Source organism: Saccopteryx bilineata, chromosome 2 (assembly GCF_036850765.1).
Source record: "Saccopteryx bilineata isolate mSacBil1 chromosome 2, mSacBil1_pri_phased_curated, whole genome shotgun sequence".
NCBI lineage: Eukaryota > Metazoa > Chordata > Mammalia > Chiroptera > Emballonuridae > Saccopteryx > Saccopteryx bilineata.
In genome coordinates, this window is record NC_089491.1 from 338,809,724 (window position 1) to 338,952,936 (window position 143,213).

Genomic DNA, 143,213 nt, shown 5'->3' on the forward strand with positions numbered 1-143,213 from the left:
TTGGTTTTGAGATGCCAGTGTGACAATCAGTAGAGATGTGGGGTACACAAGTTAGATACACAAATCTGAAGGATGGCAGAGAGGACTGGACTAGAATCTCTCTCTCTCTCTCTCACTCTCTCTCTCTCTCTCTCACACACACACACACACACATACACACACACAGAATTCGTCAGTTAATGGGTAGTAGTAAGAAGCCATAGATTTCCTAGGAACACGTAGAAGGAAAAGAATAAATAGAAGCTGGGAATGACCGAAAGGGAAGCACTACATTTAATGATGAGAAGAGGAAGAGAAATTCTTGTAGGAAACTTAAAAAGAAGAACTAGAAAGACAGAAGGAAAACCAGGAACAGCAGTGCCCCACAAGTCAAGGGAGAGAATGACTGTGTGATGATGGATGAGGGGGCATTACAGAAGCTAAAGTGTTCCTTCATAGAAAGCAAAGTGACCTACTCGGAGGGAAGTGTGTGGGCTGAGAGCATATGTGGAGGGGAAGGCTTGTAATAGCTGTGCTGAGAAAGAAAATCTTTGAATGCCGCTTCCTGCCAATTTTCTGCTCAATATTCTTCTCACTTTCACACTAAACTTCGCCTTTTCATTCTCTCTTCCCCTCCACTCTTTAAAACCACTTTAATTGTAGTCTGGCATTTCTCTCCGTATAACAGTGACTTTAAAATAAATCACCAATGACTTTTGTGTGCCTCCTAATGTACATCTTACTGTTATTTGTTCAGGAGAATGAATATGCCTGATATTCAGAACAACATATGCTGTGATTTTTGTCTAAATTATTTAATTATGATGTCCAACTGTGAAATGGGAATATAAATTATTTTCTCCCAGCCTCAGTGGAATGTTGGAGGAGGTGATAAAGTGAGGTTTTATTATTATTATTATTATTATTATTGAGACAGAGAGAGGGATAGATAGGGACAGATAGACAGGAATGGAGAGAGATGAGAAGCATCAATCATTAGTTTTTCGTTGCGACACCTTAGTTGTTCATTGATTGCTTTCTCATATGTGCCTTGAATGTGGACCTTCAGCAGACCGAGTAACCCCCTGCTTGAGCCAGTGACCTTGGGTCCAAGCTGGTGAGCTTTGCTCAAACCAGATGAGCCCGCGCTCAAGCTGGTGACATTGGCGACCTCGGGGTCTCGAACCTGGGTTCTCCACATCCCAGTCCGACGCTCTATCCACTGCGACACCACCCAGTCAGGCATAAAGTGAGGTTTTAAGGCACATGGATATCTGAGATAAGTAGCTATAATTATAGCATCGCCTAATAAGAATGTTTCCAGAACTTGACCTGTGGTAGCGCAGTGGATAAAAGTGTCCACCTGGAATGCCGAGGTTGCTGGTTTGAAACCCTGGGCTTGCCTGGTCAAGGCACATGTGAGAAGCAAATATGAGTTGATGCTTCTTACTCCTCCCCCACCTCCTTTCTCCCTCTCTCTCATCTTTCTCTAAAATCAACAAAATCTTAAAAAAATAAAAGTAATCAAGGACCTAATTAAAACAAAATAAAACAAAGGAAAGTATTAAAGAATGTTTCAGAAATTAAATAAGATAATGAAATAATAATATATAAATAAAATATAAAACAAATTATAAATATATGTAATAATGCTATTTATTAATTAAGATAATGTGAAATTCTCAATAATTATCTGGCATGTGATAACAAATGATAATGACTATATTTTAGTTTGAAAATTCACAAACTAAAATTTAGCAAGTGAAAAAAGAAGATCCAGTTATTTGAGGGCGCATTTTATGAAATGGTATGTCAGCAAATTGCTTCAATATAATCTCCCATGTTGGGGGTGGGGTACAGGAATTGGCCATGTTATTGAAGGTACTTATTCTAATTTTGTATACATTTGGAATTTCGTAATAAAATGTTATCATTTGTTTTACTCTATACAACTATGTTGATGCAATATACTTGATGTATTGGAACATAAGGAATGCTTAGTTTGTCATCTCTTAAAGTGAGTAGTAATGCAAGGAATATTTAATTTGAAATGAAGATGATTTAAATTTACGGCTCTTATAAATCATAAATGGGAGTTATTTCAACACTAGTCTCAGAATATATTTTTTTTTTCTTTTCCACCTAAACCAACTTTATGCATCCTTAAAAAAGAAACTACAAGTCCCAGGATGCACTGCACGACTAACGTGAAATTAAGGACCTCGCGTCTCCGAACTGGTTGCACTCGCCTTATATGTATGGGAATAATTTCGGCGAAAATTGACTTGTGTGGCCCAGAGCAGATTTTCGAGTCTTTGCACTCCTGGGTCAGCAGAGTGTGCTGTTCAGGGGGGAGCCAGAGTGGGACTTTTTGGTTCAGGTGTCGCCGCGGGCAGCCTCCCCCTTTCCTGGGGCTTCCGTGCGCACAGGGCTCCGTTAGGGCGCCTCCAAGATGGCGGCGCTGTTGGCGGTAAATTCGGGTGAGTGCGGCGGGGTGGAAGGGAGACCAGGGCTGGACAAAGGTCGGTTTCCAGGGAGACACCCGGGCAGTGAGGTTCCTTGGAGTGCAAGCCCCCTGTTGTGCATAGTGTCCCCTTCTTCCTAGCTCTGGGTCTAGAGTCCCGCCCCTCCCCAGTTTGAATGGCGCGCGTTGGCGCGGCGGCTCCAGCCCTCCAGGTGGCCCTTGAGGGTCGAAACTCAGAGGCTCGGTCCGCTGCACCCCGGCGTGCAGTCTTTCGTGGCTCAGGGCCGAGCCCGGTCCTTCCCACTCCCCACCCCGTGGCGTGTCTGCGGCCCGGATTTTGCCCCGACATGCATGTCTCGGGCCATGAGGCCACAGGACCTGAGATATCTTTCAGCCGCGAGCGCCGGCCAAAAACTCGCACCCCAAAGTAGGCACCAAGCTCATGGAGGTTGAGGGGCAGGGCTTGCAGGAAGCGAGGACTCGGATTATGAGTGGTGCCGAGAAGGGGTCCCCTAGGCCCAGCAGGTGACTCCCGGTTCCGCGGGTGTGGCCCGTTCCCCCAGCTCCTGCTCCTGCGCTTTTGGAGCGGTAGACTGTGGGGTCGGGGTGGAATCTAGGCGGCGGTGAAGGAACTCTGAATGGTTTGATGTGGGTTTTCTTTTTGGCGATGCTCAACGTGGGGCGGTACATCCCCTCCCCCCCACTCCCTCGCCTCCAGGGGCGTTTGAAAGAGTGGGTGCATTTCTATTGTCACAATTCCTGGGATGCACGTTGGCGCCTAGTGGGCGGGGCAAGGATGCCTGAAAATGAATTTGCTGCTTAGAATGTCAGCGCAGGGACCGAAAAGTACTTAGCTTCCTGCGCACAGTTAAGAGCCTCCCTGCCTGGTGAATGCTTGTAGAGGCTCTCCAAGAGGACCCTTTCTTGGGACCTCTTCTTTCTGGCTCTGTAAAGTCATTTCGTTGGTGGTGGTGCTTTTGGTGCTGGTTTGTTCTGTTTTCCACAGGACCGATATTATTAAAAAGTTTTAAATCTGAGTTTTTCAAATCAAACCATTTCAAAAATGCAGTGATGAATTATACTAATGAAGGGTCATGTTTATTGAGCACCTACTGTTTCCCAGGCACTGGACTGAGTTGTACTTTCATCCCAGTTAGTTCCCTTTATACACCTTTGGGGTGGCCGCTATTAAGTACCCCATTTTACAGACTTGGAAATAGAAGCATATTGTGGTTAAGTAACTTCCCCAAAGTTATACAGCTGATGATTCGAAGCCAGTCTTTGATTCTTAAACTAATACATGCTACTACTTAAATGCAACCTAATTAATTTTATTACATCAAGTGTTCACATATCTCAATGTTAGTAATAAAGTTACTTCCTTAATATTGTTATCCCGCCATCCCACTCTGATGTATATACTTAGAGTAACGCTTGCAGGTTATATGTGTGGTTATACTTTTTTTTTAGTACATACTCATGCCATTAAACAAATCATTGAAGGAAAAGGGAGTTGTCAATAGCCAAACAGTATGCATTGTATACTAAGGCCTTGTGGCAGGTGTTTGATTGACAATATAGAAAGGAAACATTATTAAAGAGCAAGAATCAGGAGACTATATATGTATTTTTTAATTTAGATGTTAGAGAAGCAACCCAAATGTCCATAAGTGGATGAATGGATAAACACTGTAGTATATACATACAGTAGAATACTATTAGTCTTTTTATTTTATTTTATTTTATTTTTTACTATTAGTCTTAAAAAGGAAATCCTTTCAAATAATGCAACATGGATGAGCCTTTAGAATATTCTGTGAATTAAACTAGTCACAAAAAAAACAAATATGGTATGATCCCACTTATATGATGTATCTTAGAGTAGTCAAAGGAGAAACAAAGAATGTTGGTTGCCATTGGCTGGGGGAAGGTGGAAATGGGGAGTTGTTTAATGGGTACAAAGTTTCAATTCTGCAGGAGGAAGAAGTTCTGGAGATCTGATCTACAACAATGAATGAATTTCATGCTACTGATCTATACACTTAAAAGTGTTTAAGATAAGCAAATTTTAAGGGTTTTTTTTTCTTTTAACCACAATTCCAAAAAAAATGAAACAGCTTAGAGTTGTAGAAGGGGGAAAAAAACCAGAGGTTCTGTAGAGTTCTAAGGCCTGTGCTTGAGTTCCAGCTGCATTATTGACTAGTATTGTAACTTGTATCATCCTGGTAGAGTAGACATGCTGCTAGTACTATTGACATTGTTTGACAGCCCTTCCTGACTAATTTTCAAATGACCTCTGTCACCTAATTGAGAGCAAACAGAAGCCAACAGGCATGAACTCTCTCTCTTTTTACTCTAAAACCTGTAAACCTAAATATATCTGCACCCTTTGAATCAGTGTCCCTGTGTCTATCCAAGGTAAATCCCACCCTTTATGCCCTGGGTTAGTCAACTTTTTTATACCTACTGCCCACTTTTGTATCTCTGTTAGTAGTAAAATTTTCTAACCGCCCATCAGTTCCACAGTAATGGTGATTTATAAAGTAGGGAAGTAACTTTACTTTATAAAATTTATAAAGCAGAGTTACAGCAAGTTAAATCATATAATAATAATTACTTACCAAGTACTTTATGTCGGATTTTCGCTAAGTTTGGCAGAATAAATCTTTATAAAACAGCTTACTATAGTTAAATCTATCTTTTTATTTATATATACTTTGGTTGCTCCGCTACCACCCACCATGAAAGCTGGAACGCCCACTAGTGGGTGGTAGGGACCAGGTTGACTACCACTGCTTTATGCCTGTACCTCTGACTCCCATCTCCTTTTGGATATCCACCTCTCTTTTGCTCCTTTCCATTAACCTCCCTCTTTATCTTGATCTCATGCTTCCCTTCAGTTACTGTCCTCTTCACAAACCTTCCAAAAGGATTCACTAACTCCATTCTCATACCTCCTCTTCTCCGCCCGCTGTAGTCTCTTCCCATCTTCATAAACAGCTCTCCGTAAGGTTAATATGTAATATGCTCTTCTATTTCCTTAAGTCCAGCAGACATTTTTAATCGTTGTTTTGCTTATCTTTAAAGACCAAAATCCTTAACATGGGCTGGGAAGCCCTGCAGGATGTGGCAGTTTCGTCCCTTGCCAGGCCCTTGTGTGTTCTGTACTCTAACTCTCTTGAGCTTCTCAGTTCTTTGGGAGTACAGCATTCTCTATTGCTTTGGGAACCCACATGCTGTCCTTACTTTCTGGAATGCATGTCCTCACCCTAACCCCAAAGTTAAAGCATGCTTTTATCCTTAAAATATTCAGCTTGACCATCACTTCCTAATGAATCCTTCCCTTCCCTAACCTCCCGGGCTATGGTAGATTCCCTTGATCTTTGTGCTGGGGCACCTCTCCTTCATAGCACTCACCAAACTGGATATTACACTTACGTATGACTGTATGATAACTGTGTTTCCTCACTACACACTGTAAGCTCACCTGTACTGAGTTCATGATGAACAACTGAATAAATGTGACTGGCTGGAGGTATTCTTACATAGTAACCCTTTGAGTAGTATGAACATACTGTTCATGTATGTCCTCGTGCCTCCTGAGTACAATCGATTTATTTTAAAAATGTGTAAGGCAACATTAAAAAAAAGGCAAATGTATATTCTTGTTTCCATAAATTGGTTATCAAACAAACATGATTTTAAGTTAATAAAACTGTAACTGGAACTAATTTCATTTTTTGAAAAAAATACTCACTCCCGGGGGTCAGCGAGCATGAAAATAACTCACTACTCAAAGGGTTAAGGAAAACAAATGTAAAGTATTTCTCAAATGAACAAAATCACTTAGCTTAAAATGACATATTTAGTAACTTGGAAGATTTTATAGCTTCCTTTTTATAGCAGGAAGGTATTTACTAAAATTAGTCAAACCAAGGTCAAACTGAAGATAAGTCGTGTTGCAGCTACCTTCTGTGATGTATTAATGGTGGGCAGAGGAGGCTAGTATATGTGGGAGGTTTTGGTGTAGAGTTTTTGACCTATTGGATGGCTCTCCATGAAAGGGAGGAAATGAAATTTTTCTTGAGAACTCACTGAGCTTATTCAAGCTAAGGATGTATAATGCAAAGAAATTTATTAGTTCTTCAAAGTATATTATTTTTATAGACAGTTTACTTTTTCTCAACTCTTTGTCAGATTTCTTAAATACTGTGGTAAGACAAGTTTCAGATTTGCCTAGGAGTCATTTAAAAATTTTTTTTCCCATTGATTTGAGAGCAAGGAAGAGAAAGGAAAAGGGGTGTGTGTGTGTGAGAGAGAGAGAGGGAATCATCAACTTGTTGTTCCACTTACTTGTACACTCACTGGTCACCTCTTGTATGTGCCCTGACTGAGGATCAAACCTGAGACCTCCATGCCAGAACTACATATCTCGGGTTGGGAACCTATGGCTTGCGAGGCAGATGTGGCTCTTTTGATGGCTGCATCTGGCTCGCAGACAAATCTTTAATGAAAAAAATAATAACGTTAAAAATATAAAACATTCTTATATATTACAATCCATTCATTTCCTACCGCTCATGTTCATGGTTGCGGGTGGCTGGAGCCAATCACAGCTGTCCTCCGGGTCGTTGTATGGCTCTCATGGAATTACATTTTAAAATATGTGGCGTTCATGGCTCTCTCAGCCAAAAAGTTTCCCGACCCCTGCTCTATCTGCTGAGCCACCAGGCCAGAGCTTTAGAAGTCATACAAATTTCACTTATATACAGTTTGTCTCCCAAACTTGATTGTAGATTTTAAAAACCAAGACTGTTTCTCTTATCCCCTACTGTTTAATTGTGGAGCTTAAATATTTTTAGGTCAGTGAATTCGGCTGAGTTTAGGTAAATTTGCCTAGGTCAGTGAATTCAGCTGAGTTAGGTAAATTTGTCTAGATGTGATCTGAATTTCTTACTTACCAGTCTGTTTACCTGAATTCACCTTCTCATTTATGTATGGAGGCAGTGCATCTTAGTGGTTAGGGTACATTCTGATGCTAGACTGCCTGGGTTCACAATCTACTTACTTATCCCGGTGACCTGGGATGAGGTTCTAGACCTCCTGGCCTTGGTTTCCATGTCTGTAAAATGTAGGGAGGCATAGTGCTGACCTTACAGTGTTCTGTGATGAAGTAATACTTGTGAAGAGCTTAGAACCATGCTCAGGATCATATAGCAAAAGCTCAGTGTTACTTCTTATTACTTCTTACCTTTACTAATCAAAATGTGACCCCATTTTATGAATTTACAAAAGTATTTCGTACTTGTATGCTGTTTTTTAATAGCTAGTATCTCAGCCAAAATAAAGTACTCTTAATTTCAGCATTCTAAGCTTTGTAAAATCTGATCCCCTCCTCCCCGTACTCCTGCTTTCCGTTTGGATGGAAAGTCACTTAGGTTGATTGCATGCCTGTGGTATGCCAGGCACTGGATTGTGTTTGATCTGACGTATCTCATTTAATCATCCAGTCCCATGAAGCAGATGACTTCTCTATTTTATGTATAAGGGAAACTGGAGTGTGAAGAGGTTATTTCCTCACTCCATGTCACACAGTGAATAAAGTGGCAAAACAAGGTTTGGCTGATACTCCAATTTGAAGTCAGGATTTACTTTACACTACGTTAAGGTAGATAAAATGATGTTTCTAGTTTTGCTTGAGAATTGTAGTAAGTATGCTTTTATGTTATAATGTTCGGTTTGAAACTATAATTCGGTGTATTTAATAGTAGCCATGAGCATGGCTGAAATGTGTAAACACTGCCCGATGTTATTTTCCAAATGTACGTTTCATTTGATGCTGGTCTTATTTGTTTTTGTCTTGAAGCCGCCAGTCTCTGGGGTCCTTATAAAGACATTTGGCAAACGGTGGGAAATGCTCTCTGGAGAAGACAGCCTGAAGCTGTCCACCTTCTGGACATGATTTTGAAGAAACACAAACCTGACTTCATCTCATTGTTCAAAAACCCAGTAGGAAATTTTTGTTTTTGCTTCTTGGATTTGTTATTTTATTGAATTTTTTTAAAGATTGAAGGAGCACGTAAACTCTTACTGCATATAAATGAGCTATGTTCCTGTACTGGTCCACTGATTCAAGTTTTCTCTAAAAATTAATTTTTTCTAGAAGTAGTTACTATCTTCTTTTGGTTCTCCATAGAAGTTAATATGGATTTATCTCTAGCTTGGAGAGATCTTAATATTTGAACACAGTTTTAAAAGTTCAGTATATTCTAGAAAAATGAGTCTCCTTGGAATTTCTCACTTTATAGTTAATACGTCTAAGCTCAGTAAGATTATTTTGGTTCCAGCTACACTTCAGAATTTTAACTCTTCATAATGTTATGTGAGTTGTGTTAGCTGAACTAATTAATTTTGCATATCATTAATTACTGCCTCTTGAAATCCTTTTCACCTAGGAATAGAATACTTAAGTAGAGGGGAGTTGTGTTTGGAAACTTGTTTTCTTGCTGTTTGGCAATTTTCATTTATAGACTAACAAGATCATATAAGAACTGTATGAGTTTGTCTTATCAGAAATGGCCTTGTGCTTTTTGGTGTTCTAGCAGTTTTTATTAGAAAGAGTCCTAGCCTGGGAGCCAGGTGAGCTGAGATCGGTCTTGACTCCACCACTAGGGTTGTATGACTATAGGCAAGTCATCTGACGAATCTGGGCACCTGTTTTCCCATCTCTTAATAGAGGAGTTGGATTAAATGACTTTTGTGGCCTTTGCTTCTTTTTTCTTTTTTTGACAGACAGAGCAAGAGAGTCAGAGAGAGGGACAAATAGGGACAGACAGACAGGAAGGGAGAGATGAGAAGCATCAGTTCTTCATTGCAGCTCCTTAGTTGTTCATTGATTGCTTTCTAATTTGTGCCTTGACTGATGAGCTCCAGCTGGGCCAGTGACCTCTTGCTCAAGTCAGCAACCTTGGGTTCAGGCCAGCGACCATGGGATCATGTCTATGATCCTACGCTCAAGCCAGTGGCCCTGCACTCAAGCTGCTGACCTTTGGGTCTCGAACCTGGGTCCTCTGTGTTCCAGTCCGACACTGTATCCACTGTGCCACTGCCTGGTCAGGCTTGTGGCATTTTTTAAGGTGTAAATTTCTAAGATTGTATGATCCATCAAATAATTCTGTCCTATATGTCATTTGTTAAATACACTGCTCACAAAAATTAGGGGATGGCCTGACCTGTGGTGGCGCAGTGGATAAAGCGTCGACCTGGAAATGCTGAGGTTGCCGGTTCGAAACCCTGGGCTTGCCTGGTCAAGGTACATATGGGAGTTGATGCTTCCAGCTCCTCCCCCCTGTCTCTCTCTTCTCTCTCTCTCCCCCTCTCTCTCTCCTCTCTAAAATGAATAAATAAAATAAAATAATTTAAAAAAATTAGGGGATATTTCAAAATGAATATGAAGTGATGAAATATCCCCTAATTTTTGTGAGCAGTATATTTGAACCAAGTTGTAAGACTTTTGGGGGGATAAGACAAAGTAATAAATACTATATTAATAAACTATCATTAGCCCCATTAATTGAAATTCAACTCATATATATCCATTTGTTATTTCCCAGTTGAAGACCTGATTGTTTTTATTTATTAAATATACAATTGGAAAAGTTTCTTAGAAACTTGAGAAATAATATGCCATTTTGTGTGCTTTCTTAAAATTCCGTAGTTCAGAGTTTAGCAGAAGTCATTATTGAGAAGGTAGTAAGAATAAGAAGGTGAAGGTAAAGTCTAACTGTAGGTTATCTGATAGGAAATACGTTTTTTGTGATATTATCAGGCTGCCTTGTGAATAAATTTAAGACCTTGTCTCCAGTGTACTCTTTTCATTGCGTGACCTTACATATTTTTACCATTGTAGCCAAAAAATGTTCAACAGCATGAGAAGGTTCAGAAGGCCAGCACAGAGGGAGTGGCCATCCAGGGCCAGCAGGGAACCCGCCTTCTTCCCGAACAGCTCATTAAAGAGGCCTTTATCCTCAGCGACCTTTTCGATATCGGGGAGCTGGCCGCCGTTGAGCTCCTCCTCGCCGGTAGGTTGGCATTTAACTGAACCCATGGCAGTAGTACAGAATTATAAAGTGACTGCCTTGGACTTTAAAGTAGTATATCATTTAGATTCCAGAACAGTTTCTAAGAATGCCGTTTATTTGGAAAACTACATTTCAAGTATTTCTTTTTGTCTCTCTTTGGCTAATGGAAGGCTTTAGTTTAGCGATTGAAGGCATTAAGGTAATTTAACTTTTAGAAGGAGCTTTTACATAGTAGTTCCCCAGCAAAAAACCACTGGCTGCATCTCAGAAAATGTTAGCACAAAGCATTTATTGTCATTGTCATATGATGAGTAAGAAGGTAAGGTCACTGCTTTTTTGAAGTTACTTTTTGAGGGGGTGATTCAAAAAATGAATGGGACTAAATAAGATCATCTCAATAATACCGAGTTCTAGGAAGAAAATAAAACAAGGCAGTGGGAGATAGAGAGGGGGAACAGGTTACTCAGAGAAGGCGTCTTTGATACTGGGACATTAGGCTGACCTGCATGGTGACAGGTGCCGGCCTGAGTTGTGGGAAGGGCAAACTGGGCAGAGCATGCAGCGAGTGCTTGCGGTGAACACGGGGAGGGGAAAGGGCGAAGGACCTCTGTGGTGGGGATGGGCATGAGGCACGGGGAGGGGAAAGGGCGAAGGACCTCTGTGGTGGGGACGGGCATGAGGCACGGGGAGGGGAAAGGGCGAAGGACCTCTGTGGTGGGGAGGGGAAAGGGCGAAGGACCTCTGTGGTGGGGACGGGCATGAGGCGGGAGTGAAGGAAGGCAACGATCGAGCAGGACTCTGATCATAGGCAGTCTCACAGGCCGTGAAAATTATTTGGATTTGGTTCTAATTGCAGTGGGAAGTTGTGGACAGGGGCTTTAAGCAGAAGATGTATATAATCTGGAATAACTTTGAAATTATTCTTCTGCTACTGTGTAGAGAAAAGATGGAAATTTCTATAAAATAAGCAGTTCATTTTAATTATAACAAAGGAGCCACGTGAAGAAGCAATGTAGGCATTTTAATTGAAAGAAAGTCTTAAGTGATCATGTGGCTGCCAATATGCCTTTGACCTAAGGCAGCATTAAAAGAGGTATGCTGGCCCAGACAGAAGCAATCGCCCATACAGAGATGTGAAGCGGCGAGATGGCTTTGGGGCACGGAAGGGAGTGGAGTGGAGGAGTGATTGGACTAGACTAGAGAGAAAAAAGCCGTAGAAACTGCAACTACTGAGTGAAGAAGATGGAACACAAGGAAGACGGTTTCATTTTCAGAAAAGATAAGGAAGGGGAAGAAACTTACAAATATTTGAAAGAGAATAAAACAGCGGAATGGTGTTTGAAGTAGAGGACTTTTTGGGCCCTTTAAGCCCTGAGGTTCTGAGATTTCTTTGAATATCAGTAGTGATTTTTGTCTCGTCTTAACACATAAGTGTTTATTTTACTAAATTACTCGTACGCTTCCTTTTCCAGGAGAGCACCAGCAGCCACATTTTCCTGGCCTCACACGAGGATTGGTAGCGGTTCTTTTGTATTGGGATGGAAAGCGATGCATCGCGAATTCCCTCAAAGCCTTGATACAGTCTAGACGAGGAAAGACGTGGACCCTCGAACTCAGGTCTGTTTGCTTCTTAGCGTTTCAGGGGTTAATTAGAAATTACTTGAAGAAGTATCATTTTAGAAACAAGAAAAACTTCTGCTTAATATATATGATTTAAGTAATGTGTGAAACATAAGCCGTAAATGCTTCCTTATTCTGCCAAGAGTGATACAGCAGGTTAAATGTGCTTTATTTTATTTACAAATAAAAGGTAGTTGAGTTATTTATGGTTAGAAGCTGATTGAAACCCAGTGATCTGAAAAGGATGGAAAGACATAGGTTATAATTTCATCCTGGTTGTTTCCAGTAATGCAACATTACTGTCAAATGAGCGTTCACCATGTCCGTGTGATGAGGAAGTATAAGCATTATTATAACTTTGTTTATTGATTTCTTTTCTTTACAGTCCAGAGCTGGTCTCCATAACAACACGCTTTACAGATGAGCTGATGGAGCAAGGGTTGACTTATAAAGTCCTCACTTTGGTGTCACAGATTGACGTGAACAACGAGTTTGAGAAACTGCAGCGTGAACGAGGTTTGGGCAGTGAAAAGCATCGCAAAGAGGCAAGGTTTCAACACAATCAAGTCCTGGCTTTTCAAATCTCAGAGGCAGAAAAGTCATGGCAATTAGAATATTCTTCTAGTACAGGCATAGGAAAACCACAAATGCATGTTAGAGTGTGAAGGCACTCGTGTCTGTGAAGTAGACTTGGTGGCTGTTTTAGCTTCTTTCTATTTTCTTTGTGCTATTCTAGCTCTGGAATAATCACTTCAAGAAATTGATTGTCCCACACAGGACCTTTGAGCTTAAGAATGAGGAATTAACAATAGTGTTTGTTTAGAATTCCAGAGGAGAGATTGTAAGATTCAGATACATTTATTTAGTTAGCCTGTATAAAAGATAGTTTAGATTTTGGATAAGACCAGGCTTCCCTGTGGTTTATATGTTTTCCTCTGATATGTTTTTCATCATACATTTTATTTCCAGGTTTCTGATCTCATCAAGGAGTGCAGGCAGTCTCTGGCAGAAAGCCTGTTTGCCTGGTCTTGTCAGTCACCATTAGGCAAGGATGACACTTTGCTCCTCATTGGACATTTGGAAAGAGTAACAGTTGAGGCCAATGGCTCGTTGGATGCGGTGAATCTGGCTTTGCTGATGGCGCTGTTGTACTGCTTCGATATCAGTTTCATAGAGCAGACCTCAGAGGAGCGTGATGGTATTGCTCTATCCCTATTATACTTTTATTACAATCAGATTTTAAATTGCAGAGATCATGTTTAAGAGGGTGACACTTGAACTACTAAAGTTCAAAATTGTGCTTTTTATTCTTTTGTGTACAGTTCATTCATATTTGAATATTTACCTAAAAGATCACATTTTAAACATAATTATAATCCTATTAGATGTTTCTGTTGTCTTTTTGGGTTTTGGAATGAGAAAATGTTAAAGGTACCACATGTTCATGAGTTACACATGCCTGATTTACCTACTTATTTCTTTACTATTTATTCATATTTTCAACCTTTCCTGAAAACATTTTAAGGGAGGGTAGTGATCATTTTTAGTAATATATCATCTTTGACTTAATATGTTCTCAGAAGTGGATAAAATTTTACTTGGGAACCACATAACCCATGACTGCTTAGAATTGAGGATCTCAAAAAATGATTCCCACTAAGTTCTCCCTTGTTCTCCTTTGATGGTATTATCCAGTTGTCCTCTCATTCGGTATGAAACAAGGATGAATGGGACACTTCCCACTCATCTTTGGCGACTATTCTTAGCCACCAGGAAAGGCTTGTTTAAAACACAGCTACCCCTTTCCTCCAGTCAAGATGTCACATGGTACTTTGTGTGTCACAGAATAAGCAGCCCCTGTGCTCGTGCAGGAAGCTGCCAGCTAGTGCATTGGTCAGATGTCCTGTGTTGAATGAAACGAAGCACGGCAGTAAGGAGGGGGAGGCTGTATGAGTGGAAGTTCGTAAGCTGGGACTTTGCAAAGCTAACTGAAATGCCTGGGAAGTTTCATAGGGCAACTAAGATATACAGGTCTTGGCATGAGCTTGTAATTGTATCAACTTCAGGTGCTTAGATTGATGAACTTGTTTATTATTTCTGTTCTTTTGTGTATCTTTGATTAATGAATGGGAGAAGTGAATGATTTGTGCTGCATGTACAGAAAGTAGATGGCAGCTTTCAAAATATAGGAAATTAAATAGAGAATGTGTTCTTAAAGGTTGGGAACCACCAAACTAATTATTCATGAGATGACATCAAAAGGCAGTACATGCAGTAAAAGAAAATAATGAGCCTGACCAGGCTGTGGTGCAGTGGATAGAGTATCGGACTGGGATGTGGAGGACCCAGGCGAGACCCCCGAGGTCACCAGCTTGAGCGTGGGCTCATCTGGTTTGAGCAAAAGCTCACCAGCTTGGACTCAAGGTCACTGGCTTGAGCAAGGGGTCACTCGGTTTGCTGAAGGCCCACGGTCAAGGCACATATGAGAAAGCAATCAATGAACAACTAAGGTGTCGCAATGAAAAACTGATGATTGATGCTCCTCATCTGTCTTTGTTCCTGTCTGTCTGTCCCTGTCTATCCCTCTCTCTGACTCTCTCTCTCTGTCTCTGTAAAAAAAAAAAGAAAAGAATGAAGTAAAATAAATGAATTCTTTGGTGGTCTGTGGTGTTTTCCTTTATTTATTTGTTATTAGTATTTATTCAGAATCCTTTGCTTGTTTGAAATACTGTAGTATGGCTGAACTGTAAATCAAAAATTCTTTATTATTTGGCTATTCACTGATGTTACAATCACTAGGTACTTGATAGCAATTTTCATTCTTTGTTTTGGTCAGTTTTTACTTGATATTTTAATTCAGGCTGGCTTATTTATCTATGAGTAAGATTCTATTTTGGTCTTTACGTAGCATTGTTATATCTTAGACTTTACATGCAGAACACATGAGTAGCCTTTATTTTCCTGATTTATAGTACACTTCTAAAAACCATTGAAAATAATGGAGTTAAAATTTAGGATTATTGGCCCTGGCTGTTTGGCTCATTGGTAGAGTGTCAGCCCAGCATGTGGACGTCCCAGGTTTGATTCCCATTTAGGGCACATGGGAGAAGTGACCATCTGCTTCTCCTCCCTGCCCCCTCCCCTTCTCTCTCTCTCTCTCATACAGTCATGGCTTGATTGGTTTGAGCACTTCAGCCCTGGGTGCTGAGGATGACTCCTTGAGTCTCCTCCTCAGGTGCTAAAAATTGCTCGGTTGCGAGCATGGCAGAGCTTTGGCCCGAGACGGGGGTTGGGTGGATTGTGGTCGGGGCACATGCAGAAGTCTATCTCTCTTATCTCCTCTTACCTGGAAAAGAAGAAAAAATATTTTTGGGTTATTGTCAATTTCATTTTTTAGTTTGTGTACAGTTTTTACAGTACTATAAATTTTGGTTTGTCAAACTTTAATGTTAATTAGTTGTAATTCTTTGATGCTGACTTTGAGACATTACTTTTATATATCAAAATGAGAATTTTTCTTCTTTTTGTATAGCGGTCTGTTTCTGTGTTTTCAGATATGATTCATCAACTTCCACTGTTGACAGAGCGACAATACATTGCAACAATTCACTCCCGCCTTCAGGACTCGCAGCCCTGGAAGCTGCCGGGGTTGCAGGCCACTGTCAGACTGGCCTGGGCACTGGCACTGAGGGGAATATCCCAGTTACCTGATGTGACAGGTAAGTGGGTTGTAGGTAATGTTGTTATGAGAAAGAATGTACCCATTTTAATGGTATTTTGGAAGGGGTGTCATTTTTGCCATATATAAACATGAGCATGGGAAAATATCCTATTAAATGAAATTTTGTAAGGTGGTAAATGTAGACCTTTTCCCCCCTTTTCTCCCAAAAGAAATGATATGAAATATTATTTCTCTTAAATACAATTATTAAAAAGAAGACCTTTGGATCAATTAAGAATGGAAGTGGGATTCTGACTTAACAATTTGTTACCCACTATAGCATATCCTATTCTGCTGTTTACATTCATGTAATAATCATTCTTAAATAGTGGTGTACTCTAACAGGGTGAGAACTATGCCTTCATTGTAATTTGAAATCCAGGAGTTGTCAGTTGTTTTTATGGTAAATCTAGATTATTTTCTTTTTAATTGAGTGAGAGGAGGGGAGGCAGAGAGAGACTCCTGCATGCGCCCCCGTTGGGATCCACCTGGCAAGCCCACTAGGGGGCAATGCTCTGCCCATCTGGGGCCCTTGCTCCATTGCAACCGGAGCCAATTTTTAGTGCCTAAGGTGGAGGCCATGGAGCCAGCCTCAGCACCAGGGGCCAGCTCGCTCCAATTGAACCAGGGCTGCAGGAGGGGAGGAGAAGAGAGAGATAGAGATAGAGAAGCAAGAGGGGGAGGGTTGGAGAAGCAGATGGGCACTTCTCCTGTGTGCCCTGGTTAGTAATTGAACCCAGGACATCCAAATGCCAGGCCAACGCTCTATCACTGAGCCAACCAACCAAGACCTCAGTCTAGATTTTATTAATGTTTTACAATTCATGGAGCATCATTAGATTCCTGTGTCATATCAATTGTATGATTCCAGAACACTTTGTTCACTAGCGTTATGCTGTTCCAGAAGGAGCTGCACAAGGCTGTTGTTTTTCTTTTGGTATTAGAAGTCTTTCTTTGGCCAAGTGTTTTTTATATTAAAGCTGAGAGGTGGCTTATTAGACATTTATATTCACGTACAAATTCTGTTTCTGGATATTCCTTATTCATTTACAAGTCTTATTTCAGTACATTTCTGGCATAAAATTACCTTTTAAACTTTTAAGTGGCTCTGTGATGGTTAATCAAATTCATATACTACATGGTAGTGGAAGAAGACTTGACTTGGGGTGGTGAACACACAGTGCAGAGTACAGATGATGTGTTATAGAATTGTTCACCTGAAACCTGTGTAATTTTACTAACACCAATAAACCCAACTTAAAAATTCATATGCTTAATCAAATTCATGTGATATACTTGGCTGCATCATTGCCCTGATCTTGAGAGGCATAATAGACAATGATGTAGTTGGCTATGGGAGAGTAGATAAAAGAGGCAAGAATCCAGACCCCGTTTCAAGTCCTAGATCTTTGGCTACTTAATCTCATTACCTTGACATGCTCATACCCTTTTATAAGCTTTGATAATTAGGAATGTTAATTAATAATTAACATTTTCTAACCATAAAATATTTTTGTAAATTTGAATTGTAAACACTGCTAGAGCCCTGGCTGGGTGGCTCAGTGGGTGAGTGTATCGGTTGCTGGTTTGATCCCTGATCGGGCACATCCGGGAACAGATCGATATTGTGTCTCTCTCCGTCCCTTCCTTTTCTTCTAAAACCAGTAAAATAAACATTAAAAAAAAACAACTGCTAGAAGTGTTGGAATTGTTTATCTTATATTGCAGAAATGGTCATTTCCTGAAATAATGCAGATAACGTTTTAACAAAAGTCTCAATTTTGAAAAATTAGTTCCTACTCTCAATAGACTTCTGAAAATTTTTCTGATGTAATTTTTTAGTATTTTTGGGGGGTTTGTAGTCAGTTAGGCTTATACACAGTCATATTTTGTGCATAGCAGCACATGCTCAGAGTTTAACAATTTTGACACATCAACAGGATATCATGAGCTATTATAATCTAAATTAACAATGTTTTTTCTGTGTGCTGTTTTTCTAAATGCATTTCCAGCTCTTGCTGAATTCACAGAAGCAGATGAAGCAATGGCAGAGCTCGCGATTGCTGACAATGTCTTCTTGTTCCTCACTGAATCTGTGGTGGCGTCAGAAAACTTCTATCAGGATGAATTTTATATTCGTAGAATCCACAATCTCATCACCGATTTCCTTGCACTTATGCCAATGAAGGTAGGTGGAATAATTTAGGATGAGTACAAGGTTGTAGAAGAGTTTTATAAAATAATTTAAAACTGATCAAGACACTTTATGCTTTAGCTTGTGAATTAGTTTGTGATTCCTGGAAATGAAATAATAAAAACCTGTTAACTGAGAATAAGCTAAAAGAATTATTTCAAGTTGAGAAGGTTTCTAATGAGAAAGTAATAGTTAAATGAAAATGCTTGGTAATTTGTGTCTTCTCCCTTTGTTTTTTAATTAACCTGGCTAGAGTATCAGTTTTACTGATTTTTCCCAGTGAACCAGCTTTGGCTTCATATGATACTGTTTCACTGTTTTTGATTTCTGCCCTTTTAAAAATATTTTCTTTTTAGCAGAGGAGAGAGAAAGAGAGAGAAACAGACAGGTAGTCAGGAAGGGAGAGAGATGAGAAGCGTTAACTTATAGTTGCAGCACTTTAGTTGTTCATTGATTACTTTCTCATATGTGACTTGACCAGGGGCTCCTGCTGAGCCAGTGAGCCCTTGCTCAAGCCAGCGACCTTTGGGCTCAAGGCAGCGACCATGGGGTCATGTCTATGATCCTGCGCTCAAGTTGGTGAGCCTGCGCTCAGGCTGGTGACCTTAGGGTTTTGAGCCTGGGTCCTCAGCATCCCAGGCCGACACACTATTCGCTGCACCACCACCTGGTCAGGCTGATTTCTGCTCTTTATTATGTTCTTTTGCTTTGGGTTTAATTTGCTCTTCTCATTTAAGTGTCTTAAGGTGGAAGCTTAGATTATTGATTTGAAATCCTTTTTCTAATATAAGCATTTAATATATATTTATCTCTACTGTTTTAGCTGTGTGACAAATTTTGATATTTTTGTTGTAATTTTCTTTTTCTCCAATTTAATATATTTTTCTTTGTTTTCCTCGATCCTTCTTTGAGCAGAGGGTTGGTAGTGTTACTCAAGTCTTTCATATCCATACTGATTTCCTGTGTACTTGCTCTGTTGAATATTGAGAGAGGAGTGTTGAAATCTCCAACTATAATTTGGATTTATCTAGCTCTAATGTTTTTTAAAGGAGAAGTAGTTTTCTTATATCAGTTGTCATTTAGTTTACGCAGATGTTATAACGGTTCTCAACCAAGGCTATAATGTCCTTCAGCTTGTGTTCGGGAAATGAGTTGAGCCAGTTTTACTTGTTATAGTAATTGTAGCGGTGTTGTTGGTAGTAGGTGCTAAAGTGCCCTGCAGTGTTCAGGATAAACCAACCCGGTGAAGAAATGTCCTTCGCAAAATGTCAGTAATGTCCGCATTGAGAAACACTGTAGTTGAACTCAACTATCCATAGTGGAAAATGCATTGAAATTTTCAGATATTGTAATTTATGGATAGTAATAGCACAGTAAAAGTCCTAGCCTATTTCTTCATGTCATTAAAGTGGAATTGATACTTACACAGTTTTTATGTACAGCTACTGCTCGACTTACGACCACGATTGGTTCTGACCGGTCGTAACACAATTTGGTCGTAAATTGAGTAGGTTATATGTACAGTACTGTGAAACGATTATAAAAATCTTTAAGTCCTATTTTATCATAATTTTCTTTCATTATTGTTATATATCATAATTTTCTTTGTTCATTTTATGCCATTTGTATCATCTCTACACCATTTAGTTTCTTATTTTTACACTCGTCAGATTTAAGTAAAACACTGCATTACCAGTACAACTGATTTAATATTTGCAAAGACAATTTCCTCTTGGTAGACATCTGGGGAGGGGTTTGATGAAAAATATCCAAGACACAAAACACAAATTGCTGTACCGAGTCTGGGATAACAGTTGAAATGGTGCACGCGGAGATGGTAGTGCTGCCGGAAACTGGTCCACACTGTCGTATGCCCAGCTGGGCAATGCTTGCGCTGCCAGATGTGGAGCAGTCGTGGCTAGCGATTGTGGTCGTAAAGTCAAATGGTCGTAAGTTGCATAGGTCGTAAGTTGATCAGTATTTGTAATCACTTTTAGATAGTTGCCTGATCAGTATTATCACCCATGTAATGAATTTACATTTTAAAACACGTCATATATTTATTAGGTGAAGCAGTTGAGGAACCGGGCAGACGAAGATGCTCGAATGATTCACATGAGTCTGCAGCTGGGTAATGAGCCCCCCATTTCGCTTAGAAGGGATCTGGAACACTTAATGCTCTTGGTAAGCCCTATATTGGGTGAATTGTCATCTTCTATTGCAGTAGTTCTCAACCTTTCTAATGCCATGACCCCGCAATACAGTTCCTCATGTTGCGGTGACCCCAAACCAAAAAATAATTTTGGTGGCTACTTCATAACTATAATTTTGCTACAGTTATGATTCGGAATGTAAATACCTGATATGCATTATGTATTTTCCGATGGCTTTAGGCGACCCTGCTGGGGTCGTGACCCACAGGTTGAGAACCGCTGTTCTACTGTTTTTTCCCTAACTTGGGAGAATTTTAGATCTGATATCTTAAGTGAATTCATTTAAAAATGTACATTTTTATTTAAAAGTAATTTTCGAGTGAAGGCATTTTCCCACAATCTTTATTTACTCTCTGCAGATTGGTGAGCTATATAAAAAGAACCCCTTTAACTTGGAGCTTTCTCTAGAATACTGGTGCCCCACAGAGCCCCTGCAGGCCACCACTCTCCTGGGTTCTTATCTTGGGGTGGCCCATCAGCGACCCCCTCAACGCCAGGTGAGCTCTTAGATTTTCTGCTTTTCTGCTCTGAGGTGGTAATTGGAAGTCTGGAAAACATGAACAATAACATTATTGCTGTAACACCAATGACCACTAGTGTAACCTTTAGAAATTTACATTTTCCCTTTTTGTTTAAGGAGATTTAAAATTCTTAAATTTAAGTTCTGATTATTTTGGAGCTTATGTAGTCAGGCTTTTATAACGTACTAGGTATTTGTCAAATCATTAGAGATAGAACGATGTCTAGTCTCTTTCTGTGTAACTTGTTTGAGTTTTATCAGTATTAGTCTGTCCTCTGTAGGCAGGACAAGAGACAGCACACATCATTCTTAACAAGTTGGGGAAAGGTAGGAGAGGTACAAGTACCAAAGGGAAAAGCCTGGAAATTTTAATTGATGACAGAATGCCCATGAGTCAGGAGACAATGTTGGAAGAGCTCATTTAGCAGTAGCAGAAAGGATGGATTGGCATATTTGTCTTTTTGAGGGGGTTTCCTGTTCTAAAAGATTTCTTGTGTTGAATTTTCATTTGTGTTGGAATCTAAGATCAATGCCATTTCTTTTTATTGTATTTCTTGCATTTATTGTTTTATTTTTCTCCCCATTTGAAAAGTATTTTAGAGATTTATTAAAATTTTTAAAGATTTAAAAAAATGTTCATGAAAATGTTCAAACATAGGAGATTAAGTATATTAACATTCAACATCTTAATTTAATATCTTTTAACCTCTTGCCGTGTTTACTTCATCTACTGTTAATTTTACTACTTTTATTTTGCTCCAGTGTTTTTTTTAACTTTTATATATTAATTTTAGAGAGAGGAGAGAGAAAATGGGGGGAGGAGTGGGAAGCATCAACTCGTACATCTCTCATAGTGCTTCTTGTATGTGCCTTGACCCAGTAAGCCGGGGGTTTCAAACCAGTGACCTCAGCATTCCATGTGGACACTTTATCCACTGCGCCATCACAGGTCGGAGTGCTGGAATATTTTAAAATGAATTTCAGGCAGTATGACAGTTTGGCTTTGGGGAGGTTAATTCAGAGCACTTAATTAGTTTTAGTTAATATGTTGTCATGATTAGCTAGTTCTTATTGCCTTAAATTAAGATATGCTTTATGTAAACTAATGGTTTTTCCCTATTTCAGGTTGTCTTGTCAAAGTTTGTTAGGCAAATGGGTGACCTGTTGCCTCCAACTATTTATATTCCTTATCTGAAAATGCTCCAGGGATTGGCCAATGGGCCCCAGTGTGCCCACTACTGTTTTAGCCTGCTCAAAGTCAATGGTAGTAGTCATGGTAAGAGAAGTCTGGATGTTAAGTTCGTTGTGACATTCTTTGGTTCAGTATTCCCGTCTATCATAGAATCTTGGCTATTTGTGATAGGTTCTCCCAGGTGTATAAATTATTTTTACAATAACAGAGAAAGAAGTCCATGGTGGCTTAATGCATAGTGATTCTTTGACTATGTTCTCACAGATTGGAGAGTTTTACTATTTGCTCTATAAAATAGTTTGTTTTGAGAAGTTAAAATTATATAACATTTTTAAAGAATACATCTGCTTGGTGCTCAAAGCACAGTATATACCCCTGCCACTTAATGTTGATGTCTTTATTTTCGTAAGTGCTTGTTCCCTAAATTCCTGTTCGTAATGGTTTTCCTTTTGGCCCTCTTTCAGTTTCCTCATTTAATTTTCAGACTCGAGTCTGGTTAAACCAAAAGCACTGTAAAAGGGAAGAGAAAGAAATATTTATTAAGCATCTGCTTTATTAGGTAGATATTATCACTTTCATTTTTACATGGGAGGAAACTGAGGTTTAGAGAAGTAGTTTACCCGACGTCACAAGTCAGTAGGGAGCCATGACGGGAACAGGGGTCTGCCTGGCCCCAGAGACAGTGCTTTGCTCGTCTTGTATGCTGTGCTTTTGCTCCAGTGCTCAGTATGTAATGAGTAGTGTCACTTAAAAATTTAGATGGTAGTCATCTCTCTGTGGGAATTCACGCTCAACATTTGGGAATTATTTAGTGGGAGAAGACGCCGCGTATAGTTAAATGACAACAGAAAGGCGCTCTCCTGGATATAGAGTAGGTAACTGGCATCCAAAGTCATCTGCCTTTGCCTTTACACAGACACCTTGCATTCTTAGTCTTGAGGGAAAATGAGTCCAGAGTTCTAGCTCACAGATGGATTCCACCCATTTTGAACACACTACTTATCTGGCACAAAGACTAAGTTGATTGTTTTACATTTGTTTCTTTCCTCCATTTCCAAGCAAATGCTTAGACGTGTTCAAAAGAAAATTCTGTGTTGTGTTTCTTTACAGTTGAAAACATTCAGGGAGCAGGGGGCAGTCCTGTTTCCTGGGAACACTTTTTTCACTCTTTAATGCTCTACCATGAGCATCTCCGGAAGGATCTCCCGAGTGCAGACAGCGTCCATTACCGTCATCTTCCTTCCCGGGGCATCACCCAGAAGGAGCAGGATGGACTGATAGCGTTTTTACAGCTCACGTCTACCATCATTACTTGGGTAGGTAGCCCAGCCACGGCATATGAGAGTTTAATTTTATTGTGTCCTAGTACAGTGGCATTGTAAGGAGCCCCCAAATTTTTGTGTATTAAATTTATGTACCACTAAGTTTATTAGTGATAACTGTAGTGCACATATAGGTTTATATTTTGTTGTTTTGTTTGGCTTTGTTTTTTATTTCATTTCATAACCTAGTCTCTCTTTTTGTTGTTGTTGTTGAGAGGCAGAGACAGCCTGCTCATGCCAGGACCCTCATGTGCCCTGCCTGGGATTCACCCAGCAAGCCCACTATGGGGTGATCCTCTGCCCATCTGGGGCTGCTGCTTCATTGCATAGCAGCCAAGCCGTTTTTTAATACTTGAAGTGGAAGCCATGGAGCTGTCCTCAGCGCTTGGGGCCAACTTGCTTGAACCAATCAAGTCATGGCTGCAGGAGGGGAAGAGAGAGAAAGAAGGGAAAGGAGAAGGGTGGAGAAGCAGATGGTCACTTCTCCTGTGTGTCCTTACTGGAAATTGAACCCAACATACACTTGCTGGGCCGACACGCTACCTCTGAGCCAACCAGCCAGGGCTCACGTCTCAGTTTTTTTAGGTTTTTATGGGAGTGAGCGTCGTAAACTTAAACATCGTATGTTGAGACTGCCGTAACCTGAGCACCCCCGTATTACAGTAGAATATATTACATGGTTGCAGAGAGGACCTAAAGTGCTGAGATAAGATTCATGAGACCTGGTGGAGTATTTGTCTCTGCATATATTACTTTCCATGCTTAGGGCTGTGAAAGTCATTCCAGAAAGGCTGTTTCTCCTCCATTCTTTACATTGACTGGGCTAGTGGTTTGATTAGATCCCATGATAGACTTCAAGCAGAAGCCACAGTCTTATCTTTATTTTAGTACATATTAAGCCTAGGAACTCTCAGTGTAAGTGCTAGAAGTTTAGATAATTACTAATCATTTTTCTTAGCTTTCAAAAATGGAAAGGTCCTTGTTCTTTTTGTGTTTGCCACTCAGAGTGAAAACGCTCGCCTGGCGGTCTGTGAGCATCCTCAGTGGACCCCTGTCGTGGTGATTCTGGGACTCCTGCAGTGCAGCATTGCCCCTGTTCTAAAGGCCGAACTCCTGAGGACCCTGGCAGCATTTGGCAAATCACCTGAGATTGCAGCTTCCCTCTGGCAGTCGTTGGAGTACACTCAGGTAGTATCACCAGCTCCTTGACTTCCATCATTATAATGTGGGAGGTGAGGCTTGATAATATCGTAGAAGCAAGAGCATCCACTTCGAAACATGCTATACCATGAACTTCCCCATTAGAAAGTTACCATTTTGGTCCTGAGTATTAGAAACCAATGGGCTTGGGTTTTCCTCTTTGATCACTGACAACTTAACTGGGTTCCTGGGGACTGTTTCTTCTCTTAAGACTTAGATTTTCAGTGTCTGTAAGATATTGATGAATGGATAGCATTCCTCCTCTGTCTTTGAGACCTGGATGATATGAGCCTTCAGAAGCCGCCTGGACTCATTAAGTGTGAGGAATACCTTATTGTGCTTTCCTGCTTTTTTCTGTGCCCTTCCTGTGCAGAAGAGTGAGGGGGTCTTTTTATTTTATAAATTTTAATGGGGTGACATCAATAAATCAGGGTACATATATTCAAAGAAAACATGTTCAGGTTATCTTGTCATTCAATTATGTTGCATACCTATCACCCAAAATCAGAGTGAGGGGTCTTGATCACCTTTTTTTTCTTTAGATGTAAGCCCTATTGCCATTTATATATATATATTCTATAGGCGGTAAAGGAAGAAAGGAAAATAAAGTTGTACTTACAGAGATATTTCTAGGAAAATGATTCAGTGGACCATCTGTTTGTCTTAGAAATACTATAGCATAAGGGAACCTGTGTTTCTTAACACATTTGTGGAAGCAACTGTTTTGTAGTAGTGAAATATTCTAATTTGTGTCCTGAAGATATTAATGATATTTTACAAAAACATAAATTGTGGGAGTTGGTTTGTGCTGAGCGGCCCAGTCACTTTCTGTGTAATCATTTTTCATTCATGTGTGTATCACTACTTAATCATTGTCCTAATGGTTAGTGCTTTTTTTATGCTTGAGATGAAATGTGATTGCGTTTAGACAGTTCTATCCTTAGAACAAGACTCTTTTTTTTCTTTTAAAGAATCCCACCTAGCGTCGGCCTGGCGTGCGGGGGACCCGGGTTCGATTCCTGGCCAGGGCACATAGGAGAAGCGCCCATTTGCTTCTCCACCCCCCCCCCCCTTCCTCTCTGTCTCTCTCTTCCCCTCCCGCAGCCAAGGCTCCATTGGAGCAAAGATGGCCCGGGTGCTGGGGATGGCTCCTTGGCCTCTGCCCCAGGCGCTAGAGTGGCTCTGGTCGCAGCAGAGCGACGCCCCGGAGGGGCAGAGCATCGCCCCCTGGTGGGCAGAGCGTGGCCCCTGGTGGGCGTGCCGGGTGGATCCCGGTCGGGTGCATGTGGGAGTCTGTCTGACTGTCTCTCCCCGTTTCCAGCTTCAGAAAAATACAAAAAAAAAAAAAGAATCCCACCTAATGTTATATTCTCAGCTTGCAAGAGAGTTAAGGAACATGAAATTAATGATACCATAGACTGTGTGTGTCCCTAGCAAGGTCAGGACAGAACATCTTAACTCTGTACTTCTTGGTTTTCTGGTACCAGTAGCAGGGCTGGTTGTAAACAGACCAGTGTCTACAACACTGGTGAGATTTCATCCCATAAATCCTTTTAAGATTTATTGCTAGACTGAGAGGAAGTTCGCTGAGGACACCTCTTGTGTGCACTTAGAAACTACCAGTTTTCTGATGCCCAGGTAATCAGAAGTTCTACACCTTGACGCAATTGCTAAAGAAAGTCCATAGAGACCTCTCAGTTGTCAGTTCTGGTTGACATTGTAAGATCTGTGGGTGTGCTGGGTGAGGAATGTGACTATTATATTGCATAGTCACTGCTTTCTGTTAATGAATGAGCAGTGCTGTGCTTCTGACATGTTCTTTTCATTATTTTAAGATCCTACAGACCGTAAGGGTTCCAAGCCAGAGGCAAGCTATTGGTATAGAGGTAAAGTTTTCCTTTTAGTTTGAATGCTATATTTATATATTCACATGATAGAAAGACTAAGGATTATTCTTATTTTATTAAATTTCTATAATTTTCAATTTTAATATATTTTAATTTGAAGGGTTTGCTGCTCAGTGTTGAAACTTTTTATGAAAGGAACCAAAGAACTTGGGTTTCCAAGTTGGGAAAGGATGTTGTATGGTGGCCATCCAGACTGAAAGTTTGGTTGTAACTTATTTTAATTAGGTTACTTGGGCCAGCCTATAGTGGGACTTTGTTTCTTCTCTCTCTATACTCCCTCTCTCTTTTTTAAACATTTAAGATTTCTATTTTTAATTCAAAGTTGGGAACAATATGTGCAAATATGAAATTCTCCCATCTGATTGAGCTAGATTCATATAATACTTTGTAGCACTTCTTAGCCTTTTGGCTAACTTCAAGTATCTAATACTTTTGTGTTTTTTCCTCTAAATGAATAATGGTAGTAATCTGTTATGTATTTTTTGGTGTGATATTGTAGCCATGTGAATGAGTTAATTATCTACAAAGTGCTTTACACCTTATAGCTGACATTTTTATGTTACCACATTTTCTTTATTTTTCTTTGGAAGGTTGAACTGAATGAAATAGAATCCCGGTGTGAAGAATACCCGTTGACCCGGGCCTTTTGCCAGCTTATTAGCACCCTGGTGGAGAGCTCATTTCCTTCTAATTTGGGTGCTGGACTGCGGCCCCCTGGCTTTGACCCCTATTTGCAGTTCCTTAGGGATTCCGTATTTCTCCGATTCCGCACGAGAGCTTACCGGAGAGCCGCTGAAAAGGTGACGTTCAGAGAAAACATTCTTTATCCTTATTTATTTATTGCTGCTTTTTCTATTAAAGGTATAAGATGCTACAAATTCATTTCAGCTTTTGCAAGTTAGTAGGCTTCACAGTCTTAATACTGTAATGTCTATTGTCTGATTAATTTATTTGCATTACAAAATACTTTGGGCATTAAAACCAAAGTACTGCCTGACCAGGCGGTGGCGCAGTGGATAGAGCGTTGGACTGGGATGCGGAAGACCCAGGTTTGAGACCCGGAGGTCGCCAGCTTGAGCGTGAGCTCATCTGGTTTGAGCAAAGCTCACCAGCTTGGACCCAAGGTCGCTGGCTCCAGCAAGGGGCTACTCGGTCTGCTGAAGGCCCGCGGTCAAGGCACATATGAGAAAGCAATCAGTGAACAACTAAGGTGTTGCAGTGCGCAACGAAAAACTAATGATTGATGCTTCTTATCTCTCCGTTCCTGTCTCTCTGTCTCTGTCTATCCCTCTGACTCTCTGTCTCTGTAAAAATAAAAAAATAAATTAAAATAAAAACAAAAAAAACCCAAAGCACTACTTTTTAGTGATCAGTCATCTGACTGATATAAATTCATAGTGATTCGGATCCTTAAATGAACAAACTTTGACTAAAATGGAACTGAAAATGTTACACCTTTGTCAGTTGGGAACACACTGCCCTTTACTGAGATGATTTAGGTTAGGAATTGAAATGAGTTTAAACTTGCAGCAGTTTCTATTGACTGGTAGCACTTCTGGGTTGTGGAGTCTGGCTTAGTGGGACAGCGTATTATGGTCCATGTAGGTATGTGTGCCATGGACAGAGGCTGAGGGATCACTGACATATATGCACGTTTGCTCTGGTCCTAACACATTCACGACTGAGCTTATCGCTGTATCATCTTATGTAATTCCAGTATTACTGTGAGGCAGGTACTATTAATATTCCCATTTTACAGATGGAGGCTTAGCAAGGATAAGGAACTTACATAAGGTCCAGGACCAGGATTTGAATCTAGGACTCTGATTCCAGATCCAGGCATAACCCCTAAGCTGTGTAAGAGACCCTTCCAGGTTCTGACATAATTCACTTTAGTTTTTAATACTATTGCCTCACAGAGTACCCTTGGATGTATCTGCCTTATTTTTATAGTTAGCTATTTTTGAACCTTTTGGGTTTGTTTGTTGTTTTATTAATGATTATAAAAATAATTAACTTTATGCTCATTTTGACAATTTGGAAAAATATAAGAAGAAATTATGTCACTCGTAATCTTGTTGCCAAAAAAAAGAAAAGAAAAATCTAATCTTTATCCTATGCATATATACTTAAATTGAGATAATTAGTTACATTAGTTTGTATCTTTTTTGGCCACAAAACATAATATCATGAGGATTTTTTAAACTATTATTTGAAAAGTCTTTATAATGACTATATACCATATTTTTTGCTCTATATAAGACACACTTTTTTACCCAAAAATGGAGGGGAAAATGCCCGTGCATCTTATGGAGTGAAAAATATGGTATTTTATTAAATATTTTAACACACCATTTGGTTCAGAATATTTTTTTTCTTATATTCTTCCTTAAAAACCTAGGTGTGTTTATGATCAGGTGCATCTAATGGAGCAAAAAATATAGTAATCATTACTTATATCTAGCATAGTTTATTCATTACCTTATCATTGAATATAGTTTGTTTCTAATTTAGTCTCAAAACTAAAGTTCATATTTTTGTCAATTGCTTTATAATTTTTGCTTCTTCTGTAGTAAAAATAAACACAGGGATATATATTTTATTTAGGCTTTAGAATTACCTTGGTGATATTTATACAACACACACACACACACACACACACACACATACTTTTTTTTTTTTAATTCATTCAGTGAGGTGGGAAGGCAGACAGACAGGCTCCTGCATGCACCCTGACCGGGATTCACCCAGCAAGCCCCCTACAGGGAGATGCTCTGCCCATCCGGGGCTGCTGCTGTGTTGCTTGGCAACCAAGCTATTTTAGCACCTGAAGCAAGGCCATGGAGCCATTCTCAGCATCCAGGGCCAACTTGCTGGAACCATTCAGGCTATGGCTGCAGGAGAAGAAGAGAGAGAGAAGGGGGTGGGGTAGAAAGCAGATGGTCACCTCTCCTGTGTGTCCTGACCGGGAATTGAACCTGGTAACCACATGCCGGGCCATACTCTACTGCTGAGCCAACTGGCCAGGGCCTGTTTTACTGGATGAAACACTAACAGCCTCATTAATAAAAATTATTTCAGATGGATAATGGATGCTGCTAATTACAATCTCTTCAACAAAATGTTCTGATGATTTTTGGCATTTAAGTACTCTATTTTCCTTTCCTTAAAAAGGTCATAGCGACCTAAGTGTTTAGAACATAGTCAGCCATGTTCTTCCCAGGAGTCACTGCTTTTACCCATGCGTGTCTGCATTTCAGGTGCTGCTGCCTACCCTCGCTATCATTAATCTCAGTTCCACCACACCATATTTACCCCGAGAAATTTCCCCTCAATTTATGAATTTATTTTACTTGAATGTCTTATTCAGATTTAACTTTAGCACCGTATTTCATAACTCTGATTTCTCACAAAAACAGTGCTTTGGATTGAGTTAAATTAACAAACACAGAGTGTTAGAGGCAGCATGTATATTTATCAATCCTAAAATCCATTATTATGTGGTGATGAGCCTTTTTTATTTAAATAAATTATTTTGAAAAATTTGGAAAATATAAAGTGAATAATTTTAAAATAACAGTTAGAAAATCATCATTTAGTCTCAATTCCCAAACTCAGCCTTGATAAAATCATGCAGTAAAAGTAATGATTTTAAAATAATTTAAAAACCAATCTGCATATAATTACCAAACTCAGCCTTTTAAAATTCTGTGCAATGAATTTTTAAAATAAAGTTTTAATTTTATTGTATATGTTTTTTCATTGACAAATATTTTTTCTTTTTGTTGCATAGGTTTTAAAAAAATTTTAACAAAGAGGTGTGGTTGGGTTCTTTTGGGGCAAGCCGACCAGTAATTATGTCTCCTTAACACCTTTGGCTAGAAGAGCTATGGGGTAGAACACTGGTCCAGAATTAGAAGACCGGGCTTGACCTCCTGTATCTTTGCTGCCAGCCTTCCAGACTTTATGGTCTCAGGGAGGCCATTCATGCTGTGAGCCTCACTTGCTTCACCCGGGAAATAAGGGTGATTAGAGGAGATGATTTCTCAGATCCTTTCCAGCTGAGATTCTTAAAGAAAATGAAATACTTAACACTTTGGAGAAGTGTCCAAATCTGATGTTTAACTATAAAGGGACTATGACTAAATTCTAAGTGCTTTAGATTTGCAGCCTGAATATCTGCTACAGAGACTTTTCTGTAAGAGTAATGCTTTTACAAATGTTATACCTTGTAAAATTCGCCAGTTTCTTATCATTTAGCAAAATAAAGCACAATGAATCAGGATTGCAATGTAGTTTAGCATAAATTAGTAAATAGATACGGACTTGACTCATTTCGGGAGAAAAGTGGGGTGAAGAAAAGCCTAGCCTTGCCTGACCAGGTGATGGCGCAGTGGATAGAGCATCGGACTGGGATGCGGAAGGACCCAGATTCGAGACCCTGAGGTCGCCAGCTTGAGCGTGGGCTCAACTGGCTTGAGCAAAAAAAAAAGCTCACCAGCTTGGACCCAAGGTCACTGGCTCAAGCAAGGGGTAACTCGGTCTGCTGAAGGCCTGCGGTCAAGGCACATATGAGAAAGCAATCAATGAACAACTAAGGTGTTACAATGAAAAACTAATGATTGATGCTTCTCATCTCTCTCTGTTCTGTCTCTCTGTCCCTGTAAAAAAAAAAAAAGAAAAGCCTAGCCTTGTCTCACCTTGCACTGTTTCATTGTGGTTGAAATACTTGTATCTTTCTGTAGTGGGAAGTGGCTGAAGTCGTTCTGGAGGTGTTCTATAAACTGCTCAGAGATTATGAGCCTCAACTGGAAGATTTTGTAGACCAGTTTGTGGAATTACAAGGTAATTGATTCTGTTACTTTTTTTTCCTTTATTTTATTTTTCCTTTTCCAAGTGAGAGAAGAGGAGATAGACAGACTCCCACATGTGCCCTGACCGGTATCTACCCATCAACCCACGTCTGGAGCTGATCCTCTGCTCAGCTGGGGCCATGCTCCCAACCAAGCTATTTTTAGTGCCTGAGGCATAGACTCCATGGAGCCATCCTCAGCACCTGGGGCTGATGAGCTTGAAACAGTCTAGCCATGGCTGTGGGAGAGGAAGGAGAGGGGAAGATAGGTAGAGAAGCAGATGGTCACTCCTGTGTGCCCTGACCGGGAATTGAACCTGGGATATCCACACACCAGGCCAATGCTCTACCACTGAGCCAACCGGCCAGGGCTAATTCTGTTACTTCCAAACAAGATGCCAACTATTTTAAAAACTATATATAATTTATTAATTATATATTCTATGGACTATATATTTCTGTTTATAAATTAAATTAGGATTTAAATCTTTTTTGTTCTTAGCAAGAGAAAGTAAAGTAAAATTTTATTGAATGGAAGACGAACATTGCTTTATACATTCTTTAGTGAGTTAACATATACTAGGAGGTGACTGGTTGCTTTGTGCAGATCAGCCTTTTGGGGAATTACCACTGTATACCATCTGTAACATTGTCTCTAAATTGAAACTTGGCCTTTATCTGTTCAGATACAATTTAATTCATAGGTCTCATACATTTCTTATAAATCAAGGGTACGAGAAGAATACTAATTCACCATCTCTTGGACTATGTTATGTTCTATTTAGGAGAAGAAATTATAGCCTACAAACCACCAGGTTTTAGTCTGATGTATCATCTTCTAAATGAGTCACCGATGTTGGAGCTCATTCTTAGTTTACTGGAAGAAGGCGTTAAGCAGCTCGATACCTATGCCCCTTTCCCTGGTACGTGCCTGAGTGTCTCTGTCTGTCTTGAAAACAGTTTTGATATTTTCACCTTTTGTACACTGAGTGAGGGTTTGATATAACGAAATGATCTCTGAGGTTCCTTTTCCCTCTAAGATCTCTCTGTGGCTACAGTGGTGTGTTCAGGGAGCCATACAATGAAAGGAGATAAAAAGTGAAAGCAGGTAAGGGACAGAAACTCACTGTAACCATGTCTCATTGCAGGGTCTTCTGTAGGTCATTGTAATGAGCTTTCTTTCACTTTAACATGTTTAACATGCCTAAATTTAAATCTAAAGTAGTTTATATATATATATATATATATATATATATATATATATATATATAATATTTGTAAAAGCACTCACTATATTTCTTGGTACATAGTATTCAATAAGTTTTATTTACTGTCATTATTACTACTAATTATTATTTATTGAGTGCTGACTGTGCATTTTGTGCTTTTAAAAGCACATTATGTATTAACGCATTTAATCTGTAGGAAAGCCCTGTGTGGTAGATATTATTTCCAGTCAACAGGTAGGGACTTAACTTACAAAAAGGTCTCACATCTGTCACCAGCAAGTGTTAGGACTGTGCCAGTAAGTGTCAGGGCTGCGATTTGAACCTTGACAGTTTGGCTTCAGAGCCCACGTGTTTTAAATTTGAATGAGGGGATAAGTGATCCTTGTTTATATTTTTAGCTTCTTTATTTTCCAAATTTTCCACAATGAGTATGTATAACTCTCAAACAGTTTTTCAGCCTTGGCACTGCCCATTGACATTTTGAGATGAATAACTTTCTTTTGTAGGTTGTGGGCGTTGTCCTGTGCATTGTAGGTCTCCACCCACTAGATGCCTGTAGTACTTGGCCAGTGTGACAACCAAAAGTGTCTCTAAACATTGCCAGTGTCCTCTGGGGCCAAAATACACCCCTTCCCCATCTGACCATCTGGGAACCGTTGCTCTAACTCAGCGATTTTCAACCTTTTTCATTGCATGGCACATTTATACTAGTTGCTAAAATTCTTTGGCATACCAAAAAATACATTTTTGCCAGTCTGACAAAAAAATAGGTATAATTTTGATTCATTCATACAGGAAGGCTGTTGTTATTCTTTTATTTGATAATCTAAAGGAAAAGAGGTCAGTGTCCCTAAGTAGTCATGTTTTAAAAATTCTTGCAGCATACCAATTGAAAGTCCCTGCTCTAAATAATTAGGGAAAAGATACAAAAACAATGACCTAGAAGCCATTACATGAAAATAATCTGAGTCACAAAAATTTCTTCGACTTCCATGAATGAGCAGCCTTGTGAAGTGGCAACTGACAGTTTGAGAACTCGAGGGCTTTTCGAATCTAGAACTTTTCTTTTACCTTGTTTTTCTGAGACTTGACTCTGAGTTTCAAGGGTTTGCATGCAGTTTTCTAACTTCAGCCTTTGGTTACTAGGGAAGAAGCACCTGGAGAAAGCGGTCCAGCATTGCCTGGCGCTGCTCAACCTTACCCTGCAGAAGGAGAACCTCTTCATGGACCTGCTCAGGGAGAGTCAGCTGGCTCTGATCGTCGCGCCTTTAGAACAGCTCTTGCAGGGAATCAACCCCCGAACTAAGAAGGCTGATAATGTGGTGAACGTCGCCAGGTAGGTGCCAGTTGCAGGTAGACAAATGATGAAATGAATTAGAGGGCTTTCTAGCTTTGATTTCCAAATCTGGTCAGATCCCTAAAGCATCACTTTGTTATGGCCTCATTTTGTTCTTGTCTTCTTTAGCTCCTCTGATTTTAATTACTTTACAGGTTCTTTTTCTTCTAATTATTCTATGTCTTAAACATTTCCAAGAATAGAACGATACACAATCTTAATATTGTACGTCACTTGGAGAGAATTTGGATCGTGGCTTACTGGCAGGGTTCAGAGTTCCAGGACTTCTAGAAGTATCACCCTGTCTCTGCATTCAGCTTCCCCTTGCTTCCTCCCTGTGTGTGTCTGTCCAGACTTCCCCCTTTTATGAGTTCACTAAACGTTGGATTAGCACCCTCCCTATTCACCTTAACTTGGTCGACTGCCTCCCCAGAGGCCCCATTTCCAAGGCCTGTGTGGGCTCAGATGTCAGCATAGGAGTTTTGGAGGAACATTATTCCACCCAGAAGAGGCAGCATGTGTTTAGAAGGGAAACCGTGGTCTAATTCCCCAGAAGTGCTTTGTGAGTGGGATGAGCGCTGACTCTCAGTGTTCTTTATTGAGACTAGTGAGAAGCTGCATTTCATCGCATTGCAGTAGTACCCTGAGATACGAATTTAATTCGTTCTGTAACTGAGCTCCTAAGTCAGTCAACTCGTATATCAAACTGCCAATACTGGACCTGTGCGCCAATGCGCCAACTAGCGCCAGCTTCCCGAATCATGATTCGTATCTCAGAATTTCGCTTGGATCTTGAACAAAAATACAGACCGAGTCGCAGCTCATATCTTAAAAAGTCATATGTTGGTCTGTTCGTATCTCAAGGTACCACTGTACTCCTCAACTGTTTTCTTGTTTAAAGGTACCTGTATCACGGCAATACGAATCCCGAATTGGCCTTTGAAAGTGCCAAGATCCTCTGCTGTATCTCCTGCAACACCAATATGCAGATAAAATTGGTTGGAGATTTCACACATGACCAGGTGACTGATTTTGTTGTTAATTTTTGGTTCATTCTGAGTCCATATGGAAGTCACAATCTTGCTTTTGGGAAAATTCTCTAGGAGTTAGTATGTTTATATATGTTGGGTGAAAACCTACTTGTGTAAGGGGCTATGATTTATATTTGAAGCACTGTAGTATTGATTATACTTTTATTATATTATGTTACTATACGGGAGTCCTTGGGTTACAACAGTCTTGACATACGACATTTCAGGTTTATGATGCTCACTCCCATAAAAACTTAAAAAAATTGAGACGTGAGTGTTGTGGCTTAATCATTTTTGTCATTTTTTTCTGTTACTACAATACAGTTTACAGAACAGTATATTTATGTCCTTTTCCTTTTTCTGTGGCTTAGTTGTGTTTTTATGTTCTAGATTATGATTTTACAACTGTGTTAGAATAGGTAAGTGACTTAGGCTAGGGTGTATTTCGACTTACACCAAAATTTGGGTTGCGACACTGTCGTAGGAACAGAACTGTGTCGTAACCGGAGGACCCCTTGTAATGTCTGATGAGACAGTTGCTATTCTAAGTGCATTAAAGTGAAGTGCCCTCTGGACTGGAATACTGTCCAGGTTGAGATCCACTATTTAAGTAAAATATAGATCTCTAGTCTGGGTTTTGGGTGAGGTTCATGATCACCACCTGATAGTTGGGGGATGTTAGAGACAAAGCTTTTCAGTTCGCCTGCATTCATCTGAGTATGAATTATTACTGATTTTCATACCCTGCTAAATTTCTTAAGGATTTGAGTAGTATCTGGTCTTGCAGCCCAGAAATATAAAACTAGTGATAAGTAGATTTTTTTAAGATGAGAATTTTATTTTCTATTGTAATTAAGTGCCCATGGCATTTAGTATATAATGAAGAGGTCATAAAACAACAATTTAATGATATATTTTTAAAACAATTTGTGTGATTCTTTGGGAAAGAAGAATTAAGGAAGCAAGATTTGAAACCAATAAACTTAAAAATTTTGTTTCTTTCATTTTTATAGAGCTAATTTATGGCAATTTAAAGATCTGAGTTTTCTATTAATTAAAAACATAACTTAGGCCCTGGCTGGGTGGCTCAGTAGATAAAGCATTGACTTGGCGTGCCAGAGGTTGTGGGTTTAACCCCTGGTCAGGACACGTATGAGAAGCAGTCAATGAGTGCAAGACTACGTGGAACAACTAAGTGAAACGAGTTGATGTTTCTCTTTCTCTCCCTCCTCACTCCCCCTCTTAAATCAGTGGAAAATTTTTAAAAAAGTAATAACTACAATCTGATTACTTGGTTCAGATTTGCTTTTTTTTTTTATAGACAAATGTTTATAAGTATATATTTATTATAGTTTCTCTAATATTTGGAAACTTTTTGTAATTTATTTTTTTATCATTATATGACTACAGACTATTAGTCAGAAGCTGATGGCTGGGTTTGTGGAGTGTTTGGACAGTGAAGATGCAGAAGAATTTGTGCGTGTAGATGAGGGTAAGTGTTAGGTTAACATGCGTTATTTTTTTATTTTATGTAAATACTTAATGTAGAGGACAGTATCATCTGTCCAGTGGTGACGTAAGAGACCTTAACGAACTTGCCAGCGTGTATGTAGTATAAATGTGTAAAGCTGTTGGGAAACCTCTTAAATGAACCTGAGCTCAAGGTAACGGCTTACAAGGCAACTGAGACCAGAGGAAACGTGGCGGTTTGGAATAAAAGTTTTATATTTTTGAACTTGACTTCTGTTAACTTTTTACTGTTTTGTAATTTCGTTTGTAATTTTCCTGTTGAGGATCAGAACTTGAGAGGAGAGTAGCTGTAATCCGTCATGAAACAAGAATCCACATCTTGAACCTGCTCATCACCTCACTGGAGCGCAACCCTCCCAGCCTTGCTCTCTACCTATTGGGCTTCGAATTGAAGAAACCCGTCAGCACCACCAACCTACAAGATCCAGGTACAGGCATTTACTCCGTCTTCTGTTTATGGAGCTAAGTAGTCTTGTGTGTGTGTGTTAGATAGAGGCAGAAAACGAGAGAGACAGGAACATCAGTCTGTTGTTCCTGTATGTGCCCTGACTGGGGATTGAACCGGCAACCTCTGAGCTTTGGGATGATGCTCCAACCAGCCGAGCTATCCAGCCAGGGCAGTAGTCATTTATTGAATGCTGGGCTCATGGGCTAATTCACTGAAAGAAATAACACTGGGGAACAATTTTTTTTTCATTTTCTGTTGCATGAGGTTTTAGAACTGTTTCTATATATTTCTGCATCACTGATTCCAAATCTGAAATCCGTTTTTTGGTGCATGCTCTAGTTTTTATGCAATTTTAATTTCTTTTTGTTACAGTTAATGGCATGCGTTGGTTTTTAAATTGGAGTTAAAGGGCAACGACTCTTGGATTGAACATAACCACAAAGCAATTATTGTTTTACAAACATCACTTTTACATAATTGTAGTTGTTTTTAAATGTAAAAAATTATTATCTGATAAAAACACCATCTTATTTTCTCTTAAGATTGAATTATGGCTTCTTCGAGTAGGCATAAATGTAAGAATAGTCCTGACACCTTCTGTTATATATGTGGCTGTTACACACTTCAATGTCAAAGGTGCAGTATTTCATCATTTGTGACACGTGCATATATTGCCTATTTTCAAGTTCTCCTTGGCGATCAAGACAAGAATTGGGCTCTTCATATCGTGTGTCATAATTGTGAGGAAATGCTTTGTGACTGGACAAAAGGAAAACGCAAAGGAATGCCTTTTGGTATTCCTATGGTTTGGCGTTAACCTAAGGACCACAGCAGTGACTGTTATTCTGTCTGATCCATACAAAGGGCATCGGCAAGAAAAAATGGCATATGATCACATATCCTAATATTCTTTCAGCAATACGACCTATCCCACACTCTGAGACACTCCCAGTTCCAGTTTTCAATGGTTTTATTTCTTCTAAGGACGAAGAAAGTGAACGTGGTGATCAAGTGTATTTTGATAAGATGCATGAGGAAATGATTGTAGGATCAGAAGGGTCTTCTTCTGATGCCAAGCAGTCATTAACACCTCAGCAGTTTAGCCAACCCGAATTGAATGACTTAGTAAGAGATTTGGGCCTATCAAGGAAAGCAGCTGAGTTATTAGCCTCCAGGCTTCAAGAAAAGAATGTATTTCACCAGTCAGCTAAAGTATTCCATTTCAGGAAGCAAATTTTTGTGAACAAATTTTTGTGGACTTTTTCCCCAAAGACAAACACTTTGTTTACTGTCATGATATCAGTAGTCTTCTCAGCCAGCTAGGTGTTAACACTTACAGTCCAACAAAATGGAGCGTATTTCTTGACAGCTCTAAAGGGAGTCTGAAGTGTGTTCTCCTACACAACGGTAATGTTTATGCAGCAGTTCCAATTGGTTATTCAACTAATCTGCAAGGAGATTATAATAACATAAAAATTGTCCTCGACTTTCTGAAGTATGAGAAGCATAACTGGATCATTTGTGTGGATCTTAAAATGGTAAATTTCCTGCTAGGACAACAGAGAGGTTTCATGAAGTATCCTTGCTTTCTGTGTTTGTGGGACAGCCGAGTTCGGGAGAAACACTGGACACAGAAGGAGTGGCCAAAACATGAAGCTCTGGAAGTAGGGATGCAAAATATTGTGAATGAACCTGTAGTTAATCGAGACAGGATCATTTTTCCCCTACTTCACATTAAACTTGGCTTAATGAAGCAGTTTGTTCAGGCTTTGAATAGAGAAAGTGAATGCTTTCAACATATTATTTCTGCTTCTCCTGCCTTGACCTTCAAGAAGATAAAAGCAGGTGTATTTGATGGACCTCAAATTCAAACCCTCATACATGACGAAGAATTTTCCAGGAAGATGAATAAGGAGGAGAAAGCAGCATGGCAGTCTTTGGTGGCAGTTACAAAGAACTTCCTTGGGAACAAAAAAGCAGAAAACTATGAACTTCTGGTTCAAAGGATGCTGTTGGCTTTCCATGACATTGGATGTAACATGAGCATTAAGATTCACTTCCTGCCCTGGCCGGTTGGCTCACCGGTAGAGCGTCGGCCTAGCGTGCGGAGGACCCGGGTTCGATTCCGGCCAGGGCACACAGGAGAAGCGCCCATTTGCTTCTCCACCCCTCCGCCGCGCCTTCCTCTCTGTCTCTCTCTTCCCCTCCCGCAGCCAAGGCTCCGTTGGAGCAGAGATGGCCCGGGCGCTGGGGATGGCTCTGTGGCCTCTGCCTCAGGCGCTAGAGTGGCTCTGGTCGCAACATGGCGACGCCCAGGATGGGCAGAGCATCGCCCCCTGGTGGGCAGAGCGTCGCCCCATGGTGGGCGTGCCGGGTGGATCCCGGTCGGGCGCATGCGGGAGTCTGTCTGACTGTCTCTCCCTGTTTCCAGCTTCAGAAAAATGCAAAAAAAAAAAAAAAAAAAAAAAAGATTCACTTCCTGAACAGTCACCTTGATAAGTTTCCTGAAAATCTTGGAGCTCTTAGTGATGAGCAGACTACTGCTGAGCATCAAATGAGATTGTCCTCAGCAAGTACACAAATGTAAGAGCTACAAATGCAAATTTTTGCCTGAATAGAATTAAAATAAGTTTTGCACAAATTTTATGATTAAAATAAGTGTTTTAATATGTTCTATTTTGAAATTGTAGACAAATTCTGATGCAATCATATCTTCTGGTGTATTAGTGTATTTACTGCATTATATAAATTATATTTTCACAAAGATGATGCCCAAGAAGATATTCTACTTCATTATGTTAAACTAAATGTTGAAAATTTTACAATAAGATGAAAACCTAAAATCTTGAATTGCAAAAGAACTGTAGCTTACAGAGAAAAACTAATGTCAGATTTGAGATCAGCACACTCGAATTAGGTAAGAACAAGTGTTTTTGTGGATGCAACAAAAATTTTGTTCCCCAGTGTAATGGATTGTGATGGTCCCATCTCTAGGACTTTAAGTCTGGACAAACTAATAAGCCTTAGAAAATTAGTATTTATCAATTCTTTACATCAATATCCGTAAGGCTGTTTACATTAGAGCAGGTGTTTATGGAATTTAGCTTTTATAAAGTTGTTTTCAGGTTTTTAATGTAGACATTTTAAAGGAAAAGTGAATTGTCTGTTGGTCTTACATAGGAGTTCTGGGTTGCCCGCGCACATGCCTTCATGCCATCTTGAACATCTTGGAGAAAGGGGTGGCAGCGAGGACCGGCCCCGTGGCGGTGAGGGAATCGCCTCAACTTGCTGAGCTGTGCTACCAGGTAGGCAGTGCTGTGTGCGGTAGTTCATGAGAGAAGAAACTGAACGCAGTACTCAGATATGGTGCAGACATGAATGTGTAACAGGAACGCTGAGCTGAAATGAACTCATTTGTTAGTTTGACCTGTCTTTCCTTTATGGAAAAAATTGGTAACACATAAACTCGAAGATCCTAAAGGTCTACACATCCTTTATGTTGATAACTTGAGAAATGAGGGAGATTGGATTTTTGAGATGGATTTGACCAGGTCATTTAGAAACCTTCCCATGGTGCTGTGCTGCTCCTTTCTGGTGAAGGGCACAGTGGATTGGGTTCAGAAGGCTCTTGGTTCCCATCTCTGCTCCTCACTAGCTGAGCTGCCTGGGGCATGCTGTGAAACATCTCTGAGGTTTTTAATCTGGGAAATGGGCTGTTGTGAGACTTAAATGAGAATGGAAGAATGTAAGTGAAACCACTTTTTAAGGACTGTGCAAATTATGCAGCCCAATAGCTGTACGTAAGGTGGTAGAAAGTCAAATTATACAGTGTCAAGTTTGAACTGTAACGAGAAGTTTTATTGACTTGTGTTTATTTTTGGTTTTGTTCATTTCACAAGTATTTTTTTTGTTTTGTACTTTTCTGAAGCTGGAAATGGGGAGAGACAGTCAGACAGACTCCCGTATGCGCCCGACCGGGATCCACCTGGCACGCCCACCAGGGGGCTACGCTCTGCCCACCAGGGGGCGATGCTCTGCCCCTCCGGGGCGTCGCTCTGTTGTGACCAGAGCCACTCTAGCGCCTGGGGCAGAGGCCAAGGAGCCATCCCCAGCGTCCGGACCATCTTTGCTCCAATGGAGCCTCAGCTGCGGGAGGGGAAGAGAGAGACAGAGGAAGGAGAGGGGGAGGGGTGGAGAAGCAGATGGGCGCTTCTACTGTGTGCCCTGGCCGGGAATCGAACCCAGGACTTCTGCATGCCAGGCCGACGCTCTACCACTGAGCCAACCGGCCAGGGCCATTTCACAAGTATTTTAAGAACTAGGCTTTATAAGATGCAACTAGTGTCTAAATTTAAGTGGCACCCCAATTCTCATTTTCATGGAAAGAAATGCATCATTTGCTTCTAGTGTCATAGATTTTTGTGTAATTTTTCCTTTTTTTTTTTTGTAATCATTTTACTATTTTCTTCTGTTCTCTTGCTGTCCAAACAACCTGTCACTAAAGCTAGGACTTCCTTTGGATCAAAATTAATTCTTCTTTAGTGAGGAAACAAGCTTGATGTACATTTGATTTTAGCACAGTGTTGGAGAATTTGGCAAACGCAGGTAGAAGCAGTGAGTAAACTTAGTCATCTAGCTAAGGGAGTTAGCTGGTGAAGGAAGAGACTGAAGCCTGATTGGAGACAGAATAGTGGCGAGAAGGAGAGGGAGGAGAATTTGACAGGCTGGAGCGCACTTGCCCTGCTCTGAGCCCTGCTAAGTTTTATTATGTTGGAACACAGGCTCTGGTTTGCCAGATCCTCTGATTTTAAAACTCTGTACTGGCCAAACAAAACATGTCTATACCAGCAGTCTGCCAGTGCATTACATATGCTCTGGAACTCTGCTGTACTCAAAATGTGGTCCAGCATTATCAGCCTGACCACCTGGGAGCTTGTTAGTGCTGAAGCTCAGGCCCCGCCCCAGACCTGCAGAGTCCGAGTCTGAATCTGCCTGTTAACACGAATACTGCTCCGTTTGTCGTGAAAGATGCTTCGGTCACCTGTAGGTTTATGCTTCAGAGAAATATTCAGACCTCTAAAAAGACCTGGTTTGTTTAAAGAAATCTGATTGTAGCAAAATGAAATAATTTGGGCCTTGTTGATACTTTCACCATCCAATAATATAAGGCTTTCTGGGTGATAAGTCAAGACTGAGCCTTGTGTCTTTGCAGACTCGCTCTCTCTCTTTAAATTAAGAATGAGCTCATATCAGTATTTCTAAACTGTAAACAATGGGGAACTGAAGTGTCAAAGGGAACCCATTAGAGATCATACACAATACACAACACCTCTTATATTTCTTTCTTTCTTTCTTTTTCTTTTTTTTTTTTCCTGTATTTTTCTGAAGCTGGAAACAGGGAGGCAGTCAGACAGACTCCCGCATGCACCCGACCGGGATCCACCCGGCATGCCCACCAGGGGGCAATGCTCTGCCCATCCGGGGCGTCACTCTGTCGCAACCAGAGCTACTCTAGCGTCTGGGGCAGAGGCCAAGGAGCCATCCCTAGCGCCCAGGCCATCTTTGCTCCAATGGAGCCTTGGCTGCGGGAGGGGAAGAGAGAGACAGAGAGGAAGGAGAGGGGGAGGGGTGGAGAAGCAGATGGGCGCCTCTCCTGTGTGCCCTGGCCGGTAATAGAACCCGGGACTTCTGCACGCCAGACCGACGCTCTACCACTGAGCCAACCGGCCAGGGCCCACCTCTTATATTTCTTATTGCCTTTATACAATCAGTGTATGATATTAAAGCAAAACTGAATTCCTTGTTAAGCCAGTGTTTTTGCATACGCTGCCTTCTCTATCTTTCTGTGCCTTTATCTTTTTGTTGGATTTTCAGCAGTCCGTCTGGATAGCTTGATTTCCCTGTACTATCCCCTGAGCTTTCCTAAGATCAGCCAACACTTGATTGTATTCTTTTCGTCCTTGCCACCCCTGAGCTCTAAAGTACAGTGCTTTGGTATTTGATGGATCTGTTTCAAGAGCCTTCAAACAATGCCGATTACTTTCTGCCAATTTGACATCTTTAGTTTACAAGCCCCAATTTTCAACACACAGCTTTGCAGGTTGCAACTTTGATCTATCTGCTTTCTCAATAACAGCCTCTGACCTTTCCACATATCTTAAAACTTTTATATATATATATATATATATATATATATATATTTTTTTTTTTTTGGTATTTTTCTGAAACTGGAAACGGGGAGAGACAGACAGACTCCCGCATGCGCCCGACTGGGATCCACCCGGCACGCCCACCAGAGGCGATGCTCTGCCCACCAGGGGGCGATGCTCTGCCCCTCCGGGGCGTCGCTCTGCCACGACCAGAGCCACTCTAGCACCTGGGGCAGAGGCCAAGGAGCCATCCCCAGCACCCGGGCCATCTTTGCTCCAATGGAGCCTTGGCTGCGGGAGGGGAAGAGAGAGACAGAGAGGAAGGAGGGGGGGGGGCGTGGAGAAGCAAATGGGTGCTTCTCCTATGTGCCCTGGCCGGGAATCAAACCCGGGTCCTCCGCACACCAGGCCGACGCTCTACCGCTGAGCCAACCAGCCGGGGCCTTATATTTTTTTTAGTAGCCATCTCCCAGTTGTGGGATTGGAAAATACATTTCCAATAGGTCTAATGTTGTTAATAATAGTTAGTCTACATCTTTTAAATCTTTATCTGCATCCTTGGGGAGATCTGGGTAACTGACCCTGGAACAGTCTTTTGGGAATACTCCGCCACCACCCCTTTCCTTCAGTTCTCTGCATTCAGCAGTAATGCCCAAGTTGGCAGGTTTTTTACTTTTCACTTCTGCATTTTCCAGAATTTTTGCCGCATTCATTCCTTTAATTACTTGGCTAAATACCACATTTCCCATCCAAATGAGGAGTTGGAACTGTGATAAAACTGAGAACCATTTTTACTGCAGCCTGCATTTTCTGTGCTCAGTAAACCCTCCTGGTTATGCTTGTAATAGAAATTTTTATCTTCACCTTTTCCACCATAAATACTTTCTCCACCTGCCCCATTCTGATTTGAGAGTTTTCCACCTTGAACTATAAATTTCTTAATGCCTCGATGGAATGAGCATCCTTTGAAACAGAGAGGTTTTCTAGTGGCAGGGTCCAATTCCTTTTTCTCCTGTACACAACGCACGAAAATTTTCTCCAGTTTTGGGTACAATATCTGCAAACAGTTCTGAGAATTTGACCAACTCACTTACCTGCCGTGTCCATTTCAAAGAAGACTTGGGGTTACTGGGGTTGGAGGGTTTAGCTCCTGGAGACAGGTACAACATTTTGACTCACAGACACATTTCTGAGCAGGTGCCAAGCATCTTGTGGCCCCCTGGCAGCCAAAACCCGAGAGCAGCTCTTGGCAGACACCAGACGGCTGGCTGCTCTGTTCTTTTTAAGGATGGAGGGTTTTTCTACCTGGTCTTGGAAACGAGGAGGGGTATTTTGGGCACACCCCTGTGAAATGTCTGGTGTGCTGTGGGCGCTTCTGTGTCCTCCCTGTAACAGTGGAGGAGGGTCTGTTCTCCTATCTTCTTCACTGGCCATCTGATACAAATAACTAACTTTTATTTTGTTTTGAGAACTTCCAATTAGCCTATCAAGTTTTTTTTTTTGTTTATAGAGCATTAAAACAATGTCAAGTCTGTTTAAAAGACAAGAATACATCTGCAACAGAACCATTTAAGTTTCTCTTGTGTTCCCTTATCTTTTTCTCATGTATACACATTGTTTATTTGGTTATACTCAGTAGACATACAGTTATGTGTCCTTTTTCCCCCTCTCAGGGTATAAACTTTATATGCAGCCACAATGTAAAATTACATTTTGGTTGTTTTCAGTTTTTTTTCCCCCTCTGCTTTATATGTTTAAGAATATATTTCTGGATACGGATTTACAGACAATTGTCATTCATTTGTTTTATGTATTTACAGTGAATACTGAATTGGCCAGTATCGAACATTGCTCCTAGAGAAACTCGGGTCAGAATCCTGCTTGTCTCTGGCCTCAACATTTTTTTCAGCTGATGACTCTATAACTTTGTCTTATGTTTGGTTCTGTCTCTAGCCACTATTTCATGTGTATTATTCATTCATTAACACCGAGTTCACAGCCAGCAGCACAACTCATGCCTGAAGGAAGCTTAGCCAACATTTTATTTTCTCTAAAGCACATCACAGCCTTTAATAAGTATTTATAAAGTGACTCATGAATGAATGAAAGTTCTCACTACCACTTTGCTCAATACTGGGGTTTGCTTTTACATTTAAATTTTTTTCTGATTTGCAGGAGAGGCCTGTTTTATCATTGCCTTAATTTTTTTTTAATTACTGAAAAAGGTGAACATTTTTCTTTGATTACTGGCTACTTTTGTTTTTTCACATGTAAAATGTGTTTTGTTTGTTTTTTGCCATTTTATCTATTTGGCTCTCTTAATGATATTTATATATTCAATGGAGATCTTTATACATATTATAGCTGTTCACTTTTTTCTTATGTTTGATATAAAAGCGTTTACTTCTATTATTTTCTGTTAAATTTTTATTTAGAGTTTATATTTCTCATTTATTTGAATCTTTAGATCTTTGTAATTCTTAAATTGCTTCAATTCTGATAAATTTATTATCTTCCTAAGGTTGGGGTAAAAAAAACAACAATGCAACTATGGTTTTCAGAAGTTACTTCTAAGTAACATGCTACTAATAATAGTTAAAATACTGAAAGGTGTTAATTATCAGTATGTGCATGTATTAAAACATATATTTAGAGGGCCCTGGCCGGTTGGCTTAGCGGTAGAGCATCGGCCCAGCATGTAGAAGTCCCCGGTTTGATTCCCAGCCAGGGCACACAGGAGAAGCACCCATCTGCTTCTCCACCCCTCCCCCTCTTCTTTCTCTCTCTCTGTCTCTCTCTTCCCCTTCTGCAGCAAGGCTCCATTGAAGCAAAATTGGCCCGGGCGCTGAGGATGGCTCCATGTCCTCTGTCTCAGGCACTAGAGTGGCTCTGATTGCAGTGGAGCAATGCCCCAGTGGGGCAGAGCATCGCCCCCTAGTGGGCATGCACCCAGTCCGGTGCATGCGGGAGTCTGTCTGCCCACCCCCCTTCTCACTTTGGAAAAATACAAAACGAATAAAAACAAAAACAAAAAACCATATATTTAGAGTCATTTCAGGGGTAGTCCTTAAGTAATGTCTCTATCACTCTCAACTGTATTTTAATATATCTTTTTGAGTTAATGTGCTAAGGGCTGCTTATAACTCTGGACTTTTGAGTGTTATACCTGTGTTTACCCATTTTGCTTGAGTTGTTGATGGGTCTTAGTGTCCACTTCGTAGACCTCAGTTCACATTTTATGTTAAGATGTATTTTTTTTAAAAAAAGCTGACCTGGGATGTTCTCCTTTTAATTTTCAGGTGATCTATCAGCTCTGTGCGTGCTCCGATACGTCGGGCCCTACTATGCGGTACCTGAGAACCAGCCAGGACTTCTTGTTTTCTCAGTTGCAACATTTACCTTTTTCTAACAAAGGTAGGATATTATTTTTCCTTAAAACAAATATGTAGGCCCTGGCCGGTTGGCTCAGTGGTAGAGCGTCGGCCTGGCGTGCGGGGGGGACCCGGGTTCGATTCCCGGCCAGGGCACATAGGAGAAGCGCCCATTTGCTTCTCCATCCCCCCTCCTTCCTCTCTGTCTCTCTCTTCCCCTCCCGGAGCCAAGGCTCCATTGAAGCAAAGATGGCCCGGGCGCTGGGGATGGCTCCTTGGCCTCTGCCCCAGGCGCTAGAGTGGCTCTGGTCGTGGCAGAGCGACGCCCCGGAGTGGCAGAGCATCGCCCCTGGTGGGCGTGCCGGGTAGATCCCGGTCGGGCGCATGCGGGTGTCTGTCTGACTGTCTCTCCCTGTTTCCAGCTTCAGAAAAAAAAAAAAAAAAAAAGGCAAAAAACAAAAAACAAATATGTAAAGTCCTCAGTTGAGTGGTTTTACTTATATGTAACTTTTGGGAATTATAGTTACATTTGCGGAATTTTATTCTATTTTTTGTTACTTGCTTGTTTACTTGGGTTGCTTTTGTAGTTTGTGCTAGGTAAGACCGATGTTTTAGCTGTTAGCACAAAATTATTTAAAAATAGTCTTTAAAGATGGAATTTGACCATTTTCCTAACAAAATTTAAAATTCCGTTGAAGGATAAGAAAATATCTCTAAGAAAATTCTGGAAATTTAGGGGTTTTTTGAGTAAAAATTGTTTTATAAAAATCTGTCTTTTGTTTCTTGTATGTATATGTAAATTAATTATGTCTTGAAATGATAAATAGAAAGCTAGTTATGGTGAAAACTATTTATAACTTAGTTTATTGACCTAACCAATATAATAATCTCAGGCTACCTATATTTTATAGGATTCTACATTATATAATTTTTTTTTTTTTTTTTTTTCAGGGACAGAGAGAGAGTCAGAGGGATAGATAGGGACAGACAGGAACGGAGAGAGATGAGAAGCATCAATCATCAGTCTTTCAGTGCGACACCCTAGTTGTTCATTGATTGCTTTCTCATATGTGCCTTGACCGCGGGCCTTCAGCAGACCGAGTAACCCCTTGCTCGAGCCAGCGACCTTGGGTCCAAGCTGGTGAGCTTTTTTTGCTCAAACCAAATGAGCCTGCACTCAAGCTCGCGACCTTGGGATCTTGAACCTGGGTCCTCTGCATCCCAGGCTGATGCTCTATCTACTGCACCACCGCCTGGTCAGGCTACAATTTTTTAAGACAATTTTTTTTTTTTTTTTTTTTTTACAGAGACAGAGAGAGAGTCAGAGAGAGGGATAGACAGGGACAGACAGACAGGAACGGAGAGATGAGAAGCATCAATCATTAGTTTTTCGTTGCACATTGCTACACCTTAATTAGTTCATTGATTGCTCTCTCATATGTGCCTTGACTGCAGGCCTTCAGCAGACCCAGTAACCCCTTGCTGGAGCCAGCAACCTTGGGTCCAAGCTAGTGAGCTTTTGCTCAAACCAGATGAGCCCGTGCTCAAGCTGGAGACCCTGGGGTCTCGAACCTGGGTCCTCAGCATCCCAGTCCAACGCTCCATGCACTGCGCCACCGCCTGGTCGGGCTTAAGACAATTTTTAAAATTCATATTCTATCTATACGGTGGTGGTCTATTGAGTTTTTTAAAGTTTATTTTGTAGCATCTTTATATTTTAGGAAATCCAGGCTTACTGATTTCACAATAATTTTCATTACTGGTGATCATCAGCTGATTTACTTGGAGTGATGGTATGAGAGACCCTGGGGAATTAGCCAATGGCAAAATTTTTTCACTTTATTTTTATAAGTATATCTTATTTTTAGTCCCAAGAGTTGTTTATATTAGAAGCTTTTTAGAAACTCTTTTATGTCTAATTGGAAAGAAAAGTTAATATTGCCTGTTATGATATCTGTTTTTAAAAAATTGATTTAGCGTTGTCCATTATTTTGTTTGTTTTTTTACAGAGACAGAGAGAGGGATAGATAGGGACAGACAGACAGGGATAGAGAGAGATGAGAAGCATCAATCATTAGTTTTTCATTACAACACCTTAGTTGTTCATTGATTGCTTTCTCATATGTGCCTTGACCATGGGGCTACAGCAGACCTAGTAACCCCTTGCTCAAGCCAGTGACCTTGGGTTCCAGTTGGTGAGTTTTGCTCAAACCAGTTGAGCCCACACTCAAGCTGGCAACCTCAGGGTCTTGAACCTGGGTCCTCTGCATCCCAGTCCAATGCTCTATCTGCTGCGCCACCGCCTGGTCAGGCGCCCATTATTGTTATTACCATATATAGTTGTAGTAATAATAGTAATATTTGATGTTTTATATTTATACTGTCACAATTGAGGACTTCAAAGCTAGGTATATTAACATGTTATTGGATTCAAAAACTTACATAAGTGATTTCTGACCTTAACTATATGGTTGATTCATTTGAAAAAGTTTTAATATGCACAGAGGGGAGGGGCTCAGCCCTTCCTGCCAGCCGCTTTCTCCTGGCCACCACGGTGTTGCCCAGTTCCTCTCTTCGTCTTGGTGTGGTTTGTATCACACCCTTTTCTTTCTTAAGATTTTATTTATTGATTTTAGAGAGAGGAAAAAGAGAGAAAGGAGTGGGGAGGAGTGGGAAGCATCACCTTATAGTAGTTGCATCTCATATGTGCCTTGACTGGGCTAGCCTGGGGTTTTGAACCAGTGACCTCAGCATTCCAGGTCTATGTTTTATCTACTGCGCCACCACAGGTCAGACCCCACCCTTTTCTTGATGAACTTGAGGGCCCACTTGTCCCTGTAGACCTTGAGCTGCTCCATGGCCCTCTGCTCATAAAGGGTGAAGCCACACACCACCCCCCAGTCACGCCCCGCGTGGACTTGGTGTGCTTGGTGAGGTGCCTCAGCGGCACTTGTGCCTCGGCCTGCTCACGTTCCTGGTCATGTCGTGGACCGTGTTGAGCCCCACGCCGTAGGGCAGTGCACGCCATGGCTGCTGCAGCAGCAGACCCATCCCTAATGAGATGTCTAACCAAATGCCCTCGGTTATCTTGAGAGCTGTCATAAAGTTACACAGTTCGAATTAATATTTAAGTTTTAAAATGTATTTGTTTTGTGAAATAAAAATCAAACTGTGATAGTTTTTAAGTATTTTTAACTTCTTATATGATATTTGAGAATTTAAAAAAATATTATGCTCTGTATAATGTGAAAATGTGACAGACTAGAATCCTGTAGTTCTGTGTGAAATTATCCTGGTAATGGAAACTTGAGTCTCTTGTTCTGCATTTGCTTTAGCTCGTCTTATATAGACGGACATTGCCTTATTTTTTCTCCTTTGGCATCTTTTTATTTTAACTTTACAAAGTGATAAATTATATTGCCAAGTTTCCTAAATTATTAACTATGTTACTTGAGAGTACATCTGATGAATTACAGAATTTAGGTCTGTTCCGATCTTGTGTTATTGTTTTGGGGAACTAACCTTAGGTGTTTCACTTCCAGAATATGAAATATCGATGTTGAACCAGATGTCGTGGCTGATGAAGACCGCCTCCATAGAGCTGAGGGTCACGTCTCTGAACCGTCAGAGGTCACATACCCAGAGGCTCCTGCACCTGCTGCTGGATGACATGCCTGTGAAGCCATACTCAGGTGGGCACGGGAATGTTGGCATCTGTCACTGGGCCACTGGACAGCTGGGTGGGTGCCAGCAGAGAGCCGAATCCTGTGCTTAGTGTGTGATGACAGGCCAAACAAGTGCTTTCTTGTGCCCTTAGAATTTTTTCCTTAAAACACAAATTAAAAATCATCCCATAATTGTCACTTTATTATTGTTTGAAACATCCACACTTTGCTGTATTCATATACAAAGATATTTAGTGGAGTTTGTCACACAAAGCCAGCATGACCCAAGATATTTTACTGTATATTATATATGCAAATTAAGCAGAAGCTTTTCTAATCATCTCTTGGGCATGATTGGGTCCTGCCTCTTTTGGAGTTCTGATTATGCTCTTTTCAGTTGTGAAGTGGATCCCATAAGGACAGAAAGAATTAGAGGAATGCCGTTCGTAAGCCCTCATCGTCTTTGCATTTTAATGATCTGTTTGCACAGGGCTCTTTGACCTAGAAGCAACGGCCTAGAAATAAACTACTTTACGTTTGTTATTTTCAAATAAATCTTACAAGTATGTTCTTTTCCTGATCTGTGATTATTGCTGCTGCTCCCACAGATGGTGAAGGAGGAATGGAAGATGAGAACAGGTCTATCTCTGGGTTCCTTCACTTTGATACTGCTACCAAAGGTAGAGCCCTGAGTTCATGATAAATGTATAGATGGATATAAAATGACATAAAAGTTCAAGAGATAATTATCATGCCTGTATCTTCTAATTCTTAACTGGTATAGATAAGCTACCTGTCATCCAAAAAAAGATGTAACTAGGATGATGTGGTGAGAAAAAATATTTTTGCAAGTAGATGTATTAGAAATAAGATGAAATTTATTTTGAGATTACAGTTTCTAGACTAATGCCCTCTCTGAATATAGCACCCACTGTCTTTGATTCGAGTACAGTGGTTTGCTCTTCTCTGTGTCCCCAGTAAAATTGAACTACTTTTTGTTTTTTCCAGTACGTAGAAAAATTTTAAGTATTCTTGACTCAATTGACTTCAGTCAGGAGATCCCTGAGCCTTTGCAGTTGGATTTCTTTGATCGGGTCCAGATCGAACAGGTGATTGCTAACTGTGAACACAAAAATTTACGGGGACAGACGGTCTGCAACGTCAAGGTAAGGACAGCTTTCAAGTATGTGCGGTATCAAGTGGTTGAGCCTATGAGTTATCAGACAAAAGTACAAACATTCAGTGGTTGTTCTCTAATAGAGATACTGGTTTATCGGGGAATCAAGCTGAATAGACCACACTCACTTTACCTGTTTAAAGGGTTCCTCGTCACCTCTCTCTTAGTTACGCTGCCTAGCTGTAACAATGGAGTGGTTTTCACCGTGTTACGTACTTTCTGCCAGGTAAATGGTAGTGGCCTCACTGTAGGAAGAAGATAACCAGGGCATTTGCACTAACTTACCTGCCCCAGAGGCTCTGGTGACCATTCTCGAATGTTGATTAGATAGTAGACAGAGTATATCTGAAGGTATCTGACACTTTCCTCTAGGGAAGTGCATAGCAATTACTAGGGGTTAATGCTCTAGCCGTGTCTGAAATGGTCTTATTTTTCTCTCTTGACCCACTGATGTAGCTTCTTCATAGGGTTCTTGTAGCTGAAGTGAACGCCCTTCAGGGTATGGCGGCCATAGGACAGAGACCGCTGCTCATGGAGGTAAGCCTGTCATGTCTGTGTTAGTTTTCGCCTTAGATCTACTTTAACCACTTAAATTGCCAGCGGGAAATAATGCAATAAATTGACTTGTAGTTCATTAATGAATAAATTACTTAAAAATGAAACTTGAATGGAATCTTTGATTTTTGACTTTAAAACTGTTACCAACTAAACTGAAGCTAAGGTCTGGGTGCCAGAATGAATAACATTTTTTCTGCCTGGCTAGTTAAGGATCAGCAGCCTGCCCTAGTGTGTGTTAGATGCCACCTGCTCCCTGTCAGTGAGGGAGGAAGGAGTCATTTGTCATCAAAAGTAGGGAGTGTGGGTAAGAGGTCAGGAGGGAAGAACCACATACGTGGAAACACAGCTGGCCAGGCCAGAGCGAGAGGCAAAGAAACAAAAGATGGAAACGTATTGTTGAACTTGGGTGTTAGGCAACTCCTGTGCCCAGAGTTAGTATGAGTAGAGAGCTGCAAGGAGGAAGAAGATGGGGCTAAAAAACCGAGTTTTACCCATACTACCTTTGCTCTCGCCTCTCTCTCTCTCTCTCTCTCTCTCTCTCTCTCTCTCTCTCTCTCTCACACACACACACACACACACACACACCAGACATATATATTACTTTTCATAGCACTGGCCACCAGTGTAACATGGAAAGTTCTCTGCTGACTGGCATATGTATGGAAGGTTTCCAAAATATACTATAAATGCTTTCACAGTAACTGGCAGTGAAACTATAAGAACCTGTCGGCTGTGGGTAAAGGACTTTATTCGCCTCATGTTAACCTTGTCGTTGGACCTGTCTGGCGGCAGGAAATCAGCACTATCCTGCAGTACGTGGTGGGAAGAAACAAGCTGCTGCAGTGTCTTCATGCGAAACGGCACGTGCTGGAGTCCTGGCGGCAGCTGGTGGAGATCATCCTGACGGCGTGTCCGCAGGACCTCATTCGGACGGAGGACCGGCAGCTGATTATCCGTGATATTTTACAAGATGTGCACGATAAGGTGACATACTTCCTAAATTATTTGTTCTGCTGAACAGATATTTATATACGTAGTTTGCCAGTCTCCTTTTTTTCCATTTTAGAGTAGGAGTAAGTCAAGCTGCACAATGCCAATGTTGAGACTTGCTTTGAGAAAGGTATTAGTTCTACACAGTGGTCGCTCTCAACCACGTATGTATCGAAATGACTTAGGGAGTTTTTAAAAAAATCCATATAGACAGAAATTCACCCCAGACCTATGGAAGGGGCCACTCTAGCGATGAGGCCATTTATGTGATTTGCTATTAAAGACCTCCTAGGAAATTCTGATAGGAATCCCTTTTGGTTAAGAACACGTTACCTAGCATCATATTACATTTCTCTCTCTCTCTATTAGGTTTTATTTTCTTTGAACAGTTCACTTTTATTCTTATATTCTTATGGTAGCCGAAAAACTAGGCATATACAAAATCTGTCCATGAGTGGAGTAGAAGGCTGGAGCCTCACTCTGATCTGTCTTCTGCTTTGAGATCCTGGATGACGAGGCCGCGCAGGAGCTGATGCCCGTGGTAGCCGGCGCCGTGTTCACCCTGACGGCCCACCTGAGCCAGGCCGTGCGCACAGAGCAGAAGCAGCCACTCGCCCTGGGGCCCGGGGAGGCGCATTACGCTTTCATGCTTGAGAGTCCTTTCCCCGCCCCTTCCCTGGCAGACAACCCCCTGGTGGACTTTACTTCCATCGGAGATTCTTCACTACACATCATACTGAAGAAACTCTTAGACTTCATTCTGAAGACAGGTCTTTTTCATCTAAATTTTCTATAAATTACAGCTTTTGTATCTGTTTTACCTTGAGTTTGGAAAAAGGTTTTTACTTGACTGTGATTCCCGAGGTGGCGGGTTCCAGCGCGTGAGGACGCACCTGTATGGCTCTCTGCTCTATTACCTGCAGATCGCCCAGAGACCGGATGAGCCGGACACCCTGGAAGCTGGTAGAGTTTGATCTCTGATCATTTTCTGGTTTTAGAGATCGGTTAGATTTTAAAGAACTTTTTATCTTTGTCTAAGCCAGCGGTTCTCAACCTGTGGGTCGCGACCCTGGCGGGGGTCGAACGACCAAAACACAGGGGTCGCGACCCACAGGTTGAGAACCGCTGGTGTAAGCAGAGCTGTAATAAAGAAGTCTTTATGGAATTATTAAAGCATGTACTCTAAAGTAGAGGAAGAATGTTTAGTGTTCCAAAGTTACGAAGGCAGTACACAAGTACTATGGAAACACGCTCAAACACGACCTTAGCTTGTGTTTTTATAACACGCCCTCTTGTCCTGGTCCATTGCACACCAGTGCCACATTGTGTGTGTCGTCCTTCCTTCCTCTGTGGTGCATCCCAGCACTTATTTGAGCAAATATTTTAAATGGCTGTTTTTCAAAGCATGGAAGCAACATTATTTTCAGTTTGCTTTATTTGTAGGCATTTGAATTATTTTTTACTTTTATATCAAAAAATGTTGTGTCAAATATTCTTTTAATAAGCCCATGTATTTTTCAAGAAGACCTCACGTTGGAATTTCTATGACAAGAGTATGCACATTTTTCTTTTAATAGAGCCTTTTGACTACCTCTACCATTGACATGCTCATCAATAATATGTATATGTCTTTTTGTACTAATGGGAGGTTTTTCTTGGACAGAGTCCAAGAAGTGGAGTTTCTTGTTCAGAAAGTATGCATAAATGCTGCTTTCTAAAATGTAGTTAATATTTGTAATTAATAGTAATAAGCCAGATTCTTTGGTCTTCAGATATGAAAAATATTTTGATAGTTCAGCTGGCCAGTCAGTGTCCAATCCTCTATGCTAGTTTTTCAGGTTTGTAGGAACTTGTATAAGCACCTTCTGATAGTGGACTTCTGTGTTCTTCCAAGAACCCTTATGAGTATTTTACTTTTTTCTATTTTCTGAGTATTTGTTATTTTGCACATAGATTCTCTGTGTATAAGACTCAGATTATCTCTTATAATTTTTTACAGGCTATATATTTTTACATAATACCTTTCTTAATAGGTAATAATAGCCAAATGATGTGTTTAAAGAAATACCCTACCCACTTGATACACAATATTTTAAGTTCATTAAAAATAATAGTTCAGAGAAGCTTTATAAATAGATAGGAGTTGTTTTTAAAGAGGTAGCAATGGGGATCCCACTCCTTTCCCCAACACATCTAAAATTTTTAACATTGTTATTTAGTTGAATTGGAAAAATCACCACTTAACCACTAGGTGGCACTATACATCATGATTTTTATAAATCCTTATCAAGATTTGGTAGTGTGACTTGAAAATTCTTTGTTTTATTTTTCAAATGATCTATTTTTAGAGTAATTTCATCACTTAATTAGTTTTTTCTTAGCCATAATCACTGCTTATTTTGACTTATTTTAACTAATGAAGTACTTTTACCCCCTAGGTCAGTGCTCGGCAAACAGTGGCTCGTGAGCCACATGTGGCTCTTTGCCCATTGAGTGTGGCTCTTCCACAAAATACCACGTGTGGGCGCTACCTCGATAAGGAATGTACCTACTTATATAGTTTAAGTTTAAAAAATTTGGCTCTCAAAAGAAATTTCAACCGTTGTACTGTTGATATTTGGCCCTGTTGACTAAGGAATTTGCCAACCACTGCCTAGGTAATAGTGTTTTTAAGTTTCTAATTAGAGATGTATTAAATTTAATAAGTTTTTATTGACCAAATACTTTTTTAGCAGACACTATACCTACTTTTTGTTTTGTTTTAAAGCAAAACTGAATTTTAATGTTTATACACTTTTTTTCCATACCACTCTTACTTTAACATAACCATATGTACTAGGTGGTGGGCACCCACTGTTTTCTCTGTTTTGTGTCAAAGCTGTCTGACTTAGAGACTGAGTGAATTGTTTGACAGAGCTAAGAATTAGAATTCAGTAATAACATTCATCTATTTGTTTCTCTTGACCATAACACCTCACACTGTCATATTTGTAATTTTCAAATTAGGTAATTTTCTCTGACTATAATTTGATAGATAATACCTACCAGCATGTTTGCATGAATGTAATGATTCAGTGACCAAATTGCTTTTTGGAGTGCTTAAAATTTTTCTGTTGTCACCGTTTTAGCCAAAAAAACAATGTGGGAAAGGTTGACAGCCCCTGAAGACGTGTTTAGTAAGTTACAGAGGGAAAACATCGCCATCATTGAGAGCTACGGCGCCGCCCTCATGGAAGTGGTCTGTCGAGACGCTTGTGATGGCCATGAGATTGGAAGGGTACAGTATTAACATTGAATCAGTATTTTGACTTATGAAGGCGTAAACTGATTCCACTTTTCAAGTGTATCATACATACTGAAAATTATTTTCTGTAGTGTATTTTAGTGAATTATGCTTAATTTGCTATAATTTGGAATTTTTATTTTGTTTAGTCCTGTTTTTTAAAATTTTATTTAGAATCTCCATTAGTTCAGAATTTTTCCTCAGAGCGATCTTTTCACTGATCTTGCGGTTGCCCTGACACTGCTAGAAATGGTACCGCAGGTGACTTCCTGCTAGTGGAAAATTACAGAGCATGTGAACCAGGTTTTTGGAATCCGTGGGAAACAGGATTTTAAGAAATGGGGTAAAATATAAACTGCAGTAAATTTTGAATTATATTTTCTTTTTTTAAATTTAAGTGAAAGAAGGGGAGATAAAGTGACAGACTCCAACATGTGTTCGGACTAAGACCCACCTGGCAACCCCATCTGGGGCCAATGCTCTTTGCCCATCCAGGGCCATGCTAGCAACTGAGCTATTTTTAGTGCCTGAGGCGGAGGTGCCATAGAGCCATCCTCAGCGCCTGAGGCGGATGTGCTTGAACCAATCAAACCATAACTGTGGGAGGGGAAAAAAGAGAGAGAAAGAGAGAGAGAGAGAGGGGATAGGGAGGGGGAAAAAAGCAGATGGCCACATCTCCTTTGTGCCCTGATCAGGAATCAAACCCAGGATTTCCACACGCCAGGCTGACACTCTACCACTGAGCCAACTGGACAGGGCTAATTCTGAATTATGTTTAAAAAAATGTGTTCGTATACATGGGAAAAAGGGAGGATGTAGAACAAAATGAATTAACTGTGTTTATCAGACAGTTTATCAGTCTATATATGGTCTATGTACTTTCCTATGTTTTTTATAATGAATGTGTCAAATTTTAGCTTTAGAAATAAAAGGCTTTTTTAAAGAATTTTTGCCTCACTAAATAATGATTAGATTCTGCTGAAATATATTTAATGCCATTATTTTAATGTATTAGGTTTTGTTTCAGAAATAAAACTTTATCCTGAAGTTTTTTCTTTTATTAATCAATCAAGATTTTGGATATATAATTTTCAATTTCTCAAAAAAAAGAAGAAACAAAAGAAAGTTTTATCGCAAGCAGTGATTCTTCTTGTGAGAAAAGATGTGATATTTCCAGATGAAGGCCGTTTCTGTCCTTGGGCGTGTAGTCACCTGCATGTCTTGCACTCTGATTGTCCTCAGATGCTGGCGCTGGCTCTGCTGGACCGGCTCGTCTCAGTGGACAAGCAGCAGCAGTGGCTTCTGTACCTGTCCAACAGTGGTTACTTGAAGGTGCTGGTGGACAGCCTGGTGGAGGATGACCAGACGCTGCAGAGCTTGCTCACGCCACAGCCCCCGCTATTAAAAGCCCTTTATACCTACGAATCCAAAATGGTAAGGCTTTATATTCATTTGAGGTTTGATCCACCATTCAATTCTTGGGGTGAAAAATATAGTAAAGAGCATTTGGAATGTTTCTATTATATAAGCTGTAATCATTCTAAGTTTTAAATATGGGGACCTGGGCTTTAAAATAGCCTTTTATTTCTAAAGCTTGTCTTCCAAGCTTGCAAAGGTGAGTTGGAATGATCTAGGGCAGTGGTAGTCAACCTGCCTACTAGTGGGCGTTCCAGCTTTCATGGTGGGCGGTAGCGGAGCAACCAAAGTATAAATAAAAAGATAGGTTTAACTATAGTAAGTTGTTTTATAAAGATTTATTCTGCTAAACTTAGCGAAAATCCGACATAAAGTACTTGGTAAGTAATTATTATTATATGCTTTTAACTTGCTGTAACTCTGCTTTATAAATTTTATAAAGTAAAGTTACTTTCCTACTTTATAAATCACCATCACTGTGGAACCAGTGGGTGGTTAGAAAATTTTACTAACAGAGATAAAAAAGCGGGCGGTAGGTATAAAAAGGTTGACTACTCCTGGTCTAGGGGGTTAGTTGGATGATGGGACTGCTGCATGCTCAGGGTGCTGGTGGTGGCGAATCATGTGATACTGTGTGCTCTTTGAGGAGGACAGGGGGCAAAGCTGTCCTTCCGCAACAGAATCCTGGCACGGAGTTGCCTCTGAGCATTGCAGTCCTGAAACACAGTCTTTCCAGTCCAGTGTAGAATTCATCATTTCTTGTACTCCAGATCTTTTTTCTCTGGTTCCTCCTGCTTAAACATATCACAGTGTCACAATCATAGAAGCACTAGCGTCTTCGATCGTTTATTAACTTTTCCCCCTCCTTCATTCATTTATTTAACAAATATTTAATAAATATTATATGTCGGGCATGGCGCTAGAGGATACAGCTGTGAAGGAGACAGACAGCTTTCCTGCCTCCCCTGAGCCCACGTTGGTAACAGAACCTGCTGATTATTTGGATAATTAACTCATGCAAAACACTGTATGCTGCATTTCAGATATGCTATGCCAGTTAATCCTAAAAAAAAAAATCCTATGGGAAAGGTGGTGTAATGTAACCCCTTCATCCCCTGCTCAGCATTTCTCCTCAGTGAGGGATCAGGGTCCGCGATATGCCATGAGAGAGTCTCATTTCTATCTGAGGCCCTTGGATATGGTTTCTGTGGTGACGGTTTCCTTTTGTGACTTCTTAGGCGTTCCTCACAAGAGTGGCTAAGATACAGCAGGGTGCGTTAGAACTGCTACGGTCTGGGGTGATTGTGAGGCTGGCCCAGTGCCAAGTCTATGACATGCGCCCAGAAATGGACCCGCATGGGTAAGTGCCCATATAGATTGTTTTGTTAAGTTCCCCCCGAAGGCTTCTTCATGAAAGAAGGAAATTTCAACATAATTTTGTTACTGGTTTATAAACCTGTCTGTGCCAGTACTCTTTTATCTTGATGACTTTTTTGGGGGGGAGTCATATGTCCCAGCCATTCGCTAACAAATGGAAGTTACTGATAAGGTTAAAAGTGGGTAGAGACCCAAAAGCTTCCCATTTTAGAGCAGTAATGTGAGAGGGAAATGGGGGAGTATTTGTTAATAAATATTTTTCATCCCAACCTGATTGTTTTGTTCAATAGGAATACATGTTTTCAGTTATAGTGGTCTTTTAAAGCAGTGGACCATTTGGTACCTGTCTGCAGAGAAAGAATAAATAACTTACATTATTTCTGTTTCATTTATATTTAAGTCTGAATGATGTTTTATTTTTAAAAAATGACCAGATTCCCTCTGTTATATCGTCTAAGACTCCCTCTTGACGCTTGTCTTGGTCACGTGATACATTATCCGTCCCACCCTAAAGGCTGGTCCGTGAAAATATTTTCTGACATTAAACCCGTCCGTGGCCCAAAAAAGGTTGGGAACCACTGTTTTAAAGTATCCTAATGAAATTCCATCTTCTTATGGATTTCCTCTTTCTGCTGACTAGAACAGCATTTTATGTTTTTCTCAGTTTAACATTTTACCAGCTGCTTGCTAACTTGAAAGCTTTAGGTCAAGTTATTTTAAGTTTCAAACTTCTTAGCAGATTTCCCAGTTCAGTCTGAATATGGGTTTTATTTTTCCGTTTTCTCTACATGGCTGCAACAGCGTTAGGCAAGCAGCCGGCCCTCCTACCAGCCTATAACAATTAGGTCTACTTTTCTAATTTTCTTCAAAAGATTCACTGTCAAATTGAATATTTGAGTTTTTCAGGATTAACTATAGAACTATTATACCTCCAAAAAGTAAAAAAAAAAAAATTCCCATTGATTTGAAAGAGACAGAGAGAGAGAAGCATCAACTCGTTGTTCCACTTCATTGTTCCATTTAGCCTGCACTCATTGGTTGCTTCTCGTATGTGCCCTGACCGGGAATTGAGTCTGCAACCTCTGTGTGCTGGGAGGACGCTTTGTCTGCGGAGCCACCTGGCCAGGGCCAAAACTTTTTTTTAATATTGCTTATTAGAAGTATTTTCACCTTACATGAAGAGGATTGAGTTAATTACATTGCTCAGATCCTGGCTCTTGTCTGTGCAAAAAAGCCTTTCTCGTATTTTATTTCCTTTTGTTTTATATTCTGCTTCTATTTCCTTCTCTTTAGCAGGCAACCGTTTTCTTTAGTCTAAATGTTTAAATGTAAACATTTACAATAAGTAATAGTTTTATTAATATGTTCCCAGACTTAATCTTAAAATAAGTGACTTTTGCAATCTCATTTTAACTTTTTAAAATCTTGTTTTTTGGACTCCAAATGCAGATTTATTTTTTGGCTTTGGGTACAGGAGAGGGACATTTGGGGAAGAACTGGTTTTTGTCTGTTTCTTACTTGTAATCTCTGTGGCCCAAGGGAGCATGTCGAATAGAATAAGTATGTTTAGGAAATTTCAAGCATTGTCTTTTCAAATTATGCCGGTTTTCTTGCTGAGATTTTTCAAACTTTGAGCACGGCCTTCGGCTCCACTGTCCCCGTGGTGTACAGAGTACTAATTAGTAGCCTCATGCCGTAATCGGCATGGCAAATGGTCAGGGGCGATGGTGTGTACCTTAACCCTCGCTTTGTTGCTCTCTCCCTGTTCGGTGGATGAATGAAGCATGTTTGTCATGAGGGACCCTCCAATGTTCATCCCGACACCGGTGGACCGGTACCGCCAGATCCTCCTCCCAGTTCTCCGCCTGTGCCAGGTCATCCTCACGTCCAGCATGGCTCAGCACCTGCAGGCGGCAGGGCAGGTAAGAGGAACCTTCGCGTAGACATCGTCGTGTGCCACACCCTCAAGTCACACGTGCAGGAAACCTAGACTAGGAACGGAAGTGAGTTTACTGTGACCCCCTGTCTGTGGCACCCCCAGGCATGGAAAGTAGGCTGCTGGACTTGACTCTGAACTTCAGTGGCCTGTATTTCTACTTCTGTTTGAATGAAACACCCCAGCTAATTCATGGAATAGCGAGATGGAACAAGCAATCTAAATTTGTTCTTCAGTAAAAGAAGCTCTTATTGTGATGGGAATAAACTGACTTCTAAAATGCACTTTAACCAGATATTTATTGAGAGGGGGGTATATACTATATTAAGCCTTACAGAAAATACAAAAGATAGATGATGTACCACATTTAGTTCTGATATTTAGAGAATTAAATAATTTTTTTTTCTTCATTTTTCTGAAGCTGGAAACGGGGAGGCAGTCAGACAGACTCCCACATGCGCCCGACCGGGATCCATCCGGCATGCCCACCAGGGGGTGATGCTTTGCCCCTCTGGGGCGTCGCTCTGTTGCGTCCAGAGCCATTCTAGCGCCTGAGGCAGAGGCCACAGAGCCATCCCCAGCGCCTGGGCCATCTTTGCTCCAGTGGAGCCTCGCTGTGGAGGGGAAGAGAGAGACAGAGAGGAAGGAGAGGGGGAGGGGTGGAGAAGCAAATGGGCGCTTCTCCTGTGTGCCTTGGCCGGGAATCGAACCTGGGACTCCTGCACGCCAGGCCGACGCTCTATGGCTGAGCCAACCGGCCAGGGCCAAGAATTAAATAATTTAAATAAGTGAATTTTCAAACTCATAATTCTTTTTGAGCACCAGAAATTAGTTTTATTTTCATGCTTTTCACTGAAACCTTCAAAAAATATAAGGTCTACCGGAAATTTCTGTCCGTTTCTATCACAACAACTTTTGACACGTAAGCACATGTTTATTTGGCGCATGTGTGCCTCTCTATTTTTATCACTTAATGTATACATACTGATGTAGCAAATTAACTAAAACAAAGTTGATTCACGTTAGTCTTATGTGTGTGATAGTGTACCCATGGCTACTGATAAAGTTCATTTACACCACTATAATTTTTACGAATTTCAACAAGAAATGCTACAGAAGCATGTCTGTCGCATCCACCATATTCCTCGGACTTAGCACTCTCCGACTATCACTTGTTTTGTCCTTATAAAATTTTTTTGAAGGGCAAAAAATTCAAAAATGAAGAAGATATCAAACAAGCACTGGTTCAATTTTTCGCATCAAAAGATAAAACATTTTTCAAAAATGGGATATACAAATTGCCCTCATGCTGGCAAGAAATTATTAATAATAATGGCAATTATATTATTTAATAAAGTTTATTGACGGTAAGAAAAATTTGTATTTTGTTTTATTCCCAAAACAGACAGAACTTTCTGGTAGATCATATATATATATTTCTTTGTTTTTTTATGCTAATAATATAATATGTAACTTTAGCCTTTCAATGGTTAATTAAGCTGACCATCATGAATCTACAGTCTTATTGTATTGAATTTATTCAAAGTAAATAACTATAATTAACTTAGATGTTTCTTTTTAAAAAAGTTATTCCAAAGTTAAATTGCATAAGTGATGTTTTAAATGTCTGGGTGTTACATGTATAGTCTAGTGTCTGTTTAGGACTAAATGTAAGGGCTATTTTTCAAATACAAGGAATAACTACACAGATTATTGTCAGAGTCAGTTTCTTCAAAAGTGTATTATTTATTTATTTTTTTAATTTATTTTTTTACAGGGACAGAGAGAGAGTCAGAGAGAGGGACAGACAGGGACAGACAGACAGGAACGGAGAGAGATGAGAAGCATCAATTATCAGTTTTTTGTTGCGAGACCTTAGTTGTTCATTGATTGCTTTCTTGTATGAGCCTTGACTGCGGACCTTCAGCAGACTGAGTAACCCCTTGCTGAAGCCAGCGACCTTGGATCCAAGCTGGTGAGCTGTTGCTCAAGCCAGATGAGCCCACGCTCAAGCTGCCGACCTTGGGGTCTCGAACCTGGGTCCTCGGCATCCCAGTCCGATGGTCTATCCACTGCGCCACCGCCTGGTCAGGCCTCACTCATTTTAAACTCTTGTTCTACTTCCATTTGGACAAAAAATAAATAAGTAAATAAAATAGGGGTCAAAACAGTTTTTATGCACTTGTTCTAAGTTACATTACACTCTTCTACAGCCTCTAAATACATTACACAGCCTCTAAATACATTACTTTCTCAACTTTGAAATAATCCCTTAGTTTTCTTAAGAAGTTTAGGTAAATGTTTGCTTCTTGAAGAAATAAACTGTGTAAGTGTGAAAGACAGTTCCTTGTCTAGTTAGATTGAATTACTTGTTTCATTGTTATGAGTTATAAGTTCATAACTTTCTGCTCTTTCCCTCTGTCTTCATTTCTCCTGCTCTTTCTCGGGCAGGTGCTGCAGTTCCTCATTGCGCATTCGGACACCATCCAGGCCATCCTGCGCTGTCAGGACGTGAGCGCCGGGTCCCTGCAGGAGCTGGCACTGCTGACCGGGATCATAAGTAAAGCTGCTCTTCCCAGTGAGTCGAGTGGACTTCTACTAATTCTTTACAGGTTGACGTGCACTTAACAGAATAGGCTCCTACTCAGCAGCTATATGTGACTTATCAGTACTAACAGAGTTCAGTGCCTTTTTAGAAATACTAAGTTTATATTTATAAAACTGACATATGTGCATATAAAAAAATTCAGAGTCCAAGAAAATAACACTCAAAATCCCACTATCTAGAAATTACCAGGAGTTAACATTTGATAAATAGCTTTTTAAACACTGTTCTCTGTTTAAACAATGCTCCCAGTACATGAGGGGGAGAGAGATACAGAGATGCACAGAGGTAATTTATAAGAATGAGATTACCTTTTACATGCAGTGTTAGAGAATAACTAGTTTTACATAATTAACAGATAGAAAAAGTAATTGAAGAAAAGCTGAAGACATTGATGAATTCCAGACAAATGCTTATTACAAGAGTACAAGAGATACTAGTACTTAAAAATCACTATAATTAAGAAGAAAAACAGATTATGAAAAGTTTTTAAGAGTCTGACCAGGCCTGACCTGTGGTGACGCAGTGGATAAAGCATCAACCTGGAACCCAGAGGTCACCAGTTCAAAACCCTGGGCTTGACTGGTCAAGGCACATATGGGAGTTGATGCTTCTTGCTCTTCCTCCCCTTCTCTCTCTCTCTCTCTCTCTCTCTCTCTCTCTCTCTCACTCTTTCTAATCTCTAAAATGAATAACTAACTAAATAAATAATGATAAAAATTAAAAAAAAAAAAAAAAGAGCCTGATCAGGTGGGGGCACAGTGGATACAGCGCTAGACTGGGACGTGGAGGACCCAGGTTCGAGACCCCGAGGTTGCCGGCTTGAGTGTAGGATCATAGATATGACCCCATGGTCGCTGGTTTGAGCCTAGAGTTGCTGCCTTGAGCAAGGGGTCACTCACTCTGCTATAGCCGCCCCCCACCCCCGGTCTAGACAGATATGAGAAAGCAGTCAATTACGAAAAACTAAGGAGCCTCAATGAAGAATTGATGCTTCTCATCCCTCTCCCTTCTTGTCTGTCCCTTTCTCTCTCTGTCTCTGTAACAACAACAAAAAAAGTTAAGATAGTTTTGGTCATTTTAAAAATTATATTTCTTTCTTGCATGTAGATTTTAGACAGTCAGCCAACTTCTGATGGGAAAGAGGAACTGATGTGTTCTTTTATACTTCCTTTTCCACCTTCAGGTTATGTTTATGTATATTGTTTTTACTGTCATGTTTTAGAACACGTTCAATCCTGATACCGTAATACCTCTAGCTCAGTGGTTCTCAACCTTTCTAATGCCGTGACCCTGCAATACAGATCCTCATGTTGCGGTGACCCCAAACCAAAAAATAATTTTGGTGGCTCTTCATAACTGTAATTTTGCTACAGTTATGATTCGGAATGTAAATACCTGATATGCGTTATGTATTCTCATTGCTACAAATCAAACATAATTTAAACATAGTGATTAATCACAAAAACAATATTTAATTATATATTGAGAAATATTACTAATGGACCTCCTGATGGTGTATTGGGGCTACCATTCCGTAAATAGCTGCTTAACTAATGGATCTGTTTTTTCCAGATGAGTGGCAAGTTTTCTATATAGAACAGTGTGAACTATGTCATAGGATACACTGCAGTTTCTGCACAGCATGGTATCTTTCAGGGCTCTTTCACACTATAAAGCAGCGGTTTCTGCGGTGGAATCCACATCTCATTTACTTCAATGGGAGACCCGTGGATTCCTCAGAAGAGAGATCCCCTGTACGGCAGAAATGCAGTTACGACACATTTCTTCCTCTCCTATTCAAGTCAATGGGAGGCCGCAGCAGATTCCGCTCAAATATAGAGCATGTTGCTTAATTTTTTCCACGCTAGAACTTTTCCTGGAGCAGGAAAATTCCAAAGGTGGAATCCGCCATCCCCAATAGACTTCTATAGGAGGCAGATCTTTTACACTGCAGAAGCCGCACAGCAGATTCCTCAGTGTGAGGCCTCTTTCAGTCTATAGACTTCTATAGGAGGCAGATCTTTTACACTGCAGAATCCGCACAGCAGATCCCTCAGTGTGAGGCCTCTTTCAGTCTATTTGGAATTTTCCTGCTCTAGGAAAAGTTCTAGCGTGGAAAAAATTAAGCAACATGCTCTATATTTGAGCGGAATCTGCTGCGGCCTCCCATTGACTTGAATAGGAGAGGAAGAAATGTGTCGGGAACCGTCATTTCTCTGCCTCTTATTGAAATCAAAAGGAGGCTGCGGTGGATTGTGTGGTAACCCAAGATTCTCGGGAGCTCTCTTCCACAAAATCTGCAGCACTCCCAATGAAATCAAAAGGAGGCGGATTCAATGCCGGAAACCGCTGATTTCAGCAGTTTCCTCATTCAGAATATGGGAAAATAGTGGGAGATATGGGAGATAATTATACATAGGGGAACAGTGTGAACTACATCTTACAGTGGTCTCTTATAGTATAAGACACATTGTGTAAATGTATGGTGCTTTGTGTAAGTGTAAGCTGCTTTATGTACTGTGTAATGATTACACACAAAGCACCTTACACTTACACAGTATTGTGTGTATGGTGTGTGTACTGTTTTTACATTATTAACCTTTTTTACACCAGCAGGCTCTCTTGGCTCTCTGCCTCCTAGGCTTCTGTCCTCCAGCGCTTGCTGCACCCGCCCACTGATGACGTCAGCAAGTGCCGGACACACGTAATACATTGCTGTGGATGAGCAGCCGCACTGCTATAGACTGTGGAGCGTTCTCCCCGCTTCCCCCGCCCCTTAGGCCCCAGATGGATGATGCAATCACGTCTGCGCATGACTGCAGGCATTCAGTTTGGAACTCACGTCCATAACGGCCTGAGTTCAAGCTGAATAGCGCTGCTGCAGACGGTAGCACGGCTTCTCAGCGGCTAAAGCCATCGGAAATATGTATTCTCCCATGGCTTTAGGCGACCCCTGTGTTTTAGTTGTTCGACCCCCGCTGGGGTCATGACCCACAGGTTGAGAACTGCTGCTCTAGCTATTTAGTTTTACTTGTATGTGGACATGGGTTCACTTAAAAACATCAAAATCTGTTTTTTTCCTTCCATGGTTTTACCATTCTTGAGTTCTTTCTTTTCATTTATCTCTTGGCATTTTTAATCTGTATTGAGTCCCATCTCCCAAGTAAAATTATATTATAGTCCCTGAATTCTTTAATGTTTATGAATGGCTAAAGGTTGCCTTTATTCTTGAATGACAGCATGGCCAATTATAATCTTTTTTCTCTTAGAACTCGTGATATTAATTATTAATAGCTCATATTTATTAAATGTGCCAAGAATTGTTTTATACAGTTAGCATTTTTGTAAAAGATTTTACTTATTGGTTTTGCAGAGTGAGGAGAAGGGGAGGCGTGAGAAAGAAGTATCAACTCATAGTTGCTTCAGTTTAGTTGTCCATCAGTTGCTTGTCATATGTGCCTTGACCAGGCAAGCCCAGGGTTTTGAACTGGTGACTTCTGCATTCCAGGTCGACAGTTTATTCACTGCGCTACCACAGGCTGGGCTTAGCATGTTAATTTATTTAATTCTCATAACCATCTTAAGAAGTATAACTATTATTATTTACATTTTACAATGAGGAAACTGAGGCACAGAGAGGTTAACTTGTCCAAAATCGCATAGATAATACTGGTAGTAGAGAGTTTCCAAGGCAGTATGGCTCCTGAGCCTGTGCACTTACCTACCAGTCTACCCTACCCCCATTTTTCTGTTGGAGAAGTCTGAGAACAAGCCCTGATCCCACCCCAGCACCCCCAGCAGTTTTCCTCTCCAGGGTTGTTTCTGTACCTGAGCAGAGTGTTTGCAGGGCAGAGTATGGCACCTGGAGCCCAAGCTCATTCTGGGAGCCAGGCCCCACCCCACCCATCCTTTGGTGTCTCGGTCCTGGGGCTCCCTGTGCTCATTTCCCCCCCTCAGCCTGCTGGTCCCAGTCGGGCCACCCTTCTCACCTTCCCAAAGCCCCGTTGTTGAGTGGCTCTCCTCCCAGCAGTTTCCCTTTGATTTCTGCAGGATGTTCCTAATCACTCTGATACACTTCTTTGCAGATTGCATGAGAATTTGCAATAATGTGTTGGGTTTTCCTCTTTCCTCAGTACTACTCCTGAGGGGTGGGCTCAGGGTCAAAGTCACTAACTGAATCTGGATTTAGATTGCATATGAATCTTTGTAATATTTCCCCAAACTCCCCCTCGGCAGAGTTTGCTTATGCACATAAAGAATACAAAGTACTAGAACTGCTCTTCCTTACCTTTTTTTTTTTACAGGGACAGAGAGAGAGAGTCAGAGAGAGGGACAGACAGGTACAGACAGGAATGCAGAGAGATGAGAAGCATCAATCATCAGTTTTTTGTTGCAACACCTTAGTTCATTGATTGCTTTCTCATATGTGCCTTGACTGTGGGCCTTCAACAGACCGAGTAACCCCTTGCTCGAGCCAGCGACCTTGGGTCCAAGCTGGTGAGCTTTTGCTTAAGCCAGATGAGCTCGTGCTCAAGCTGGCGACCTTGGGGTCTCAAACCTGGGTCCTCCACATCCCAGTCTGACGCTCTATTCACTGTGCCACTGCCTGGTCAGGCTCTTCCTTGCTTTTTAATGTTTTTATCTTCTTGATTATAAAACTACACTTAAAAGCATTCCAAATTTTCTAGGTATATTATGTGAACTGGATGTTGATGTAAATGAAGGATCGCTAATGGAGCTACAGGGACATATTGGAAGATTCCAGGTAACTGCTTGTTATTTCTTTAAAAAGCAAGTGTAAGACTTTTAACAATGTCCACTGACCCTTCATTCATCCTCCCCAGCCTGCTCCCTGGGTTCCGCAAAGCCTTTCAGTGACTTTAATCGATTCTTTATTATTTCCAAATTACATGCTTATATTGCTACTTCTTGATTATCCAATTTTAGGAATGATCTATTGATTTCCCATTGAGGAGGTTGAGAATCTAGATATCTTTACTCCTTTTCTCCCATCATAAAATATGTACACTTTTTATACTCCCCCATAATCAATATAACTATATCATAATTTTGATTAGATCAATGTTTAGTGTTAGATTATTATTACTGTGTAATTGGCATGGATGATATGTTACTTTTCTGTGTGACATTGTTTACCTTAGAGTAAATAATTTTTTTTTATTTGCTTGATTTTTATGTATTTATTTCTAATTTATTCACAAACTCCTCTTCAATTGTGTACTCTCCTATCAATATATTCAAACCTAGCAGATTGCTTATCATTTGCATATCTTTTTTTTTTTTTTTGGTATTTTTCTGAAGTTGGAAACGGGGAGGCGGGGAGGCAGTCAGACTCCCGCATGCGCCCAACCAGATCCACCCAGCATGCCCACCAGGGGGCGATGCTCTGCCCATCTGGGGCGTTGCTCTGTTGCAACCAGAGCCCTTCTAGCGCCTGAGGCAGAGGCCATAGAGCCATCCTCAGCGCCCGGGCCAACTTTGCTCCAATGGAGCCTTGGCTGCGGGAGGGGAAGAGAGAGACATAGAGGAAGGAGAGGAGGAGAGGTGGAGAAGCAGATGGGCTCTTCTCCTGTGTGCCCTGGCTGGGAATCGAACCCGGGACTCCTGCATGCCAGGCCGACGCTCTACCACTGAGCCAACCGGCCAGGGCCCATTTACATATCTTATCATAATCTTTTGATGAATCTGTCCTGCTTTGATCATCTTTTCTTTTTATTGGCTTCAGAATAAGTGTATTTATATACTAGAACTTATATCCCACTGTTTTTGATAGAGTAATTTTCTTAACCAATCCTCTTTTCACAATCTGGTTTTCAAGTTTGCAGAAGTAAATGCTGCCATCAGCAATTTTGTGTGCAAAATTTTAAACTGGATTAAATAACATAAGTGGTATCACCAGGTCCAAGGGTATACACGTGATGCATTTTGAGTTATTGTCAAAAGGGTTGCACTCTCATCAACAAAACCCAACTGCTCTGGCTAATACTATTTCCAGTCTTTTAACTTCTTTTTATTCATAGAGAGGAAAAGATATATATATATATATATATATATATATATATATATATATATATATGTGTGTGTGTATATATTTTCATTTTTCCGAAGCTGGAAACGGGGAGGCAGTCAGACAGACTCCCGCATGTGCCCGACCTGGATCCACCCGGCATGCCCACCAGGGGGCGATGTTCTGCCCCTCTGGGGCGTCGCTCTGTTGCATCCAGAGCCATTCTAGCGCCTGATGCAGAGGCCACAGAGCCATCCTCAGCGCCTGGGCCATCTTTGCTCCAATGGAGCCTCAGCTGCGGGAGGGGAAGAGAGAGACAGAGAAGAAGGAGAGGGGGAGGGGTGGAGAAGCAGATGCGCGCTTCTCCTGTGTGTCCTGGCCAGAAATCGAACCCGGGACTCCTGCACGCCAGGCCGACGCTCTACCGCTGAGCCAACCGGCCAGGGCCGGAAAAGATATTTTTGATGAATCATTCACAAGGTGATCTCTGGACATGTTTTAATGCATCTGTTTTAACTATAAGAATAGCAAACAGCCAGTTATAAGTTTTAAAAATAGATACAACAATTTTGACAAAATAAGTTTATATTATAATGTTTCCTTAATATGTGCTGTCTTACCCAACTTATTATATAAACATCAGTTTAAATAAGCTATTCATTTTGTACATATGTATGTAAGTATATGGAGGTGTGTGTGTAATACAAATTTTTAAAATATATGATTTTATTGTCCACTTAACTATGTGCAGAACAACACTACACTTAGCACTTTAAATGCAATTCAGTGTCTCCAGTAATCCTGGCAACAATTGTACATGGTAGGAATTGCTATTGTCACTAGATATGTGACCAGAAAGGCTTGAGGAAGTCAAGTGACTTGTTCCAGGTCACAGAACAAAAAGTCACACACCTGCTGTTGGAACCCACATCTCTGATTTCAAACCCATGTACTGACTACTGGATACACTACTAGTTTTGAAAAGCTCATCCTTTGCCTCTGAAACCTTAGGAAAAATTGTCTTCTCAGATGAAGTGTACCGGCATTTCAAACAGATTTGCATTCTGTCTGCCAAGGAACACCTGTGTGTTCCCAGCCTTTTTTATGAAGTCCGCAGAAGTGGCCACAAAAGTACGAGCCTTTGAGTTTGAGCTCTAGGAGACAGTTGTGATGTTACAGATCAACTCCTATTTGCCACTTCACCCTGCCTCTCATTGTCCACTTGTGTTTATTTAATGAGTATCTGCCAATCAATTCCTTGGTGTGATACAGAGAATTCTTAGATTATAGATGAAAGTCAAATGCTTAAAAAATTGATATTCTTGTAATGTATTGACTGCGAAGCATATACATTTGCAAAAAAAAAGTGAATTTTAATAGTGCTAACTTTAGTAGACTCAGTTGGAAATAAGAAATCAGACGGTTTAAAGAGTGAGTCTATTCCCCACTGAGTTTTTCTTTCTTATATCCCTCAAGAAGAGAGGGCGCTGATTTTAAAAATACTTAGATATGAACAAAATGTCCTTTTCTTTTTCAGCGCCAATGCTTGGGACTGCTAAGTCGCTTTGGTGGCTCTGACAGACTCCGTCAGTTTAAGTTTCAAGATGACCATGTAGAGGGAGACAGAGTGAGCAGGAAAGATGAGATCGAGCTGGCCATGCAGCAGGTAGGGGCAGTGAGAACTGTGCCTCAGTCTGTAAGGTTTTTATGTTTTTAGAAACATGATAAAAGTAACAGTAATTTTATAAATTGATATCTAACTTTGTTCTAATTTAACAAATTCATCAAAGCTTTGTTCTCCTTTTCCATTTGGGGGGTAATATTTTGGTTACTGCTCTTCTTCCACTGCAGATTTGTGCCAACGTCATGGAATATTGCCAGTCACTCATGCTACAGAGTTCCCCTCCCTTCCAGCAAGCCACGTGCCTTTTCACCCCCAGTCTGTCCGAGACCCTTACCAGAGATGGACCCCGGCAAGGTGAGCCTGGTTCTTTCTCTGTGTTTGAGGAGTTCAGTTGTTCTGTAATAATGATTATAACAAGCTCTGATTGGCTCCAGTAAGATGTGGTCTTTTTCTATATGAATAACAATGGAAATTTTAAAAACTGTAAGAAGGAGTGGCAAGAAGGTACAGTGGTCAGACTGGCGATCGGCTGGGGAGCTCAGGAGACTAGAGAAATCCTAGATTATCTGAGGATAAAGCTAGAAGAGTCTTGTGGCCAGAATATAGTTTTTGGGTTTTTTTTTATTTAGAGACAGAGAGAGGGCCAGATAGGGACAGACATACAGGAAGGGAGAGAGAGATGAGAAGCATCAGTTCTTTGTAGCGGCACCTTAGTTGTTCATTGATTGCTTTCTCATATGTGCCTTGACCGGGGGACTACAGCAGAGTGAGTGACCCCTTGCTCAAGCCAGCGACCTTGGGCTCAAGCTGGTGAGCCTTGCTCAAACCAGATGAGCCTGCGCTCAAACTGGCAACCTTGGGGTTTTGAACCTGGGTCCTCTGCATCCCAGTCCAACGCTCTATCCACTGCACCACTGTCTGGTCAGGCCAGAATATAGTTTTGCATAGTACTTGAGACCCCAAAGGAAGGATCCAAATTTGTGTACATGGCTTGGGGTAAGGTTGTTCTGCATATGGGTGGTGGGTGGGGAGACAGGTGTAAAGGTTTATAACTAACAGATTTCTGAAATGTCTTCACCCAGGAAAGGGTAAGCTCCGTCTGTGTCCTTAGTCTCACTTCCCATTCTTTCCAGGTCTTCAACCTTATGTTTATCCATATTCTGTACATACAGGAGCTCCTAACCACTCCTTTGAACTGTCAGTGGTATTTAAGAGTAGTATTGGGTTGGTTTTAATAATAGTTTATGTGTCCTTAAATCCCTGGGCATCCCTTGTTTTAAAACAGGTCATTTGATATTCATATAAAATGCTTCTAAGTGGAACATGGTTTCTTTTCTTTTTTCATCACGAACTCTGTTAGATACCCAAGCTCTAGTAGTTCCCTGTTGGCGCCTCCCTGGTTTGGGCATTATTGTCTACCTGCTGAAGCAAAGCGCGAATGATTTCTTCAGCTATTACGACAGTCATCGACAGAGTGTCAACAAGCTTCAGAATGTAGAGCAGCTTCCACCAGATGAGATAAAAGAGGTATGAATCTTATAATGAGTTGTGAAGCCATTGACTTCACTCATGAGGGTGAGGGTACGAGTGTCAGACTTGTGAGTAAAGATGACACAGGCAATGAGACAAAAGGAATTGAAACGATTCCTCCGTGTGGTTGAAGACGAGCCTCTCCCTTCAGCCCCATGCCTCGTAAGCACAGAAACTCTTGAATGAAAGACTGTGAAGTTGCACGTGTTCAAGAAGACCACCTGCCATTCAGTGAATGGCAGCCAGTCTTTGAATGAGAGAGTTTGGTAATTTATGCCCTAAAATCTGTGCTGAGAAACTTAGGCATCTGTTACAGGTTTTTATTCAGTAGATGCGACTCATTAGGTCAGGTGTCTGTCTGTGTCTTCAGTAGTTTTAGTCCCTGCTCAGTGAATTTTTCAGACAGTGGGATGGTATAGCAGATGTGACTGCCTGCTCTCAGTGACCCAGAATCATTCGTGGGCGTTTATTTTGGCTACAGATGCTGAGCTGCCAGGTTTGCTCCCTGAGTAGCCTGTCATCTTTCTCAGTCGGCACAGCTGAACTGCACGGCACCTCCGCCAGCACTGAAGCTGCCTGGTGCCCTGTGGGCCCGCTGTTGAACCATTTTGCCATTCCTGGTCCGCAGCCACTTTTCTACAACACTCTCCGTCGCTCGCAGAGTAGAAAAAGCCTGCGCCCTCCTGCCAGTCTTCTGATAATCATGGGGAGCGTATTGAGTATTTATGATGTGCCAGGCCCTGAGCTACAAATTTTACCTGAATACATGAAGCAGGTGTTTTTGCTCCTCTCAGTTCTCAGATGAGGAAACTGAGGCACTAGACATTTGAATACCCAAAACCACACCACCAGCCAGTCCAGGCTGAGGCAGGGGTGGCTGGGTTCAGGTCGTTTCTGGGACTGTGGTTCCCACCTGGCAGCCCTGCTCCATCACGCAGAGCTTATGGCGAGGGTAGTACTCGCAGGAGGAGGGAGGAGCAGGGCATGGCAATCAAGTACGTGACCTTCTCCGTCCCCACTTCACTCTGCCCTCTGCCCGGCCCAGGGTCTGGATCAGGGGTCCCCAAACTTTTTACACAGGGTGCCAGTTCACTGTCCCTCAGACTGTTGGAGGGCCGGACTATAAAAAAAACTATGAACAAATCCCTACGTACACTGCACATATCTTATTTTAAAGTAAACAAAACGGGAACAAATACAATATTTAAAATAAAGAACAAGTAAATTTAAATCAACAAACTGACCGGTATTTCAATGGGAACTATGCTCCTCTCACTGACCACCAATGAAAGAGGTGCCCCTTCTGGAAGTGCGGTGGGGGCCGGATAAATGGCCTCGGGGGGCCGCATGTGGCCTGCGGGCCGTAGTTTGGGGACTCCTGGTCTGGATCTTACCTGAACCCCTGGGCTCTAGGGGTCTGCCCAATGAAGATGGTGGGGGGAGGTTCTGGTTGGTGATGGTGTTTTTTATGCTCTAGACCTCTATCTTACATTTTCTTCAGAAAAGACATGACAGCTCTTACAGAAATTCTGCATGGCCTTGTTAGCACCTACTGCTTTGAAAACTTTGTTGCTTTTTGTCTTAATTTGACAGGAAATTCAGGGTTGGTCGGCATCGATAGAATAGAGATGTTTGTTTTGGGGTCAGAACTTTTTCAGAAAGCAATAGATGAATATTCATTTGTAATTTGACTGCTTCCTGGGCTCTCACTTTTTTAAGTTACTAGCTTCCTAACTAGTTAATGACTTGTCTGCCAGGATGTTTCAACCTATTTGGATGCTTTTCCCAGTGCTTATCTCAAGGACCCACTTATAGTATTTTCATTGATTACAGTTTGTGCTATTCTTTTTTTTTTTTTTTTTTTTAACAGAGACAGAGAGAGAGTCAGAGTGAGGGACAGACAGGGACAGACAGACAGGAACCGAGAGATGAGAAGCATCAATCATTAGTTTTTCGTTGTGCATTGCGACACCTTAGTTGTTCATTGATTGCTTTCTCATATGTGCCTTGACCATGGGCCTTCAGCGGACCGAGTAACCCCTTGCTTGAGCCAGTGACCTTGGGTCCAACCTGGTGAATTTTTGCTCAAACCAGATGAGCCCACGCTCAAGCTGGCGACCTTGGGGTCTTGAACCTGGGTCTTCCGCATCCCAGTCTGACGCTCTATCCACTGCGCCACTGCCTGGTCAGGCAGTTTGTACTATTCTTAATACTGCATGTGTTTCTTTCCCTTTAGCTGTGTCAGTCTGTGATGCCCACGGGTGTTGATAAAATCTCCTCTGCCCAGAAGTATGTTCTCGCAAGACGGCGTTTGGTAAAGCTGATCAACAACCGAGCGAAACTGCTTTCCCTGTGCTCTTGTATCCTTCGTGACATCATAGCAGGACCGGACCGTGACCTTAAAGAGAATCTGCCAATGCGGGAACTCTGATTCTCACATTGTTTGGGCATCAAAACCATATGGAAAGCGATATAATAACTATTCGGTTTTTTTCCAGTAAATGTCTGATGTATTTCCAAATTGAAAAAATTTCTTTTAGAGTAGCTACTATACAGACACTTTCTGTCTGCACAGGAAACAAGGATACTGGAGACTGCTGGCTCAGTGCCCCACGAGCCTCTCCTCTTTCTCACACAGCTTGAATGGTGTCCTACCCCTGGCTGTCAACCCGAGGCCTGGGTATATCACTAGATGGTGCGGTCTCTTTTGTGTTGAGATGTTTTCCTTGATCTGAGCTCCCTTCTGTAGTTATCATAGAGACCTGCCTGTATATCCTTTGGCGCCATCTGGAGTACTACTTGTTACATTGCACGCCCACGGACTCACAGGATTCCTTGTTTGCCTCCAGGACCTTGTTTAAAAGCAGAAGGCTCCAAGGTAAACTTTACTCTGCAAATTAATGAGCCATAAATGGCTTTTGATTTTGCTGCCTTGAAAAACTAGTCCCATTTTAACTTATTTTTTGTGTCTAGGTTACTAAGAGTAGATTGGATGAGTGAGCTCTACTTAGTTATTAGACATAGCTTTATTTTGTATTTCACTTCCGTCATGGGACACTGTGCAGAGCAGAAGAGCATCTTGGAGGTTCTTCTCTGCTGTTCCTCAACTTCTTTCAGTTAAGGGGTGACCCAGCTCCAGAGTCCCCTAGTCACTAATAATTGTCCAGAAGAATGGAAGTGGGTCAGTAAGCTGCTGTGACTGGTGAGCGTGTGCTGGATCCCTTGGGGGAAGAACAGGACAAGCTTGGGAGCCCTGGCCTGGGCCAGTGCAGTGCTCCTGGGCTTCCATTGGCTGGAAGGTGAAGTAGAGTTCTCAGTCTGGACCCACGTTTTCCATGACGCTGTGGTTCATTGTCTCAGGTTCTTCGCTGTGTTGTAGATAAATACTTGCAAAAATGGTTTGAGTGTGTCTTTTGTTTCTAGATTCCTTTGCTTCTGAAGCCAACATGGATTTTAGAAGTGGACTGACTAGAGTAAGCCAACATGACATCGACCAGGTAAGGTTCTAGTCTCCTACTCTTTTTATTTCTAAAAGGAAAAAGGAAAGTCTGGTCTATCAGTAAGATTATACTTTTCAGGATGTATATGAAGACCTGATTTGAGTTCTGGCATGACCACCAAATAGGTGTGGGACTTGGAACAACTGACTTAACTTCTGAGCCTCTAATTCCTCATCGAAAAAAGTGCCTGGAACCTAATGAAGGTTCAGTAATTGGTAGGCATTATAATCTGGAAACTCTTAATTTTTAAAAAATTAATTTTGTAGAATTTTTAGGCATAAAGTATCACTCAACACTTAGCTTTTCAGAAAATAATTTAATGGAGAGATGTCAGTAGCCATTAAAAATTTTGCTGTAATAGATTATATAGTCAGGTGTTGCTTAATGAAGTGTGTCGTTAAGTTATTTTGTGGTTGTGCAAACATTGTAGCGTGCACTCACACAAACCTAAATGGTATAGAGCAGTTTTTCAACCACCAGTTTACAGATCAGTCAGCCAGAAATTTCATGCCAGTCCGTGACAGAGTTAACCACCCTGATGATGTATGATGATTATAGACCCAATGATCTTAGTCAAATTTACTTATGCTCAGGGTGATTTCTGCCTTAGTGGTCCCGAAATTATTCTCCTATTGTCACTCGTCCCACGTGTAAAAGATTGAAAACCATTGATATAGCCTAGTACATACCTAGGCCACATGGTGTAGCCTGTTGCTATTGGGCTACATACCAGTACAGACAGCATATCACAGTGTGGAATACTGAAGAAAGTTTTAATCCAGTGGTGTTTGTGTATCTATACATATCTAAATATAGAAAAGGTACAGTAAAAACATGGTATAAAAGATAAAAAGTGGCACACCTGTGTTAGGCACTTCCATGAGCAGAGCCTGCAGAACTGGAAGTTGCTCTGGGTGAGTCAGTGAGGGTGAAGGCCTTGTTTATTCCTGTACACTGCTGTGCAATTATAAACACGGTACGCTTAGGCCACACTGAATTTATTAGTTTTTTTATTTTTTTATTTTTTTTGTATTTTTCTGAAGCTGGAAACGGGGAGAGACAGTCAAACAGACTCCCGCATGCGCCTGACCGGGATCCACCCGGCACGCCCACCAGGGGCGAAGCTCTGCCCACCAGGGGGTGATGCTCTGCCCCTCCAGGGCATCGCTCTGCCGGGACCAGAGCCACTCTAGCGCCTGGGGCAGAGGCCAAGGAGCCATCCCCAGCGCCCGGGCCATCTTTGTTCCAATGGAGCCTTGGCTGCGGGAGGGGAAGAGAGAGACAGAGAGGAGGGGGGGGGGGGAGGAGAAGCAAATGGGCACTTCTCCTGTGTGCCCTGGCCGGGAATCGAACCCGGGTCCCCCGCACGCCAGGCCGACGCTCTATTGCTGAGCCAACCGGCCAGGGCCTATTAGTTTTTTGTTTTGTTTTGTTTTTTTTTACAGAGACAGAGAGTGAGTCAGAGAAAGGGATAGGGACAGACAGACAGAAACGGAGAGAGATGAGAAGCATCAATCATTAGTTTTTCATTGCGCGTTGCAACACCTTAGTTGTTCATTGATTGCCCTCTCACATGTGCCTTGACCGCGGACCTTCAGCAGACCAAGCAACCCCTTGCTGGAGCCAGCGACCTTGGGTCCAAGCTCGTGAGCCTCGCTCAAACCAGATGAGCCCGCACTCAAGCTGGCGACCTCGGGGGTCTCGAACCTGGGTCCTTCTGCATCCCAGTCCAACGCTCTATCCACTGTGCCACCACCAGGTCAGGCTAGTTTTTTTTATTATTTATTTTTTTACAGAGACAGAGAGTGAGTCAGAGAGAGGGATAGACAGGAACAGACAGACAGGAACAAAGAGATGAGAAGCATCAATCATTAGTTTCTCATTGCGCATTGCGACACCTTAGTTGTTCATTGATTGCTTTCTCATATGTGCCTTGACCGCGGGCCTTCAGCAGACCGAGTAACCCCTTGCTGGAGTCAGCTACCTTGAGTCCAAGCTGGTGAGTTTTGCTCAGGCCAGATGAGCCCGCACTCAAGCTGGCGACCTCGAGGTCTCGAACCTGGGTCCTCTGCATCCCAGTCCGACGCTCTATCCACTGCGCCACCGCCTGGTCCGGCTGAATTTATTAGTTTTATTCTTCATTAATAACCTTAGCTTATTGTAAATATTTTACTTTATAAAATTTTTTAATGTTTCAAAACCTTTTTGACTCTTTTGTAATAAAACTTAGCTTAAAACACAAACCCATTGTGCAGCTGTACAAACATGTTTTTTTAGCTCCTTATTTATTCTATAAGCTGTAAGCTTTTTTTTGAGACAGAGACAGAGAGAGGGACAAGTAGGGACAGACAGACAGGAAGGGAGAGAGATGAGAAGCATCAATTCTTTTGTTGCAGCTCCTTAGTTGTTCACTGATTGGTTTCTCATATATGCCTTCACTGGGGGGGCTACAGCAGAGCAAGAGACCCCTTGCTCAAGCTGGTGACCTTGGGCTCAAGCCAGTGACCTTTGGGCTTAAGCCAGCTACCATGGGGTCATGTCTATGATCCCATGCTCAAGCCAGCAACCCCGCACTCAAGCCGGCGACCTCGGGGTTTCCAGTCCGACACTCTATCCCTTGCACCACTGCCTTGTCAGGCAAGCTTTTTTCTATGAATGTATTTGTTACTTTTTAAACTTTTTGTTAAAGACAAAGATACAAACACTCATTAACCTAGTTCAGCATAGGGTCAGGATCATCAATATCACTCTCTTCTACCTCCATATCTTATCCCACTGGAAGGTCTGTGGGGGCAATAACATGCATGGAACTGTCATCTCTCATGATAGCAATGCCTTCTTCTGCAATACTTCCCGAAGCACCTGCCTGAGGCTCTTGAAGAGGCATTGTTCCTTTCAGAACTGTGTCCACGGTGATTTTTAGTTTCTTTTTTTCATCATAGGTTTGCTTGTAAGCAGATAATGCACCATGAACATTCCTCTCTATTAATGATGGCAACAAAGTCACTAGGTGATAGGAATTTTCAGCTCCATTATAATCTTACGGGACACTATAACATGTGCAGCTCAACGCTGACCAAACCATCATTATGTGGCACAGGACTATATACAGTACTATGTGCTTAGTAGCCCCCATGATTAGTCAGGTTGGAATTGAATGAAGAACATTCCAAAGACAATTAAAATATAAATCTTACATGAAACAAATACAAAGTCTTAGGTACAAAGCAGTTGCCAGGGAGTGTGGTGTTAGGGAAAATGAATTGGAGCTAGATCTGCTCCTAGGAAGCCAAAGTACATGTCCTTAGCCATGGTTCAATAAAGCCTCTGCTTTTCCTTGGACCCTTTTAGTCTCTTTTTGTTGTTGTTGTTTTGTATTTTTCTGAAGTGAGAAATTAGGAGGCAGAGAGACAGATTCCTGCATGCACCCAACCAGAATTTACCCGGCAAGCCCATCAGGGGCAATGCTCCACTGCAACCAGAGCCATTCTAGCGCCCTGAGGCAGACACCATGGAGCCCTCCTCAGTACCCGGGCCAACTTTGCTCCAATGGAGCCTTGGCTGCGGGAGGGGAAGAGAGAGAGAAAGGAGAGGGGGAAAGGTGGAAAAGCAGATGGGTGCTTCTCCTGTGTGCCCTGGCCAGGAATCGAACCCAGGACTTCCATGCACCAGGCCTACACTACCGCTGAGCCAACCGGCCAGGGCTAGTCTCTGCCTTTCTCAAGGCTGCAGGTTGGCTTCATCCAGGAAAGTGAGGCACAGTTACAGCATTTTCAGACCCACACTTAGCCAGACATTACAGATACTATGCTCTTGTCCTCCCCTGACTGTACTTGCCTCTTCGTGACTTGATAACAGTACTATAATTTGTTTTTTTTTGGTGTGGTTTGTTCAGGGAAGCTAATGTGAAGTGAGGCCATGTGCCGATTTAGCTAAAGAATAGATCTTCTACAAGATGCTTAATAAATATATGTTGAATTAATGACTTTCATTAGATTGGTCTGTTATAAAGTTAGAAGAAATGCAGGTTTAATAAATAACTTTCTCACTCTGTGCTTTCATTGTAATGCCAAATCGAAGGCAGGTAGATTCATAGAGGTACTTGATTTAGCTTTTCAATGTAATACCAGAAAGAGCCATCTGAAACTATACGCATTCTAAACTATGTATATAGACCTCAGATGTCTAAAGTATATACCAGATTTTCCTTCCCCATTTACATATATATTTTAAAGTAAAAGCATGCACATGTTTGTTTTTAATTGAAGAATGAAGCAAAAAGTAAAAGTTCTTTCCAATGTATCCTCTGTCTCTTTCTCCAAAGACCATTTGCTCTTGGTAACTTCTTACATGGCCCTTCAGGAAGTGTTTCTGTGCATGCCCACATGTTGGCAGCAGCATCAACTTATTTCAATAAGACTTGAAATTTTACACATTCACACAAGAAAAGAAAGAGAAAAAAGCAGTATGAATAAATTCTAGGGTGGAAAATGTGATTTTTTTAAAATTTGGTACATGAGAAAGGACCAATGTTATAAAGATTCAAAGCTATTTTAAATTGCAAGACATAGAATAAAAGAAATACATGAGACTGCAGTTTTAATAACGAAGTGTCATCCGTGTTCCCTCTAGCTTCAGGTTGACACCATCAGCGCTTTTGGAGAATCACTACAAAAGAAACTTCTGGACATTGAAGGATTGTATTCAAAAGTGCGGTCCCGCTATAGTTTCATACAAGCTCTTGTCCGACGTATCCGAGGCCTGCTGAGGGTATCACGGAACTGAGAGCCGTACTTAATTATACTCTTCTAGGGAAGAGATGAATTGGGGAAAACTATCTCCTTTTTATAGATTAGTTTGTCTCTAAATTATGACCAAAAAATATTTTGCTATTTCTTTATATATGGACATGTTTTCTGTAAACTTCTTTGCCTGGTTTCATCCTCACTGGTAAAAAATAAACACTGAAAAAAGAAACAGAACAAATACATGGCTAGTTTTTTGAAATTTTACCTAGAAAATGATTGACATTATCTGGAATCCAACATACAACATTTCACTGGTCGTTCACTGGGGTTGTAGTTCCAAATGCTAAATTAAAAGCATAGTGTGGAAATTCTCATTTTTTTCTCTTTGTACCTACATTACACTTCTGTGGTATTTAGGGTTACCCCATGGGGCAGAGTGGAAAGTACACTATAGCCATGCTCTTTAATAGACTAGTGTATTTAGTACTGCAAACGATAGGTTATAGAAATGTCTCAAAAAGTCAAGCCATCTCTTTTTTAGTATTTAAATGACAACATAACTTTTATTTGTCTCTTAGAAATGATTGTGAAATGTCTCTAATCATCTGCCTATATTTCTCATATAATTAATAGCCACAGTTAAGGCAAAAGAATTTGTAGTTACCTCTATTTCTTGTTCCAACTGTGTTTATGTTCAAGTGACCATATCATCTGAAAGCAGACACTTCAGGGAGGTTAATAACTTGTTCTTGGCTGCCAGGAAGTGCAATGCAAGGCGGTCATAATGGGACGCAGCTGTGCCAGACTCCAAAATCACCTAACCTCTATCACAGGTGCTCAAGGCAGGTTATATAGCAATCCGGTGGAGATTTTGAAAAATACAGCCTCCCTTCCACAGATTCTGCATAGGGCCCAGGTAGACTGTGTTGCAAAGGTCCACAGGTGATCCAGCTTTGCAGCTGGGGTGGGAACCTCTGCCTCATGCAGTCCTTATAGGTCAGAAATACCTAAGCCTGGGTGGGCATCAGAATCTCTGGGTGCTGGTAATAACGCACATTCCGGGACCCGACCACCCAGCTTCACAGAAGCAGGATACTGGGACTGGATTCTGAATGTTCAACGCTGTCGGGCCCTGCTATGGACTTGGGACTTCATCCTCGCTGACCTCGCCCATGGGCCAATTTAGGCGGTAATTCCGGGGCGCTCAGTCTGGGGAAGCCGGGCGCCGCTAGCGACTTCCGGGTGAGGTGAAGAAGGGGAGCGAGGGTGACCCGGAAGTGGACGACGGGTTCCGCCCCTCGCGCCGCGGGAGGCAGGATAGGGACGGGCCAGGCAGCTGCCAGCATCCATCGCGCCCTCTTTGCTGACATCATGCTCCAGTTCCTGGTGAGTGGGGCTGCCGAGACGCGGGCCGGGGGCATGTCTCGGGAGCTCCAGACGCCGCCGAGTCGGCCTGGGTCCGGGGGCCTGGGCGTCGCCTCTCGGGTGGGCCGCGGGGCTTTGCTCCTGCTCCTGCCCCGCACGCACCCTGGCCAGTATGTCCCTGCAGCCTCTCAAGTCCCTGAAACTTAGCGGGTCGAGCGCCCCTCACTGTGTGCCGGGCCTGCGCGCTCCTTGTGACATTCTCGTGTTAGAGCGTTTGGGTCCTTTTGTGACCGCCCCGCGTTCTACTTTCTCGCCCGACGTGGATCCAAACCCCATCCCGCCTCGGAGCCCTGCTGGCTGGCGTTTCTTTCCTCTTCTTCTTTCTTTTGTTTCTCCTTTGTTGTGGGCGTACCCGAGACCGTGGGAGGGCCGGAAATGAGCCCTCAATTAGGCACCTGGCGGGGCGCAGAAACCCAAAGGCGGAGTCGGAGGCCCGGGTCGCCCCGGTCGGGTCTGCTGCCGGGGAGGGGTCAGCCCCCGGCCTCCAGGGCCTGTTTCCAAAGTGCCCAGTTAGAGGTAAAATGAGCGTGACCGTGTGTACACAGATGATTTCTCAGGGCTTTTTATTTCAGTTTGAAAAACGGGTTTTGTGGCCAGGCTTCGTGTATTTGTGGTTTTGCCCGGTGAACGTTACCGGAGGTCTTGACAAACAGATTTCCAAGTGAGAGTGTTGCCTCCAAATTTTTGTGCCTTCAAACTCTTTGATGCTTTCAAACCTCTAAAAAGAGGCAGGTGACGTGTTGCCAAGTAGTTAACGGAAAGCGGGTGCTGTGGGGATGAGACCCTTTCTCAAATGTTGTATTCTTTATCTGAGAGATTAGGACAAAATGTTCCTTCAATGTCCGTTTTGAGATGCTAATTGATTTTTAATTCTCCAGGCCAAAAGGGGGTGTCCTTGACAACAAATTGACCAGGGCTGCTCCTCTGTCTCTGGAAGTTTCCACGATGTCCTAACTAGGTGTTAGTGTAGGAGTAACAGAAGTAATTACTGTTATTTTGTTGTAGGAAACAGTTGAAAAAACAGTACCAATTTGCCCCCACGTGTATAATTGAGTGTCAGACTCCAGCTGTGACTGGTTGATACAGTAGCTAATTGGTAGTTGATCCAATTATACCGAACTTTGTAAGTGCTTTCCCAGAGTGAATTTATTCAGTTTTGGAATAAACTTTTGAGTGTGTAAAAATGGATGTGGCTGATTGGAGGTTTCAGAATTCTCGGCATTTAAGGAGCGATGTGGAAGCCTTTCATTAAGTCCCTAGCCCAGAAGTAACTGGCACACGGGATGTTCTGTTGCCCTCTCTTCTCCCACCTCCGAACTGCAGCTGTTGAAAGAAGTGGATTACCTTTCACCCTGATTCTACCTACCTCTGTCTGGTGGTTCACCAGCTTGTGAACTTGGGCAAGTCTTTCTCTGTGTTCTTAACCTGTGACCAGCCATCATGTCTAGGGATTTATGAGGTCAGACTCCTGGGTTTGAACCCTAGCTTCATCATTTTTAAGCTGTGGGAACTTGGGCAGCTTATTTAAATTCACCCTGCTTCAGTTTCCACATCTTAAAATAGAAACCTATCTCATGGTTTTGATGTGAGGAGTAAAAATAAGTTAATACATGAAAGTACTTAAAACAGTGACACTTTATAAGGACTCAGACATGTTCAGTTTCTCTTTGATAAGGTGTCAGTAATTCTGATTTAGTGTAGATGAAGGGAAAGTTTTGGCCGTGATGAAACAGTCACAGGTTAAGCATGGGCATTGTTGTGGAACACTCCAAGATGTTTCTTAGTTGTCATTTTTTTATGGGAGACTGTTTCCAATGCACTCCGTAGTATTGTAGTTGCTTATACATTATTCATTCTTTCTTGGATTAAAATATTTGTTCCTGTGGTCTTGTTGCTGCTTTTCTCCTTGTTACTACAGCAGCTTCCTTAATTGCAGTATCATTTAGCTATAGTTGCTGTAAGGAAGCTTTGGAAGAGAAGCCTGAAATGGTGGACACTGCTGAAGGCCTTGTGTACACTGCCTGTTATACTGTTGCTGGGTCACGTGTTGCTTTTCTTTCCCCCTTGAAGTGGTAGCACTTGGTACTCTTAATCACCTGCTCTTTAATCCCTTCTTCTTTGTCCTTTGGATCCTGCAACTCAGTTCTTTCTGACATTCTTTCACATTACAACACACCTGGATTTATTTTTATGGAAGCATCTGCACAGAGTCAAGGTGACTGGCTCTGGTGCTGGCCCCTCTGAGGGCTAAGGAGATCAGCGTCTTGGAGGACCAGTTGGGACGCGGCCCTATCTAGTCGTATCTGCTTGTGCTGGCTGCTTTTCCCTTCTGCTTACTGAGTGCTCCTCAAGGCTCAGTTCTTGACTCTGCTCAGCCCTCCCCCCCTTTACAGAGTCTGTTTCTTGTCACCTTCACCTCTTTGCTCACAGTCTCCAAAGAGTCCTTTTCTCTTGTCATCAATTGCCGACTAAACATCTCATGTTACATCTTCTATCTCAGACTCAACTTGTTTGGTCCCATTACCTTTCCCTACTCTGCAAACCACACCCAACTTCTTTCTCTGCTCCCCTGTCCTGGCTTCCTAAAATGTGAAATTTTGACATATCTTTTATTTATTTCCCTCCTTCATCCTCCATATCAGCTAGCTGCTTTAACTGACACATATACTTGGCTGGTATATAATCTTGGGCAAGTTACCTTACTGGTCTCTGCCTCAATTTCCCCAACATAAACTTAGTAATAATTGTACCTGTCTGCAAGGTTGTCAAGAGCATGAGTTAATTCATGGAAAAGCCAGGGTGCTACCTTGCACACAGTAAGCGCTCAGTAAACATAGCTTGTTTTAACCCATCAGGTCCTCATTACTCTGTCTTTATGTCCACACTGCCAAGTTCGTAGAACAGGTCCTTTTTACACTTAACACCTTTGGACTTGCTACAGTAGCCTAGCTGGTGTAGAAAGGTAGGTTTTGGGTTGGAAGAGTTGTTTTAGGTGCTTCCGTCCAGCTAATATGCTGATGCTCAGTGCTTTTTATGAAGAGGGCATGTAGTTTACAGTTGGTCACCTCCAGTAACAGCAGACTCACTACTTCCACAGGTAATGCTTCCAATTTTGGTCCAAGTCTCCTTACTTAGCTCTACTCCTTGATGTTCAAGAGCAGTGCTCATCTTCATCACAATCCTTTGCATGTTTGAAGAGCATCATTTTGGTTCTTCTCACTGACCCTCACCTCCCCTGTTAGTCTTTTCTTTAGGCTAAACATCTGTTTCTTCCACCCATTCTTTATGATTTCAGGTTCATGCAGATTACCCTTCTCTGAATGTTCTAGTTTTGAATTCTTTTTAAAACCTGCCACTCTAGTTATGGTCTAAACAGCTGCCAGAGTGATCATCTAGAATTAACGGGCTTATTGACATGGTCAGAAACTGTCAGTGATCCCTGTGTTCGTCTGCATCAAGTCGTAACCACTTTTACTTGCTAATGATTTTGTTGTATTGGTTTTGTATCTAGCAGTTGTGCCTTTTAGCTCCAGTAGTCTGTCTGTAGGTTCCCTTGGAAGTGAATCAGGGAAGCATTACTGTGAAGGCAGTTATATTTCCAGCGAAGGCAAAAAGGACAGTTTTGTGTTCCTTTCTAATTTTTATTACCTGCCCCTCCTCAAGCTGGGATTCCAGTGGACACTGTGAGAGTGGAGATCCCACTTTTGTTCCTCCTTGCAGTAGAAATGCTTCTCAGATTTTAGTGTGACATTTGTGTTTCTGACGTTTTCTAACAGATTAAGGAAATTCTATTTCTAGTTTAAGGGTTTTTATTGTGATTGGCTGCTGACTTTTACCATGCCCTTTGCCACCTGCTGATCATATGATTTGTCTCCTTTAATATGTTAATATGTTAGATTTTGAACACAAAGCTCCTAACCCATGTGGCCCATCAGACTGGCATGCTGTGTATTGTTCCCTGCCCATTCCAGTCTTTCTAGAATAGATCATCCATTCCATGGGAAGAAGCTGAAACCTTATGCGTCAGTTTCCCTGAGCACATGGTGCTCAATCGGTACTTTGTGATTGTATCATTTATTTAATTAGGTATTCCTCCTCTGCTGATCCCTACTCTCAGATATTCCTAAACTATTGGAATATTTCAATCAGCTTCTTTGAGAACAGACAAACCAGTTCTACCCGATGCACCTCTTTCTGGAGCTTCGCTAGCCAACTCTTTCGTGAATGTCCCTATTTAATTTACTGACTCAGTAAAGAATGAACAGTTCTTCCCCCCTTCATTCTCTAAGGAATATTATTGACTACAAAATCTAGCTGACATCTAAAGTTGTGCCTCTCTGTGGTGGCAGGAGGAAGGATACAGGTTATATCTTATGCAGCTTTTTTTTCAATGTACAGAACGTGGGTTTTATTATTACTTGAAGCAGTTGTTAAACACATCTGCTAGTGCCCTCCACACTAAAATTTAAAGTGGTTAAAGACTAAAGCACAAAAAAAGGTGGGTTTTGTTCCTGTCCCCTTGGACTAAAGAGGTCTTCTGACAGCTATGGCTGAGACTGAAGTAGAGAAATAAAATTATAAATTGTTTTTTATTGTTAGATAACCTGTACTTTCGGTTTTCTTGTCATTGTGTAGCTTTTCTCATCTGAGACCATAAAACATTTTTAGGTCTCCTTTTGAATGCTTGTTTAGCTACAGTTGCTAAATAAAATAGGATTATTTTTAGATTTCTTAAACCATTGTCAGTAACGATTCCCATCTGTCATAACTTGGTTTGGGTGTGTACATTTTGTGAAGGTAATTTGATGAGTCACATTTCACATCCTTCAGGTAGCGTTCACTCTGGGTCATTGCTAGGAGCCGTCCCAAGATAAAAATTGTAGCTTTATTTGCTGATTTACACACGTGACAACTTTTTGATTGGGCAAGGGGCAAATGATGAGAAGTCAGATTGCTTTGAAGTTGACCCTGTTCTTCTGACCCTTTTTTATATGTTCAAGATTCATAGTTGTGTTGAACCTGCTCGTGTGTGTAGACACGAGAACTGAGGGCATTTTTCTTGGCGCTCTCATGGACAAAGCCAACCACTTACCTGAGTGGGCCTCTCTCTTTCTCTCTGACATTTCTGTTCTTTAAAACATTTATCCAGTCTGGAAACATTAAAGTTGTCTTTGATTTCCTCAGTTTTATCCCATATACCTGATATTTTACCAAATCTTACTGATTTTTTTTTTTTTTCATTTTTCTGAAGCTGGAAACAGGGAGAGACAGTCAGACAGACTCCCGCATGGGCCCGACCGGGATCCACCTGGTACGCCCACTAGGGGCGACGCTCTGCCCACCAGGGGGCGATGCTCTGCCCCTCCGGGGCGTCACCATGTTGCGACCAGAGCCACTCTAGCGCCTGGGGCAGAGGCCACAGAGCCATCCCCAGCGCCCGGGCCATCTTTGCTCCAATGGAGCCTTGGCTGCGGGAGGGGAAGAGAGAGACAGAGAGGAAAGCGCGGCGGAGGGGTGGAGAAGCAAATGGGCGCCTCTCCTGTGTGCCCTGGCCGGGAATCGAACCCGGGTCCTCCGCACGCTAGGCCGACGCTCTACCGCTGAGCCAACCGGCCAGGGCCTGATTTTTTTCTATAGTCTTGAGATGTAATTTATTTACACCTTACAAGTCACCCATTTAAAGTGTAGAATCAGTGGTTTTTAAGATGTTCACAGACTTGTGCAGCCATTACCACCATCTAATTTCATATCTAACATTTCATTGCCTCTACAAGAAAGCACATACCCAATTAGCATTCATTTCTCCTTCCCCTCCTCACCCCCAGCCCTGGACACCAATAATTTCTTTGTGTGTCTCTGGATTTGACTATGCTTAGCATAATGTTCTCAAAGTTCATCCATGTTGTGTATGAATCAGTTCTTCATTTCATTTTATGGCTGATTAATATTACATTGTATGAATATACCATGGCTTGATAATCCATCCACCAGTTGATGGACATTTGGGTTGTTTCCACCTTTTGGCTATTGTGAATAATCTTGCTGTGCACATTGATAATAGCTTTTTGTGTGGATGCATGTTTCAGTTCTCTTGGGTATATGTCCTAATGAATTACAGTGTCATGTGGTAACTGTGTGAATTACCACACTGCTTTCTCTAGTGGCTGCACCATTGTGCATTCCCACCAGCAGAGTATGAAGGTTCTGATTTCTCTACATCCTTGCGCACACACTTGCTCATATTTTCAATTAAAGTTATCCCAGTGGGTGTATTGTGGCATCTCATTGTGGTTTTAATTTACATTTCCGTAATGACTAATAAAGTTGAGCATTTTTTCATTTGCTTGTTGGCTGTTTATATCTTCTTTGGAGAAGTGTCTGTTCACATTCTTTGCCCATTTTTAAATTGGGTAATTTTTTTTTATCATTCAGTCGTAAGAATTCCTTACATATCCTGTATACAAGTCCCTTATCAGATATATGATTTGCAAATATTTTACTCCATTCTGTGGGTTAACTTTTCACTTTTTTTTTTTTTTTTTTTGTATTTTTCTGAAGCTGGAAATGGGGAGAGACAGTCAGACAGACTCCCGCATGCGCCCGACCGGGATCCACCCAGCACGCCCACCAGGGGCCACGCTCTGCCCACCAGGGGGTGATGCTCTGCCCCTCTGGGGCGTCGCTCTGTGGCGACCAGAGCCACTCCAGCGCCTGGGGCAGAGGCCAAGGAGCCATCCCCAGCGCCCGGGCCATCTTTGCTCCAATGGAGCCTTGGCTGTGGGAGGGGAAGAGAGAGACAGAGAGGAAGGAGGGGGTGGGGGTGGAGAAGCAAATGGGCGCTTCTCCTATGTGCCCTGGCCGGGAATCGAACCCGGGTCCCCCGCACACCAGCCCGATGCTCTACCGCTGAGCCAACCGGCCAGGGCCAACTTTTCACTTTTTTGATGGTATTCTTTGAAACACAAGCATACTTAATTTTGATGCAGTCCAATTTATCAATTTTTTTGTTACTTGTGCTTTTGGTGATATATCTAAGAAATCATTGCCGACCCCAAGGTTATGATTTACTGCTATGTTTTATCCTAACAGATTTATAGTATTAGCTCTTACATCTAGGTTTTTTTGTTGTTGTTTTTTAGAGACAGAGAGAGGGATAGATAGGGACAGACAGACAGGAACGGAGAGAGATGAGCATCAATCATTAGTTTTTCGTTGTGTATTGCGACACTTTAGTTGTTCACTGATTGCTTTCTCATATGTGCCTTGACTGTGGGCCTTCAGCAGACCGAGTAACCCCTTGCTCAAGCCAGCGACCTTGGGTCCAAGCTGGTGAGCTTTGCTCAAACCAGATGAGCCCTCGCTCAAGCTGGCGACCTCGGGGACTCGAACCTCGGTCCTCAGCATCCCAGTCTGACGCTCTATCCACTGCGCAACCGCCCGATCAGGCACATCTAGGTTTTAAGTCCACTTTTAGTTAAGTTTTATTTATGATGTGAAGTAGGGTCCAACTTCATTCTTTTGCATGTGGATACCCAGTTGTCCCAGCATCACTGTTTGAAGCCATTGAGTGTCTTAACACTGTTGTGGAAAATCACTTGACCATAAATGTAAAGGCATGTTCCTTGATCCTCCATTCTATTCCTTTGATCTTCATCGATTTTTAAGAAGAAAACAATTTATTCATGTTTGCTTGCTACCATTTCTGCAGGAAACTGGCAGGCCCATGTTATGTGAAAGGGGATCATCCGGTCACCTAGATAGATTACTTGTTAGGCTTCCAGGTCTTGGCCTGGAAGATGTTAAACATTCTTGGCCTGAGGTTTCAGACTCACTCAAGACCTTCTGTCATCTACCTATAGGCTAACTTCTCAGACTAAGGATTCACCATATTTTATCTGTTTATCTATCTGTTCGTTTATTTGTTTAATTATTCAGTGCACATGTGAAGGAGAGAGAGGGAGAGAAGGACAGGAAAGGGGAGAGATGAGACGCATTGAGTCACCACTTTTTAGATTTAGATTTTCCTTTTTTGATTTTTGTTTGTTTACATTTAATTTTTTTTTTCTCTCTAAACTCACCTTTGGAGCACCCCATTAACAGCAACATGTGAATGCTTTTTGGGCTTCATGCATTTTTTTCCAATATTTCTCTTAATGTGTACCATTTATCTCCTTATGTTGTGTATTTATATATTTTTGCAGTATCCCACCGGTAAACTGACAGTATTCTGAAACTGGAATTGGATACAACTTGTCTAGAGGCCCATTGTTTTTGTGTTATTTTGTGTTTTTTAAATAACTGCTATATTTTTATGCACCCTAATGTCTGATGAGCACAAGCTTATAGTGAGGACCCAGCTGTAGTCTCTTCACATTTGCATCTCCAACTTGAGGACAAGGTTAGACCGCTCCACGTGTGATGAATGGCTTTAAGTCCCACACCTTGTTTTTCTACATTAACCTCTGCTGTGTGTTGATGAGAAAAAAGTCAGATGCCAGTTTGAATTTTTGAAATTAGAAATTAGGTGTCCAGTGGAGATTATTAATTATTGGGGGTTGGGGGGGAACCAGGGATTATAGATCATCATTAAAACTCAAAGCTTAATGCATGTCGGCTGTTTTGGTGTACAGGGAATGCTTTCAGTTTTCATGGAGCAGTTTTGTTCAGGAGAACAGTCACCCAATGGAATAAACATTTATAATTCTCTACAGTTTGTGCCTTTTTCTCTTGTCACTGAGTAAGAGCTGGTTAGGGGCCTGTGTTCCCTGCAGGTTGAGTGTCCTGCCCATTAGACTCCGCCTGTGGCTAAGTGCCAAGCCTGTGCTCTCCTGGTGGTATGTCAGAATTTCCTATTCTCTTCTGTCATCGTGAATTTCAGTTTTTGAGTGTGTATCTATCTAGTTTAGGTTGTCCTGTGCTCCTTGCTGTGAATGACCCTGACAAGTCACTTCACTGTCCTGGGCATCACGTTTTTGAAATATGAAGAGACTGAACTGGGGAAGTTTTTTCATTTTCTAAGATCCTGTGATTTAACTGAACACATTAAAAGCTTAGTACTTTTTATTTGCTGTTGTGAGGAATAACAATACTCATAACCAAGAAGAGAAAAACAATAGCAGCTTTTAATGACAAAAAGCAGAACTCTGACTTGGGTTTCTAGAACTTACACTCATTTATGCAGGTTCTGAGGGGATAAGGAGAATTCAGGTAGATTTGTCCAGGGCTCCCATTTATTCTTTTAATACTCTCTTTAACCTTTTGGGGGGATATTTCTTTTTTTTTTTTTTTTTTTTTTTTTTCTTTTTTCATTTTTCTGAAGCTGGAAACTGGGAGAGACAGTCAGACAGACTCCCGCATGCGCCCGACCGGGATCCACCCGGCACGCCCACCAGGGGCGGTGCTCTGCCCCCCAGGGGGCGATGCTCTGCCCATCCTGGGCGTCGCCATATTGCGACCAGAGCCACTCTAGCGCCTGAGGCAGAGGCCACAGAGCCATGCCCAGCGCCCGGGCCATCTCTGCTCCAATGGAGCCTTGGCTGCGGGAGGGGAAGAGAGAGACAGAGAGGAAAGCGCGGCGGAGGGTTGGAGAAGCAAATGGGCGCTTCTCCTGTGTGCCCTGGCCGGGAATCGAACCCGGGTCCTCCGCACGCTAGGCCGACGCTCTACCGCTGAGCCAACCGGCCAGGGCTTTGGGGGGATATTTCTATGTTCATTTTATAGACGCAAGATGTGAACTTCACACTGTGCTCTGTCCAGCCCTAGACTGGACGCCGGGCTCGCTCAGGAGACTGAGCTCCTTAGGAGAATGTTTTCTGTGTAGTCTGCTTTGGTATCAGGTGGCACCAAGCTCAGCATCCAATGTAACTCTTCCTGTTCTGTTCTTTCAGCTTGGATTTACTTTTGGCAACCTGGTTGGAATGTATCTGGCTCAGAATTATGACGTAAGTGACCATATTCACTTCCTCCATGACTCCATGTAACAGATTTGTAGTGACTTGTCTTTGTTGAAGTAAGGCACGCCTTTCAGCTTCAGTGGGGTCCATAGGTCTGAGGGGAAAGTCCTGAATTTTGTAGAAAGATTTTGTGAAGTCGCAGAAGCATCCATCCTCCATATCACCACAAGAGGGCAAAATCCCATAGCTGTAGATGGTCTCATGTTGATACTGAGCTGTGTTTGTCAGCCCAGAGTATTAAGTTAGATTTCTTAGGGTTGTATTAGCCTCATTTTATAGACAGGCAAGTTGAAAACCTGGTGGCAAAACTGCCATGCATGGGAGCTCTGGAAAAGTAATGCTTGTTTTCAAAGAGACAAGGAAGGGAAACATAACATTAACTTTTATAGTGAAGCTTTTCGTGTGACAGAGGGAGTGCCCTGTCAACCTTCAGTTGAGTCATGATTTTCGAGGCAGGGGCTTTATCAGTTTGTATCACATTTATTGTTCATATGTACAGCTTTTCCTTGGCACTGGATTGAGCGGCCACGTGGGTATATAAAAGTCAAAGTCAGGGTCTGGCTTTCAGGGAGGGAGCATACTCTAACTTATAACTTCTGAGATCCTGCTGTTGCAGTTAGGAGGCTCAAAACACCCCCATCTAGCAGGTCTCTTCCAGAGGAAAATAGAAACTCCTACAACCACCATCTATCTCTGGAAGAAGTCAACAACTACTAATCAGTTAGATGCAAAATTGTAATAATCTCTTTTCTCTTTAAAGATACCCAACCTGGCTAAAAAACTTGAAGACATTAAAAAGGACTTGGATGCCAAGAAGAAACCCCCTAGCTCCTGAGGCCACCTCCAGCACTGCCTCCAGGGATCCCGAGGCCGTTCTTCCCGTGGGCCTCCTTTCCATCCGAACCAAACGCTTCTGTCTTAACCTCCAGTCTCAGCCCTCGCTAGATCCTGCACTGCCTTCGCGCACGGATGGGGCCATGAGTTAAGAGCCGTCCTTTTCCAGCACCCTCACCTCCTCCCTTCCTCCTTCCAGCCACTTGCAGGTTGTCCTGAGACTGGAGTTACGGTGCTAGATTAGTAAACGTGACCTGTAATTAGGAGTCTCTCCCTTATTTGGGATCTCTACTGCCTTTTTCAAAAGAAAAAGTTTTGTATAGCTGGTTAGATACAAATAATGCTGACTTCACAGCTTAGCAATTGGAATGGATGTTTAAACATTTGGAACTAAATTATGTTGTTTCAGGGTCATTAAAATTGAAATCTAGAAGCCAGGTTCTGGTGAATTATCCATTGATTTTATACTGTTCTCAGAATAACTGACATCTCTCACTACATAGTTACTAATTTAACCAGTAAATCAATTTATTGCTCATCAACTGAGACGCTATATTCTGAGAACCCGGTTCATCAGGAACTGGGGAACTAAAACTTATGTCAAACCATGGCCTTTGTCCTCAGTAGCCTGCACAGTCCAGTGTGCATGTTTGTCCTTAGTGATGTGTTTGGTCTCGCTCTCCTCCCTCGGAAGAATCATCATGCTTCCTTTGAGGGATCATAGGTGCATCTGACATTACATGATGGATCAACGACAAGTTGTCTAGAAAGGAAATGTTACACCTTTTCACGTTCAAGAATGTATTTACATTATAACTTTATAGTGATTCTCACAAGAAAATGTTTTGGGTTTTTTTCCTTGCCATCAGAAATTACCACTGTAATTTGTCAAATGTATAATGAGTCCATTTTTAAAAATTAAATGGAAATGTTTGAATACATCACTTTCCCCATGGGTCAAGATACAAAAGTGATTGAGAGTCAAGGGTCTCTCCCACCCCGAGCTCCTAGGTCTTGTTCCTAGAGGCAAGCACGGTCACCAGTTTCCTGTGCACTTGTGGCAGGGTCTGTGCCCAAGCAAACACGTGTGTGGGGGTTAAAGGCGGTGACAAACTCGACGTAGACTTCGCACCAGCCTTGTTTTCCCATTCTGTATCAGTTTGTAAAGAACAAGGACTTTCTTTTTTGGCTGTGTAAGATTCTACTGAATGAATACACCATAACTTACTTAATCTCTTACTGATGAAGAGTTAGGTTGTTCCTGCCTTTGCTGTCCCAGTGATACCCTTGAACCTATGTTATTATATGTATCTGTTCAGAGTACAGCCGTAAGCTGACGTCCTAAGCCTGTCATTTGCAATAGATATAAGTGAAGTCCCACTTCATCATGTGTTTTGTTTTCGAGGGCTTCTTGGGCAGCTTCGCTGGTGATGCCATTTCTGAGGACATCTTGGCAGAATCAGTAAACTGGAAGTTTATTTAGAAATCTTTTTCAGACAGTGGCGACAGAGATATGACAAGTGATTATAAAATGAAGTGATCCCTCTGCTCTCTGAGAACATACGTCTCATCCGTGGAGATAAGTGTTATCCATCACTTCATCCTGTATGTGAGACGCGTTAGGGTCCTGTGTGATTTGGCCTTTCCCTAGCAGCATGATACTGTTGTATTTTCTATAATATCCAGACACAGTACTTACCTCACAGGGCTTCTGTAGGAACAACTGAGATCATGTATGTGATGCACAATGCTTTGCAAATGTGCTCAATAAATAGCAGATCTTAGTTCAAACATGCTGCTTTCGGTCAGAATACTTTTGTTTCTCTGCAGTTGCTTTAGAACCAGTTTATGAACCATGCAAAATTTGTCATTCCACAGTCACTGACTTGGTTGTTGATGAAAATCTACAGTGTCTACCTTGATCCTACTACCTGGCTCACAAGATGTGATCTTGATGGCTGAACCGTTAGCAGGATGAATTACAGCCTTGAAGAAGAAAGGGTTTCCATCCTCAGGAGTATTCAAAATGCTGCAAGCTTAGGTGTTCTTGTTATCAGTGGTGGACGCACTGCTATTTATGTGTGGTCTCCCAGAGTGGTGTCCTTGGGGAGGAAGGTCACTTAGATATTAGGGGAAGGTCTCTCAGTACTATCCCTTATAAACAGGGCTCATTTGGGATTAGGGCTTCCCTGTGGAGTGACACTTAACCTTACTGACAGGCCTGTTTCTACCAGCGGGAGCCATGTGGCAGCTACAGAGGGAACCCAGGCTGGCTTAGTGGGCACTGCTCCTACCCTCTTCTTGTTTTAAGTCCATGTAGCAGAGAAGAGGGGCCCAGTGCTCAGGCAGGATTATCTCCCATTGAGGTACAGGAGGGAGGACTCAGGCCAGTATAGATTCCAGGGTGTGGTGTGGGTGGGGGCTGCGGTGACAGTGATCCTGGGACTGGAAGTTGCGTTCCCTGGTATTCTATACGGACCTTTTGCCTCGCGAACCAATAAAAGGATGGGAACAATAACCTTAGGACATGCCTTTTTTCTTTTAAAAATATTTGAAAATTTACTGCCACACTGGACCATAAAAGGTAGGTTACTCAATACTACTGAGGGTTACTGTTTTGTGAAAAATAAGGCTTCAAGATTGTTGGGAGCTAAAGAATACATTGAACTTGAAAAGCTTATCCTTAAACTATAACCCTCCCAAACAAAAGGAGAGAAAAACCAGAACTACTTTATTTAAAATCATCAAAAGGGGCTGTAGTTTATGTTATTTTATGTATTTTAGTTACTTGACGTCGTAATAGACTTTTCTTCTGATTCAGGGTTTTACTCAAGCAGTTCCCTGCATCTGATTAAAAGGCGGCATTTTGTGTCTTTTTTCTGACTCAGTGACTCAGTTTTCATTTGTGTGACTGTAAAGTCGTGTGGCTGGTTTTCCTAGTTGTCCATGCACCGGGCTCAGTGAGCATGTGCACACGTGTTTTCCTTTCCACCACGCAGTTCCCTCCTGAGGCAGGCGGTGTTTGTTTTTCCGCGGAGGTCCCGCATTTTAATGCCGGTTCTGTTAACTCCTGAAGGAATGCTCTATACTGGACTGGAGCAAATGAGGCTTTTCTTTACTTCCCAGCCTGGTTCTTTGCTCACAGTGTCTCTGTTCCTTCATGCAGATGAATAAGTTCTTTTTTCCCCAGTATTACAGCCTTGCAGGAAGGAACAGGGTGGAGAAGGGAAAATATTTTGAGACGTTGCCTGTTCTTAATAGGGAGTTAGTAACATTTTAGATTTTCAGATGCTCAGTATATCTTTCCTAAAGCTGGGTGCAGTGTGTTTAGTCACACACTGAAGACCTCACCGGTGGCATGGGTTTCAAGGCTTGGGGAGACCAAAGAATGAATTGAGGTTTTGTGGAAAGTGAACAGGGTGGGGCGCTGCCAACCCCGAGTGCTGGGCCTGCATGAGTCATTGCCCTGCGGCAGGCGAGGCCCGATGAAAGGTGCAGAGCGGGTGCCTCACCCTGACATGTGCCATCGCCCAGGGTTGGGACAGGAGGCGCTGTGGAAACAGTGCGGGCAGCCGTGCTCAGCACTCAGCGGTGGCGCGCCCACAGTGAGCTGCCTGGGAACTTGGGTGGTCTGCATTCCCTCTGTGTGTTAGTGGTTTGAACATCTTGCCATGCTAGGGATTCCAGTGTTTGTAAACACATTTTCAAACGTGGGCCCCAAAGGTGAGGTCAACGACTTTATTTGGTTTCCAGCTAGAGAAACGGGGATCTAGTCTTGGAGGGAAGGCTAGCTATTTTTATTTATTAAAAGATGGCACTTGAGTCTTGGTGCTATGTAAATGTAATGTAAAAGATTGTATACCATGTACTTCAGGGTGACTTAAAGGAATTTGAAAGACAACTTTAAACAAATTTGATATATAACTGACTTGAGAATGAGGAGCAACCATACTTAGCATCTTCGTTTCCTAGCTTTGCCATCTGTAGGTGCACTGATATAAGATGATCATTTACAACTTTTTCAGCCATATGTTGTCGTGTTAGAAGATAAAAATCAAATCATAATATGTTTGCAAGAGACACAAGACTACTAAAGAGAGCTACTAGTTCCTGTCTAACATGGAGCGGTTTGAGATGACAAGGAGTTGTTAGTCGTATCTGGCATTCCCTGTCACTGTGGTGAGCAGAGTTGTCTGGCCTGACTCTCCGGTTTGGGGTGAGAGCAGTGCTGTTCTGTGGAGCGATCAGTAGACCAGCTGAAATGCCGGTCTGTCTACATTGGCTAGTGGAGTGCCTTAGCTCCGTGGGGCAGCGGGCCGTGGGAAGTTTCGCTGCTTTCCCTGTAGGAGTGAGTCCAGTTCTTGAATAGCTGAACAGTGGCCAATAATTCTAAGTCAGCTTTTCTTTCTCATTTTAGTTATATACACGCCTGGGATCTTATTGCTTATCTGCGCTTTCGTCTTATTGTCTGACTTAGGGGCTTACTTTCTCAGTTCTGTAATGGGTCAGCCATTTGACAGTACCCCTGACAATAGGAGTCTGACTGTCCTGAACTTTTTTTTTTTTTTTTTTTTGGTATTTTTCTGAAGCTAGAAACGGGGAGAGACAGTCAGACAGACTCCCACATGCGCCCGACCGGGATCCACCTGGCACGCCCAGCAGGGGGGCGCCACTCTGCCCACCAGAGGGCGATGCTCTGCCCCTCCGGGGTGTCGCTCTGCCGCGACCAGAGCCACTCTAGCGCCTGGGGCAGAGGCCAAGGAGCCATCCCCAGCGCCCGGGCCATCTTTGCTCCAATGGAGCCTAGGCTGCGGGAGGGGAAGAGAGAGACAGAGAGGAAGGAGAGGGGGAGGGGTGGAGAAGCAGATGGGCGTTTCTCCTGTGTGCCCTGGCCGGGAATCAAACCCGGGACTTCTGCACGCCAGGCCGACGCTCTACCACTGAGCCAACCGGCCAGGGCCTTGTCCTGAACTTTTAAAGCAAAATAATTAGAGATGCTAGCTTGATCAACCAGCTGTAGTTACCAGTACTGGTATTTTATTTGGGCTCATTAGGTCATCACTTTTGTAAGCGGCCAAATAATTTGGCCATAGCTATTGACAGGGCAGAAGCGCTGATGTTCCTGGTTAAACCTGGTCAGTCGTGTGCTGTCCTCAAGAGTACAGACGTGTTGACCGGCATGAAAGAAAATGACATTTCACAGATACGTGATAAACCAAGGGAGCGACCTCATTGATAAACTGTTGTGGGAAAACATCACATGCTAATAATGGGAACTTAAAATCAATGAATTTTTTATTGATTGATTTTAGAGAAAGAGAGGGAGGGATCATTTGTTGTTCCACCTGTCCATGCTTTAATTGGTTGATTCTTGTACATGCCCTGACCGAGGCTTGAACCCACAACCTTGGCATATCGGGATGATGCTCTAACCAACTCTATCCAGCCAGAGCTGGAAGTTAAGATCAACTAAAGCAATATAATAACTTTCCCCATAAGATGTATGTAGCAAGTAATTGGGGGTGGGAATCAGAAATACCTAATGCCAGGAAACTGGAGGATTGGGGAGCTATATCCAGTCATAGCAAGGACGTCAATCCTGGACAAAATGGCCTGGTTTTCAGGAGAAGGAGGCTTTGCTTTCCAAAGTGATTTTTCTCAAGGGAAACATTTATCAGCAGTTACAGTTTACTGTATTGTGTAAGTTGCTGGGGACTTTCAGAGACATAAGACACCTCCTGCATCTCCTGTCCCCTCAAAGGGCTCATCTGCTTGTAGACAGTGACTGATGGCTTTGGACCTTTCTGTACTTGTCTTCTCAAGGATGAACCACTTAGTATATCAAGAAGAAAGCCAGTCACATATCATTAATGGTGCTGTGGTCTCTTATCGTTTGGCCTCCTTAATAAGACAGGTATGAAGATTTTTCCTCCCTCTCAGCACTTAGCCACCGCCATGGTACTGGAGGCTCATGACCAGTGGAGAGAGATGCTAATCACAATGTGTCTTTCTCTACTTCCTTTTCCTTTGACAGCAGGAATAGCACCAGCCTTTTTCAAAAGGGGAACACTGTTTCTTTATAGGCATTTGGTGTCAAGGTAAAGAGAAGCCATTGACAAGAGATGCTTGAAAGGGAATCAGAGGAGCGATAAGAGTTCTGAGCGCCTCCCAGGGCTCACTAAGAACTGCCTTTTTGTGGGAAGGACTTAGGACAGAAACTCCTAAGAGAAGGGAGCTGACGTTAGGCCTCAAGTCCTAGGTGAGACTTTCCTACAAAAGAGATGTCCCTGGTGTCATGATCTGTGCACAAGTGGGACGATTGGGGTTTCTCCAGCTCCTAAGGAGAGATGAAGGAGTTAAGAATAACATCAGGCCTGGTGCAGCTGGTCAGTTGGCGAGGCTCAGTCTCTGGGGGTGGCCCAGCAGGCCGTCTCCCCTGTGTATTGGAAGGACTGACTGCAGAGATGGGGACAGAGGAGTGAGAAGCAGTTAGGTTTTGTGGAGCGCTGGTAGTGGGAGGCAGCCTGCCTACACCGAGGCGGTGGACGGCGGGACCTTCTGGCCTGCGGGGTCGTGTGCTCCTGGCGTTTTCTTGGCCTGTTTCCCAGTCAGCTTATGCTGTTTGCTGGCAGCTCCTTCAGTTGGGCTGTTGGCCCACTCGTGTTAGGCCTGATCAGTGATGTTACTGACCTGAGCCCAGGCTGGAAAAGTGTCCAGGTCGAAGAGGCTAACTCCCCAGGTATTGATAGCCACCGTCACTATCACCAGGCCAATGACATTGACCCCCAGGCCAGCTTTCACCTGCAGGACACAAACCAGCACACACAAGTCACTCTGAGCAGGCAGGAACACCCTGGGTGCTCCCACCTGTGTCCCTGCCTGAGCCTCGCCCTGACCAGATCACAGCCACTCCCTTTGTCCCCATCGCTGCCTGCGTGCTCTAGTGCTGCCTCATAGGATGGCCCAGGACTGAGGGAGGACAGGAAGGCGGGGCTTGGGGCTGAGAAAGGCCTGGTAGAATCCTCTCTGCTTGGAGCACGCGCACTGTTGGGGGGCCCAGCATGTACGTAGCAGTCACCGGAGATGTGAGTGCTAGAAGTTACACTGAGAGGTCCTGTGGCTACGTGGTAGGGAGCTGAGCTGAACAGAACTGCCCCGGTCTCTGTAAGATGGGGAGTTCCTGGACAGCCTTGGTGTACGACAGGTGTGGGGACTGGTGGGAGGAGCTGTGTATCTAGGGAAGTTGTGTGACGGGCTCACAGGGGGACCGGGTCGGCTGCCCTGCCCAGCCCTGCCACGGGAAGGTGGCACAGGGGTGCTAGCTTTGCTTCTTCCGAGGAAATGTCATCTCCATGACTCTGACACCTTTTTTTTCTGCCATGGCATTGACACTCAGGGGAGGGGCATGTGAGGTGCACATGGATGGCACCGCCAGGCTGGCTGGCACCCTCCCAGGGCGTGCCCAGGCACACAGCCTGTAGTCACAAGGGCACTAGCTGGTGTTAGGTTGGGAACGTTGCAAGGGAAAGATAAATGCTATGTTCCCAGCAAACAAGTGGACATGTCCCCTGTCTGCTTTCTGGCACTAGCTCTGGGTGTAGAATCACTGTGACCCCGGGGAACATTAGGGGTAAGGAACCCCCATGTTTCCTTGCAGGTGAGAAGGGGCACATTCTAAAGCGGCTAACTTAGGGTCATTTAGAGCTGCAGGGACCACGCAGAGCAGTGTTTTTCAACCACTGGTCCGCAGACGTTCCACCAGAAATTTCCTGCCAGTCAACAAAAGGGTTAACCAACCTGATGTACGAAGATTACAGACCAATGATCCTAGTCAAATTCACTTATGCTCAGTGTGATCTCTGCCCTAGCGGTCCCCAAAATAATTCTGTTTTCACCGGTCCTCAAGTGTAAAAAGGTTGAAAATGAATGATGTACAACGTCTTGGAGCCCCTTAGAAAGGGTGAATGGACCCTATTTCAGACAGCCAGCCGTCTGTTGATTTCTTACTCATCCCCCAGCCGCCACAGCCCTGGGTATGTGCAGCACTCCAGTGAGCAGAGGCTGGGGGTGGGGCGGGGTGGGGGGGGCAGAAGGGTGTGCCCAATGCTGACTTCAGCCTGACAGCGTCTTGCTGAGTCCCGCTGAAAACGGAAATGAGCTGAGGGGGCCTCCTTTTGCCACTGTTGCTTCAGGGCCTTCCTGCCTATTCCCACGGAAGACCTCTTACCTTGGGTTTCTAGTTTCCCAGACTTCACCTTCTAGGAATAAACCAGCTTTGCAAATGAATATCCCCACTGTTCCCGTGAAGAAACTGAAGCCAGGACTGGGCAAGCTCGTGCCGCTGGAACTGGGCCACTCCTCTTTTCTGGCTTCTCTGTCCCTGTCCCCAATTTCTCCCGGATGAGGGTTGGGGGGAGCACATTACTGTTCTTCTTGGTGCTTATGGACCAACCCCAACCCTTTTACCCATACTGTTCTTTCTATCGCACAAGACCAAGTGCTGGCAGTCCAAGGACAACTGCTGCAAACTGATAAACTCAGGGGAGGAGGCAGTGCACACAGCCACCCACCCTCTTGGCGTTGGGGCCGGGCAGGAAGGGGGCACCCGCGGCTTACCATGTCTTTGATCTGGCAATGCCCATAGCTGAAGACGATGGCATTGGGGGGGTTGCCCACCGGCAGCATCACAGCAAAGGAGATGCACATGGTGACCGGGATCAGGGTGTAGAGCGGGTTAATGTGTAGCGTCTCGGACTAGAAGGAGAGAATTCACAGGGCCATTAGCATCGTCACTGGGTTCGCATTTCCTGGGCTTACCATCACAGATGTGCTTTAAATGATGGCTCGGTGCTGGCCAGCCTTGGTGGGCCACCCTGCGCTGGGGGTAGTTAGATCACTGCCCTTGGGCACACAGTGCTGGCCACGCCAAGTGCATGCGTGCTACTCACTCCCAGGAAACGTGGGCTCCGAGCCACTTCTAGGAGGGAGATTTCCTTTCTTGGTGCTGCTCTAAGGAAGTGGTTGTTAAATTTTATTCTTCAGCTGAGAAATTCTTCAAACACACGTCTTGTGAGTGAGCTGCTTTGATTGAAGTGGAGATCCCTCACCTTTGGGAACCCGAACTAAAGGGGCCTTTGCTCCATGTGGGTGTGAACCCACCAGCTGGCACTTGGTGCTGCCGCGTTTTCACCGAGCGCACTCCCATGGGATGCTGGGAGGCTGGGCTTGGAGGGAGGCATCTGGACAGTGGGCAACGAGTTTGGCTTCGAAGAGCAAGAGGACGTTGTGTGTATGGACAGGGAGGAGCCTTGATGTCACAGACCCCCCTCACAGAACGGACAGATGTATCTGTGTGTTGTCTTTGGGGCTGGGTCTGCTTAGCCAGGCTGAGACCTGGCAGCTGCTCTCCCGCCCTGGTCCATGAACAACAAGTTGTTCTGAGGTCGTGGCACGAAGCTGGTCTTGCCCCCGGTTCTCAGAGCCTCTGGACACTGGGATTGGGTGGAGGTGATGGCGGAGCTGTGGTCTCAGGTCCTTGCAGCCGAGTGTACATCAGGGAACATTTTGTCTCCATTTTCCGAGGTCCCTTCCCCGGCTCTGCTGTGGGGTCTTATCCCAGGAGAGGAAGGTTGATGGGATTGCGGGGACTCAGAATCCTAGGGTTGTACAGTTATGTTGTTCATGCTTGCTCCCATTCAGGGCTGCCCCTAAATGAATCCTAGTCTTTTGAGAAAGGGTTTCTAGAACCCTTGCTGTGGTTTATTAATTTATCTATTTACTTAGCAGTGACTGGTTGAAAAACTTAATTTTTCAAATTACAACATGAACACCGATGAGTGAAGGCGTGAAAATGACCAGAGGAGAGAGGATGGCCGCGGAAGCTGCTCCTTGGCCCCGGCCGGCAGCCCTGCCCTACTCACCAGGCTGCACAGGATGGGCAGGAAGATGGTGATGGTGGCGGGGTTGCTCACAAACTCGGTGACGATGGACACCAGGACGCACGCCAGCAGGGTGACGGCCCACGGCGGGAGGCTGCTCAGGGACAACATCTGGTGCCCGATCCACGTGGAGAGGCCAGAGCTCTGCAGGCCAAAGGGGGCAGTTAGAAGAAAGGAGGAGTTCCCATTCCTGGTGGAACTCCTCAACCCCAGGGGTCTGGCATCCTGGGGGGTTGGGGGTACCCAGGGGCCCTCTGCTTTGCCTCCCTGTTTTCAGGCAGACAGCGCCCAGCGACATTGCTGTTTTTTACAATGAGATTAGTTTTGTAGCCCAGAAAATTATTTTTTATGATTGTACGCCATTCGGTCTCAGGATTACCTGGTGGGTTGCTGTCACCCACCCTTATCTCCATGATCCTTCTTAGAACTTTGCCATGAAGGCTTGGCAGGGGTTGAAGATCTTTGGGGCGATCAGCTGCTCAACTTCAACCTCATGACTCTTTCTCCAGCCTCTGACACTCACTGTGCATCCAATCAACAGTGCCCTTTACACAGACTGCCAAGGGTAATCTCTACTTCTGCTTTTGAAATAGTTCCCTTATCACCTGCAAAAGGGAGAGAACTATGAACATGTCCAGATGGGAAGGAACCTTCCCTGCATTTGGAGGCGGTATGAGGGGCAGAGCTGAACATGAGACGTTTTACACGAGTAATGAATGAAGGAGAGTGACTACGGGTCTGTCTCCATTTGGTGGGGAAGGCGCCTCACTGGCTGCCTGTTGTCGGTTCAAATCCCATCCCTGCTGACATCGCGACTTCGAACCTGCCCATGCTTTCTGATAATGCGAGATATGGAAGTATACTGCCACTCTTGGACCTTTTCCTTTAGCTACATTTCTACATTTCCATGCCAGTAAATGAGTATTCCTACTTGGCATAAGCCAGTGGGATGGAGCTGTTCATCGGGCAACAATGAGGGCTCTTCCCCTGCCCCCAAAACAGAGGGCACTGTTTAGTTTTTGTACTAAAAAGCCCCAGGTTGCCAATGCAATCTCCTGCCTTCCTCTCCTCTCCCTTCGATGACTGCCACGCTCTGCTTTTTCCTGTGTACCCTCGAACGGCAGTGAAGTGAGCAGGGCGGGAGGCAGGGCGAGCCATCTGCTCTTGCTCTTCATGCTCACGGTGGAGACAGCCTCTCTCTCACCAGCGAGCCGCCTTTCCCCCTCTGCTGCAGGTTCATCCAAAGCTCATCCGATCTCTGCAGCGCCCAGGCCACTTCGTGGCAAACTTGCAGACCCCTGATGACCGGGGTCCGGGCTTTGAGAATGCTCTCTGGTGTGTCCCTTTTTACCTTGGAGCACCTTTTCTCCTCAAACGACTGACTTGCAAATCCATTATGTGGATGGTATCATTTCGTGACTGGGACAGAACCTGGAGACTCACAGGATCTCTGGAATTACAATCTCCTATAACACATTCAACCTTGTTCACCGGACAAAGACGGGAGGGAGAGAAGTTTAGCTGAGTGGGAACCGTACATTTTTATAAAGAAATGGAGTGTTACTCATCATATTATCCAAATAGCACTTGCAAGTCAAGTGAAGTGATTTAATGTCTGTTGTTTTTTCCCGGAAGAACTATTTTATCCTATAACTGGAGATAAACTTATTTATTTATTTATTTATTTATTTATTTATTTATTTTCTGAAGTTGGAAACGGGGAGGCAGTCAGACAGACTCCCGCATGCGCCTGACCAGGATCCACCTGGCATGCTCACCAGAGGGCAATGCTCTGCCCATCTGGGGCGTTGCTCTGTTGCAACCAGAGCCATTCTAGTGCCTGCGGCAAAGGCCATGGAGCCATCCTCAGTGCCCGGGCCAACTTTGCTCCAATGGAGCCTTGGTTGCGGGAGGGGAAGAGAGAGAGAGGAAGGAGAGGGGGAGGGGTGGAGAAGCAGATGGGTGCTTTTCCTGTGTGCCCTGGCCGGGAATCGAACTCGGGACTCCTGCACGCCAGGCCGATGCTCTACCACTGAGCCAACCAGAGATAAACCCATCAACTAGACTGCAAAGTTAGAAAAAGCAACAGAGGAATCTTAATTGTTTAAATTTTGGTATGGAAACATTTTACACCAGATTATCCTTACTAATGTCAAGACAAATTATTTCAAACTCAGTAGGAATCACATATATTGTACCTGCATTATATTTTTAAAATTAATAGAGTCAGAGTTTTATAGAAGTATCAATGGTCATACATGCATAGTTTTGGTTAAAAAGCAAAAGGTCTTGCCAGACTAGGCTCAGAGGCCAAAACTAATAACTGAAATTCCATAATGATAAATACAATATCCTGAACTTGGACTTGGAAATATTAACAGCATATAGACAGCACTGGCGGAGGACTTGAGGCTTGACAGTGTCTAACAAAAGAACGAAGCGTTTTCGGTTTATTGCAGTTCCAATATAAATGCTGCCGTGAGAGCCAGTGAGGCTTTGTGAAAGCATCCACACACACGCAGGTGCTGCTTGGGTCAGACATGAGATGGGGCTCAGGGAATGTAATTGCTTTACTCTCGCCACCTCTGGGCCACTTCTGTGTAAGGCCAAGGGCAAATTAATGAGTCCAAGAGGAGAATCAGCATGGTAAGGGGTCACTTCTAAGGGGTAATTAAAGGGACTGAAGAGTTTTAGTTGGAGAAACAAATGATCTAGAGGGATTGATAACTTATTTTAATAATTATCACCTAGCAGAGGTTTCCAAAGGACAGCGCCAGACCACTAGCAGAAGATGGGCAGAAGACCTGAGCTGGAAGTAGAGAAGGACTAGTTTTTGTTCCCTGCAAGGAGTGCCCTGTTGCTGGAGGTGTTCCAGCCAGGGGTGCCATGGGAGGAAATCTCACAGTGTCTGGGAGCTAGGGCTCAATGTTTCTCCATGTTTGCTTCCAAGCATAGGACTCCGTGACATAGTAATGATGCAGTGACCCATGACAAAGAGTCACAAGTGAGCCCAGTTTAGAATGGGTTAATGTGGACAGTGAGGCTAGAGGGGAAATGGTGTGATCCTTAGCCCGACTTATTCTTCGGATCATTTTCTATTTTAGGAAGGACTAGCACTGTAGGAAATTCAACTATTTCCCACTGGCTCCCTTTCAAAGATCTCATCCCAAATCCTTCCAATCAGGAAATCGAGTCATTACATCCCCTTTAGCATATATTCTCTAAAGGGGCTCTGAATTTGCACAGGGACTGACTGAGGGACACTTTGCTGTGTGTCATTAAGGGTGTCTCTGGGCCCTTACACATCTCCTGTCACTGTCAAATCCACAGAAGGTGCTACAAAATCCAGTAAACCTCTCGCTGTGACAGTGCAGGCCCAGCGAGGTATGACTGCCTTGAGCCATGACACCGTGAGCCATGATGCCATGGCCCAGACGATCTGTAACTGGTCCCAGCAGTGCCGGCTCAGAAGCTTAGGGAGGACAGGCTTTCTGTTTCTGGCTGTACCACTTCCCTTCCCAGTGACTTGGGCGAACGCTCACTGCTCCCTCGGCTTCTTTGAATCTCGTCCCCCCTCCTCCCCCGAACTGTAATGATTTGGTGGGGAAGGTATCTGGGAAATATCTGGCCCAGTAAGAACAGAATTCAAGGTACCTTGCTGCCAGAGGCCAGAGCATAGCCTCCTCCCACCAGGATGACGATTTCCCAGGGCATGGTCTTCTGGAAGTCCTTCCACGTGATGATGGGCTCCATCCTCGCCGTGGGCTCCCGGTCCTCCCCTACATCACAGGTGGACAGGGTGGTAGAGCCGGATGAGCCGTAATGGGTGTGGCTGTGGAGACGGCCGGCCGCGGAGGCACCTGACCGCGGGGGAGGCTGCTCTGCTCTGTCTGGGCAGAACCAGAGGCCCTTGGCCAGGCCCCTTCTGACAATTCTGACTTGGGTATCATTCGACGGAGCCAGCCCCAGCCTCTCCGCTTGGCCTCTCTCACCGTCCTTCTTTTTCCCAAAGCCAGGCTTCTTCGCAGGGATCAGGAAGAGGAGGAAGCCCAGGAAGACGGAGACTGTGGCATCCGTGCGGTAGCCTTTCCTGGGAAAGAGGCCACAGGACATCACCCCTCCTTCTCGCCAGTGTTGCTAGCTCTGCCTGCGTGGCTTTCAGGGGCGATGGTTCCTGTCTGGAGGCAGAGCCTGGCTAGGGTGGATGACTCCATGTGACCCCATGGGCCCACTGACTGGGGCGAGTCCCAGAAGGAGTGATGTGGAATTGCTCAGACAGAGGAGACTCGACAAGGACGGGTCTCTGTGAGGGTCACATCTCCACGTGGGTCTTTTCTCGGATGATAACCCATGTCAGGAGAGCTTGAGGCCACAGGGGAAGACGCAGGGTTGGGACAGGAGCCACTGCTTGCTTTTCCCACCCCAGGCTTCAGCCACTCCGTGGCCATAGTCCCCTCATAACTGGGATGCTCCTTGGTGGGCGTTTTCCCCTTCACTCTCATACCACCTATTGAGACGACCTCTGAGGCTCCAGGAGTTTGAGTAATGGCCACATTCACACAGCTGGATACGCAGCAGCACTGGGTCCCAGCGCCTATGCCTCAGTGCCACCAGCTGTGTCTTCTTCCTGCCAGGAAAGGGGACTCCCCGGGGGAAAAGGTGTTTTCCTGGCTTTATGTGTGTCCCTGAGAGCCCAGGAGGGGCTGGGGGGAGGGAGTGCTCACATAAGGGTGGTATTCCTAAGGAGGGGAAGATACCACTTACTTTTCAAAGAAAGAATCCCAGCCAGGAACAAAGCCAGGCTCCCGGGTGAACCAGAGCACGGTCATCAGGATGAAGAAAAAGCCAGTCACCATTTCAGGGTAGCTGTGAAATAAATAAAACGAGGACCTGCTCCAGGAGCGAGAACATTTCGGGCAGCTCTGTCCCCTGCTGCCGGGCTCACTTCCCCGGGCAGGCTGTCTCATCCGGAGGGGAGAAGGTGACGGCTGACTCCTACCTAATGGTCCCCAGCTTTTCATATTCCTCTCGGATCCTCTTCTCTGACAGCTCTTCCCTCTTGGTCTTCTTCTTCTTGCTCAGAGAGCAGGTCTCTTTAAAACTGAGGAGAGAGAGTGAGCAAAAGAGGAAAGGAAACCCACTTCCGAGGCCCGCAGGAGCTTCAGTATGAAGCAGATACTGCACTACCTGCTGGCGGGATCACTTCTCTCCCCTCCCGCGCTCTGCCCCTCCAACCACACCCATCAAGTGGCTTCTATTTGCCAAATTACACAACCCTTCAGCACCCTTCTTCCTTAGCCTTTGGGTTAATCTGTCTAGTATTAAATCAATAGAAGTATTTAATCTCATGGATTTACTCAGGTGTCATTTAGGTCAGGTGGTTTCTACATATTTGTCTCTCATAATTGAGAATATGATGAGGCATATGTGTGTCTAGAGACAAGACTTGTCTGGGGTGAAAGTGAGTGTTGGTTTTCTACCTGCAACACTGGAGGTATAGAAGTATTCAGCTATCATCGATTAGACAACGGTCTCTGAGTAATAAACTAAACAAGTCAGCTCAAAGGACACTTCCTGCCCAATGGGAGAGTTGAATTCCATGGACTAAATAGCAAAATTTCACATAGATCTTCCCTTTACGTGCTTGATGCTGGTCCAATTTGGAGTAGACTGTTGGTTGTGAAGAAGAGGCTTGCGATGCAGAATAATGTTAGAAATAATATTGCAAAAGGAATGCCCAACTTGTTACTTTGAGGGAAATGAGCACATTCTATACAACTACTAAATATGAATCACTCGTGTCTGCAAAATTCAGCCAAAGGCAACTTCTACTTGGAATCGTATTTCTTTAGAATTTAGCTAAAATTACTTTATGTGCTTTGAGAGTAAAGAAACTGCATTGAACACTCTTCAGTTCAGACTTGTAAATTGGCCGTTACTCTAATCGGTTAGTTGTAATTAAGAACGGTCTGTTGTAGAGCTCATAGTGAAGGGCAGGGCTCCGGTGTATTTTGAACAGACAATGCCTGACTAGCCGTCTAGTCCCCTGTCTCCCCCTAAGGGCATCCTCTGTGGTCCCCCTGGCAGCTCGCCCTTATGTGGTGCCCTCCAGGGCGGTGCCCTCCAGGGCTTGTGCTGTGACCCTGGAAGAACAGGCCAGCCTCTGCCTGGGGGCAGGGCCCCGGGACTCACTTGCAGCCCAGGAACAGCCAGTGCATCCAGAACCAGCTGACCACCAGCATGATGAGGGAGATGGGGAAGCTGAAGAGGAACCAGGTGCCGAAGTTGACCACCTCCGCGGCTGGGTACTGACTGCAGGGGAAAGAACTGGGTCAGCGATGAGCAAAGGTGGATTTCCCTGTGCTCTCTGGGGGGAAATAAGCCAAATGCTCTTCAAGAAAAGAGCAGAACTAACACAGAGCTCACGGTAACAATATGGTGATATATGACCTAGAATTCACTTACTGGACAGTTACAAATGTACAGAGCCCAGCCAGGAATTATGAAGTAAGCTAAAAATGGCATCTCAGCAGCCAAACTTGATTTCATTGAAGTGTATATACTTTGCACTCAGGAGAATCGCTCAGGAGCTGTTTGCTCTTCATTTACATAAAGTTTCTAGTAAGTTTACTCCTCTGGTCTCCATGACAGCAGAGAATGGTGAGGCCATCTGGCATACTTTTGGAGTTTTGATTGGGGGATACAGGGTATTGATTCTGGAGAACTTTGGACTCCAAAGCCTCATGAAGGTTCTAGTTACTGTGCCCAAAGGAGAACCAAGACTTGGACTCTCTAAATCCTTTATCAATCCTGTATCTGCTGCTGTCTCAGAAGACCAGAGAGGTTGTCTACAACTCCTCATTCATCATGAGGCAGAGCTGTGGCCTCAGCCCAGATGGTGTTTCCTGGAAAGCCAGGATGGACCACACGTGAGCCATGACCTTAGCCTAGCAACACCTTGTTTCTTTACCTTTGGACCCTTCTTGCTGGGGCTGGGCATAGAGATCCTCTAAGGGAAGCCACTGTGCCCCTCTTTTCATGCTAGGCACTGCACAGAAGACGAGAAAAGGCCAAGAGCAGGCTCCCCCACCGCAAGAAAGAAATGGAAGCGCAGGAGGGAAGAGTGTTCAATCTCCCCTGCCATCACAGGGACGTCCACTCTTTTCCACTGTGGCCCAGTCTTGGACCTCACTTTACAAACATGTGTGTGGCTCTTGGAGAAGTTATAACAGCTTGTGCCCTCCCTAAAGGCCAGAATGGGTCACTGAGAGTGAGCATTGGGAAGAAAGGCTTTGGGATACAGAAGGATACCCAAGGACATGAATCATTCAGTGACTCCAGGCCCCGGGCTAACAGGCATAAGTCTGTTGCATCATCTCTTGAATGTACACAGAAGCCCAGGCCCTGCTCCTGGACCCAGGAAAAGGAATGGACTTGTACAAGGGGTCGAATCAACTTCTGTGGATGAATGGAAGAGCCTAATAATATTTATACCATATTAAAAAGTGAGAGTACATATACTGAGCATCACAACTGATTTGCAGGTTTCTGAAACATAGCCAGAATGAACACTGCAGGTGGTCTGTCACCAATGCCAAGAAAGCACAGTGGCACTTCCAGACCAGGGGGACTTGGGGAGCCCAGCTTCCTGTCACAGAGTACCTGTTGTCCAGGTAAGCCACAATGGCGACTACATGTACCATTGACCACTCAAGGGTAGTCTGAGGGAATAAGAATTGGCCCAAGCACGAAGTGAACCAGAAATTCAAGAGCAAAAATAAACAAAAAACTCAGAGTAATCCAGCATGAGGGGTCTGTGAAGGTTAGATCCTAGGGAATTAGATCTGAAATTTTCATTGGTCCTTCCTCTTCCCTCGTCTATCCTTCCCCTCTTCTTTCTTCTCCTCCCCTTTCTGCTAAAATGAAAGATTTGTTTCTCCTCTTGTTCATGATTAATTTCTTCTTTCCGCTCCGGATCCACCCCTCCTTGTTTCCCTGTGACGTCACTCTATTATTACTCACCCTCTCCAAACCGTTCTGGTCCGCTCACCTGGGTCTTCCCTGCCGGGACCTCCATGTCTTCTGTCTTCAGCCCTGCCCCCCGCCTGCTTTACTCATCCCTTATTATCACCCCACATCTCTTTCCCTTCACAGCCGACTTTGTCTCCTCACCTCCACTTCCTCCTCAGCTCACTGACATTCGGCTTCTTTTTCAATCACTTGACCACACTGCCTTGCCTAGGTCACCGGGGAAGGACCTCCACGCCACCAGACCAAACACATACAGTGTGGTCCTTCTGCTTGAGCATTTGAGCAACTTTCAAACAGGGGCCCTCCTTCCTCCTGGAAACACGTCGCTTCCCGTGGGTAGAATGACATCGGGTTTTCCTCTCTCCTGTCTGCTGCTGTTGTGTCCTTTTGTGGTCTGCTTTAGATGCTCGAGCTGAACACGTATGCCCCCTGCTCTACCTACTCTACGTGCTCTCCCCGGACACCTCCTGCACACTCAGGGCTTCAAATTCCAAATGCACGGCACCAGGACCGACTGCCACCTCATTTGTGGGGCTCACTACAGGATGCAGAGGTGGGGCTCCTCGTTCAAATATTAAGACTATCCATATGGTAAGAGCAGAGCATGAAGCCAAGCATGGGGGCTTCTGAAAATGGTGGCCCTGTGGCAGCACAGGCTGTGTACCCAGGAGGACAGCTACACTGGCCACAGCCAACCTAGGGCCAAACCTACCCAAACTTCCATTGTCACCTCTTTGTCGGGACACAGACTGGGTGACGTCCCCCAGCGGGGTCTCCCAGCAGAATCAGCACCTTTAGTTGGAATCACCCGATCATCTCTTTCCCTCTTAGTACAGAAACTGTCCTACTCCCATTTTCTGCTGTGTCCTTAGCACCTCGCCACGTCCCTGACACAAAGCGGGTGGTCAGCAGACACTTGTTGGCCAAGTGAAGCACTCACTTGTTGAAGTGTTCCAAGAAGATGAGGCTGGTGGAGGTGCCAATGATGGTGGTCAGGCCCCCAATGGTGGCAGCGTAAGAGATGCTCAGAGAGAGGCACTTGCAGACCATCTGGTCGTGGTGAGACTTGTACTTTCTGCTGGGCTCCTGGGGCTGAGGGTCGGGTGTCAGGACTAGTGGCTTTTCCTACCAAAAAACAAAAAACCAAAAACCAGTCAATCTCTCCAACCCAGTGCAGGCAGTCTGGCACATAAAGCCTGAAAACCAGAAGTGAAAAAAGCTTTGAACTTGGGTGTCAGACAAATCCCAATGTCACGTCTACCATTTCACAATCTGGCGGCCCCTCTGAATTGCACTTTTCTTCTATAAAATGGGGGAAATCCCCAGGTTGTGAAGAGTAGATCAACTAATGTATCTAAAGCACTTAGAACACTTCCTGGCACTTAATGAATGGTAAGCTATGATTATCTTTGTGGTTGTTAATGTTATTGTTAATATTAACAACCTGTCCTGTTACTTGAGCCCCAATACAACTGGCTGCTCTCCACTTTGTGTCTGAATAACAAACGGAAGTTGGTTGATGGGAGTGGAGTTATTATGACGGTCCTGATTAGGCGATGGCTAAAAAATAAGGCTTAGATGACAGAAGGAATCTAGCTCTCACTGGGTGGGGGATTGAGTGTGTGACTCTCTCTCTCCTTTCCTTCCCCACTTATTTCTCCTTCTTCCTGCCCCCTGGTGTTCCCCCCCACTTTCCCTCTCCTCCTTGCATGGGCCCTGCTTGATGGCTGTTCAGGGTCAGAGATTGCTGACCTCTGGTCTCAAGTGTAAACTTCAGAAGCAAGTGCCCTCATCCCCCTACACGCCTGGCCACCCCTATGAATCTTCATGAGAGTAGGAATGGCTGGGTGCAAACATCAGGCCGCATCATAGGACAACCATGGGGAAGAGGCCACCTTGCCACACTTCTCAAAGCCTTTAACTACTTCCCAGTCTTCCTGGGAGGACCCAGGTAGGTCTGAACCTTTCCGAACCTTCTGGAAAGGTTCATTGATTATCAGCTGGAAGAGAGACCTCATAGATTCTCTGGCCCAGTGGTTTGCCATAATCTTCTAATGCAATTCTGTACGGACCTCCAATATATAAAATAGAAATGTAGCATCTAATCGGCATACATCTATTTTGTAACTTGAGTGTGTACATGTGGTCAGGGAGACTTGGATTTGAACCAAGGTGTTCCCCTCCTTGGCTCAAGGACTTGGGCACATGATTTCATCTCTCTGCTTCACTTGAAAAGGGGGGTTCAAAATTCCTGCCTCACTGAGTGAGCCCAGACAAGAAAGAAATGCTTAGCAGAGTGTTAAATGAATGGTGGCAGTTATTTACGATGATGGTGGATGTTAAGGTCATAGAGATCATTTTGGTGAACACACAAATTCAAATCAAGGGTTCTAAGCGACCGCTGAAATGTCATACCAGCTCCTGCATCTATTTGGTTCAGAGGTGTGGCACCAGGAAAATCCTATTCTCACACAAAAGCAGTTGCCTTAAAAAATTTCCAGATGTTCAAATAAAATACTTTCCATGTCCCTGAAGCTTCTTTGAGGAATGGTTTGAACACCTTCTGACCTAGATTAATCCTCAGCTTTTATAGCTGGAGAAACGGGGGCGCAGACAGTAGATGGACTCGCCTAGTCAACAGTGAGTTCGATGTTTTATCTGCATGGCACATGCAGGCCAGGGAGGGAGGTGGAGAGAGAGCGTCTGGAGACAGCTCCCGAGCTTGATGCCCTCCCATCTCTGTCCTTGAGGACAGTGCCCCTCGGGAAGCTCAAGGCATTTCATGAGGCCAACAGGGTCAGGAGGTGCAATTTAATTACCTGGGGCGGGTGCTGCTTGTCTTGGCGGTTCACTGTTTTAACGGGGTTGGTGATTGTGGGCGCCCCATTCAGGTTCTGTTGGGACAAAGGCCATCACGCTATCAGGAAGAGGATGTTTGGGTCCCGAGAAGCACCACTTACCATCCCAGGGCCACCGCACTGCCCAGCACTGTGAGGACAGGAGACAGAGGCCAGGGAGAGCACGCAGTGGGAAGCTACCCCAGCTCAGTGCCTGCCCCCATCTCAGGCACTGTCCAGCTGGGTGGTGAGCATCCCGCTGGAAGGGGCTCTTGAAATTTGGCAGAATACTGCTCCATCTTTATAGGAGAAAGTGGCTTTCTGGAACTAATAAAGAATCCTTCATTTCTCTTTAACACAAAATGTTAAAAATTATACCACAACAGAGCCCACTGTTTGGACTGATGTGAGATGTGAAACCAGCTTAGGGGGAGGGGTGAGGCCGAGCAGTAGTGTGCAGGGAACTTTGCTTCCCCCTACAAATCTGTAATAAGATTTTTGCATATGAAATCCCACCCCCCTCCACTAGAAGAAATCCTAAGGATGAATCGCTGGCTCTTGAAAATCTATGGCTGACTACTGGGTTTCCAGGAAAATGGGCTAACCTGTTACTTTATGTGCCTAAGCCCAGGACTCAGGGCTGGGGTCAGAGCCAGGAGCCTGTCCAGGCTCTGGGAGCACCTCTCTGTCCTCTCATCCATGGAGGCCACGGGCTCTAGGACAAGCTGTCAGCATCTCTGTCCCTGAGTTACCTTGAGGGACTTGTCAAGTATCTCAAAGCACAGGAAACACCCCCAGGCTGTACCTTGTTCTGCATCAGAGACGTGCAGTCTGTAGCCGATGTGCTGGAACAAAGCAAAGATGCGGGAGAATCAGCAGCAGACCAGATGTCACGAGACGGGACTTCTCCCCACACATCTGTGACTGGTACAGGTGACCCCTCTAGACTGCATTTTTCTCGGCTACAAAGAAGCCTAATCTCACCATATCGCCTTCCTTACCTTCCAGAGAGGTTGTCACGGTTCTTCGGGATGGGGTCAGGGGCAAGGTATTTTCTTAGATGTGAACCTGACACTCCTCATAAGAGCTAACGAGGAGTGCGAGTTAGGGGCTGCATACTCAAATAGGGCTTTGAATGCTCATGACATTGTTAACCCTGATAACACCTCCTTGGAGCCGGTATTACTGTCTGCATTTGCCGAGTAGGAGCCAAGGCAGAGAGGTCACTAACTTCCTTCCTATCTGCCTGTCTGGAGAGCCAGGGGCTCTGGCTGCATGCTTCTCACTGCCTGCCTCTGGAGGTCACTATGTAGACAGAAGCTTGTGAAACACTGATCTGAGACGGTGAAAAGCACAGGAGCACCAGGAGATGGGGGGTGGGGGTTCTGTTCCGCACCTGCACCTCAGGGGGTGGCAGTCAACTGCACGTGCTGAGTCCCCTGCACACCTGCTGGTCCCCAGCCTTCGCCTTGAGTAGAGAGGAAGGTGAGAATCAGACTACTGGCATTGCTGACTTACGCTGAGGACTGGTGGGCTGTTTTGGGGCTGTCTCAGCTCTGAGGACTGTGGGTGCTGCGACCTCCCCCACGTGTGGGATGGGGGGGTCCTGCGTTCATCACTCGGATTCAGACTATGTCAGGGAAGGCTAAGGAGTCAATGGCGGGTCAGTGCTCTTTGGAGGGAGTCGCTAGCCTGGGAGGAGAGTTGTGAAGTCCCCCTCCTCCCTCCCCAGGCTGGGTGAGGAGGGCAGGCCGGGGCCCCCTCAGGTGGCATGGGGGAGGTACTGGCCCGAGGGAAGCACCCTCACACCAGAGAGTTCTAGAGACGGCATGAGCCTTTGCTTTGGAATTTGGGGACACATTTTGTTTGGAAAAGAACAAAGACAAGAGGCTGGTGGGTGCTGCCCAAGGCCAGAGTGAGAATGACCCCTACAGATGTGACAGCCGGTGCAGTTTGTGTTCAGCGGTCTTGTCAGGGGTGGGACACTCACGGAGGGGAGCTGGGCTGGAACCACCTAGAAAAGGCAGAGGCAGCCCCAGAGCAGAGGGGCTGTGGGCAGCGGGCCACCAGGACACAGAACCGAGGACGGTGTGAGCGTCCCCCAAGAGCATCTCAGTGCCATCAGGCCCACCCTTTTTGCCCCTTTGTTTTGCCTGCACCCTGGAGAGGTCAGAGCAGCAGAGTGAGTTGGGGGAGGACAGAGATGAAGAGAGATGTAGGAGAAGAGAGAAAGAAGAGTCAACTCTCTCCCCCACTCGCTTTTCCCTCTTATTCTGCAGACCTAGGTGGAGGAGGGGTGTTGTGAGCATGAGAGGAAAGGGGGAGAAGCTCTGGGTGACAGATGGAAAGTTGCAGATAAGTCTGGACTAAACTGCTCAGTATCTGAAAGCAAGATTGTTCTAATATCTGCCGGGACCCAGCAAAGCTATGGGATTTGCCTGAGATATCATCAAGCCTGGAGGGGGACCCAATATTCTATGAAGGGGAGTCTATCCCAATCCACATGCTGGTTTTGCTCACAGTGAGTTCTTCATTTTTTTTTCTTTTGTGTCTTTTTTTTTCTGAAGTGAGAAGTGGAGAGGCAGAGAGACAGACTCCTGCATGCACCCAACTGGGATCCACCCGACATGCCCACTAGGGGGCGATGATCTGCCCATCTGGGGCGTTGCTTCATGGCAACTGGAGCCACTCTAGCGCCTGAGGTGGAGGCCATAGAGCCATCAGCGCCCAGGGCCAACTTTGCTCCAATGGAGCCTTGACTGTGGGAGAGGAAGAGAGAGAAAGTGAGAGACAGGAGAGGGGGTGGTGAAGCAGATGGGCGCTTCTCCTGTGTGCCCTGGCTGGGAATCGAACCTGGGACTTCCACACACCAGGCTGATGCTCTACCACTGAGCCAACTGGCCAGGGCCTGAGTTTTCTTTTTTTTTTTTTTTTTTATGAAAATAGCAAATTGCAAAACTGAGCTCTAATATACATCCAACTTCTAAAGTATAAGACTCATCACGGACTACCTTGAAGATACCACATTTTGATATTGAATCTCCAAAAAAAATCAGCTGTTGTTGGAGACAATTTCTGCTTTTCTTGTTCCTTCCTTTCATCCACCAGGGCTCTCTCACCACTGTCTTCTCATCCCCTACCTGTCACCTAGTTTTTCTTGGCCATCTCTACCAAGACCAAATCTAGTAAGACCAGATCTATAAAGTTTTGTGATTCTCTAAAAATCTCCAGTGACATCTATTGTATATTTTTCCATGAACAGATTAAACATATTGTTCTCCTAAGAGGGATGCCAATTTAGAGAAATTGCACTTGGTCTATACGTAGACAATCTATATTCCCGGACATCAGCACCATCTTTCATCTCTCCCCTCGTCACTGTGCTACCCCGTGGTTAAGGGAGCTGCCTTCAAGATCGTGGCAAGTGGCTCCCAGGTTTGGAGAGGAAAGCAGGGCAGGGGGACGAGATGTGAGCATGGGCCATATGTCTGAAAGAGCTGTTGACGGCCCAGGTCCCAGCGTTCCCAACCTCGACTGGACCGGGGAAGGCTCTGCCTGGGAGGCGGGCAGTCATACTCACTCTTCATTGACAAAGATGAGTTCCATAGAAGGTTGGCTATTGTTTACATCAAGACCTACAGCAGCAAAGGAAAGCAGGGCGTGAGACATGGAGGTGGGACCTGCAGGGCGCTGGGGCTCAGGGCTGCACGGGGGAGTAGGCTATAAAGGCTTCTGCTGGAGGTGTAGTGTATGATGACTCCCTTCCCTTCCCCTCGGAAGCCGGTGGCAGGACTCGGGGCTTGCCCTGACCCTTGAGCACTTGGGGCAAAGGAGCAGTGGTGGCTGCTGTCAGTGGGGGAAGAAGGGGTCTCTGGTGATGGTGGGGCGGGGAAGCAGCAGAGGAAGGCTGGGACGCATCACAAGAGGAGGGCAGGGGGGCCGAGGGCAGGTGGACTCCAGCAAACGGTACTGGTGGGCTCGGCCTCTTCAGCGTTGGAGTTGCTGGCCACGAGCTGCTCCTCTTCCGCACTGACCAGCTCCTGCAGCACGGCCTCCACGATGGGCATCACCATGGCGGTGGTGGACGTGTTGGACAGCCACATGGAGAGCAGCGTGGTACAGGTCATGAAGCAGAGCAGCAGCCTGGAAGGCGGGGAGGACCGAGCAGAGCGCTGACAGCAGGACCACCGCCCAGGGCCCGAATGCCCATTGCACCGGGCTCCTTGGGGGGCCTCCCACAAACCCAGTGGTGCTGGCTTAGGGGACCTTGGCTGGCGTTCTTCCAGAAATTCGGGCTTATATTCAGCTTTGAGCTCCCGGGGCTTGGCACAGAGTAAGCAGTAAATAAACATCTGTTAAATGAATGAATCACACTTCATGGGCTAGTGGCCTTAGCCAGAAAAAAACCCTGACCTAAGCAAAGAAAAGCTCTGGCAGCGGGGTCAGAGGGCATGGGCTTACTGATTGCTCGTCTCTCTGTGTGGATCTTAGCCTGGTGATGATGTATGTTTCTTGTGGAGAAAGGAATTCTATTTTTGCCCCTGCAGCCCAGCAATGCTATGAGTGCCACGACATTTCTTGCTTTGCAGCCAAATCACCATAGTGACCAAAACATTGAGCGTACAATTCTGCCATTCCTGCCCCATTGTCAACGTGCTGAAGCCATAGCAATGTCCGTATCACTGTGAGCACTTCCTCAGCTTGTACCTTAAAGAGTCAATGCTTGGAGGAAAACACAAATAACTCTCCAGTTATGTCCCTTTGGCTTTGAAAACATGCAGTGTGTCGGCAGAGATGTGGTTCTTATTTCCATAAAATAAGCCAACATAAAGACCACCATGTTTTTGACCCTGGATGGAACCACTGACTTTGCACAACTGGGGACCGCACACCTATTGTGTGGCTTGTGTAGGCCAGGGTCCCAACGGTGTTTTCGTCTAGGCTGCCAGCAATGAGAGTTTGCCTGCCCTGGATATGGAAGGGCAGACAGCACCACAGCCAAGGGCTGAGGTAACCAGAAAGGGCCCTGGTTGTTTGGCTCAGTGGTAGAGCGTTGGCCCAGAGTGTGGAAGTCCTGGGTTCAATTCCCAGTTAGGGCACACAAGAGAAGCACCCATCTGCTTCTCCACCCCTCCCCCATCTCTCTCTCTCTCTCTCTCTCTCTCAGTCTCTCTCTTTCTTTCCCTCTCCCTCTCCCTCTCTCTTTCTCTCCCTCTCCCTCTCCCCCCCTCCCCTCCTACTGCAGCCATGGCTCGATTGATTTGAGCTAGTTGGCCCCGGTGCTGAGGATGGCTCTGAGGTAACCAGAGACAAGTGGAAACTCTGTGGGATATACATTCCTCAGGACAGTGCACAGAGGTTTTAAAGAGCCTCTGGGTCCCAAGATGATATGAGCAAATGCCACTGTGCTCCTAGGAGGCTGCATGTGACTGTTAACATAAGAGGGTGAATTATGCTGAATTAAGCTGCCGTGGGAGACAGTCATTCAGCTAATGACTGATGTTGAAAACTAATCCCATATCATGTGTTTAGACTCCAAGGGGTTGCCTGACTCCTAGAGGTGTCAGGGATGTTTACATAAAATGTGGCAAGAAGGCTGTACCCTAGAAAGAGGAGAGAAGCTTCCCCAAAAGGAAGACGGGCAGAGTTATCCAGCAGAGCACGGGTGAGGTTAGCCCTGGACTGCCAATCCTGACTTTCCTGCACCTTCCCCAGGGGTACGGCTCCCTCCCTGGACTTCCAACAGCAGAGAGAAAAGAGGGAGCGCTGAAGGGTGCAAGTGCACCGCATGGCCACATGCGGCATGTCAGTGTGTCTGTGGTCTGGCAATAACAACAAAAACTCAAGGCAAGATGGGAGGGAACCTTCACACCTCTGTAAATGACAAAGAAGCACCCCCCACTTCCTGTCCAGCCTGTTCCCAGAAAAAAGTTGGGAAACAATTCATGTTGGTCTGCTTGTTTCCCATGAGCCCCTTCCTATTATATTTTGTAATGCACTTGCTCTTGCAGTCTGGGTTGCTCAGATAAGTTATTAACACCGTGACACAAGTGACACCAGGGTCACACAAATCTATTCCAAAGTCACAGACCCTCTCATTAGAGGGGGAGATGGGGCCCCCATGGCCCAGGTGTGCCATCCCATCCCCACTAATAGAAACAACCTGAAGTGAACATGCCCCAGGCACCCACTGTCCAGGTAGCCCACTCCCGCTGGACACCCATGTGCCACTTACATGCCCGGCTTGGCTCCGGCCATCATGACCATGCGCAGAGCAATGCGCTTGTGCAGGTTCCACTTCTCCACCGCCGCCGCCACGCAGATGACACCCACCAGCAACAGGGTGGTGTTCTTGAAGTACTCCGCTGCCACCTACAGGGGGCGAGCACAGTCACCCCCAACCCAGCCCCAGGTCCGACCCCGGGCCCAGCCCCCCAGGAGCATGCGCCCTGCCAGACAAACTCATTCTCAACCAGACTGGCAAACAAGAAACAGGGAGTTGAAGGTTATTAAAATAGTCACTGTTATATGTATATATTAAAATTTTTTTTAAATTTATGCATACATACACACTATCTTGGGCAGGCATTATGCTAAGAATTTTACAGAGATTATTTCATTTAATCCTGTCAACCCTATAAACTAGATATTCTTATTCACTTTTTAAAAAGATATAAAAACACTATGAAGGCCCTGGCCGGTTGGCTCAGCGGTAGAGCGTCAGCCTGGCGTGCGGGGGACCCGGGTTCGATTCCCGGCCAGGGCACATAGGAGAAGCGCCCATTTGCTTCTCCACCCCCACCCCCTCCTTCCTCTCTGTCTCTCTCTTCCCCTCCTGCAGCCAAGGCTCCATTGGAGCAAAGATGGCCCGGGCACTGGGGATGGCTCCTTGGCCTCTGCCCCAGGCGCTAGAGTGGCTCTGGTCGTGGCAGAGCGACAGCCCGGAGGGGCAGAGCATCACCCCCTGGTGGGCAGAGCGTCGCCCCTGGTGGGCGTGCCGGGTGGATCCCGGTCGGGCGCATGCGGGAGTCTGTCTGACTGTCTCTCCCCGTTTCCAGCTTCAGAAAAATACAAAACAAACAAACAAAAACAACAAAACACTATGAATATAATTTCAAAGAATAAACATACGTAACTTTATCTTTTTTTTTGTATTTTTTTGTATTTTTCTGAAGCTGGAAAGGGGAGAGACAGTCAGACTCCCGCATGCGCCCTACCCGGCACGCCCACCAGGGGGCGACCAGAGCCACTCCAGCGCCTGGGGCAGAGGCCAAGGAGCCATCCCCAGTGCCCGGGCCATCTTTGCTCCAATGGAGCCTCGCTGCCGGAAGGGAAGAGAGAGACAGAGAGGAAGGAGAGGGGGAGGGGTGGAGAAGCAGATGGGCGCCTCTCCTGTGTGCCCTGGCCGGGAATAGAGCCCCGGGATCTCCGCACGCCAGGCGGAGGCTCTACCACTGAGCCAACCGGCCAGGGCCACTTAACTTTATCTTAATCACAAAAAATTATTTAAATTACCCTGAGTTTGTCCCCACAACTCATGTTTCTTTAGTTTTTTTTAGAGAATTATTTTTACTTTTATTAGAAAATAAAGACATGCTTATTATGGAAAACATCAAGATACAGAAATTTAAAGATGAAATGACCCTGAATCCTACTGCTGTTAATACTTTTGGTATATGTTCTTCAATTTTTTAATGTCTATATTGATACATAATTGGATTTATATAATATGTACAGTTTTATACCCTTCCCCCCCATTTTACATCCTACCCTGATCATTTTCTTATGAGATTTAAATTTACTGGGAAAATTCATGTTAATGGCAACATAATATACCATAAAACTTATTCGACCATTTTTTTATGTTGAAGATTTAGGTTTTGTTTCCTACTACAAGTGCTTAAACTGTTAACCTTACATAAATGTGTTTATTCCCTTGGGACGGAGTTCTTAAGGTGTCTTTATAACTAGCCTTAAGCCTTAAAAAAATTTTTTTTTAAATTTAAATCACTAAATAATTCAAAGTTCCAAAGAATTTCAAAATGGTAGTAGTACAAGGAATACTAACACACTATCTACATAGTTGTTTGTTTTTTTTCCTGAACCACTTGAGGGTATGTTACATACATTTGGCCCTTTACCCCTAAATACTTCAGCATATATTTCCCAAGAGTATGGATTTTTTTTTTCTTACACAACCATAGTACCAGTTATCAACGCCTTCCCACTTTTTAGTAATGAGGACATTGAGACCTAGGCCTGTTAAAAAGATGTTTCCCATGTTTGGGGTCCACGGGCCCACTCTTCATTGATTCCCTCTCTCACAGGGAACATTTTCTCACCTTTGCTGCACAAACTGATCAGACTTCAAAGCCCAGTTCAGGCCTGTGCCCTCCGGAAACCTTCCTTGTGACTCTAGCCTCTCTGACTGTGGAACGTTCTCTGCAGGCACCATCAGTGTGACACATCACAGAGCACTTAGGGTAACATTCCAATTGTTGCTTCATGCTTGTACTATTTTTTTTTTTATGTGAATCTCTCTTGTCTTTGGATTTTAGTCTGCAAAAGGCCAAGGGCTGTGTTTCTTTCTGTATCTCCTCTAACATCTAGTAGAGCAACATGCAAAAGTAGATGCTTAATAAATATTTGTCACATGCACAAGTCTTGTTCCCAACAATAGGACCGTGATAGGAATTGAGAAGAAAAGATATACAAAAAAAAAAAAAATTAACGTCTAATTTAGAAACCCCTCTTGCAGTGAGAAAACAAGAACATTTTTAACTGTAGGAAAAAGAAAAATTGAACAGGAGAGGAACTGTATAGTGAAAAAGATATAGTGTTAGATTGATTATTGGAGTAACACAACTTATGGTATACTAATGTCGGGAGGATCGGGACCTAAGAGAACAGAAGCCTCATCTGCTATCACAGGGAGTCAACTAATAATGTCTAAACGTGATAAGTGAAGAATTTAACTCAGAATACATATAGAAATGTGGAGCTTAATACCAGAAGAAGCAGTTCACAAATTTAAGAGTTACTGACCCAGTGTGGGGGAGGTGGAACTTGGTGGGGGTACCATGGGGAGAGGTTAGAAAGGAAAATGCTGGTTTTTCATTGTGAACTTTTTGGCGTTATTTGACCTCTAAACTCTGCCTGGGCACTTTGATAACGTAAAAGTCAAAATAAAGGCAGCCGATCCCCACCCTCCCTTCTCTCTCTTGCCCTGTGCCTGGTTGAGGAGTTTTGTGTGGGAGAGGGGACACCTACCCTTTCTGTGACCATTTCCTAGAGGAAGAGCCCTCTGCTTCTGGTTAACCTAGTTCTTGTCCCCATCCCTACTTCTCACTAACATTGGCACTGTGCTCCCAGTGGGCGGAGAACCCCTTCCCTCCCCCCCCCCTTCCCCGGGCTCTGCTGGTTTCATTGGGACTGGCTGCCAGGGGTTGGAAAGCCTGGTGCCAATGGGTGGAGATGCTGCCCCCTTGTGGAAGGTGGAAACCTGCAAACCTGCAAAGATGCCTGAAGGCAATGGCTGAGCTGGGGGCCTAGGACTTCTCTCACTGCTTATTTACTCTCCCAGGATATCTAGGAAGGAAGTCCTGGCACTGGCCCTAAATATCTGGACCCAGGACCAGCTTTAGCAGGATGCTGGCTCTGTGCTGTTTTCTTATTGTGTGTGGTGGGCTCAGGTCTATTCACATGCCCTCCCGCCCCCTGGTCAGTGATGATGATGCGACGTGCTTGGTCAATGAGCCTGAGTTTGCCCCCTAGTTTGTGATCAGGGAGTAATGTAGTTGAGTTGTGAAGAGTGAGGTCTTTTCTGTTAGCTAGGATTTGGCTGTGTGACCTCGGAAAACTTATTCAATCTCTCTGGGCTTCATGTTATTCATCTAAAAATAAACAAGGATGACGTAAGTTCCTATCTTTGGTCAAGCTGCTGTGATGATTCAGTGGCACATGCACACCAGCCAGCATGGCCACCACATTGACAACCAGGATTCCTGGCTGTGCTGCCCGTTACTGAGTGGGTCACACAAAGGCTGACCTGGTCTGAGGCCCTTAGCACGCAAGAGTGGACCCAGGCACTAGACTGCCTTTTCACTTTTATAAATTAAAATCTCGTCCAAAGGTGGTATTTGTTAGCTGTCTAGCCCACTGAGTTTCTTTTGCAATAAAACCTTGGTTATTCAGAACTCCTCATGGAACACTGGAGTTCTAGGATTCTTAAGGATTATCTTAATCATTTTCTAAAACATGTTCATGCTCACGTTTGCACTAGCAAATGCTAATTACCCCATTATCTAATTTCCAAGACTAACATTCTGTGCATCGGGAAACTCGATAAGGAAGCTTGTTAGAATTATTTGCGCAGAGAAAAATATATTTTTGACATGCATTCTTGTCCCATGAGTCGAATGCGTGGGTTTTGTGACATTTGCGTCGGTGTTTTTATTGCCTTTCTGCTTTTCTGCTCTGTGGTTTTTCTCAGTATGCCAAGTCACTGGGTTTGGAGAGCAGAGGTGTTCCTGGACTGTGTGTTAGAAGGGGCGGGCTCCAGGGGTGCCGCGTGGAAAAGGGGCAGCGGAGGATAGCAATTAAGAGCTTGGGTTCTGGACTTCAGGCTGCCTGGGCTTACTGGCTGCACGTCCGATTGCCTAGATGAGTTGTCTGCTATTGGACAACCTGCTGGACCCTCGTGACTCATCACCCCAACCTTTTCAGGGGTGATTAATGGTATGAAGCTCACTGAATCCATCATGACGTGGCCCTTCGGTGAGATCACGCAGGCGGGCTCTCAGAACAGCGCCTGGCGTATAGGAAGCATTTAGTACGTGCTCGTGATGATCATGGAAGAAGTAAGAAAAGACAAAATGCTTCAAGATGAGAGCAAGGAGGGTTAGGAAACAAGTGTGCCAACATGATCGAACGGGGGGATAAGAGAAGGAAGTGGCATAAGGACTCACAGACATAGATTCCTTCACATTTTTATCAGTGAAGGGTCAGAGCATCGCCAGAGCTTCCTGACCCAGCCTGGACTAAGAGGCACAAGGACAGAGGTGCTGTTGAATGGAGCGTGTTAACTAACCAGTTCATTGTTCGCGAATTGCAGGTGGCATCTATAAGTGACGAGCTTTTAAAAATGTGACTCTCTTTGGATACAATTGCTCTCTAGATAGTTTTTTTTTTTTTTTTCTTTCTTGTGGGAGAGACAGAGAGAATCAGACAGGAAGGGAGAGAGATGAGAAACATCAACTCTTCGCTGCGGGTCCTCAGTTGTTCCCCGATTGACCTCTCATATGTGCCCTGCGGGAGGCTACAGCAGATAAATAGGTTTTTAAATTTTTGAAAAGTTGTATAAAAGGGGCAGGGGGAGTATGGCTGTATCCCTAGAAGTCTAAGGAGAGTGGGAATCCAGGTCAACCTCAGATTCACGCTCGGAATCGTCTAAAACGCGCACGACGCCCCACGAGGTAGGAATTTCTATTAATCTTAGTTTTCAGATGAGTGCATGGCACTTTAGAGAGGTCCTGCAACTTGCTCAAGACAAGTTAGCGACAAAGCCGATTCCAAGTCATGTCTGCCGCGCTCCCAGCGTGCGTCCCTACCCCTTCCGCACGGCCACTCCCCTTGCCCACGGTGGCAGTGGCCAGGGACCAGCAGGGTGTGTGGCTGTCTCTCTTGATTTGGGCATTTGGTGGCATCAGAGGGTGGGTGGGGTCCCCACAGAAATGCAGCCAATCAGTGCCCTGCTGCTGGCTGTTGGCCTCACAGACCCAGGCTCTCTTTGCAAGTCAGCTGTCCTTGGGCCCCTGCTGATAGCGGAATGTTACCACTCCTCAGGAGACTGGTAGTGGCCTCTGGCTAGGAACTAATTTAAGGTTTTTTGTTTGGTTTTGGTTCATATGAACAATTTTGCAGTGAAAGCCTGTAGACCCCAGGAGAGGACGCCTGGACCGGCTCTCCGCCCCACCAGGGCCGGAGCCCACAAGACACCGTTGTGGCCAGTTCCCCATTCACGCAGCAGAACCCAGCGCGCCTGGCTCTGAGCCCTTTCTGGGGACAGGACGCTGTGTCTGCTGGGTCAGGGTGTGTGGGCTCCTCCAGATCACCCGAATCACCTACTGGAGGGCCGAGGCTTCCCAGTCACTCCACTGCCCATGGGAAGTGCCCGAGCACCTGGGGCTCTGCGTTCCCATCCCTAATCAGAGCTGGACTTTTTCTTCCATCCATTGTATGTATTGGATCTCCTAAGATTTGAATTAAAGAAAAGGTGTTGTTGCTTTAAAAAAACCAATTTTTTTTTCCTTCAAATTGTACCCTAGAGGAATCTCAAGCAGTGAGCACGGATGAGTGCAGACCTGACCCAGAAGTCGGCCCAGTCCCGCATGGCTGAAAATGGGACATAAAGAGCCCCAGTTCTCTCAGGACTGTCCGAGAGCTGCCCTTGTGGGGGAAACTGGGCTGGGTCTGAGCCCAGAGGCAAAAGGGCTGGCTCATTGTCAGCCCACAGGACATTAGTGGGGCCCCTAAAGGCTGCGAGACCTATAGGTTCCTAGTTCCAGCCCCTACTTAAGGCCTGGGTGTGGCACTCAGCTCTGGGAGTGTCTGGGTGGCTGGGGGTGAGGGGCGGCCTGGACTTGGGCAGGTGGCTGGGCCCATGTGCTCGGCCTACACCCCCGCAGGCCTGTATGCAGGGGGTCAGCCCCCATAGTGAGTAGAGGCCAGAAAGGCAGAGATGAGATCCAGTGCCCCTGGGCTGAAACAAACAGAGAAAGCTGGAGTATTGGCACAGGTCAGGAATCCAGAGGGTCAGAAAGAGCAGGAACACACAGAGAAGCAGATTCGTGACATCAGTCTCAAGCTTCACTTGGCTGCAGTGGCTGTTTTGTTATCGCAGCCGGAGCTGCCTCTTTGCCTCTCTTGACCTAGAAGGAACTGGAATCTGAATAAGACTTGCTGGGAGCTTGCAGTGAAGGGCCACTGAGGCCGCGGAGGCTGTGTGTGTGTGTGTGTGTGTGTGTGTGTGCGCGCGTGTGTGCATGCACGTGCGCACTGGTGGGAGGGGGCAGAGATAGGGAAAAAAGTAATTACTCCCAGAGGTAGTTCCTGAGCCTGGACATCTCGGAGACTAACCCAAGCCCCCGCATTCAAACCAGGCTGTTTACACCCCCAGAGAACCCTATGCCCCCACCTCTACGCCGTTCTCCTGTAAACAGTAAATTTTAGCTTGATTGGCAACACGTTAGAAGGGCTTAGAGAACTTTAGAAGCAAATATAATAACAATAGTGAGAGTCACAATGGAAGCAAAAAACAAAACCCCCAAACCTAAAAATGTATCTCAAATACAAGTTCGAACTCTGTGTATCAGCAGAGGGAAGTAGTGGGCAGATGCCCACAGGAAGATCACAGATTGCTCCAGGTCAAAGGGCCCTCAGAGCCCCCCCCCCCCCCCCCCGGTCCCAATGCACAGAGCCTAGCTCCAGCATCCTGACATGGTCACCTGGCTTGCACTTCCAGGAATGAAACCAGGGTTGCACATGTAATCCCTTTCCACCTTCCCTCCTATTTTGAGTCTCTGGTTCTGGTTGGACCTGTGAGACTGATTCTGCGTTCAGCTGTAGAAGCCAGCAATCATGTCCGTCTAGTTTTTTTTGTTTTTTGTTTTGTATTTTTTTCTGAAGTTGGAAACGAAGAGACAGTCAGACAGACTCCCGCATGCACCCGACCGGGATCCACCTGGCACGCCCACCAGGGGGCGATGCTCTGCCCATCTTGGGGCGTTGCTCTGCTGCAATCAGAGCCATTCTAGCGCCTGAGGCAGAGGCCACAAAACCATCCTCAGCGCCTGGGCAAACTTTGCTCCAATGGAGCCTTGGCTGCGGGAGGGGAAGAGAGAGACAGAGAGGAAGGAGAGGGGAGGGGTGGAGAAGCAGATGGGCGCTTCTCCTGTGTGCCCTGGCAGGGAATTGAACCCGGGACTCCTGCACGCCAGGCCGACGCTCTACCACTGAGCCAACCGGCCAGGGCCATGCCCATCTAGTTTTCCCTTCATTCCTCATTGACTCACACTCTCGTTTTTTTTTTTTTTTTTTTGTATCTTGGCTGTCTTCCTCTGAATGAGCTCTATATCTTGAATCTGACGCTCTGGACACCTGTGTTTATCAACTCAGCAGATTTTGGTGCAGTTTGGCCACTGCTTAAGGGAATAAATTCAGGGGTCACACAATCCTGGCTACAGTCTTGATTACTCACTAGCTGTGTAGCCTCTAGCAAGTTACTTAACCTCTCTGAGCTTCAGTTTCTTTCTCTGTAAAGATAAAAATAATAGTCACTTAGGCCCTGGCTGGTTAACTCAGGTGGTTATAGTGTCACCTCGATATGCTGAGGTTGTGGGTTCAATCCCTGGTCAAGGCAGATACAAGAATTAGCCAATGAATGCATAAATAAGTGGAACAATAAATCAATGTTTCTCTCTTTCTCTCTCAAATCAATTTTTAAAAAGCCACTTTATAGAGGGTTAAATACTAGAATGCATGTGAAGGACTTCCCCTAGTGCTTGGCATATGGTAAATGCTGGAAATTTTGGCAGCCACATTGGTCTGATAGATGACTCACACAGAGTTTGTACTCAACTAAGAGCCAAGGGTCTTTTTCACACGAACTGCTAACATTTATCCTTATTAAACTTCGCTTTGTTGGCTTTTGTTCTTTGTCTCCTCCTGTCAACATTGATTCTGTCATCGTACAGTAGCTGGCCCATCCATCTTTAAGTCATCTGCAAATCCAATAACATGCTTTTTATATTCTCACTGGCGCGCTCTCTCCAGTCCGATGCCCGTATGCTACTCAAGATGGCTCAGGTTCAGCTGTTCAGCCAGCATTCACGTTACGCGGCTGTGCTATCGTCCAGCCCACACTGGCTCCTCTGACTGAGATATTTTTTTGTGAAGGCGCCAAAGAAAAGGTTAATTTATGTTCAACAACTTCTCTTTAAAAGACCAGGGAAATTAGAAAGCCTTTAGAAAGACTTCAATCAAAAAAATGGTCAACATAAAGTTTGGGCATTTGACAGGGTAGATTTCATTTATCTAAAACATTCCTTCATAGGGAATTACATAAATCCCCTGCGATGCCAGGAAACAGGGCATTATAGCTTAGCAGGGGTCCCCAAACTTTTTACACAGGGGGCCAGTTCACTGTCCCTCAGACCGTTGGAGGGCTGCCACATACAGTGCTCCTCTCACTGACCACCAGTGAAAGAGGTGCCCCTTCCGGAAGTGTGGCAGGGGCCGGATAAATGGCCTCAGGGGGCCACACTTTGGGGACGCCCGGCTAGGGTCTTCCATGATTTTGCTAGTGGCGTGTACTTTCTCTCTGTCAGGATAGAAACGTCTCAAGGTCAGGAGTCATTTCTATTGTTTTATATCTTTTTTTGGCACCTGCAATCCTCAGAGAGGAAGCAGTCTAAGTTTTGCACACAACAAACTCTAATACCTGCTGACCAGCAGGTCACTGTAAAAGGAGCCACTTATAGGCACACATCAAGCCGACAGAGGGAAACTCGGAAGCATCAGCCATGACATTTATGAGGGCAGAAATTGTGTTTCATTATTGTCACCCTCAGGGTACCTGTAACATCCTATATTGCACCTGGTGGATACAAAACTCAGAAAATACTTTTCTGAATGTTGAGTGAATGGCACAAGGGACAGAAGCCACAGTCCCAGAGTCACAATGACCCTGCTATTCATATACCTGCCTTCATATGGAGAGTACGCTCTGGATACACCATCAAGAAACCCTGAGGGCCCACAGGTCAGAGACCTCATAAATCCTAGAGGGACAAGAAGATGATTCCTCTGGAATAGGGGGCTCCTGCTGATGCCCACCCAGGCTAGCCTTTCTCAGTGAGCATGGCACATGCTGGCATGGGGGGTGGCTGGTGGCGGTGGCCCAGTTCACTGCCTCACAAAGCGCTATAACCCATGTCCTCTCTCTTAGTGGCATTTTCTTCTCATCTGAGTTTGACATCCAGTTAAACAGACTATATTTGGCCATAACTGCTCATTGTAGCGCAGTTGCTAAATGTTATCACCAGCCAGTCATTGGTAAGACAGATGGCGTAGGATTTTTCACCTCCGATAATAACACTTGCCCTCGCCCCCTAGCCCCCCACTTTGCCCATCTCCAGCCATTACAATGCCTAACCCTTCCCCGATGGCCTTCTTTTTCTCCTTGCAGTCACGTTCCCTCGCACACTACTGGAAGGGGCCGTTTGAGGGAGACAGAAGTCAGACGTGGAGGGAGAGGGACTCAGGGTCCAGAACAGCATGTGCAAAGGCTGAGTGCTAAGGGATTGTTCCTGAGGGTGAAACCTTCAGCCTTCTCAGGTACTTTGTGCCTCCCCCTTCACCTCAAACCCTCTTTCACTGGCCTGGCATTGACCCGAGCACAGGGCTGGGCCGCATAGGGGCTAACCTCGCTGGATCGGAGGACTCCGAAGAACGGGTAGAGGAAGGCGGGCACCAGGGCTGCAGCTCCGAGAGGCACGGCCTCGGACACCCAGTACACAGCGGTCACGATCAGCACGTATGCGCATGCAGCCTCCTGGAAGGGGAGGGGGTGGGCGGTTAGTCACAAGGATGGCCACTGGCCCTGAGAATCCGGACGAAACCCAGGGCACAGGCACTCTCAAGGTGGAGCTCTCAGCTCTGACTTGGACTGCAACAGGATATTTTGGTGTTAAGTTGATCGGACGCAGGCATTCTTGGGATAGTTGAAGGTAGGGATCAAATTGTGCGATCGGTCCATGTGTGAGCTCTGAGATGGGCACATTTGGGGCTGGCTAATTCCTTGCTGTGGGTGGTGGTGGTGGTGGGGTTTATCCAGTGCATGGTAAGATGTTTAGCAGGATCCTTGACCTCTACCTATTAGATGTCAGTAGCACCTTGCCAGGGACAACCAAAAATGTCTCTAGACATTGCTAAGTGTCCCATGGGGGGGGGGGAATCATCGCTGTTCGAAGCCAGTGCCCTCAGCGGTGTCTGTGCTCACTGGTTGCTCTGTGACTCCCTTCCACCTGCTGTGTGCACGTGCACGGGGAAGCACTCTTCCAACAAAGGCAATGCAGAGTGCCCTCACCCGGAAGGGAAGGCCTGGAAATTGACCAGCGTTCCCCCAGCCCACCTCACTTTGCTGGTTTTACCTGTGGGTGCAAGGAATAAATCAACATACGTTCTTAAAAAAAAAAAATTAGCCCTCGTTAACCTTGGCTTCCAGTAAGGCTAGTTGCCTGAAATGGCACTGATGAACAGTCACTGGTGTACTGTTGGAAGAGGTCACTGTGCAAGGGCCTTAACAACGGACTTGGAGGGCCGCAGTATGAAAGATCCAAGGCGACTGTGGCTTCCTCGATTTACACATACTGTAGTTCTCAACCATCTGGGCTCAGGTCTGACCTGCACTGAGGCTGGCTGGTATTCAAGGAGCCCGACAGATCCTGTTCTGTTTAATCTCTCCCCTGGGTTCAGAACAGGCGTCCTCACATTCTTGCACAAAAGTTACAAAAGGTCGCCATGATCAGTGAGGGTCATCGGTGAGGGGTTAACCCAGCGTGGCTGGAGGGGCCCTGGCTCCCTCATGATATGCCTGGATTATGGGCCTGGGGCTTGGGACATGGGAACTGACCCCAACAGTTGTTGACTGTAGCTCCCACTGAGAATTCCTTGGGGGCCAAAAGATCACAGAAAAGTTAAACATTTTTTGGAAGTGCTGATAAGACAACTGACTGAATAGTGAAAAAAAAAAAAAAAAGGCTCCGTTTGGGAAAGAATGTAATTTAGAGAAATGTCCCCTTTGTTGCAGAAAGAAAACTACACGAGGAGTTCAAAGCTTTTTAGCCCACTTGAGCCCACTTGTTCCCCTCCCTTCTCTGGGAAGGAGACAAATAGCAGTTGAAGATAAAGGGGACAGAATGTCTGCCCCTCACTGAGAAGTGCTCATTTCTTCCTGAGAACCTTGAGGGTCCTGTCTTTGTCATCCCAGGGACATGAGTTAAGGGAAGGGAGAAGGAGAGACAGATTGAAAATAATAGGAACTTTCCTTGCACCATTTTGCTTTGAATTAGGAGAATTTGGGTAAACCAAGGTAAACTTTTTGATTGCAAACTTTTTGTTGTTAAGAATTAGAACAGGTTACTGGAGGGTGTCACCAAGCCGGTATTAAGGACAGAGTAAACTACCTTCGTTGTTACCTGGGCCTTCCTTAGAGCCGAGGAAAGACCAGGAGACCACTTTCATTCACCTGTGAAGTTTACACAGACTACCTTCTACCCCTTCTCAATCTCCTCAACATTCAATAGGTAAGCTTATATTCAGAAACCCCAAAATACTCCGTGAAGTTTGGTTATAGGGATCCTGTGTCCCCACATCTGGCCAGTATCCAGCAGGTAGCTCCATCAGTGTGGGTTGAACTGAATTGGGCTCCTCTGTTGGCCAACAGTTCTCTGTTATCTCTCAGAGAAAATATTCTGAGCACCCCAGGCCCCTTATCGCTGCCACTGGTCAGCAGGTGTGCAGGGCTTGGCAGGTGTGCAGTATTCCGGCAGTGCCTTTAAGGGATAGTATCATCAGTTTTTTGTTTTGTTTTGTTTTCCTCCTGCTTACAAATAAGGGGGAGAGTTGATAAGTAGCATTTCCCCATATCAGATCGTTCCTGATCCTGCTGTGACCTGATGCTGGCCTCTGCTCCCTTTTCAAGCATTGATCTCGACCACTCCAGTGATATCCCACCCAAACTTCACAGGAAGGGCTTGTGGTCTGTGTACTTGCTGTCTCGGTGACTGGGAGGCCTTTTTGGCATCAACCTGGGAGTTGGGTGTAACTTTTGTCCCCCCCCAGGGGGGGGGACATCGAAACAGGGCTTCATTACGGAAACCCTCTCTCGTGCCCTCTCTGTAACATGGTAAACTAAGTCTGGGCCCCTGGTATTAGGGAGCTGGGCAGGAGACAGAGGGAAGGTCATTTTAACCTTTCCTAAAATGTGGCCAGTCACTTTGAAGGACCATCAGAGTTGCCAGTGAGGAGCTGCCACCCAGGTCACGTCTCTCAGCTCCAGCCCAGAGCAAACAAGTTCGTTTAGGAATCTTAAGGATGAAGTCTCAGAAGCTAAAAGTTTGATGCAAGGTAGGATGGAGGGTGACCTCAAGGTGCTTTTCTGCCATTGAAGAGGGAGAAGAGCAGGGCCCCTGTTGACAGTGAGACACCCAGAGAAGTCATCTCTGCAGGTCACACTGGGGTGGGTGGCAAGCAGGCTGCGTCCAGTGCTCAGGGGATTAGCCACCCTGGGCTCCACCTAGCTGTCCCTGTGGCTATGCGGGTTAAAACATCTGCCCTCCACTAACCAACGAGCACTGACTGGGAAGCTCTGAGCTACTGTATTTCTCTTTTGTTAAGGTACTGGTTCTCAGCTGGGGGCAGTCCTACCCCCCAGGGGATGTTGGATAATATCTGGAAGTATTGTTTGTTGTCATAATGGAGTTTGGGCAGTAGGTATTACTGGCACCAAGTTTAGAGGCCAGGAATGCTGCTAAAAATCCTACAATGCACAGGACAGCTCCTGCCACCACAAAGAATTATCTGGCTCCAGATGTCAGTAGTGCAGCTGTTGAGAAAACTTGTTCCAACCGAAAGAGAAACTCAGTCTGAAAAAATGGGCCTAGGCAAGAAAGGGCACTGTCCGTTGGTCTTAGTAAGCCCAGCTTAAAAAAAACTCTCTGCCAAAATTATGTATGGACCCCGTCCGAGCAGAGGCCCACCTGTCTCCCCCTTTCTCTCCTCTTTCCCTCCCCACCACACCCCTCTGGCCTCAAATGTAAGATTAGATTATTTTGCCTACTTCAATCATTTATTTTATTTTATTTTATTTTTGTGGCCATTTCTCACAAGTCATTGGTAAGTAAGAAGCTCAAAGACGGGGTCTCAGAATGAAATGTGGGAACGCTGCATCCCACAGTCCGGGTCCCCAAGGATGGGGCTGACTTCAGGGGACACAGCAGGTGCCTGATACTGCTGTGGAGAAGAGAGCGATGATCTTCCGATAGCATTCCCTTAAATCCATTTGCTACTGAGTAAGAAAAGAAAAAGAAAAAGAGAGGAAAGGGAAAGGAAAATCAGCTCATTTAGACAAAGCAGAAAATTGACTGGTGTCAGGCCAAGAAAACTGTCAGCAGCGATCACTGTCGGCTAATCCCAGCCCGGTTTTAATCAGCGTCTCCTTGGCATTCTGGGGTGTTTATTCTAGTAAAGATTTAAGTCAGTTTGTTTTTCAGAAGATGCATCCTAATCCCCTCTATTTAACTTTATAGCTTAATCTTGGTTACCAAGTTACTCAGGGAGCTGCGTGGAGGGCGTGCTTCCCCTCCCACAAACATGCTTAACCTCTCCCTGCTTTCTTTTCCTAAACTCTCAGGGGTAGCGCCAGGGAGGGGAAGGGTAAAGCTACTAAGGGGAGGAAGAGGAAGGAGGAGGGGGGAGAGGAGGAACAGGGAGGAAAGGAAGGGAGTCAAGCAGTGGTCTGAGAAGCAGGCCAAGCACAGAGCCAAAGCCATAGCTCCTTGGCTCATGCAAATGTGGTAAAAATCTAGGTCACGGTCTAGAGTTGGAGTTGGGGGCTCTTATTTCTTATTTATCATGTCATTGGATGTCCCGCCTTTGAGAACACAGAGAAGAAAACACAGTGGAGAGAAGCAATGAAAGGGCGGCAGCAGGGGAGGAGGGCGAGGCGCTGAGCTCTGCTTCTATTCAGTTCAAAGGGAACTCAGGAGATGAGGTTGCAAATCCTGGTTATCAGAGCCCACGCCCCACCTACCGACCCATTCTAAGTGCACCAAAGCCCCTGGGGGCCACACCCCATCCCACACCCGTCTTGCTGTCTCTCCCCCATCCTCTGCTCCCTGTCACCAAGAGGAGGTCTTCCGCACCTCCAGTGGTGCCCACATACAGATGGTCACATGTTGCATCCTGACAACTATGGGACAAGGGTGTCCTCCTTCTTATCAGCACATGGGCCCAACCCTGCCGCCAGAGCCCCTCCTGTAATCTCTTTCACTCTTCGGGGTGCTGGGAAGAGGGACTGGGGATGACACAGAGGGACAAGAATGACAGTTTCTAGGAAGAAAGTGTTTTATTTAGCCTTCCCCAGGAAAACACTCCCTTTCTTCAAACCAGCCGGAAAGCACCCTGAGAAGCTGTATCCATGCCCCCTACCCTCCACCTACCTCCCCTGCTTGACCTCCCACCTGACCCCGTGGCCCCAGAAGGGGACAGGCCAGTACTCACACTGCTGGGGTGGAGCATGGGCAGAGGCAGCAGCAGCAGCGGCACCACGATGGACAGCAGCAGCTTTCTTGCCCGGAGAAGGCCCTTCAGCAAGCCCATCCTGAACCTCTGCGCGCCGGACCCCCCGAGCCTGCTCCGCTGGCCAGATAAATGCCTTCGCTTCCCGCGATGGGCTCACACGCTGTCCAGAGAGACTGCTCACACCTCTCCCGGCTTCCAAGAGTCCTGTTTCGTCTTGGGGGCAGAATGGGAGGGCAGTTACAGCCCTGGCTTGCCCAGGAGGCTGGGCTCCTTGCCTCCTGTTTTAGGTGGGATTGGTGAGCATGGTTTTATGCCCAGCCAAAAGGAACCGGGAAGGGATGGTACATGGGGCATAGTGGGTTCCTCTTTGTTGGATTAGGACTAGAGGACCTTCATTCTAGGACCAGCCAAAACCCCCTTAATCAATCAAAATGCCTCCTCTGCTGTAGCTGTTGGTCTTGAAGGAGTCATTTAAAGGCTTTTGTTTTTTAAAATTAAAGATGCCAAGAATACATCGTGCTCTTCATTATTTTCTCTCTCTCTGACGACCTGTTGTGGGCAGAATCAGTTTCACTACCCAGCTATGCTCACTGTACCCCCCTTCCCTTAAAAAAAAATCTAGTACCCTCCCCCTTTTCCTTATATCAAGCCCTTAAAGTTTGTCGGCAGGAGAATGCAGACTGCAGATAGGACTGGGCTTCTTCCCCACGGCCTGACACCTTAACTGAGTTCAAATTTCTTTCCTTCAAATTGCTTTCCCACTTATAATGTGCTTTGAGCTTGGGACTCAGGAGCAGGAAAAAAAAACACAAGTCCCCAAGACATTCCTAGTTGTCACGGGACAAAATCTTGCGGGAGGCCCACCTTAACTTTCTTTCACCTATGGGAAGCCAGACAGAAGCAGTGGCCCCGCCCATTTCCACAGCCAATCAGCACGCCCATAAGAATGAACCAGTATCTCTTCTGAAGGCGCTTCTTGATTGGTCCCAGCAGGGGCATGCTGATTGTGCAGAATTTAGGCAACTTGCAAAGCTTATTTTTGTTTCTCGAACATCCCCAGGGCTGGAGTGATGACCATCCTTGGAAACATAATCCCACCTCCGTGGGCACTGCTTTGTCATAGGTGACCCTAGGACACAGAACTTTCTCTGGGAGGGGCACTGCTGACCTAGTCCTTAGGTGATGGGTCAGGTGGCAGGGAGAAAAAGAAAATCTTAATTCTGGAGAAATTAGCCCCAGAGCGTACAATAATACACGTTTCATAATTCTCTGGTGGCAGAGAGCATTTGATAAAAGTGAGTGAGTCAGCAGAGGGTGTCAGACTATAAGAAAATCCAGACCCTTTTAGAGAGAACTGGAAGGAGAGCTGTCTTTCTGGATCCGATGCCAGTCTCATAACAAAGGTCCTTGGTGCCCAGTGGTCTTTCAGGCTAGAGTAGGTGCTGCGACGCTCCTCTCTGACGCTTTTTACCAAAAAAGAAGCAGGAGGCTCCCTTAGGTTGGACTGTAAGGAGGAGATGGGAAGATAGGGAAGCTGCTGACAATTTCAAGGACAGGGCCTTTGCAGCAGGTGGGCTCCAAGCTTTTGCTGCTTACAGATCAGGAGAAGCCGTTAGCCTTTCTCTGAAAGGACATGTGGATATGGGACAAGGAAGAGAAAAAAGAAGGAAGAAAAAACCCCAAATGTTCTAAAAGTGGTGGTCCTCGGTAACATTGCCTTGATCTCAGAGATGCTGAACAGAGTTAAGGGTTACAAAACCCATGTTCTCTTAAATTTGCGGAAGGTAAAAAACGGCATTCCAAGATCTGCAGCTAACCCAGTTGGAAATGATCCCCAGGCTAAAGTTAAAGTGACTGGAAAACTGACCTCAAAAAACCAGTTCTTCTTGACTTCTAAGACAGGTGCACCTGTGGACAGCCTTGATCCCTTTAGACATTATGTTGCTATTATAGGATGGGCTATGATGACTTATCTCTTTAAATGCATGTTAAAGACTATTATACTCACTACATTTGGACCTTATTTTGCAATGATTTTGAAACTCAAAATGAACAATGCCACATTTGTGATGTTTTGGTGGCAAATATTAAAGAGAACATCTGTGGAAATCAACGTTGCTGTCAAACACGTGAACCACTTCAAATTCCCTTGGTGAAATAATCTGAAATAACAAACATTCCACTGAGCCTTATAACTCCATCATGACATATTTATTACACCTTTAGTGAATATTTGTTAAATAAAATTAAGTGAGGTGAATGACACAGTAAGACCAATAGTTCTTTAGAACTCAATCTACTTTTTCAGATGAAAGCAATATTTTCCAGAATACAGAGCTTAAGAAACATAAGACAAATACCACGTATATGAGGTATCAGAAGTAGTCAAACTCTTATAAACAGAACCTGGAATGGTAGTTTCCAGGGACTGGGGGGGGGGCAGACAGAGCAAAGGGGACTTATTGTTCCATAGATACCATTTTTCCAGGATGAAAACGTTCTAGAGATCTGTCACAGAAAATGTGCATGTAATTAACTTCACTGCACACTTAACAATGGTTCAGATGGTAAATTCACGCTGTTTGGGTTTTTTTTTTTAATACAATAAAAAAAAGTAAGGCAGAAAAATGGATTAGGAAAGTAAGGGGCACCATGAAAGTCATTTAACAAACACTTGGTTTTAAACTAGTGATCCTGTGAAAATACCTTCTGACTAATTTAACACTTACAGGATTCTCTTTTCATTGGATTCAAGGAACAGTGAAAGTTTCAGCACATAGATGTTTTTCATGTCTCTTGAGTGACACCAGAGGTAGCCATAAGGATGCCACCTACAGAGGAAACTTCCAGAATTTCTGGATCCCCAAAGTTCCCAGCAATATAGAAATGGCAGAATTGGTTCCACCAGTCACAGGCCAGTTTCCACTACACGCATCACACCCCAAATTATTCTGTTTATGAGTAAGTTTGACAAAACTGTGACTCAGTTGTGACTGCAGTGTGTATGAGGTCATATTAATGAGACAAAATGGAAGATTCTGTTTTTGGCCACTCTTTGAATTTCTTGTTCATTGAGCAAAGAGGCGGGTTTGGGGGTAGCATATTGAGCCTAATATTTGATTTAGCATGTAAATGAGGTCACTGCTATAAAACTTTATGTGGGTCAACAATTATTTGTATACAGACTAAAAATAGTTTTTACGCATCTAGTTCCTGAAAATGAAATTTTTGTTTGTCTTTTAAAAAGGTCATCCCTTTCTTCTTTCTCTTTGTTTTTTTCAGTCATGTATTGCCACATGACTGTGGGCTCAGATTTATGAATACAGCAGTACCTTTAATTATTTTGTTACAGGGCGAATGAACCACCATTGCTATCACTGGTCTGGGACCCATCCTCCTGGTCACAGATCCCCTCCCATGGGGAGCAGCCACACAGATTGGTGCATGGTAGCCAGGGACCCTAGGGAGGGTCTTTCCAGGTGGTGACTGAAGGCTCTCAGACCCCTTCTGATGGGATGAAAGACTGACTGTCAGGGTATTTATCATACAGTGTCTAGGGACTGGGAACTCTGCTAACCCCCTCCCCATTCCACATCAAAGAAAATACAAACAGTGAAGGTAGATTGTGAGGCTGATCTGCCTTCTGGGCAATCCCAATCCTGTTTCTCCTCTGACCTTTGTTTTAGTCCCAGAGTGTTACCCAAAGGAGTCCGAAAGCCACTGTGCTCAGAGAATGAATGCAGGCAGGCAGAGATAGAGCACGCAAATGTCAACCACAGGATGCTTGGAGCTGTTCTAAGAAGTAGATGCAGCTCTGACTGGGTGGCTCAATAGAAAAAGCATCATCTCGGTGCACCGAGGTCGCAGGTATGATCCCTGATCAGGGCACATACGAGAAGCAATCAATAAGTGCATAACTAAATGGAGCAACTAAATGGAACAACAAATTGTTCTCCCCCAAAAAAGTCAATGCAAAAATTTTTTAAAAAGAAGTGATGCAAAGATAATCAGAATCAGGCCCAAAGAGAGCTGCAGAGATATGAACTAAAATTAAAAAAGAAAGAGACAAGCAGAGTGACCATGTCAGAGAGAACAGGAAATATTAGAAAGAGAAAAACTGAGCAGAAAAGCATATATCAGATTGCATCTGAAGGTCGTAAACGAGCAGTCTGATCAGAGAACAAGGATGAGAGAGTAGAGTCGTTAATCTTCTGAACCTGAGAACAACAGAACGCAAAGCTGCAATTTTCTCTGAGACCTTCTTCCTGCTTCCTAGTATTTCTCCAAAAAGATCCCTGCAGCTCATGCTGCTAGGCAAAGCTCACTTGTTCAAAGATTTTAAAGAAGTACAGACCAGCTTCTGTTTGCATCAAAGGACAACTGTTAAATACCCATTTCAAAATCAGATTCAGGCCAGTGAATACTCCCTCATTCAAAGATCAGGCTCCTTGTGACGTTAGCCTCCACAACCAGGAGATCTCCGAGCTAAGGAGGAATCCTTAATAGAAGCAGCTGCTTGACTCCTAGCGCAGACCTTCAGCTATTAACCCTTATTTAACACAGAATTATAACAAACCTAGCGACCTTGTTTTTTTAGGCAACGCAGCTAAGAAAGAACAAAAGGCCAAGGACAAGTGACAGAGAGGAAGGCAGCAGAAAAGCTCACCCCAGATACAGAGTGAGCAAAGCCTGGGACCTACCAGGATTGGGACAAATCATCCAGCGGACCTCTTGGGTCAGGGGTGTCTCCCTGTCATATCTCACAGTTACTTAAATGGTCGCAGACATTTCAGAAGTTGAATAGAATCTCAGAGTTTAGGTTATCCCACAGCTCCATTCGAATGTTTCAGAGATACGAAATGAAAGCTTAGGGAATTTCATCTGCAGGGTCTTGAAAGATACCAAGTCAAGCTCGCTAAAATGAAAAATTGGCATTGGAAAGGGTGAAATTCTGTCACCTGAAAACCAGTTGTATTTGGAGCACTTCATTCTCTGATGATACTAAATATTTTAGCATTAAGATAGAAAGGCAAGGTGATTGGTACCACCTCTGTTGGGATGACCATCTCTGCGTTGGCTTGTTTTCTTTGTTCAAAAGACAAGACATGCCTGTTTATAGTAGACCAGCCTTTGGATTTAGAGAGTCAAGACATATAGGTCATTAAATTACCAATTTTCTAACTGATTCTTCTCAGTGACATTTAGAAAAGTTGAGGAAGATAGCCTTGGCTCACAAAGCATTTAATTAACTGTCGCTCTAGCTTTCGTATATCTTACTACAGAACCTCCAGAAAGATGTTCACTCAACCCAGCACCCTGAGCTCTTAGGACCAAAGACATCTGTCCCCCACCTTCCAGCCGTGCTCAAACCTCTATGATGTTTCCTCCAGCTCTGTCCTCACTCCGGGGTGTTTGTGGCAGTCACTCCGTGTTGAAGTGAATCTTAGACTCTGCATGTCACCAGGCAAACCGTTCGGTCTCTGGAGGCACCTTGAATGACCACTCCAGCCCTTTCTTCTGGCCCAGGTTACATCATGACAAAGAATCAGATGTGCTTGTCAGGAAGCGGCCCGGGTAAAGGGCAGGGGGCTTAACTATGTTATCTCTGCTACTCTGAGTTGGTGGCATGTGTTCGGCTCTGCTCTCTAAAAAGGGAGAGAATGAGGAATTTCTGGATTACTGTGTTAGTGCTGGGCCCTACGCCACGGTCCTGGTGTGGGCCAGTCTTTCAGGGAGACTCTCTGGAGCCCGAAGCCCGCATCAGGTCATGCCTTAGGGCTTGGAAAAGGCTAAGGAGGGACTGGGCCCAGACGTCCTTCTGATACCCTTGGGACAGGGCTGTGCGGTAGGCCGCGTAGGCCAGGGTCAGCGCTGTCCTTTCAAAGTCCTCTTTCTTGAGGATGCTGGGCCGGCTGGAGAGGCTGGAGATCAGCCGGCGGATGTCCGGGATGCGCTTGGGGATCACGTGGTTGCACACCGCGTGGAACTCAGACGCCTTCCGCAGGGAGGCCAGCTCCTCATCCTTGATGGAGATCCACAGGTCAGGGCTGATCTCAAGCTCAGCTAGCAGGAACTGGTGAGAAACACAAGATACAGAAAGACCTGAGGCATCGGGGCATTGCTGAGGACACCATTGTTTTTCATGACCATCTGCGCTCATCTGGGGAGGCCGCCGTGGAAAGAGATTTGGAATCCAGGAGACCTGGGTTCCAGTTCTGACATTCCCACCAACTGTGTTACCTTGAACAAATGACTTAATTTCTCTGAGCTTCATTTTCCTCCTCTGGGAATGAGTAGTAACAATGATACTTTATAGCAGTGGTCCCCAACCCCCGGGGCCGTGGACCGGTACTGATCCGTGGGCCATTTGGTACCGGTCCTCAGAGAAAGAATAAATAACTTACATTATTTCTGTTTTATTTATATTTAAGTCTGAACGATGTTTTATTTTTAAAAAATGACCAGATTCCCTCTGTTACATCCGTCTAAGACTCACTCTTGATGCTTGTCTTATAAGTTCGACAAGTATATTTAAAAATACCACAGTTTTTACACCAGTCGCATAATTTTATTTTGTGCATTTATCCGTCCCACCCTAAAGGCCGGTCTGTGAAAATACTTTCTGACATTAAACCGGTCCGTGGCCCAAAAAAGGTTGGGGACCACTGCTTTATACGGCTATTTTGCGAAGTAAATAGAACAAAGGTGGATACCGTCTAAATGGTCCCTGGCACGAAGCCACTATTTAATGACCACTTATTATTTCTCGTGTCCCAGGTTAACTCATTCTTCCCTTTCTCCCTCCTACCCACTGGAGATCTAAACTATGAACTATTTTAAATCAGAAGCATGGGAGTGAAGGACACAGAGAATTGTACTAGGAGTTAAGAGGAATACAGAGATTTGTCCTTGCTCGTCACCTGTTCTTTAAGAGTAGAGGTGGGGTCTGCCATATGCATCCCCCCACTCAGGGCCCGGCTCAGGGGAGATTCCAAGTCCTACCATGGGAAGGACTTGAAATCTACCCCCTGCCCAACTGTTCGGCTGCAGCAGGCTGCCCCTTCCTGCTACATGGAGGATGTCAGAGGATGTCAAGGCAGGAGGGGGATTTTGGAGATCATAGTCATCCCTCATTTATCAGTTGAGGACACTCAGGCTCAGAGAGACTTGTTGGCTTGTGCAAGGTCACATAGCTGGATGACGGGTGGCAGTGGCACCAGAACTAAAGCTCTGATCTAGAACTTGGAATTTTACCACTGAACTTAGTCAAGTGGCTTTGGGAAATTGACCTGTGGTTTGGAGAGGTGGGGTCTGGGTGGCAGAGGTGTGACAGGTGGAGCAAGAAAGAAACCTTTGGCCCTGGCCTGTTGGCTCAGCGGGAGAGCATCGGCCTGGCGTGCGGGGGACCCGGGTTCAATTCCCGGCCAGGGCACATAGGAGAAGTGTCCATTTGCTTCTCCACCCCCCCCTTCCTCTCTGTCTCTCTCTTCCCCTCCCGCAGCCGAGGCTATATTGGAGCAAGGATGGCCTGGGCGCTGGGGATGGCTCCTTGGCCTCTGCCCCAGGCGCTAGAGTGGCTCTGGTCGAGGCAGAGCGACGCCCTGGAGGGGCAGAGTATCGCCCCCTGGTGGGCAGAGCATCGCCCCTGGTGGGCGTGCCAGGTGGATCCCAGTCGGGCACATGCGGGAGTCTGTCTGACTGTCTCTCCCCGTTTCCAGCTTCAGAAAAATACAAAAAAAAAAAAAGAGAGAGAGAGAGAGAAAGAAAGAAACCTTTGAGGTGGCCCCAGATGGCCAGAAACTGGGCTGTCACAGTAGACAGTTACTGAGACAGGGCTCCATGCAGAAGCTGGCTTGGCGTTGCCTGAACGCTACTGATGAGACGAGACCTGCCTCACGTCCTTTGCTCGAGATTGTTGTCCCCCTCTTCTGCTTGTGTGCTGGGAATGGCATGTTGGGGGCCAACCTAAATCTCTAATTTTGCCCCCATTGATCTCCTAATGCCATCATCCCCTGTTACGGCACGTGGGAAGG

At 44.2% G+C, this 143,213-nt stretch overlaps 3 protein-coding genes and 1 pseudogene across 8 annotated transcripts in view; 1 reads left to right on the forward strand and 3 right to left on the reverse strand.

Annotated features, from left to right (window-relative positions):
- Positions 1 to 2,322: 2,322 nt before the first annotated feature.
- NUP205 (nucleoporin 205) lies at positions 2,323 to 80,919 on the forward strand. Of its 2 annotated transcripts, none has more exons than XM_066262361.1 (43): positions 2,323 to 2,459; positions 8,310 to 8,452; positions 10,353 to 10,524; positions 11,997 to 12,141; positions 12,530 to 12,689; positions 13,114 to 13,342; positions 15,699 to 15,863; positions 17,878 to 18,053; positions 20,127 to 20,243; positions 20,632 to 20,769; positions 21,918 to 22,068; positions 23,095 to 23,300; positions 24,312 to 24,494; positions 26,342 to 26,392; positions 27,004 to 27,213; positions 31,159 to 31,258; positions 32,051 to 32,188; positions 33,641 to 33,830; positions 34,732 to 34,852; positions 36,272 to 36,353; positions 36,655 to 36,819; positions 40,020 to 40,144; positions 46,288 to 46,402; positions 49,902 to 50,051; positions 50,633 to 50,704; positions 51,033 to 51,190; positions 51,658 to 51,738; positions 52,552 to 52,743; positions 53,252 to 53,519; positions 53,614 to 53,712; positions 55,878 to 56,026; positions 57,275 to 57,466; positions 58,687 to 58,808; positions 60,609 to 60,747; positions 63,213 to 63,339; positions 68,058 to 68,134; positions 70,935 to 71,063; positions 71,249 to 71,375; positions 72,382 to 72,548; positions 74,788 to 74,911; positions 75,301 to 75,429; positions 75,975 to 76,048; positions 80,684 to 80,919. In XM_066262361.1, exons 1-43 carry the CDS (start codon positions 2,432 to 2,434, stop codon positions 80,834 to 80,836), a joined length of 6,039 nt encoding a protein of 2,012 aa, XP_066118458.1. In that variant the 5' UTR covers positions 2,323 to 2,431; the 3' UTR covers positions 80,837 to 80,919. The 2 variants fall into 2 exon arrangements, with proteins under 2 accessions (XP_066118458.1, XP_066118459.1); XM_066262362.1 differs by having other exon boundaries at positions 36,661 to 36,819.
- Positions 42,643 to 44,180, reverse strand: LOC136323435 (peptidyl-prolyl cis-trans isomerase D-like; annotated as a pseudogene).
- A 17,359-nt stretch (positions 80,920 to 98,278) lies between the features above and the next one.
- SLC13A4 (solute carrier family 13 member 4) lies at positions 98,279 to 135,965 on the reverse strand. Of its 5 annotated transcripts, none has more exons than XM_066262364.1 (18): positions 135,806 to 135,965; positions 135,160 to 135,393; positions 130,301 to 130,429; positions 120,053 to 120,189; positions 117,788 to 117,960; positions 117,398 to 117,452; positions 115,214 to 115,285; positions 114,623 to 114,662; positions 113,800 to 113,874; positions 111,921 to 112,105; positions 109,142 to 109,261; positions 107,949 to 108,050; positions 107,714 to 107,815; positions 106,942 to 107,039; positions 106,604 to 106,728; positions 102,932 to 103,093; positions 101,628 to 101,765; positions 98,279 to 99,812 (listed from the first exon to the last, which is right to left on the reverse strand). In XM_066262364.1, exons 2-18 carry the CDS (start codon positions 135,256 to 135,258, stop codon positions 99,675 to 99,677), a joined length of 1,950 nt encoding a protein of 649 aa, XP_066118461.1. In that variant the 5' UTR covers positions 135,259 to 135,393; positions 135,806 to 135,965; the 3' UTR covers positions 98,279 to 99,674. The 5 variants fall into 5 exon arrangements, with proteins under 5 accessions (XP_066118461.1, XP_066118462.1, XP_066118460.1 ...); XM_066262365.1 differs by having other exon boundaries at positions 135,900 to 135,938; XM_066262363.1 differs by having other exon boundaries at positions 135,160 to 135,965.
- Positions 135,966 to 137,383: 1,418 nt separating this feature from the next.
- FAM180A (family with sequence similarity 180 member A) overlaps positions 137,384 to 143,213 on the reverse strand; it is a 16,334-nt gene continuing 10,504 nt past the window's right edge. The window contains exon 3 of the mRNA XM_066262369.1: positions 137,384 to 141,253. Coding sequence (XP_066118466.1) covers positions 140,909 to 141,253 — 345 coding nt within the window. The 3' untranslated portion in view covers positions 137,384 to 140,908. The remainder of the gene's footprint in view (positions 141,254 to 143,213) is intronic.

Coding starts and splice junctions, on each gene's coding strand:
- NUP205 (XM_066262361.1), top strand. CDS start 2,432: ATGGCGGCGCTGTTGGCGGTAAATTCGG. Junction 20,244..20,631: donor TGGAACACTTAATGCTCTTG/GTAAGCCCTATA, acceptor TACTCTCTGCAG/ATTGGTGAGCTATATAAAAA. Junction 53,713..55,877: donor GCCGGACACCCTGGAAGCTG/GTAGAGTTTGAT, acceptor TCACCGTTTTAG/CCAAAAAAACAATGTGGGAA.
- SLC13A4 (XM_066262364.1), bottom strand. CDS start 135,258: ATGGGCTTGCTGAAGGGCCTTCTCCGGGCAAGAAAGCTGCTGCTGTCC. Junction 120,190..130,300: donor GAGTCCTCCGATCCAGCGAG/GTTAGCCCCTAT, acceptor CGCCCCCTGTAG/GTGGCAGCGGAGTACTTCAA. Junction 113,875..114,622: donor CGTCTCTGATGCAGAACAAG/GTACAGCCTGGG, acceptor TTGTCCCAACAG/AACCTGAATGGGGCGCCCAC.